This window comes from Dipodomys spectabilis, unplaced genomic scaffold (genome assembly GCF_019054845.1).
Source record: "Dipodomys spectabilis isolate Male_0828 unplaced genomic scaffold, ASM1905484v1 ptg000036l, whole genome shotgun sequence".
Lineage (NCBI taxonomy): Eukaryota > Metazoa > Chordata > Mammalia > Rodentia > Heteromyidae > Dipodomys > Dipodomys spectabilis.
Genome location: NW_024870713.1, coordinates 1,418,600 through 1,554,384, shown reverse-complemented (window position 1 = coordinate 1,554,384; position 135,785 = coordinate 1,418,600). Strand labels below are relative to the sequence as shown.

General features: G+C 41.0%; 3 protein-coding genes and 1 non-coding gene across 5 annotated transcripts; 2 read left to right on the top strand and 2 right to left on the bottom strand.

Moving 5' to 3' along the window:
* Nucleotides 1-17,340: 17,340 nt before the first annotated feature.
* Nucleotides 17,341-44,982, top strand: Mael (maelstrom spermatogenic transposon silencer). Of its 2 annotated transcripts, XM_042677358.1 has the most exons (12): nucleotides 17,341-17,554; nucleotides 17,893-17,985; nucleotides 19,615-19,714; nucleotides 21,362-21,517; nucleotides 22,999-23,040; nucleotides 30,937-31,061; nucleotides 31,730-31,784; nucleotides 31,897-32,038; nucleotides 40,953-41,015; nucleotides 41,921-42,053; nucleotides 43,926-44,001; nucleotides 44,631-44,982. In XM_042677358.1, the coding sequence occupies exons 1-12, from the start codon at nucleotides 17,423-17,425 to the stop codon at nucleotides 44,816-44,818; spliced, it is 1,305 nt and encodes a 434-aa protein (XP_042533292.1). In that variant the 5' UTR covers nucleotides 17,341-17,422; the 3' UTR covers nucleotides 44,819-44,982. The 2 variants fall into 2 exon arrangements, with proteins under 2 accessions (XP_042533292.1, XP_042533293.1); XM_042677359.1 differs by lacking the exon at nucleotides 17,893-17,985 and having other exon boundaries at nucleotides 17,423-17,554.
* A 6,326-nt stretch (nucleotides 44,983-51,308) lies between these two features.
* Gpa33 (glycoprotein A33) lies at nucleotides 51,309-82,489 on the bottom strand. Its single transcript, XM_042677365.1, has 7 exons — nucleotides 82,346-82,489; nucleotides 67,355-67,509; nucleotides 64,703-64,919; nucleotides 60,524-60,679; nucleotides 52,706-52,825; nucleotides 51,958-52,090; nucleotides 51,309-51,514 (listed from the first exon to the last, which is right to left on the bottom strand). Exons 1-7 carry the CDS (start codon nucleotides 82,386-82,388, stop codon nucleotides 51,373-51,375), a joined length of 966 nt encoding a protein of 321 aa, XP_042533299.1. The 5' UTR covers nucleotides 82,389-82,489; the 3' UTR covers nucleotides 51,309-51,372.
* LOC122106101 lies at nucleotides 57,253-57,447 on the bottom strand. Its single transcript, XR_006147116.1, has one exon. It is a non-coding gene; the product is annotated as a U2 spliceosomal RNA (small nuclear RNA).
* Nucleotides 82,490-86,066: 3,577 nt separating the features above from the next.
* On the top strand, nucleotides 86,067-113,294 carry Styxl2 (serine/threonine/tyrosine interacting like 2). Its single transcript, XM_042677366.1, has 5 exons — nucleotides 86,067-86,176; nucleotides 100,303-100,397; nucleotides 103,246-103,477; nucleotides 106,115-106,332; nucleotides 110,073-113,294. Exons 1-5 carry the CDS (start codon nucleotides 86,067-86,069, stop codon nucleotides 112,847-112,849), a joined length of 3,432 nt encoding a protein of 1,143 aa, XP_042533300.1. The 3' UTR covers nucleotides 112,850-113,294.
* The last annotated feature ends 22,491 nt before the right edge of the window (nucleotides 113,295-135,785 follow it).

The window sequence follows — 135,785 nt, the reverse complement described above, 5'->3', positions numbered from 1 at the left end:
TCCAGCTACAGAGGCCAGAAAGTCTGGAGACACCTCTTGACCACCCCAGCTAGAGTGCAGGCCAAGTTCCTGAGTATGGCCAAGCTGATCTTTTGTGCACAGTTTTGGTGTGGATTTTTTTGTCCTTGTTATTGTTTTGTTTTTAAAAATCTGGAGCAAGAAGTTCAAGAAACAGGGTCAGTGGAGAATCAGTTTGGCCACCAGCCTGGTAGCAGCACCTGTGTCCAGGGCCATCACTGGCAAGAGATCAAGCCACCACATATGTTCTGAGGTGTTTGTTTTTACTGGAGTTTTGAACTCAGGGCCTTTTGCTTGCTAAGCAAGTATTCTACCACTGAGCCATGTACCCTTCAAGCATTTATGCTTTATTTTTTCAAGTAAAGTTTTAATTTTTTTGCCCAAGACTTTCCTTGGATTGCTCTCTTTATACCATATAGCTGGGATTACTTGTGAGATAGGATCTCACATTTTTTTGCATTAACTGGCCTTGTACTATGATCCTCCCATCTCTGCCTCCCACTCAGCTGAGATTGCAGACCTGTACTACCATGCCCAATCTTGGGTTGAGATCTTTATGTAGCCTCTCTGGGTTCTAGCCAATCTTCTGTATCTGTAGCTAAAGCATTCCTGGCAATTTTTTGAGCCACACAGAATCTTTTCATACATGTTGTATTTGTTTACTTAGATTGATTTCTAATGCATGCCATTAAGAACCCTATGTGAGCAAAATTTGAAAAGTATTTCTTTTTGCATACAAAAACTAAAATATAAATATAAAGGAGGTATTGTGGGTTTCTTAAGTTCTAGACATAGTTCTAGATGTTTTAAAATTCTCCTCACTGAATTGTAATGAGGAAACTTAGGCCTGGAAAATGTGATTAACATTTCTAAGATTAGGTTGTTAGTAGTGGCAGGGCTAGGCTTTGAACTCAGGTCTTTTCACTTGACATTGTATGCTTTTGCACCCAAAACATTACAACTATACCACAAGGTTCAGATGACAATGTATTATACTCTACAATGTACTACATGTATATGTGATCGGTTATTATTTCAGCCAAGGTTGGGGAATGTGCAGCCTGTGAGCTGATTGGGGCCTATAAAATCATTTGGCAAGACAGGATACATATGTTCCTCCCCAATTGCCTGCCTGTCTGCAGTGATAATTTTATATAGCCTACAAATGTTATAATATTCAAATGCCTTTGACTAGAAAATAAAAGTGTTTCCTACTCCTAGTATGTAATGAAATATGAGATGAAAATGAGAGATGGATTGAGTATAAAATTCAAGAGGTGCCCTTGAAGTGAAAAGTGAATGCTTACAGAAGTGAACTTTAGGTGTGTGTTCAGATTATGTCCCATATGTGCATTTTGCTAGCAATCAGAAGGCTTAGAAAGAAGCTGCACCAGTGAATCATAGCATGAAGGTGCCTTATCTACCATCCAGAAACTCTTTTCTGTTTTTCTGTGTACCTAGAGAAGTACTGTTGATCTATCATGAATCCTCCTGATGTGTGGGGTCCCAGGGCATTCCCTAAATCACAATGTGTGCCTCTCTCAAATGCACCTTAGTACCTCCGTGATATCAGGTTAATACAAACTTCAAAGATATCCTTAATGATTCCAAACCTGCAGCCTGAAGGATAGAAATGAAGGGAAGATGGAACGATGATATTATTTTGCCAAATTGGTGGTGGGAATGACCCTGAAATTCTCAGCGTTCTTCCAAGTATGGTTTTTTGAACTTCCAGCAAGGGAATCACATTATGGTACCTACTTAAAAGACAGATTCTGAAGCTCTACTAAAAATGATGAGATCAGAAACACCAGGTGGGGCCAAGAAATCAGCATTTTAACTGCCTTCCCCAAGTGCTTTCTATGAACATTAATGTTTAAGATGCAATACCTCATCATCCTTTTGTTCCCTTGGGAAGCTGCTGAGTTGGTGTTTGCAAATGAACCTACACTTTGGTTAAGCTCCAGTTGTCAGTTTATTCTAGCCAAATAAGACAGGCCCCAGGTAGAGAATGATTCATTGCAGTCAAAAGAGGATCCTGATCCCCAACATCTTTTGCTCTCTCCTGCAATCAGACAAAGATTTGAGAAAGTAGTCCTAAGCAGGACCAGAACAAGATTCCTTGGAAGCCACAGCTTGGATTGTAATTGGTGAAGAGGGGCATAGACTAACAGGCTGCTTGCTCAAAGCTACACACTTTAGAACAGAATCAGGACACACAGAGAGAAGTGAACCCCCTGCAAGGAGACCTGCTTGTAGCTGGTAGCAACCACATAGTTATAAATATAATGTGGCTGAATCCTCTTTAAAACATGATTTCATTGCAGCCATACAGGCATGCACACACACGAATCCTGCTTAACGTGGGTCTTTTTAAAGCAAATGGATAAAATCATATTCATGCTTTTCTCTGATCTGGCATTCCAAAAGGGATATGTGAAGTGTGGCTTTAAAGGATACCCTACCCCTTAAAAGATAAGATAACCCTGTTTCTTACCTAACTTTGGTTCATCTTCCCTTCCCTTATGCTGCCTATTAGATTTTTAAAAAATCTTTCCCATCCCCTATATTTTCAAAACCAGCCCCAATGAGTTATAATTTGTTTTTTAATGTATTTTTATTTTAAAAATACTGTGCAGAGGGGTTACAGTTACATGAGCAAGGTAATGAGTCCATTTACTATAGAGCATTGTTACCCCTCCTTTGTTTTACCCCTACCATCCCTTTCCTCCCCACCTCCCCAACTCCTCACCCCCCACCCTACCACCCGCAAAGTTGTAAAGTTCATTTTCAACGTAGTGTCTTGTACATCTCGTTGTTACAATGGGTAATCCTGTATCCTTATTTCCACATTTTGTTATTTCCTTTCCCCTCCCCAAATTAGAAAAATATATATACAAGATGAAGGACACCAGAATCCAATGAATTATAATTTGTTAATTATTAAAATATCTAAATCAAGGAACTGAAACACAAGACTTTATACTAAAAAGTATTTTCAAATACACTAAAAATATACTAAGCCAGGTGTTAGTGGCCCATGCCTGTAATCCTCAGGTGGCTGAGATCTGAGGATCAGGGTTCAAAGCCAGCCCTAGCAGGAAAGGTCATGAGACTCTTATCCCCAATTAACCACCTAAAAACCAGAAGTGGAGCTATGGCTCAAAGTGGTACAGCATTAACCTTGAGCACAAAAGCTAAGGGACAGCCCCCAGGCCCTAACTTTTTTTTTTTAACCAGTCCTGGGGCTTGAACTCAGGGCTTGGGTACTGTCCCTAAGCTTCTTTTGCTCAAGGCTAACACTCTGCCATTTGAGCCACAGTACCACTTCCTGCTTTTTCTGTGTATGTAGTACTGAGGAATCAAACCCAGGGCTTTATGCTTGGTAGGCAAGCACTCTACCACTAAGCTACATTACCAGCCCTGACAATAATTTTCTAAAAAAAATACTAAAAATATTTTTCATCTGAAAGTCCTTTAACATTGAGAAATAGATTGCTTAAAAGTAAATATTGCTTGGGTTGGGAAGATGGCTCAGTGGTGGAGTGTTTGCCTTGCATGCATGAGGCCCTGGGTTCGATTCCTCAGCACCACATAAGAAGAAAAAGCTGGAAGTGGCCCCGTGGCTCAAGTGGTAGAGCACTAGCCTTGAGATGAATTGCTCAGAGACAGTGCCCAGACCCAGAATTCAGGCTAGATTTGATGTTGAAGTCTTGAATTCAAAATCCAATTTTGGTGGTGCTGCATGCTGAATTAGGTGATGCCCTCTGTGGCCCATCCCTAGCTAGGCCAGACATCCTTAGGCTCTACAATATTTTTAGCTTTCTCACAATACTTTTCCTGTAAGGATCAATCCAAAAATATTGTGCAGAGAAAAAGTTGTGGACAAAACGTAACAGTATGTTTATCCCACGTTCTTAAGTATGGAAAATGCAATCAAAAGAGGCAAAGAAAACCAAAAGAAAAAAAAAACAGCAGTTATCCCTGAATAAGATGAATGTGTATTTAAATTTTCTTTGTAATTCTCTATAGACTAATGTGTCTGTAGAGTGAGAAAAGGTGCTGGACCAAAGATAGGCCTCCTACTAAAATGTGTTCAGTCTCTGGGATATCCCTAGAGGAAGAAGGGAGGAAGAGAGCAGAGGTGACAGGAGTTTTGTCAGGCCAGTGTTTTTAGACAGATACAAAGCCACCTAATATACACTTGTTCTCATTTTGGCTCAATTGGGATCAGTTCATTAAGTTAATTGTGACTAGTTGAGGCCCTGGGAACTCTTACTAATAGTTTAACCTATAATTTACACAGCCAAAGATGAAATACAGCTACTTGTTGGTTGTGTGTGTGTGTGTGTGTGAGAGAGAGAGAGAGAGACAGAGAGAGAAGAGAGAGAGAGAGAGAGAGAGAGAGAGAGAGAGAGAGAGAGAGATTCCTGGGGCTTGAACTCAGGGCCTGGACATTGTCCCTGAGCTATTTTGTTCAAGACTAGTGCTTTACCACTTGAGATAAAGCTCCACTTATTTTTTGTTGGTTAATTGGAGATAAGAGTCTCAAGGACTTTCCTTCCAAGTCTAGCTTCAAACCGTAATCCTCAGATCTCAGCCTCCTGAGTAGCTAGGATTTCATGTATGAGCCACCTGTGCCCAGTAAGCTGTTTCTTTTTTATGAACCCTGGCTCTGGTTTTTTTTATTTCATTTCTGCTTTTGTTTCAATGTTAGCATCCTTGTAGACCTGAGTAGTAGTCAAAACTCCAAAATAAGCAGCAAAACAATTCTAGTTCTAGTGATCCAGCAGTGTCCTACAGCCCAAAGGAGAAAGAAGAAAGGGAGCCTGGCTGGCTAAATTTCACAAGACCAAGATATCTTGAACATAGCTCTTGGCAATTAAGCCAGAGGTTGTTTCTCAGAACCTTAAGCATTCTCCAAGAGAACTTCCCTGGCACAAGTCAAAGCCAGAACATAAGCGATGGAAGGAAGCCAGAAAGAATATGTCATCTGATGACCTCACCTCTAGAAAAATGGGCCAGAAAGGGAGACAAGCAAGAAGGTCAAACAAGCAACTCAAACAACAAAGGGTCAAGTGAGCTTTCAAAAGCAGCTTTGTTAGAGACAAGCAGCCTTGACTTTCATGTTGGAGTTAAAGGGTAAGAATGTCTCACACAAGTCTTAACGTGTATCCCTTCTACCACTCTAGGTACCAGATACAAAGAATCAGTATGTATTTGAGTAATTAATTACAAATTGCTTCAGGATATTCATTTTTCCTCTTCTTTTTTCTTTCATAAATTGATCATTTCATCCTCATGTACCTACTGAGTACAAATTAAAGAATGAATAAGTTACAGGACTTCTACCAAAGAACTTACAGTTGAGTAGTAGCTATGTCTGTGGAGAGGGAGGCAAATGTGGTTTATAAATATGATACTGTAACAGAATCTATGTTAGGACATGAACCAGATATAATGTGGGAACCAAGAGGAAGGAAGGACTCAATCATGCTTCAATAGTGCCAATCAGAGATGTCTTCATGAAAGACTCATGAAATAAACCTTAAACCTCATCTGGGCAGAATCTCAAATAGAAGAAAGCAGGAGATAGTACAGAAGCACATGAAGTAAGCAGCGGTAAGAGCAGAACTTGCTGCTTGACACATGTGTTCACAAAGGGAAAAGAAGGTAGACTGCAACCAAGTTACCAGGTCTAGACTTAATCTCTTAGACAAAGGACCACTCATGAGAACTTCTCTTTTTTTGTTATTTCTATGTATTCTTTTTTTTTATTGTAAAGATACTTTACAGTGTGGTTACAGTTAATTGAGTAAGGTAATGAGTACATTTCCTTCTAAACATTGTTACCCCGCCTTTGTTTTTCCCCTAACATCCTTTCCCTCCACAACTCCTCTCCCACCCCCCACCCCCACACCACAGCAAAGTTGTAAAGTTTGTTTTCAACATAGTGTCTTGTACATATCATTGCTACAATGGGTCAACCTGTATCCTTGTTTCAGCATTTTGTTATTTCTCTTCCCCTCCCCAAATTAGAAAAATGTGTATACAAGATGCAGGGCACCAGAATCAACATACAAAAGAAATTTAAAAAAATCAAAGGAGGGAGTAACAATGCTCAATAGGAAATGTACTCATTACCTTACCCATTTAACTATAACCCCTCTGTACAGGATCTTTACAATAAAAAAGAAACAAAAAATCATATAGTACATTAAAAACAACAACAACAAAGAAAAAAAATCTATGTGTCCCTATCTTAGGGTTCATTTTCCTTAGCATCATGAGAATTTCTAAGCAGAAGAAAAACCTCAAACCTGTGTATCAGTAAAGTCATTTTGTACCACAGAGGGTAGGAAAATTGGAGACAAAAACAGTCACAGGTGCTTTTTCCAAGAGAGAGCTTATTGTAATAATTCAAGAAAGGACAAAAACCCAAACTAAATTATGTGGCAACACAAATAGGAATCAAAGAAATACTTTAGGAAAACACAGAGACAGGTTAAGCAAGCCACAGAAATCAGCTGGAATTGAGGTTAGTTGCTCAAGAATAAGTTACATTCATGTAATGTCTAGTTAGTAGGTAGTTGGAAAGTCCTCTTTTTTTTGCTCTAGGAAACTATTAAGTAATAAAAATTTTAGAACATTATGATGAACAGATTAGAAGGAGTGTTGAAGGAGCAAGGATATCATAGGCCTAACTTAATAGACAACGTAGCCTGCATAGGAAGTCACTTTTCTACTTCAGTTCTCATTTCTCTATTCTGCAAATTGAAATTATTGTACAATGTTTCATAGTGTTGTGAGGGAGAGATGAAATATCTCTCTGTCATTGCTGGGCACTAGTAGCTCAAAGCTGTAATTCTAGCTAATTAGGAGGTTGAGATCTGAGGATCGAGGTTCAAAGTCAGCCCACGCAAGAAAGTCTGTGAGACTCTTATCTCCAGTGAACTTCCATAAAGTTAGAAGTAAAGCTCTGGCACAAGTAGTGGAATGCCTTGAGCAAAAAAAGCTCAGGGACAGTGCCCAAGACCTGAGTTCAAGTCCTAGGACCAGCACAAAAAAGAGAGAAAAGAAAAGAATATTGTCATTATCATCACACACTAAACAGTATCAAGGCCTTAACTTAAATTAGAAACGTAGGAACAAACCTGGACACATTTTTCCAACAACACAATGAGATGGCCTTGGGTGTTTTTTATTAAAAACTTAGATGAAAATTACATTAAAAATATAAGTCATCCAACCAAGGCAACAGCAATACTCACAAGACAATATGTTGGAAATGAACTGTACAACTTGGTGCAGGGGGCAGGATTGGGGGAAAGATAAAGTGAGAAAAAATGAGGGAGGGGGTAACAAGTTCAACAAGAAATGTACTCACTACCTTATGTATGTAACTGTAATCTCTCTGCACATCATCTGGACAATAAAATTTATGTGTGTGTGTGTGTGTGTGTGTGTGTGTGTGTGTGTGTATCATCCAAATCGCTAATGGTATCTCTCAATCTAAAACCTAAAGCCTGATTAGTCTTATATGACTTAGGCCTTTCTCCCTTCCTAATAACCTCTCTACTCCTCCCCACCGCCCCCCCCCGCCCCCCGCATCCCACACATGTGCATGTGCTTACTTGGCCCTAGCCACAGAATTTACTTTGCTGTTCCTCAAATATACTTGACATGTTTTCACCTTGGAGCCTTAACATTTACTATTATGTACCCCTGCCTGGAATGCTCTTTATCCTGTAACTTTTGCTTCTTTACTTCCAGCATTTGCTCAAATTTCATTTCCTTATACAGAGTCTTTTCTGGCTACCTTAAACTTCAACTTCCATCAGTCGCTATCGCCTTACCCTCTATTATTTTTCCTCATTGGACTTTGCCAATAGGATGGTATTAAATACATCTTACTAGATACATAACTTTATTTCTTTATTGTCTGTTTTCTTCATGAGAAGCCTTGTTATTATTGTGCTTAAAATACAGTTAGGTACTCTTATTAAATATTTACTGACTAAATAAATATATATTCCCTTGGTTTTCCTGCTTTTCTTCCTTCTTTTTCTTACATTCTTTCTTAGATACCTTTACTGGGTCTTCCTTCTCTGACTTCTAAATGCTAATGTTTTTCAGGAATCCATCGCAGATCCTTTTTCTCTCCCTCCATTCTTTCCTTAGGTGATATCATCCATTTCCATGAATTTAAATACCATCTTCATTTGGCTTACTTCCAATTCTGTCTCAAGCCCAGAATCCCAGACTTATACAAACAATTGCCTGTTTGACATCTCCACTTGAATATATAGTAGGCATTTAGAAATTAACATGTCCATAATGGAACACTTAATCTCCAGACTTCTACATACATAATGCAACCAAAACATGATACCCTTTAGAATTTGTGGATAGAAAATTTTACCTGGTTGAAAAGTGGGAAAAGTTGTTCTATTTATATAGGATTTTACTTATGGTTAAAAGAAATCACTTGCAACAAGGAGAGGAACAGATAACCATTGTGTTAGCTCTAAGCACTGTCTCTCTCTGGTCCTGAGTGCTTCCTATTTTATTGAAAACACCATTCCCCACTGAGTTACTCAAGCACAAACATTAGGATTTCTCTTTTTCTCTCTCTTCTACATCAAATCTATCAGCCAGTTCTATTTTTCCATGATATACAATTTAAGCCCTTCCTTGTTTCTTCATATCTACTGCTGCTTCTGTTTTAAGTCACCTTCTAGGTCCACCGTCACTGAACCTCTATACACACACACACACACACACACACACACACACACACACACACACACACACACACACACACACACACACACACACACACACACACAGAGGAGATTGAATCCCAGGACCTCATGCATGCTAGGCAAATGCTTTACCACATTCTAAGCCTTTTGTCTTTTGTTTTGTTTGGGTTGTTTTCTTTTGTTTTAGACATAGCTTCAATAAAGAACCCACTCTCTGGACTTCAACCTATGATCTTAGCCTTGTGCGTAGCTGAGATTACAAGACTGCCACCATACTTGCTTGTCACTGAGACTCTTGAAGGCCCTCCTACCAGATCTCATCCTGCCCATTTTTACTGATTTGAGCTATTCTCCAAATAACAACAGCACGGATCTTCTTAAAATATAAGCCATGTCATAATATCTGTTTTAAAACTCTTTAATAAGAGTAAATTTTAAGTGTTATCCCTCCCGAAAAGAATGAGATAAGAATATGAGGTCAAGCACATGTCAATTAGCTCAATTTAGATACTCATAATATACACATATTATAAAACAAGATGTTGCATACAATAAATACATGCAACTTTTATTTTAAATGAACAAGTATAACATAAAAACACTTAAGTGACCATCCATTTTATTTAGAAGAGCACTTGAATCCCTTATAATGACCATGCCTGAATGCTAATTGGTTAATCTAACTTCAGCATGCACCATTTTCCACCTGACTGGGATCATGCCAATACCAACTAGTCTTCCATCTGTTTTGACGACACACCCAGCTTTTCATTATCGTATCCTTTAAATGTACTATTTCCTCTGATATGTTCTTTTTCTTTCTGTATTTTCTCATTAAAAAAAAATGTCACCTCCCCACAGATATCTGCCATGATCATCTATCTAAAAATTTAGTAGTTAAAATTAAATATTGCTTAAAATATTAAAGTAAGAAAAGCCACTTGATCAAGAAGATTAACAGGGAAGGATTTATCTAGTAGCCTAAAACAACTTACAAATCCATCAACCAAATATGAAACAATATAAATGTATATATTTTCATATCCTGGCCTTCAGGGAGTAGAAGTAAGTAATCCCTGAAAGAACAGAAACAAGAGGAGCTTTTTTATGTTTCTTTTGTTTAATTTTTATTTTATTTTTAAGATGTTACAGAGGAGTTACAGTTATATGAGTAAAGCAATGAGTGCATTACTTGTCAATCATTGTTACCCCTTCCCTTCCTTGTTGTTATCCCACTATCCCTTCCCTCCCCCAGCTCCCACACTCCTATCCCCCCTCCCCGCTCACTACCCAAACTTGTAAAGTTCATTTCCACTATACTGTCCAGTAGGTATCTTCGTTGCAATGGATCATCCTGTGTCCTTGTTTCAGCGTTTTGTTATTCCCCTTCCTCTCCCCAGATTAGATATATGTATATACAAGATGCAAGATCTCAAAATTAAGTACAGTGACAACAGGGTATATGCCATAGGGGAAAGAACATACAAAGGAAACCACAACAACAAATAATAATAATAAAATGATGTGGTACATTTAAAAGAGTAACAATAAAGACAGACCTCTTGTGTCCATATCTCGGGGTTCATTTCACTTAGCATCAACTAATACGGTCATTTGTACATGGTTTTTGAGCTTTTCCGCTCATCTGATAAGATTATCCTATATGGATGCTAATTATTGCAAATAAGGGAAACCATGGTGCCTAAATTTCTTTGGGACCGGGTAACGTCACTTAATATGATTTTTTCCAAGTCTTTCCAGTTCCTAACAAATTGGGCAATGTTGTTCTTTCTGATGGAAGCATAGAATTCCATTGTATATATGTACCACATTTTTTTGATCCACTCATCTACTGAGGGGCATCTGGGTTGGTTCCATATCTTAGTTATTGTGAATAATAATGCAATAAACATAGTTGTTCTGGTAGCTTTAGTATGACCTTGTTTGTGGTCATTTGGGTAAATGCCCAGAAGTGGGATTCCTGGGAGCTTTATGTGGAGTCTTTTGAGGAACCTCCATATTGCTTTTCCAGAGTAGCTGAACAAGTTTACACTCCCACCAAGCAGTAGGGTTCCCTTCTGGCCACATCCCCTCCAGCATCTGTTGTTATTAGAGTTCTTGATTATAGCCATTCTAACTGGGGTGAGATGGAATCTCAATGTTGTTTTGATTTGCATTTCTTTTATGGCCAGAGAAGTTGAGCATTTCTTCATGTGTCTGTGGACATTCTTATTTCCTCTTCAGAGAAGTCTCTCTTTAAGTTTTTAGCCCACTTATTAATGGGGCAGGTGTTTCTTTGAGAATTTGTTTTTGGGTGACTTAATTTTTTGAGTTCTAAGTATATTTTAGATATGAGGGCTTTGTCTGTTGTATAACTAGCAATGAGTAGCACTTCATTGTCATATAACCACACATACAGAGAAGCAGGACAACACAATCTATTACAAGACAAAAAACCAATGAGAAAGACTCAGACTCGCAAATAACTCAGATGGTAGAATGAGTAGTTATATTTCTTGCTACCTGTGTCTTTTGCCACGCCATTTGTCCAACCTTTCTTTGATTTGTTGAGTTTCTGGGTCTCTATTAAGAAAATTTCAGCCTATGCCAAGGAGCCCTAGAGTTTAGAATGGAAGAACAATAGTCTTTTCAGTAAATGGTGCTGGAAAAACTGCTTAAACACCTGTAGAAAAATAAAATTAGATACTTATATATCACCCTGCACCAGAATCAACCCCAAATGGAACAAAGATCTCAAAGGCTTTGTGATTGTCCCAGCTTGCTGCTAGACAAGTAGTCTAGAATCCAGTATCAAGACAGTTGAATGAGCTTCCTTGATTTGAGAAGATAGAGTCAAGGATCTAGTTTGACCAGAGTAAAAAAAAGTTTGCAAGGTAGAGCACCAGAAAATAGGAACAACACAAAGAAAAAGAAAACCAAAAAGAGCTCTGATGAGGATCTCCCTTGAAGCTTTAGTGAATACTGATCAGAGTTTGTGTGGGAAGAAACTACCCAGTGCCAGGGAAAGAACAACTTGAAAGGATGAGAAGGAACAATCCTTGGAATTCACACAGGGCTGGAAATAGTTTGTGTTTCCATAAGCCAAAATGGAAAAACCTCTAAACTCATGGACCATCAGGTAGAGTGCTTGGAAGGCTGTTCTATCAGTGGAGGAGAAAATTAGTCATAACAATTGCTCTAATCCCAAATAAGAAAGCATAAACCTCCAAATGGAACCAAAAAAATTCTTAAAGTGTTTCTAAGTACCAAACTGTATTCCAGAACAAAGCAGAATATTGACAAGCATAAAGAAATATGCAGCATTCAATAGGATAAAATTTGCAATGAGTAGCACTTCATTGTCATATAACCACACATACAGAGAAGCAGGACAACACAATCTATTACAAGACAAAAAATCAATGAGAAAGACTCAAACTCCCAAATAACTCAGATGGTAGAATGAGTACACAAGGAACATTGATATTATATTCCATGTTAAAAAGGTAGAGGAGGGCTGGGAAGGTGGCTCAGTGGTAGAGCGCTTGCCTTGCATGCCTGAGGCCCTGGGTTCAATTCCTCAGCACCACATAAGCAAAAAGAAAAAAGCCAGAAGTGGCGCTGTGGCTCAAGTGGTAGAGCGCTAGCCTTGAGCTGAAGAGCTGAGGGACAGCGCCCAGCCCCAGAGTTCAGGCCCCACGACCGGACCCAAAAAAAAAAAAAAAAAAGGTAGAGGAAAGATCAACTGTGTTAAATAGAGAAGTGGAAGTGTGTGTGTGTGTGTGTGTGTGTGTGTGTGTGTGTGTGTGTGTGTGTGTGTGTGTGTGTGCGTGCCTGTTCTGGGGCTTGAACTCAGGCCCTAGCACTATCCCTGAGCTTTTGTACTCAAGGCTAGTCCTCTATCACTTGCACTACAGCTCCATTTCTGACTTTTTGTTGGTTAATTGGAGATAAGAGTCTGGGATGGCTTTGAACCATGTTCCTCAGATCTCATTCTCCTGAATAGCTAGGGTTATAGGCACCTGCATATGGTTAAGCATTGGTTTAAAAAAAAAAACTGCAACTCTCACCAATGGCTTGTTCTATCCAATAGAAATCCTGGATATGAAAACAACAGCTCTCTTAGTATTGATGGCTCTGCTTTCTAGAGGCTTACAAGGTGGGCTTCCAAAGTTAGAACTGAGGTGCTCTAAGAGTGAGGCCAATGGCTCCAAACTTTCCAAGCTAAAAGCTTATTGCTCCAGGCTTAGAGTGTAAACACCTACAGGGTAAGTTGCAGTTTTGGAGCCTCTGCTCTTCAACTCTCAATGGATTTCTCAAACTCTTCTAATGACAGGGGCTCACACTCCCTTAACTCTTTGCAACCTTGCAACCTCTCTCCTGAAGCCTCAGGTTCTCTACCATCTCTCACAGTCCAATACTTCTACAGCACTTCAGAATCTTCACTTTTAGTTTCTGACTTCTGGTGTTACAGCTCGGAGCTTTGGGTGTCAAAGCTCATAGCTTTCAGTGGCTCTCTGGAACTCTTAACCATCTCCTCACCACTGCTGCCAGGGCTGGAAGAGCTAGATTTTTGTCTGTTCTTCATGCAACCAGCTCAGCACACTATCTGTGATAGATCACAAGTAAAAGACTATTCAAGAGAAGCCTTTATTGTCCCAGTGATGTAACACTGCAACATTGGGGAGACTGTACAAGAGAGAGCAGCCTTGTTTTTTTTTTTTTTTTGTTTTTTTTTTAATTAACATGGTTAGCATTTAATTGATTTTTTTTTTTTTTTTTTTTTGTCAGTCGTGGGGCTTGAACTCTGGGCCTGGGCGCTGTCCCTCAGCTCTTCAGCTCAAGGAGAGCACTCTACAAGAGAGAGCAGCCTTGTAAATTAAGCCCAAAGTGTGGAAAACATCCCCCTAATGCTGTTAGAAGCATGTTTGTGTACAAATTGTACTCCCACCAATCACAGTGTCCCTTGTGCACAGCTTCTAGTTCTAACAATCACAGGATTTCTGTGAATCACTGAGGAGATGCTTCATCTCCCATCTTGAGTGAGGAGATAGATAGGATCATCTAGGGGTCACTTGTCCTGATAAAGTGAAGATTTCCAGCATTGATGCAGGCTGAAACACTTATAATTGGAACAAGTTCTCCTAAAGCAAACATTGTTGTCTTCACAGCAGCTGAGATTTTAGCAATCATTGATTTCTTGTACTGGATTGTAATATGCTCAAGCATCCATGAAGTGTTCATAGCAGCAACAGTAGCCAGATGGCAGTCCAGCCACTCACAAAAGAGGAATTTCTTAGTTAACAGCTTCCTGCTCAAGGAAACTAGGCATAAGAGAAAGGTCATCACTAAAAGGAAAGCAATAAAACTGATCAATAACAACAAAAGTTAGATTATTTAAATGATCAATAATGGCAAGTATTAAGAAGCTTGGAGGACACAAGTAATATTAGGAACAAAAAGAAGACTATATTAGTATATGTTTTTAATTCCAAAGAAATATTACATTTATTTTATGCCAATAATCCCTTTTGAAACAGCTGTATTAAGCTAACATTTACATGCAATAAAATATATTCATTTCAGGGTATATTTTGATGAACTTTTTTGACAAATATTGCTTGTAACCACCAACAATACAAAATATAGAAAGATCTTTTAGAAGAAAGATTATTTTAGAAGAAAGATTTCTTTATTTATTCATTTAGCTATAGTGGAGATAAACTCAAGGCCTTAGTGTATGCTAGGTAGGCACTTCTGAATTATGTCCCCAGTCAAAGTATAAGTAAGGTTTCTTGGGTTAGTTCTCAGTCCGTTTCCCTAATTGCGGCCCCAGGTTACTGCTGATTGGATTTCTATAACTATAGTTTCAGCTTTTCTTGAGGTTCATATTCATTGAGTTATATAATATGTATGCTTCATGTGTGCCTCCTTCCACTCTAAATTTCAAAATTCATCATGTCAAGTGTCAATACTAGTTCATTTCTTTACATTCCTAAATACTCTATTACATAACTAAACCACAATTTATCAATTCACCTTTCTACACTTAGGTTGTCCAGTTTCAGGGTCTTATGCATAGAGCCACTGTAAAAATTTACCTCAAAGCTTTGTGTATAGTTAGACTCTTCCAAAAAGAATGAGACTGTGGCCATGTGCTGGTAGCTCACACCTGTAATGCTACTCAGGAGACTGAGATCTGAGGATTATGGCTCAAAGCCAGCCCAGGTAGAAAAGTCTGTTAAATTCATATCTCCAATTAACCACCAGAACACTAGAAATGGTGCTGTGGCTCAAAGTGGTAGAATGCTAGTTTTGTGCAAAAGAGCTCAGGGATAATGCCCAGGCCCCAAACTGAAGCCCCACAACTGACAAAAAAAAAAAAAGAATAGGATTGTGGGTCCTATGATAAAGATAATAAATTGTTGCCAGGTGCCAGTGGTTCACACCTGTATCCTAGCTACTCTCGAGACTGAGATCTAAGAATCATGGTTTGAAGCCAGCCCAGAGAGAGTTCCTGTGAGATTCTTATCTCCAATTAACCACTCAAAAACTGGAAGTGGCTCTGTGGCTCAAGTGGTAGAGCACTAGTCTTGAGCAAAAAGAGGCTCAGGAACAGTGCCCAGGCCCTGAGTTCAAGCCTCATAACCAACAAAAAAGAAAAAGAAAGTGTTAAGCAATTGTCTCAATAATAACAAACGAAAGTTTCAATTGCTTCACTTCTTCACCAAATCTTGCATCAATATAGTTGCAACTTCAAATGTAAAAGACAAATTTCTAAGTAAATTACAAAAACTAATGAAAACTGCAAGGACAAATCATCCATACAAGATACTGTAAACAATAGTGCAAGATACTGTAAACAATAGTGAAAGGTAACCCCACCCTGCCTTCCAAAGATACACCAGGACAAGAACTTTACAAAGAAATTCTACAAAACTGTAGATGAGGAAGTAGCACTGTGGCTCAAAGTGGTAGAACACTAGCCTTGAGCAAAAGAGCTCATGATCAAAGAGTTTATGCTAGGCATAGTAGAAATGTTCAATATTAGAAAAAAAATCTAGTATATTAACAAAAGATAAAGCCATATATCTACCTAAAAAGATGTATAAAAGGTATTTAATGATTTTTAAACTTCCATTCTTTATTTTAAAACATATAAATTTCCTACTTGTACAATACTTAGTACATGAAATAGAGAATTTCCTCTAGAAAACAAAGCCAGGAAACCCAAAAGAATTGACTGACTTTATTTGAATCAATAGTGTAATGGTAGAGTATTACTAAATATACAGGATCAACACCTAAATCAATATCTTCCTTACATCAGCAGTAACTCATTAGACAAAAGAAATATTTTATAACACTGCCACAAATCCTGCCATCTAGTAATAAAATTGACATAAAATCATACTTTTATGAGGATTTCTGTCAAACTTTATTCAAGGACCTTTTAAATCTCAGCCTCTTGCTATGGTTCCTTCTTGACTTTTTCTAAATTTATCTTTTAAAAATTCAAAGGTGCAGATCTCAGTAGGAGGATTCCTGTGTGCTCAAGAGTTTGAGTTCAAACCCTGGACCCGAAATAGTATTAGTAATAATAAACAATTATCAGTGCACTTGTTTTTGCCTTCCTCTTGCCCCTTCCAAGTAAATTTCTTGAGAGGAAGGACCTTAGCTGTGGAGTTCCTCACTGTCTCTATCAATGCTTAGCATAAAAACGTTTTAAACAAGGTAGTACTGGACGTTTTGTGACAAAGTTTTTACCTAGCACAAATGTACATAAACACAAACTAGTAAGGATGGCCTAGGGAAATGATCAGACCTTGTATTGTTTTTTTGGCTTTGAAAGCAGCAAGTGACCAGAATCTGCCTTGGCAATGGGCTTTTAAAAGGATCCTTACAACATTAGTCAACTGTGACGTTTGTAGGTGCCCGCTCTCTATACATTTGCTAGCTTGTAGTTTTCTAAGACTGAGTAAACTTATTTTTAGAGAGCGAAGGTCTGGTTTGTAACTTTCCTTGTACTTAATTGGGTAAAAGTCTTTCCCACAAACAGCCACCTGTTTTCTGAACTTAGTTAGATATCTTTTGTTTGGTAAATTATGAACTGTTGTAAATTTCTACAGTTTATGTATATTGATTGTGGCAAAGTTGTACAAGTTTATTTTGGATGGGAATTTTTTCTTCTATAATAAATTGCTTCTTGGCATTTACAACATTAAACCCAGATGTTTCTGGCTGAAAACACCGGCAAACTAAAATACCAACTAATCCTTTCTTGCTCTACCTACTGCAACCCACTACGCAACAATGAGCAGCAAATGCACCAAGCCTTCCACGTGATAAGGCCCCGCCTGTGATTCATCCCAGCCAGTCAGGACACTTGCGGCGCCCCGCCCCTTTCCCCTCTCCCCCAACCCCCAATAGCGCTGCATGAGGTGGAATCTTCCGGTTTGGGGCTGGATTTTCTTCTCCTAACTGTGTGAGTACGGCTGTGCGCTGCACCCTGATTGGCTGAAAGCTGGTGTCCTGCGCGTGCGCAGGCACCTACCTCGGTTACTAAGGGCGGGAGCCCAGCGAGGGCGCCAGCAGCTTGTTCCCTCTCAGGCCCGAGTCGAAGCCTGACCGTGCTCGCCATGCCGAACCGCAGGGCCAGCCGCAATGCTTACTATTTCTTCGTGCAAGAGAAGATACCGGAACTACGCCGTAGAGGCCTGCCCGTGGTTCGCGTGGCTGATGCCATCCCTTACTGCTCCGCTGACTGGGCGGTAAGGCGTGAGGAGAGCGTGCCAGGCCTGGCAGGGCAGTTGGGCAAGCAAGGAGGGCGAGGTGGGGAGCAGAAGGGCAAGGTGAGGAGCCAGAGTGCGGGGTGAGGAGCAAGAGGCCTCCGCGAGGCCCGAGGCCCGAGCCCGAGCCCGAGCCCCTCAGGCCTCGAGCTTGACCCCTGATGGAGTGCGAGTGGGGGGAGGGGATCCCTGGCCTAGGGCGAGGGACAAACTGACACCAGAACCTGTGGCCCTGTAATGCCCAGGCGTCTACAGTGGGACCCACCACGCCCACACGGGATCTTCACTGCTGCTTCCCTTTTCTTTTCTATTTCCTGAAGGTCCTGAGGGAGGAAGAAAAGGAGAAATACACAGAAATGGCTCGAGAATGGAGAGCCGCCCAGGGAAAGGATTCTGGGCCTTCAGAGAAGCAGGTAAAATAAGGGGAAACAGAGGCCTGGCACACAAGCTCTTTTGGAAAATGCTGTTTGAGTGAATGGTCAAAGATCAGGGGTAGACAACTGCCTGATGTGGGTTAGGGTGAGGAAAGGAGGTCGTTCTTTTGTTTCCTGGTTATTAGAATGACTCAATCCAGTACGAGGGTGGGCACTGGTGGCTCATGCCTGTGATCCTAGCAACTCAGGAGGCTAAGATCTGAGAATTGAGGTTCAAAGCCAGGCCTTTATCTCCAGTTACCAGCAAAAAGCTGGAAATGGAGGTTTGTCTCAAGTGGTGGGGTACCAGCTTCGAGTAAAAAAGCCAAAGGTCAGTATCCAGGCCCTGAGTTCAAGCCCTGGTACTAGCAGACACAAACACACAACCAGCAGCCTTCACAAACTCAGAACAGAAAAGTTGGTATACTTTGGTAGTGAAAGGCCTGAGAAATCCCTGTTTGGTAACTTGGGAGATACTTGAATTTACAAGTTGAGTAAATGGTCTCCAAGTGTCCCTGTCAACTTGTTAATGATTAAGGAGCCTTTTTTGTCTTTTGGTATTTAAAAATAGTTTAGGCCTTTGGATTCTTTTTTGTTGTTTTTAATTTTAAAAATTGACATTTTTTTCTTCATTTTTCATTAGCATCAATTTATTGTATAAGGGGTAAAATTATTTATATAATGGACTTTGATCAAATTCACCCCTCTGTATTACTTATTCTTAATTCCCCTCTGCCCCCCCTTTTGTTAATCTATTTTTGTATTTATATTTCTGTAATAGTCACACCCAATCCCTTCTTGCCCTTTCTTTTCCCTCTAACTGGTTTACCCCCGTCTGCTTTCTCCCAAAGTCCCTCTTTTACAATCTACACTATAGTTTGTAAATGACACCGAGAACCAAGGTTGTCAGTTGATGTGTTTTAAATATTAAAATATATTGGTGAACGTTTGTATACATTATAGGTAAAAGAATTGAGAAAGATTTGAGTAGATTTCTGAGTGGAGGAATGTTGAAGTACAAAATAAAATTTGGTTTCTTGGTAATTTATAATAGGAAAGAAAAAGGTCATTGTGGGGTTCGACACATACATTCAAATCATGGTGTTTTGGGTTTTTTGTAATACCGAAATTCATTCTTAAACTGTTAACATTGGATTGAAATTCAAGTTTTCTTGTTTTAGATTTGAGAGATTTTTATTTTGGGGATTTATGTTTGATGATCACTAATCAGTTGAATTTTTACATAGGCACACTTGTGAAACCTTGATTTTTTTCTTACTGTCATTTCTTATATATTACCTGAAAAAAAAGTCTTATATGAGACTTCAAGTCAACATGATCTGGTTTTTACTTTAAGAGAAAACTAAACAGGATATAGTGGCCTTTGGTGTTCTTTTGGTCCATGTATTGTATATGGTGGGAGGTGACACAGTCAATACTGGTCAAGTGACTTTCATTAATTGAATTATTTACTCACCTTCTGACTTAGAATATAGATTTTTACTTTTATTTCTGTCTTTGGATATTGGTGCTATAGACAAGTATATTCATTGAATTAGTGTTGAGAAGTTACTGAGGTAATCTATTTGGAACTTTAATTATGTGATCAATGATTTTCTTTCTCTTTAGAAACTCATTGCCACACCTCTGAGGAGGCCTGGTATGCTTGTACCAAAGCAAACTGTTTCACCCCCAGATATGTCAAGTTTGTCTCTAAAAAATGATCAAGGTAGAGTATTCTGAAAATATTTTGCTCAACTTTGAATGTTCAAAACACTGCTAAAAACAGACAAAAATCACTATGCTGTATTGCTCAAAGCACTGTCATATTAGTAAATATGTTTTTATTCATTTTGATCCTCCATTTCAAAGTATTTGGTACATGTGTTTAAATATTATAACACTAAAGATAATTTTCACTTATTGACGTAGTCCAAGAGTTCTTTATAATAAAAATCTGTTTTGTCACCTCAAACTTTATTTAAACATAGATATTTCTTTGACTTGTTTATAAGGATGTACTTAAATGCACTTAAATTATAAAGGCAGATAAGAGGTTTAAGATCTATTGTACAGAATTGTTACTGTAGTTTAATGATGTATATTTCAGCATTGAAGACTAAATTTTAGTTGATTGAATTATGAAAAAATGTGATTTGTTAGATTGATTTGATCATGCTACAATATATAATATACATTCAAACCATAATATATAATATACAATCAAACCCCATTTTGCCATTTAAGACACACAATTTTACCTATTTAAGATGCACAGTTATTATTGACCAGTTCTTAAAATTTTAAAAATACCCTGGAGGAGACACATAAAGATAACCACAAAAGTCGTGTGAAAGTGCCTTTGCGCCAGGTGTGGGTGGCTCATGCTTACCAACGTAGCTCCAATAAACTACTCAGAAAAAGCCAGAAGTGGTTCTGTGGCTCAAGTGGTAGAGCGTTAGCCTTGAGCACAAAGAGGCCCAGGGACAGTGCCCAGGCCCTGAGGTCAAGCCCCAGGACTGGCCAAAAAAAGGGTTTTTGCTATTTGCTATTTTTTGTAGCTGTTTTAATTAATTGGGTCCTGCCTTTAGCTAACACTAATCAACTTTTAACATTAGCCTATCCAGGTAAGTAAAAACACTTCACACATTTTTACATTTCTTGTTTGTTTTGTGCCAGTCCTGAGGCTTGAACTCAAGGCCTGGGTGCTCTTCCTGAACATTTTTGCCAAAGGCTGGCACTCTACTACTTGAACCACACTTCTACTTCTGGCTTTTTGCTAGTTAAGTGTAGATAAGAGTTTCATGAACTTTTCCTGACAGAGTGGCTTCAAACTGAGATCCTCAGATCTGAGCATCCTAAGGAGTTAGGATTATAGGCATGAGCCACCAGTGCCTGGCTTTTTTTTTTTTTTGGAAGTACACATATAGTAGAAAAAAATACAAAAGGAATAAACTAAGTTTTCCATACTTTACAGAGTCTATATATGATACAGTTGGAATTTATTTCTCAAACCTTGGTGGTGGGGGAGTGTGGAGCAAGAGAATAGAGAGTGAAGGATTTGTTAATTAGCCAATCTTTTTCATAGCTTAATCAAGCAAATATTTGCTGGAATATGTGTTACAGCTCTTCTTATGCCATTCTTGAGAGTAAAGGCTTATCTGTAGCTGAATTCTATAGAATCTGCTTCAAGTTCAAATAATTTTGGTGTTTTACACAAAGAGTAGTAAAGTATAAAAGATTTGACCATTTGTTTTCCAGCTATATTAGAAATATAAGAACACAAAAGAATGGTTCTAAAGCTTTTTTCATCTATGAGCAGGCTTTTTGAAAGAAGTAGATTTGAGACATTCACCTGGAATTTTTTGTTTTGTAGCATTCCTTGGAGGTATTTTTTACTTTTTGAACATTTTTAGCCATGGTGAGCTACCGCCTCATTGTGAACAGCGATTCCTCCCTTGTGAAATTGGCTGTGTTAAATATTCTCTGCAAGAAGGTATTATGGCAGAATTTCACAGTTTTATAAATCCTGGTAAGTACCCACATAGAGTAGATGCTGGATCTTAAAAGTATATTGTTTCTTTCATTTATTAATAGTATGCTGAAGTACAACTAAGTTCTCAAAATGTGATAAGATTGACAATAATTGAAAAATCATTAGGTATTAGATGTTGACATAGGTATTGGTTTAGGTTCTTTACCTGAAATGTTACAATTGGGTGGACAGAGCTGGTGCCAGTAACTCACACCTGTAATCCTAGTTATCTGGGATTATTAGAATCATGGTTTGAGGATAGATGGAAGTTCTTAGGACATCTACTCAGTGAAGAGCTGGATTCTGAGGCTCATACCTGTTGACCTGGCTCCTGGGAACCCTACCTAATACAGTCAGATGCCTGAGTTGGAATGGAGATTCTATCTTAAAATTAATGAGCAAAAGTTAGGGCTAGATAGTAAAAATGCCAGCTTAGGAGACTTAGAGCTCTGAGTTAAAAACACCAGTATTGCCAGTAATAATAATAGCAATAACAATAATTGGGTGACCCGAACATCTGAAAAATGTATACTGTGTCCTTTACTTAATTTAACATTTTGAGGCTTTCCTGAAAGTTTATTTTATGCTTGCCATTTTCCTTCTCTACCATTTCCCTTCTCCTTCACATCAGTGGTGGTCACTAGTTTTTCAGCTGTTATTGCATTGTAAATTTGAGGAAACTACTTAATCTCTCTAAACAAATTAGATTGTTTGTAATGTAGGAATAATACCTACTAGAGGGCTGTTATAAGGAGTAGATGAGCTGTGGGCTTGGTGACACATGGTGGATACTGTGTATTGATATAAAGTGTATCCTTTGTAATCTAACTATTCAGGAAGTTGAGGCAGGAGGATCTTGAGCTTGAGGCCAGCCTGAGCTACATAGTTAAAACCCTGTCTCAAATGCTCCCCCTCCTCAAAAAAAGTGAGTCCTGTGAAAACACAGGATTTGGTGCCTATCGAGAATACATTTTAGTTAAGTTTGAATATTTAGCATTTTAGTTTAGTTAGGATAGATTTTAGTTACCATATACTTGAAGGTAAAAAATCAGTGGAGGGAGGAAGAAATACATAAAAAGAAGAGATGGGTAAATTTTTTTAAATTAATTAGGACAGCTTCATTTTTAGATAATAAAAAACAAATCCTACTCACAAGAATGTTGCTACTTAGGACAAGCAAATAGCTATTTTTTTCCATATGACTTTAAAACACTAAAAAGATACAACTTGGATATTTTCTATTCTCTGGAAATGTATGTATACTTGATGTAATAGGGGGCCCCATAGTCCCCTGGAGCCCATTTGTAGAATCCTAAATAAGACGCTTGTTTAAAAAAAAAAGATAAAGTTTAATTTTTACTTTTACATAATTAAAATTACCTGCCCATGTATGACTTGGTCATCCTATGGAGTATTACTGTAGAACAACTAGAGAACTTCCATATTTCTGTCTCTCAACAAAATATTTTACATTATAGGTGAAATTCCGCGAGGATTTCGATTTCACTGTCAGGCTGCAAGTAAGTATGAAAGAATAGACTGTAGGAATTGAATATATACATGCCTAACTATGACTTATTCCTTTAACATACATAACTTAAGCTGGGAAAATATTAACCTTAGATTATTGTTGGAGAATATTAAAAATGATAGAGGGAAAAGCCACCAAAGAAAATCCTATAACACATGGTTCAACACATTGTGGGTCATAAAAGAGATTAGAAAGGAAATTCAAATGTTCATGATATTTAACAAAAATGAACATATAAATTGCCAACTCCTCTGGGACACAGCAAAGACAGTACTCAGAAGAGAGATCTCAAACTCTATTACAAAGCCATAGTAATCAAAACAGCTTGTTACTGGCACAGTAACAGACCTGAGGACCAATAGAATAGAACTAAAGACCCAGAAACAAACCTGCAGACCTCTAGCTACCTAATATTCTATAAGGGAGCTAAAAAAATAGAATGGATGAAAGACAGCCTCTTCAGTAAACGGTGCTGGCAAAATTGGTTAAAAACACCTGTAGAAAAGCTAGATTCTTATCTATCACCCTGCACTAGAATCAACTCCAAATGGATCAAAGACCTCAAAGGCAAAACAGACACCTTGAAAACATTACACAAGGAATAGGAGAAACTCTAGGGCTTCTTGGCACAGGCCAAAATTTTCTTACTAAAGACACAGAAACACAACAAATCAAAGAAAAGTTGGACAAATGGGATTGCACTAAACTGCAGAACTTCTGCATGGCAGAGGACATAGCTAGCAAGATCAATAGAGAAAGCCCACAGATTGGGATATTTTCACCAGCCATACAACAAGACAAGGGCCTCATATCTAATGTATACTTCGAACTCAAAAAATTAAATACCACAGTACCCAGGCCCAGAGTTCAAGCCCCAGGACCGACAAAAAAATTACCCCAAAAACAAATCCTCAAAAAAAAATAACTGCCCCATTAATAAGTGGACTAAAGCCTTTTAAAAAGAGAATTCTCTGAATAGGAAATAAGAATGGCAAGTAGAGACATCAAGAAATGCTCTCTGGCCATAAAAGAAATGCGAATCAAAACAACATTGAGATTCCACCTCACCCCAGTTAGGATGGCTATAATCAAGAACTCTAATAACAACAGATGCTGGAGGGGATGGAGCCAAAAGGGAACCCTACTGCATTGTTGGTGGGAGTGTAAACTTGTTCAGCCACTGTGGAAAGCAGTATGGAGGTTCCTCAGAAGACTAAACATAGAGCTCCCCTATAACCCAGCATCCCACTTCTGCGCATTTACCCAAATGACCACAAGTCCATAGTAAAGCTACCAGCATAACTATATTTATTGCAGCATTATTTACCATAGCTAAGATATGGAACCAACCCAGATGCCCCTCGGTAGATGAATGGATCAAGAAAATGTGATCTATATAATTATATATATATATATATATATATATATATATATATATATGGAATTCTATACTTCCATCAGAAAGAATGACACTGTCGGATTTGTAAGGAAATGGAAAAACTTGGAAAAAAATCATATTAAGTGAAGCAAGCCAGACCCAAAGAAATACAGGTCCCATGGTTTCCCTTATTTGCAATAATTACTATACACCTAGGATAATCTTAGTAGATGAGTAGATAGCTCAATAGGTATGTACATATGACCTTATAATTTGATACTCAGTGAAATGAACTCCAAAACTTGGACATACGAGGTTTTTCTTTGTACTTGTTGTTTTTAATGTTTTGTGTTATTTGTTTCTTCTGAATGTTCTTCCTCCTATGGCTCCCCCTTTTGTCACTGTATTTGATTTTGGTACCCTAGGATTGTATTTACATTTAGTTGAATTAGGGAAGGGGAACAACAGAATGGACAAAGGACAAGGGGAGAACCAATGCAACAGTGATACTCACAAGACAGTATGTTGGAAATGATCTGTACAGCTTGGGGAGGTATTAGGAGGGAGGGAAAGTAGGAGAAAAATGAGGGAGGAGGTAACAAGCTCAAAAGCTCAACAAGAAATGTACTTACTACCTTAGTTATCTAACTGTAACCCCTTTGTACATCACCTTGACAATTTAAAAAAACACAGCTTTTAAAAAATAAAAAACTTAAAAATGATAGAGGTTATCTATGATCTTGAAAAACTTCAAATTTTCATAGTCCTATCTCTCCTTTCTAAGGGAATGTGGTGTATTATCTAAATACTGTGTATCCTTGGATTTCAAAATCAGCTACTTTATTGACTAGGTATTGACTAGCTACTTAGAAAAGTCTTCTGAGGGAGGTTTCAGATTTATTTTGATTTAAGGCCATTTAGAAATCTTTTTAATTTTAAAAATTATGTTTTTATTCCAACATTAAAGAAATAAAGTGAAAACACTAAAAGATAGAAAAACCTTTCACGTTCATAGATTAACAGAATCAATATTGGGAAAATGGCTGTGCTACTGAAAACCATCTACAATTTCCATACAATTTCTGTCAAAATTCCAATGTCATTCTTCCCAAAAGAGAAATAACAGTCTTAAAATTCATTTGGCACCATGAAAGACCTTGATAGCTAAAGCAGTCCTGAACAAAAAGAATAATGCCAGATTTGGGTGTCACGTTTACTACAGAGCCATAGTAGCAAAAATGGCATGGAACTAACACAAAAACACAGGTAAATCAGTGGAAGAGAAGATTCAGAAATGGGCCCACACAGCTTATAACCATCTGACTTGTGACAAAGGTGCCAGAAACCTACCCTGGAGAAAAAAGTCTCTTGAACAAATGATGCTTGGAGAACTGGGTCTGAATGTAGAAAATGAAGCTAGATTTCTGTCACTCACCCCGCACAAAAATTCAATTCCAGAAGGATCAAATATCTTAATGATATTTTTGAAACTTTGAAACTGCTAAAGGAGACATAAAGGAAACTCTTAGGATATAGAAAGAGGTAATGTTTTTCTATGTAAAACTCTTAATTGCTTAAAAAGAAACAAGAATTGAAAAATAGCATCAAATTTTAAAACCTCAGCACAGCAAAGAAACAATCTTTAGAGCCAAAAGAAAACCTACAGAATTGGAGAGGAATCTTTGCCAGTTACCCATAAAATAAAGGATTATGGTCAGAATGTATGAAGAGCTCCAAAAATTAAACACTGAAAGAATATACCAATTAGTAAATGAGCAAATGAATTGAAGGGTTTCCAAAGAAGTGCCAATAGCTAATAAATAGATGAAGAAACATTCAACATTATTAACCACAAAGGAAAAGCAAACCAAAACATATTCCATATCACCTAAGTCAGAATGGCTGTTATCTGGAAGATAGAACAAGTGCAGGTAAGGATTGAGGGAAGGGGACAGTAGGGATGGACCCTTAATACACACTAGAATAGAGCCACCATAAAAATCAGGGTGGAACTTTCCTAAGAAAACAAGGTAAAATGACCATATGATCCTGTTATTCCATTCCTGCATATAATATCTGGAAGAATGTAAACCAACATATAGTTGGGATATCTGTACACCCATGGTTTTATCAGCTCTACTCACAATAACCCAATATGGAAACAGCATGTGTCCATCAATGAACAGAGAAAGAAAAGGAGGTATATAAACACATGGAGTATTATTCAGCCATAAAAAATAATGAGATTATGTCATTTTCAGAGAAATGGATGGAATTAGAAGTCATTGTACTAAACAAAATAAAGCAGACTCAGAAAGTTAAAACATTGCATGGCCTCTTTTACATGTAGACTTCAGTCCTTATCAATGTGAGCTGGCTGGTAGTTTATTTTTTTAAGTCAGATTAATGCAAATATGTCATTGTTTGATGAGAGAGCATTAAACAATTTCTATATTTAAAGGTTTTATTTAACCTTAAAACGAGACTAGTTTATAGAAGTATTTGAAATGAGAGTTGTTCATCTGTAAGAAGCAACTATTATAATTCAAGAAGTACATACAAATGAAATCATGACTGCTTCATAGGCATTATAATTTATTTAGTGTGTTAGAACTGAAGAGTTTCAGACTTGAAGAATTTCAGACATAGAGACCAATGATTTTTTTTGCGCAAAGCTAGGTCTCTACCACTTGAACTACAGCTCTACTTCTGGCTTTTTTGGTGCATGATTGGAGATAAGAGTCTTACAGATTTTCCAGCCTGGGCTGGCTTCAAATCATGTTCCTCAGGTCTCAGCCTCCTGAGTTGCTATGATTATAGGCGTGAGCCCCCAGCACCTGACAAGACAGGGTTGGATTTGTTTTAAAAAATAGTTTAGGAAGCCGGGCGCCCGGTGGCTCACACCTATAATCCTTGCTACTCAGGAGGCTGAGATCTGAGGATTGAGGTTCAAAGCCAGCCCGGGCAGGAAAGACTGTAAGACTCTTATCTCCAATAAAAGTCACTAGAAAACCGGAAGTGGTGCTGTGGCTCAAGCAGTAGAGTACTCGCCTTCAGCTGAAGAGTGCAGGGACAGCCCCCAAGCCCAGAGTTCAAGTCCCATGACTGACCAAAAAAAAAAAAAATAGTTTAGGAATTCTGTATTTGAAAGTTATATAGCCTCCTGTTTTCTTTTTTATGTAATTTATTTTTTAGTTTATTTAAATAGTTGTACAAAGCAATTTTATTCAACATGTTAATTTACATGTACAACGCATCTTGATCAGTTTGTTCAAGAAATGTATGAAGTTTTGGGTTTTGAATGCAAGTCCTTATTCAACCTGGATTTGACTTTAATAGTATGAGATAACAATTAGATTTAATTGTTTCCCCAGGTAAATAATTAGTTGTCTCAGCATCATTTATTGAATAATCAATTTGATCCTCAACATGTAGTGCCACTTGTTGCATATCATGTATCTGTTTCATGTGCATCTATTCTGTTCTGTCAGTCTTTTGGCTTTTGGTGTCAAGATCATGTTGTTAAATACAATAGTTTGATAATGTTTAGTTAGATAAGTCCCTTGGCCTTGTGCTTGTGGAACAATATTGCTACTGCTTTTGAGACTTTATTACTCTGTCCATACTTTTGAATTTTTGTCTTTTTTGTCAGTTGTAGGGTTTGAACTCAGGGCTTGGCTTGGGCATTGTCCCTGAGCTTCTTTGTGCTCAAGGCTAGCACTCTACCACTTGAGTTACAGCGTCACAGGACTTTTCTGCCTGGGCTGGCTTCAAAGTACAATCCTCATATCTCAGCCTCCTGAGTAGCTAGGATTATAGGCATGAGCCACCAGCACTTAGCTTGAAATTTTTTATTGTTTCATAAGAGCCTTGTTGGCATTTAGGTTGGAATCAACTTTAAATCTTTAGATCATTTTGGAGAAAACTGGCATCTTCATAATACTGAGTCTTCTTATGAACTTGGGACCATTCTTTCATTTTTGAAGTCTGTCGTGTGTATCATTTTCTTCATGTCAGCTTAAGATTTTCAGTTACATGTACATTTTGTGATACCCTTTGGCATTGCTTTTTCGTAATTGTTGACTTTTATATTTTGGTTTTATCTTGCCTCTTGCTAAGCTCTTAAGTTTTCAGTAAATTTCTTACAAATTGATAACTGTGAAAGCATTCTTTTTTATCTTTTTTTTTTTACATTTAAAATTTGTTTCAATATGCCAAATAGTACCTCTAGTTTCTAGTGAGTTACCAAAAAGTGGGCTGTGTGATGTAGTTTTCTTTTCCTTTTTGCAACCCTCTCCTTTATTTTTGTTATGCCTATTTTTACCAACATTTTTTTTAAATCCTTTTGACTAGAATATAGCAGTAGAACATTTTACTGAATGCTCTCTTCGAGCATGAAAGATTTGTGATCTTGGTTCATATAGTTATTTACCAATGATAAGCTATCCCTGTTTTCCAGGAGCAAATGCAGTATAGTAAGTATATGTCTTAAATTATTGAGTTAGGTTTTGTTTTGGGATTTGTGCATTTATAAGAAAGACCAACTTTAACTTTGTATAACTGATTATCAAGGTCATTTTGCCATCATAAGCTGGAAAATGTTTTCATCTTTTTAAATTTCTGTCTTAATGATTCCATAGAAATTAATTCTCTTTTACTTCACTAAATATTAGGAGCCTAGTTATTTTAAAGTCATATGTCAGTAATCCTATGAGATAACTCTTTTTTTAAATCTCTTTTCATAGTCTATTGATTATCTTGATGTTCAAATTAACAAATCTCTTGATATATGTATTTTAACTGAGTGTTAAACAGTACGTATTAAATGTTTTTATTCTTCTCCAAGGAAGATTAATGATTGAATCTGACAGCTGGGGTCACCACCCATCTCAGATTAACTTAATCCAATTTTGGGGATTGAGGTGCTTTTAAATTGGGCTTCAGACCTTACAAGAGCTAAATCCATTTTAGATTATCTTTTAATTTTCAAAAAGAGGGAGGACAGATAGATTATAACTAAAGAAGCATCTGAAAATTCACATTTTACTTTACAGCATAAATAATGAAAGCCATCAGACAATAGAAATCTTATATATATAATGTTTTATTAAGTAAGATTAGAATAATATTTTAAATCCTTATTAGTGTTGGGTCTACTAACACTTTATCCAGGTTCTTAGTCTCTAAATATTTTTTTTCTAGCACTGGTAAATGCCACTGAGAAGAAGCAGATCCAGAATTCTGGATTCAACATTCCAGTATTTCTGACTTTCCAAGATTTCATAATTCCTTATTGTATTACCTCTATAGTTATATACCTCTTTATATCTCTATAGTTCTTACAAGCAAGTGTTCCCTTCCTTTTGTTTTTCCCTCATCTATCAATCAGGAGTTGAGCTCTCCTGCATCTTTTGTTACAGGTTACCATATTGTACTGAGATTTATAATTTGATCTCAAACTAAGCATAATTAATTAAAATTTGTGCCTAATAACTTAAGTACTTGTGTCTATCAGTGTTTCACTTCTCATTCTTTATAGTGCCTGTGCTCTCATTTAGTGTTTTTGCTCAAGGATGGTGCTCTGCTACTTGAGCATAGCTCTGCTTCTGGCTCTTTTGATGGCTAATTGGCTATTAAGAGTCTTGGTTTTGTTTGCCTAGGCTGGCTTTGAAACTCCACCCTCCAATCTCAACCTCCTGAGTAGCTAGGATTATAGGTTTTGAGCCACTGACAACCCACATCAGTCTCATTCTTTTATCTTTGTGTACCTGATTGTCTAGGATGTTGAAAAAAATGATCTAGAGTAATTTGGGAAGTATAACAATAGCTTCTTTCAGAGGACATTTATGTAGGACCTAGGGGGTCCTACAAAACTATCCCTCCCCCACCCCACCCCCCCAAAAAAAACAGAAACCTGTTACTTCTCTGGGTTTTTGCACATTGACCAAGTAATTCTTATCTGTGTATGTATGCTCTTAATATATTCAGGGTCATTGTATTTTTTATGAGAGGATTGGTCTGAATTACTTGATCTAGTCTTTTACTTTCTGAGTTGATGATTTCATCATACAGCCTTTTTGTTTTACTTTTTTATTATTACCTTACATAGGTTATATAGGTAACATACAACTGTTCAAAATGCAGTTATTACAATTAATTTCACCAGCCTTATTAACAAAACATTAAAGACATCCAATGGAATAGTGAAAATACTAAAAGCTTTGTTGCTTAACCTAGGTTTGAGTCATGACTGTAGCACTTATCAACTTACTGCTAGTTTCTTGTGTTCTTGGAGTTCTTTATTTATGATTGTGTCAGCCACTTTTCAGAGTGGCTATAAAATTATGGATTAAAATATGCAAAGTACCTACTTGGAACCAAGGTTGGTACAAATGAATATATATGAGTTACCCACTACTCTCTTCTTATACCTCTACTTCCATACTTCCCATAATATTTGTCTTTCCTCAATGTTTGCACTTCATCCTCTTTTTTAATTTCCTCCAGGTGATTCTAGTCACAAGATTCCTATTTCAAACTTTGAATTTGGGCATGACCAAGCAACTGTGTTAAAAAACTTCTATAGATTTATTCATCCAAACTCAGGGAAGTGGCCACCTATCTACTGCAAGGTAATTTCCAGTTAAGAAGCTCTTTGAAAGTATAAATTTAGATACTACATCTACAGGATGTACCAAAAGGAGAATTTTCTCCTGTGCATTAGCTGTGTATGTTAAAACATGGTCATTCTGAGTTACTTTCAGTTTAATATAATACATTTTCTTTTAAATTACTGTGTTTTGGAGGGACTTTGAAGACTACAAAAGTTGAAAACATTCTAAATGTCCTTTTTTTAGTTCTCTTCTGAAATACTTGCAATATCTTTTTGCCCTGAAGATTGATATATTCTGTATTCAAAATGGTCTCTCTATCGGTCTCTTGCTTCTCTTTTTGTAATTTTTAGGAAAGACTTATGTCTTTATTTCATTTAAATTCCTCCAGGTTAGAACTCAAAGTTTTGATTAGTGGGTGACAAAGTGGTGAAGATTTATTCCTTCATTGCCCATGTGTCTCACTTGCTTTTCATGGGGTTATTAGCGTTGATATTTAAATTATTTGGTTAATACTAGCAGTTGTCTTTTGTAATGAATGCCACTCTTTTTTAATAGTTCCCATTTAGATGTTATAAACTATTTATTCTTTCCTTCATGCATCTCCCAGCATTTGAAAGGACAGTGTTAATTAATTGTAATTAAATCACAAGGGAAGAAAAATACAAATAATTTTTTTCTCTCTTCAGTCTGTTGATAGAGCCAGAATCATCTGGTGTTTGAAGCATATGGCGAGGACATCAGGTAAATAAAATCCTGGTTCACTGCAGAAGTGTATTATATCTATTTCCATTTTGACATGTTTTAAGTACCCAAAGTCACTAACTGTATATCTGTTTCTATTTATTACTGGAAGAAATCAGGCAAGACCTAGAACTTCTCTCTGTAGAGGACCTTGTAGTGGAGATCTACCAACAAAAATTCCTCAAGGAGCCCTCTAAGACCTGGGTTCGAAGCCTCCTGGATGTTGCCATGTGGGATTATTCTAGTGATACAAGGTATTGGTGGTGATTTTTGTAATGTAATTTTGACTTCTGAGCTATATTTTAGTTGTTTGTGCCTTTTATGCAGTATTTCCCTCTGAAGCCTTGGAAGTACTATTTTTATGAACATAAAATTCTATTGATTGTAAGATAATATTACTTGGGTGCAGCACAGAAAACAAGAACAACAAAAAACTGACAAACTGAATAGTTCCTTTGTTTTGTTTTGTTTTTTGTTTTGGTGCTCGTATTGGAGCTTGAACTCAGGGCCTGGGCACTGCCCCTTTGCTTTTTTGCTCAAGGCTGGTGCTCTACTACTTGAGCCAAAGCTCCACTTTGGGCTTTATGGTGATTAATTGGAGATAAGAATCCAACAGACTTTCCTGCCAGGGCTCGTCTTGAACTGCGATTCTTAGATTTCAGCCTCTTGAGTAAGTAGGATTATAAGCATGAGCCATTGGCATTTTGCTAAATTACTATTTCTTATTAGAATTTCTAGTGATTAAAAAAATGTTTTTAGATTTATTTAGACAGTTTTTATTTTATATCACTTATAATTTATTATATAAATGAAATAAATTGACAGGCATATTTATTTTGAAATAAGCTTAGATTTACTCAAAAATTGCCCATTGTAAAAATATGTAAGATCCAATAATTTTAATATTTTTAATAGATTGCCTTTCTAATTTTGTCTTTAAATATGTGTACACTTTTTTCTAAGTCAAATAAATTTCTGTTACCATTTCCTTTGCACCACATTACCTCATTATTCTCAGAGTAAAACTCAGAATCAGGCTATATCCATTGATGTTCTTCAGTTTTAGAAGACTAGATGTACATTTTGCTAATTGTCAGCTATGTCTTTAGTAGTGAAAAAATATCCAGAGTCCAACCCAGGATCATATGTTGCACTTGCTGTAACTCATTAGGCTCCTTAAACCTGGAAAGTTCCTCAGTCTTGCTTTTTCATGATTTTTACCTTTTTTATTTTGAAGAGTACAGCCCAGTTATTTTATAGAATGAATGTCAATTTGAGTTGGTCTGTATGTCCTTATTAAGGTTTTGCATTTTGAGGAAAAAGTACAGCAACAATCGTGCTGTATCTTTGCAGTGTGTCACCATAGGAATGGTAGGACTTCATTTGGTTCCTTTTCTGATCATGATAAGTCAGTTGCTTAAAATAGTGTGTTGTCAGATTGAAAAGTAACAATTTTGTACCTTAATGTTACTAGAATACCTTATGGATATATACTATAAGATTAGCTAGATACTGTATTTTTCAAAATTTTATATACTAGTTTTACCATTTATCCATGATTTGGTCTGGGTCAGTTACTATGATATTTGTAAAACACTTTTTTTTAATTCAATTATTCTTGCGTTTATTGGAATTCTGTAAGAAAGAGCTTTTCCTTTTCACTTATTGTTTTTGTTTACATGACTATTGTGTAGTTTCCTATTAAGTGAATTATAGTCTCTTATTAGCATAACTTATTTTATGTTCAGATTGTTCAGTGTGGCCAGTGGAAGACTTTCAAGCAGTAGTTTCTTCTTTTATGTTGTATTGACATTGACTCGTCTTTGAGTTCTATTTTGCTTTTTTTAGCACATTGCATTCCAGGCTTATCTTGAACTTCTCTGATCCCAGCTTTGGTTCTTTTTAGTAGCGAATAGTATTTAGAATAGAGGATCTGGGTGCTAGCTATTCTCACTCCTTACTAGCTTGTCACTGATTCTAGGTCTCCTTAGTGGGCAGATCTAGGAAATGTGTGTTACACATCCTCTTTTTATGGAAATAAGTCTCCCGCTTTGTCTTTTTTTCTTAAAATACATATATGTATACACACACACATATAATTGCAAATGTGATATACAGGGGGCTTACAGTTTATATATTTACATACATATAATAATAAGAGGTAATGAGTATGTTTCTTTTTGAACAATGCCACCCCTTCCCTCGATTTTTCCCAGTTTTTCCCTCTCATCCCCACCCATAAGTTGTGCGTTTTTAATAGTGTCGAGAATCACTGCTGCATTTGTTTATCTGTTGTCCTACCCTTTTTGAGCCTTTCCCTTACCCTCCCAAAGACAGAAAACTAACAAGACAAGTGGTAAAGAAAACAAAACTCCATTTCTTAGAGTTCATTTTGATATATTATTTTCTATGATCATCTGCATATAGCTATTGAGTCTTTGTGTCCTCTCCTAAGAATATCTTCCTTTGGTTTCACTGTGTGACTATATATATTTATATAATTTATATAATACAACGTATATAATTTATCATGTCCTAGTGTACTTTTTTGTCTTTTACCATCTAGTGTGTTTACTTGTAGATTTATAGGCACATTCTAGTTACCACAAATGAGGGAAAGCATGCAACCTATGTTTCTTTGGGTCTGGATTACTTCACTTAATTTTTTTTACAAGTATTTATCTTTTTCCCTCTCTCTGTGTGTCAGCATGAGTTTCCTCCCACGGAGCCTGTAATTCCAATCCAGTACCATAAAGTTCTTTAGTTTTCTACTTTACCTTTGTATTTTTTTGTTCTGAGACTGAGAATTTTTTTTTGAACTGGATATGATGGTGATACACATGAGTTTTATTTACTGAATAAGTGAAAACAAGAAGATTGCCAATGTAATGCCAACCTAGGTAACAGTCATTCCTTATCCCCAACTCTGTTTTTTTTTTTTTATTGTGAAGATACTGTACAGAGGGGTTACAATTACATGGGCAAGATAGTGAGTACATTTCTTATCAAGCATTGTAGCCTCCTCCTTTGTTTACCCTTCCCATCCCTTCCCATCTTCCTGCCTCCCCCACCCAATCCTCCCCCCCCCAAAGTTGTAAAGTTTGTTTTCGACATGACAACTTGTACTTCTCATTGTTGCAACAGGTCCACCTGTATCCTTATTTAAACGACTTGTTTTTCCCCTTCCCCTCCACAAATTATACTGACATTAAATACAGTGAAAGCAGGGGTGATACTGTGGGGGAGGGACATACAAAGCAACAAAGAAATAATCTTATAATTACGCTAGAAACAAATGCATGAAAGAAAAAAAACATTTGAAATATATATCTTAGGGTTCATTTTCCTAACATCACCTTATCTGACGTTTTCTGCTTGACTCATACATATACTAGATATTGCAAATAAGGGAAATCATGGGACCTATGTTTCTTTGGGCTTGACTTACTTCACTTAATATAATTTTTTCCAAGTCTTTCCATTTCCTAACAAATGGGGCAATGTCATTCTTTCTGATGGAGGCATAGAATTCCATTGTGTATCCATACCACATTTTCTTGATCCATTCATCTACTGAGGGGCATCTGGGTTGGTTCCAGATCTTAGCTATGGTAAATAATGCTTCAATAAACATAGTTGAGCTGGTAGCTTTAGTGTGGTCTTGTTTGTAAACATTTGGGTAAATGCCCAAAAGTGGGATTGCTGGGTTATAGGGGAGCTCTTTTGAGGAACCTCCATACTACTTTCCAAAGTGGTTGAAAAAGTTGACACTCCCACCAACAATGCAGTAAGGTTCCCTTCTGTCCACATCCCCTCCAGCATCTGTTGTTAGAGTTCTTGATTTTTGCCATTCTAACTGGGGTGAGGTGGTATCTCAATGTTGTTTTGATTTGCATTTCTTTTATGGCTAGGGAGGTTGAGCATTTCTTCATGTGTCTATTGGCCATCCTTCTTTCTTCTTCAGAGAAGTTTGAGAATTTTTTTAACTTACCATATTTTTTTAATTTGTTGAGTATTAGATTACATTGAAACTGGTTTCAGAACTAAGTGGTATCATTAAGTGATACCACTGTTGTTTTCCTGGGGTTTTTGTTTTTAATGAATGGGCTCAAGGCTTGGTTCAGCAATAAAGCCTCTTGGCTTCCAAGGGTGAGGCCCTGAATTCAAACACTAGTCCTACCAAAATAAAGATAAATGTCCCCTCATGATTTATTTAGTTTGAAGGTAAGAGTCAAAATACTCTCTTTAGAAGTTATTTGGGCTCTTTTCCCCCCTTCAGAGCAATTGAATTACTTGTTTGAAATATAGTTAAGTTTACTTGCTTATTTGTATTCATAATTTGTTTCCAATTTGTTGACTTAATTGTTTGAATTAGCAAAAGCAGCTTTTGCTAATAGTTTACTCAGAAACATCACTCATTTCCTTTTAAAGCTCCCTAAAAATATTTGTAGGGAATGTTAGTACATTTGTGAGAATATAGTAAAGTTATAGATTTATTTGGGGAGAACTAAAGTCTTTTCAATATTGAGTTGTAGCCAAGAATAAGGAATGTGTTTGTGTTATTCAAATCTACTTTTGTGTATTTCAGATATTTTTAATCTTTTCCACACAAAATTGTGTATATTTGGATTTGGTGCATTTTTTTCAAGGGAGGGGGACAATTCTCAGATAACTTCTACAGATGTTGGTTTAATTAGACTTTTTCTAATTCTAATGGAGTTAATTTTGGTAATTTGTATTTTCCTAGGAAGTCATATATATAACATATATATAAGTCATATAATAAATAGATTTTCAAATTTGTTTGAAAGTCTCCAAGGAAGATAGTCTCCTAAAATGTCTTGTTTTAGTAGTTATATTTATATCGTAATTTCTTGTATATTTACTTTTTCCTTTAAACTAGTACGTTCTTTAAATCTGATTTTCTGTTCTCATCTTCATATATGTCTTTTACCTTATTCTCTGTACTGTATTATTCTTTTTTCTAGATTTGAGGGGCTAGAAATGTAATCCTTTTAACTTTTAACTTTATTGATGAGTAGTAACAGGATTTGGGTTATTTGTCTTGTTTTTTTTTTTTTAGTTTTGGGGGAGGAGAAGTGGTACTGGGAATTGGACTAAAGGCCTTGTGCTTTCTAGAACAGGTACTTTTATTTTTGTCTGGAGACTTAAAATGTTTTCATCTTTAAAGCCTGTTTTATTAGAATATTTTTTCTGAATTTATGTTCCAGATCCATTTCTTGAGGTGTGTGGTGAGCCATTTCAATACTCAGAGTCAGGTTCTATTTCTGTAGTTTCTTAGAAGTAGTTTCAGAATTTGTATTAGTGCTGTTTCAGTGTTTACTTTTATGTTAAGGGAATCCTGTGTATGTATTTTTGGGCTTATTTCATTTTATTTTTCCTTATTACTCTCTTTATAAATTAGTCTCATAAATAATTTTCTTTCTTCAGTTTCTTTCATCGTTCCAAATCTATTTGTTTTGGGACAGTTTGTAAGTTATTTCTTTCCCTCATATGATTTTTTAAAATACTTTTTGTCAATTTATTCAACTCGTTATCTTATTTTTTATTCATTTCTACTTTTAGTTTTGAAATTTCTATTTTTGTAAAAGTGCTAGAGTTTGAACTCAGGGCCTAGGCTCTATCTCTTAGCTTTTTCCATTCAAGGCTGGTGCTCTACCACTTGAGCCATGTTTGCATCTCTACTTACAGTTTTTTACTAATGAATTTTGAAGCTGAGTCTTATTGATTTTTCTGTCCAGGCTGGCTTCAAACCTCAATCCTCAGGTCTCAGCCTTCTGAGTAGGTAGAATTACAGTTGTAAGTCATCAGTACCTTGCTTGAAGTTTCTTATTAAGGGTATATTTCTGTTCCTTATTGAATATGTTGCAAATCTTTACATAGTTGTTTGAGTATGTTTAATTCAGTATGAAATGTGTCAGAGTTCTTAACTTTAGGGGGGACAGGTATCATCAAAGTATTTTGATTTTCATTTTTCTGTTTTCTTTGTATAGTAACTGTAGATGAAGAGTTCTTTTACTGCATTTGTTGGCAGGTGATTTGGGGAGGCTTGACTCTTGGTTCAAAAGTGCCCTCTTCTGTTAGTGTCACAATGTGCAGGTTCTTTAAACTTACAGAATCCTAAATTTACTCCTCTACCCAGTGTCTAAAGGGGTTTTCTCCCATTCTCTTTTTGACCACAGGTACTTTCCTGCAGTCAGGACTATTTTTCAGTGTTTTATTTCAACAATGGACTTTTATGGGGATGAATTTAGTTTATTTAAGCTCTTCATTTCCTTTCTCTCTTTTCTGAAGTCTTTTTTTGTTCCTCTGGATAACACTATCCACATAAAGACTTGAGGTGAGAGACTAAGGAGTTGCTGAAGTGTAATTTGTCCAGTTAATTGATTTTTATAGTATCTGTCTCCTATTTATACTGGCAGTGTAGATTTTGTCTGTCCTTTTTTTGGTTTTTGCTGTTTTAGTCTGTTAAGTTTATGGGTGATATGTTGAAATATTTGAATTCATTACCATTATTGTAGCTACTGGGTAATATAGCTCTAAAATTCCACACAACCATGTGGGCTCTGTGTTTATAGTCATTGTTGACCCCTGTACCATTATATTGGGGAAGCAGTGCTCCTTAAAAGAGAATTCCACTATTGCGTCTGAGATTTCCTTCTAAGCAACTGCACACTTTGCAATTTCAGTACTGGCTTTTTTCTTAATCTTATCAAAAATTAGAAAGTTTTCTGAAACAAAATATTTCCTTAAATAACTTTGACTAAAGTGTTGGACTGTAATTTAATTGTCTTGTTACCATCAATAATAATAATCATCCAGGCCTAGTGACCCATGCCTGTAATTCTATAGTTAATCAAGAGGCAGAGATTGAAGGATTGATAGCCCAATCTCCACCAGTAAAAATCAGTATAAAGCCGGGTGCAGGTGGTTCACGCCTGTAATCCTAGCTACTCAGGAGGCTGAGATCTGAGGATTGCAGTTCAAAGCCAGCCCAGACAGGAAAGTCCGTGAAACTCTTATCTCCAGTAAACCACTAGAAAACTGGAAGTGGCTCTGTGGCTCAAGCGGTAGGCTCGCCTTGAGCTGAAGAGCACAGGGACAGCACCCAGGCCCAGAGTTCAAGCCCCATGACTGACCAAAAAAAAAATCAGTATAGTCCAGCAGGCCTGAAAAATCATGGTACAGGTTTGCCCCATCAAAAATGTAAGACTTATTCAAAAAATAGCAAAAACAAAAAGGGACATAGATCTAGTGGTAGTACCTGCCTGGCAATTGCAAAAATAATTGTAGTACAGCCACACACAAAAAAGAATAATAACCAAATTTTTGTGTTTAGGCCATGGCAACTGTATTTTTTCATTGTAAAATGAACTCCAATTTCAGTTAAGATACTTTTAAAAACTGTCAGTACAGTAAATGTAAAATGTTAGTTACCTTCACTGAATGGAAGCTAGTTAACTGAATGGAAGATTGAAAAGTAACATTAAAAGTCTCCCACTGGATTTCCAAAGAAGAGTAATCAAAAGTGATTCATAAAACTCTAAAAAAGCCAAATGTAAGTTCTTAGACAACAACACAGAATATCAAGTAATTTTTATTTTCTAGCTTTTCTCCTTGTCTGGAAGCTAGCCATTCAGTTAAGATAACTAAGGTTTCGGGGCTGGGAAGGTGGCTCAGTGGTAGAGTGCTTGCCTCGTGGCTCAGTGGTAGAGTGCTTGCCTCGCATGCATGAGGCTCTGGGTTTGATTCCTCAGTACCACATAAGCAGAAAAAGCCGGAAGTGGTGCTGTGGCTCAAATAGTAGGGCGCTAACCTTGAGCTGAAGAGCTGAGGGACAGCGGCTAGGCCCAGAGTTTCAGGCCCCATGACCAGCAAAAAAAAAATAAATAAATAATAACTTAGGTTTCATACTTACAAGTAAGTGCAGATTTTTACAGTTTTGTTTTTTTTTTTTTTTTGGTTGGTCATGGGGCTTGAACTCTGGGCCTGGGTGCTGTCCCTCCGTTCTTCAGCTCAAGGCGAGCACTCTACCACTTGAGCCACAGCACCACTTCTGGTTTTCTAGTGGTTTATTGGAGATAAGAGTCTCACAGACTTTCCTGCCCGGGCTGGCTTTGAACCGAGATCCTCAGATCTCAGCCTCCTGAGTAGCTAGGATTATAGGCGTGAGCCACCAGCGCCCAGCAGATTTTTACAGTTTAAGCATAGGTTCTTGGTCAGTTTAGGTAAAGCATTGTATTCTATAGTAATGAATGCTGTTCTGCATCTTAATAGACTCTGGAAAGACACAAGTTTAAAGTGCCTCTTCAGATTAAAATATGTTGTCAGTGTATGTGCAACACTGTTGGATCATATAACTTGTTATGATTATTTCCTCTATCACATCACTTCTGTATTGATAACTTTTCTGGCCCTTTATCTAAGATGTTGACCCTTCTTTTTTGGGGGAGAGGGGGTCCAGTCGTGGGGCCTGAACTCTGAGCCTGAGCACTGTCCCTCAGCTCTTCAGCTCAAGGCTAGTGCTCTACCACTTGAGCCATAGCGCCACTTCTGGCTTTTTTCTTTTTGCTTATGTGGTGCTGAGGAATCAAACCCAGGGCTTCATGCATGCAAGGCAAGCGCTCTACCACTGAGCCACCTTCCCAGTCCTGTTGACTCTTCTTTACAATTCATATCATCTTTTCCTTCTGTCTTGTTTCCCTTAGAACTTGAATTGTCTAATTATGCTTGCATATCCTTTTTAGTCTTGTCCACTAGCAAGTAAATTTTATGGCACTGTTTCATTCAATTCTGTATCCCTAGCGCCTAAACAATACTTGACAAATAGTGTACTCTCAGTGAATGTTTGTTGAATGAATACATAAAAGCTTTACTCAGTACTGTGCCTCTAGAACACTCATTTTATATTAAGGTAAAATTTAATTTTTATGGTTGTGTGTAGCTTGTGTATTGTCATGAATTTGTACCAGAGTATCATAAAATCTGCCTATAGAAATGTTTTTGTGGGTTAAATTAGAAACCTTAATCTTGGAAATATAGTGTCCAGTTTTTAAATGATTTCAGGTAAATTAGAAATCTGGCACATGAAAACCCTTTGGTAGTGCTACTGCAAATTAGGATACTAAAATTCTTTTTGTTCCACAGGTGCAAGTGGCATGAAGAAAATGATATTCTCTTTTGTGCTTTAGCTGTTTGCAAGAAGATTGCGTAAGTTGGGAAAAGGAGTTTCTTCATGATGCTGTTTTCTGAACTGAAAATATTTTTGCCCATTTTGCTCAGTCTCATTATGAGAGCTGTGATAAATCTGGTTATTTCCCTTACTATAATATAATTATAAAACAAAGCACTTTTTTTTTAAGCGGTGGTGGGGCCTGAACTCTGGGCCTGGGCACTGTTCCTCAGCTCTTCAGCTCAAGGCTAGTGCTCTACCACTTAAGCCATAGCACCATTTCCAGCTTTTTCTGCTATGTGGTGCTGAGGAATCAAACCCAGGGCCTCATGTGTGCAAGACCACTGAGCTACCTTCCAAGCCCCCAAAGCTCTTTTTTTTTTTAAATTTAGCTTACTTTTTATTATTCTACTTAAACAATCTGGGTGAATCTTCAGAAGCACTTCTTGAAACTTTTTCTTCTTGATATCTTATAGGAGAGAGAAATTTGCTTCTTTCATTAGGATAACATTTTTTGCAAAGATGCTCCAGAAACAAGTATTTTCTCATTTTGTAGTGAAAGTATATAGTCCCTGATCTCTGACTAACCTGCTAGCCCTTTCATATAGCAGATGATGGTTGGTTCTGGTGATTAACAACTTATAATTGTAGTTATATCTTTGCTTCTTCCCTTCCCTTTTCTTGAACACTTGTGAATCCTGGCAGTCTTGATAATCATAACTATTTCTTTGAAATTTTGTCTGGTAATCAGAAGATTGCTTACAAGTAACAACCTTTTTATGACATGAATACTAGCTTATTTTGATCTCTTCTGGATCTCTAATTTTATTTTCCAATTCAGAATAGTATCTTTATACTTCATTGGACATTTAAAGATACATACTTTTTTCTAAAATGGAATTGGATGAGGTTCTTACAGTGAGGTTTGTCTTCTTTTTTAAAGGTATTGCATCAGTAATTCTCTGGCCACTCTCTTTGGGGTCCAGATTACAGGAGCTCATGTACCACTGCAAGATTATGAAGCCAGCAATAGTGTGACACCCAAAATGGTTGTATTGGATGCAGGGCGTTACCAGGTAAGGACCCTCAGTCATCAGTAAAATTTTAGGTATCTTCAGACTTTTGAGGAGCAATTAATGCCTCCTTGCTAACTAAACTTTGGTTATGTGAGGCCACTGCTTCTCCATTAGTGCTTTCAGATGGTGATACATTGTATTTTCTCATTTGTCATAAGACTGCCTATATGTTCTTGATTTTAGCTTCCACACCATGGATACCTTCTTTCTAAATTTCTTGGGCTTTGAATCTCATGCCATCCAGGGCATAATACTTGATAACCCCGTTTGGGAAGTAGTAGGCACTTAGGTTAATCCTCATTGTTAAGAGAAACACTGATGCAGGAGAGTAGTTTTTCCATCAAAATCATGTATTTCTTTTGCCTCATAGGTAGTCATTTCACTGAATTCCCATCCTCATTGTCTCCCATGATCTAAGTTCCTACTCCTAGAGTCACCTCCTACACCCTACTGGTCGTGTCTTCATCTTCTCAATTTCAAACATCTTCCATTGTGACTATCACCATGTCCCTCTGGTACCCCAGTTCAAAAGATTCTTTGACCCACAATTCCTATTTTATGATCCTATACAGGATTGTTGCATAGCCCAGTCCCAGAGGTACTACTGACGTGTAAAGTTGAGAACTTATATCCCCTTTTTACCACCTTCATTTTCCACACTTCACCTTTCCTCTCAACTTAGATTGCTTGTGCTAATCAACTCCATTAGCTCTCTTTTCCTCATCCTACCTGAGTGACAAAAACCCTGATTAATCAAACTCTTCACCTATTCTGGTCCTATACCTGTGAAGTAAGATGGGAAATAAATCACCTTGCTGACTTGTATAAACCAAATTTTTATTACTACCAGCTTTAAGTGGAGCCATTGATGTTACCTTCATATATCTGTTTTTTTCAGTCTGATAAATCTCTTATTTCTCACTCTTTCTTTCCCTTCCAATTTCTGTCACCTCTCCCATCACCATTAATGCACTAGCCAATATTGATGTCTTTCACTTCTCCAGAGAAAAGGAAGCAATCAGAAAGTTTCATATATTTCCTGCCACCTCACACACCTGCATCTACCATATCCTCTGATTTCATTAAAATAGTGAAGGATTTGTGTTCATATCTTTAAAAAATATATACCTGCACTAATACCCTCTTTCTTGTATCATTAGGTTTTCAGGCCACTATTCTGAATCATTCTGTTCAGTAAACATGCTATCTCTTGACCCTGTAATTCCTAATTTCCCTCTAGCGACTATCCTAATTCCTCCTCTTAGCAACAGAAATTGATCAAACATTGGGAAAGCACTTGGGTATTAGTTTGCATTTTTTGTTGTTCCAGTACTGGGTGCTGTCACTTAGCTGTTTCACTCAAAGCTGGCACTCTACCACTGGAGCTGTACTCTACCACTTCCAGCTTCTCAGTGGTTAATTGGAGACAAGAGTCTCATAGACTTTCTTGCCTTGATTGGCTTCAAACCTTGATCCTTTGATCTCAGCCTATTGAGTAACTAGGATTACAGGTGTGAGCCAGCAACCAATATCCAGAGTTGGCTTTTTTTTTTTTTTTTGTCAGTGGTGGGGTCTCAGGATCTGAGCACTGTCACTGAGCTTTTTTGCTCAAGGCTAGCACTCTACCACATTTGAGCCACAGCACCACTTCCAGTTTTCTGGTCGTTAATTGGAGAGGAGAATCACACAGATTTTCCTGTCCAAGCTGGCTTTGAAGCTTGATCCTCAGATCTCAGCCTCTTGAGTAGTTAGGATTACTGGTATGAGCCACTGTGCTCAGCTTTAGTTTGCATTTTTAAAGAATAATTTGAAATAGAAATTAGACCACCCAATAATTAATAAGAAATAAACATTTTTCCCATTACTTTACAGAAGCTAAGAGTTGAGAGTCCAGGATTCTGTCATTTCAACTCTTCTAATCAGGAACAAAGATCAAACGCATTCACTGGTGAGCATATTAAATTTTATAAGATCATATCTTAAATATGTTTGAGTCTTACAGCATACAAGGGTCCTAGGATTTGGTATTTAAACATGTTTCTAGGTTAACTTGTATTAGGCATTTTATTTGACATTTACATATTAAGCAATTTGAGTATGTACATTTTTCTGTCACTTTAGTAGTATATAACTTCTCCAAATTTTTTTAAATTTTACACCTCAATTTTTTCAGAATATTTAAAAGAAAATATTTCTTTTTTTTTTTTAATTTAATTTTATTTTATTTGAGAACATACTGTACAGAGGGGTTACAATTACATGGGCAGGATAATGCATACATTTCTTACCAAGCATTGCAGCCTCCTCCTTTGTTTACCCTTTAAAAGAAAATATTTCTTATAGGTGCTATAGTTTTCATGTGGTAATGTCACTTGGGAAATGAAACTCTTCAAAACCAAGTGGCATCGAATTTCACATAGTATCTGAAGAATTTCAGTTAGGGTTTCCAACTAAAACAAGCCTTTTGCCTTAAAGACCTGTCTCCTGAATAGTACAAGAATCAGTTAGTTGAAGTGTCTCTTGATCATAAAATTGTAAAATTGCTGTGTTTCTTTTGTTGAATTTTCAATATCCTAGGTGATTACCCATCTGGGGTGAAATTTTCAGGCCAAAACAGTAGTGTTCGAGGGAGAGGAATTACCCGCTTACTCGAGAGCATCTCCAGTTCCTCCAGCAATATCCACAAATTCTCCAACTGTGAAACCTCACTCTCATCTTACATGTCCCAAAAAGATGGGTATAAATCTTTCTCTTCCATATCTTAATGATGGTACTTTTTCAATTTCTGGAAAAATAATAGGCCTAAATTCCCTTCTGACTACAGTCATATTGAACAGATTACATCAATGGTAAATACCACTCCTCTAAAAATGACTTAATCTGTAAGGAAACTCTGTTTCATAGATTAAAAATAATTGTGGTTGGAGAATATCTTGGTGTTCTTACATTCTTTTTCCTTGAAGTCTTATTACATCTCCTAGAATATGATGGGTATGTCATTGAAACTCTTGAGTTCTATAGTTAAAAAAAAAAAGCTGAAGGGATGAGCATGTAAGTAGCTGAGTAATAGAGCACCTGCCTAGTGCATGCAAAAGCCTTGGGTTCAAACCTCAACACTTAAAAAAAGTCTCAACATTTTCAAAGTTCTTCTTTGGGGAATGTTATAAATTAATAATGTTTCACAATAAAAAATAAATAAAAATAATAAATAATAAATTAATAATGTGTGGAATGTAAGGTTTTCAAATGTTTTATTGTTGTGATGAAGGTGATATACAGAGGGGTTACAGTTATATAAGTCAGGCATCTCTTGTGAAAAATTCTAAAATAGTACTAATCTAGCTAGTTCTTCCTATAATGAAATGGGAATCTTATCGTAGAGACATACAGGCTATTTGTCTTTCATGTAACCAAGAAAATTAACCTTTAACAAAAAATTTTACTTCTTTAAAAATATCTTTTTTTTTTTGGGTCCGGTCATGGGGCCTGAACTCTGGGCCTGGGCGCTGTCCCTCAGCTCTTCAGCTCAAGGCTAGCACTCTACCACTTGAGCCACAGCGCCACTTCTGGCTTTTTTCTTATGTGGTGCTGAGGAATCGAACCCAGGGCCTCGAGCATGCAAGGCAAGTGCTCTACCACTGAGCCACCTTCCCAGCCCCTTTAAAAATATCTTTAAGTAGGCTGAGCACCAGGTGGCTCATGCCTGTAATCTTAGCTATTCAGGAGCTTGAGATCTGAGGATCATGGTTAGAATCCAGCCCAGGAAGGAAAGTCTGTGAGATTCTTAGCTCCAGTTAACCAGCAAGAAGCTGGAAGTGGACCTGTTGCTCAAGAGAGAGAGTGCTAGCTTTGAGCAAAAAAGCTCAGGGACAGCACCCAGGCCCTGAATTCAAGCCCCAGGACTAGTGCATGTACATACTTTCTTTCTCTCTCCCTCTCTCCCTCTCTCTTTCTCTCCCTCTCTTTCTCTCTCTCTCTCTCTCTTTCACACACACACACACACTCTTTGAAATAAGCTTATTTTGACAAAAGGAGCAATTAAAGAGTGAGAACACAAAATGAGAAAGCTTACATAACTTCCCCCAAATCACATGGCTAGATAGACTGTTTCCGGGTTCACAGAACCTTTAAGTATATCAAGCAGATGTCATACTGAGTCAGGCAACTACCCTGTTTGTGATTGACCTAAACTAGCTCATATTTTCACTCTAGGGCGGGGCATTATGTAACCCAGGAAGAAAACATATTTATTTAGAACCACAGTCTAAGACCACACATGGCAAAGCAGAGACAACATTGTAATTTAGGGAGTTTGACCCAAAGCATTGGCCCCTTTGATCTCACAGAATCACTTGATGTCTCATGGGATGCTGAAAGGAAGGCTTTTCTTAATAACACATATTCTTTTACTACTTTTGTTTTGATGCTGGGGTTTAAACTCACTGAGTGTTCAGTGAATGTTTGAAGAGAAGCCATAGCCAGTGGAAAAGGGTTGCCAGAATTTCAGAAACCCTTGTAAGGTCTATTCTGGACATAAAGGGCCACTTTTCTTGTGGACTATCTTCTTACTGTTGCCAAAATTAGTGTTTAAATTTTGATCAGTGTACCAAATACTGGGTTATAAGTGTGGCTTGAGGAACTCATAGTTTAGTGGTGGCAATAAACAATTAAATGAATTATTAAAAGCGATCTTAATCATAAGGAGATAAGTAGAGATCAATGGAATAAAACTGAGAATCCATAAATAATATAATAATTTTCTACAAAGATGTCAAAACCACTCACTGACTTAGGCACATTAAAAAGAATGACTTGGGATTGCTGTGGTTGTAAACTTCTGTTCCCTCTGAATTCCTGTTGAAATTTAGTCTCAAATGCTATACTTGTATTAAGAGGTGTGTCTCTAGGGAAGTAAGTCTTAAGTGTTTTTCCCTCATGAATGAGATTAGCACCTATCTACAAGGGCTCAAAAATGAAGAGCATATTCCCTTGATCTCTTTTGCCATGTAAGAACATAGTATTACTCCCCTTCGGAGATGTTAGCAGTGAGGTGGCATTTTGGAACAGAATAGACAGCATGGAATGATATTCCATATCATTAGTCATTGGCAAATGCCAATAAAACCCACCTGTTAGTATAGGCTCATCAACCAAAACTTTCAAAGCTTCCAGGTGACCACTCTTTCCTGAGAGGTACAGCCTGTCCTGACTACCCTCATCAACCATTCCCACAGCCCAAATGTGAGGTCCTTTATTGTCTAGGTCTGTAGTTTTAAATTTTGGTTTTGAACGTGGGAATACTGGGAAGGTGGCTCAATGGTAGAGTGCTTCCTTTGCATGCATGAGGCCCTGGGTTTGATTCCTCAGCACCACATAAGCAAAAAAAGTGGCTCACGAGGTAAAGTGCTAGCCTTGAGCTGAAGAGCTGAGGGATAGCGCCCAGGCCCAGAGTTCAGTCCCCGTGACCGACAAAAAGAAAAAACAGAAAAGAAATTTGAGTGGGAATACTGGAATACAGAGGCTGGAGGCAGGCAGTTCCTACCACAGAAGCACCTGTGACTAAGTGGAGAGATCTCAGGGCCCAGCACTCATCTTTGAAGCCTCTGGCACCTTTCCCCTTGGTTCCATTCCAATGCAGTCTCTAGTCTCACTCATTAGTCATTCAACCAGCGTTCCTCTTACTCCACATCTATACTAAGGATTAAACCCAGGGCCTCATACCATACTTTCAGCTCTTGTGGTTGGTTGGTTGGTTGGTTTGATGAGATAGAATCTCCCTAATTTTTGCCTAGGCTAACTCAAATCTGCTTTCTCCTTCATATACCTCCTGAGTAGTTAGGATTAGAGGCTCGCTCAGTACTTGCAGAGCAGCTATCATGTACAAGGCATCATAATAACAACCTTTGACCTCTAAGGTCAATTTATTTTCTTGGCTCCAGTCAATGGAATTAATTTGTTCATTGTTACACTCATCATTTATTAAACAGCATGGCTGTAGTGGCTAAAAATAGGGACTAAAAACACAAATGTTCAAGCCAGACTGCCTCATATCCCAGTTCCAACACTTTACTAATTTAATGAACCTGAGTAAAATGCTTGACCAATTTGTGACTCTGTTTCTCCTCCTATAAAACAGAGGTTGTAGTAATATAACACTGGTTTCACAGGACCGTAATCATGATTAAAACAATCTATACAAAGCAGAACTCAACTGACAGTGTATCTAAAAGCTAGCCATGATTATTACTGAGCATCTAGTAGGTGCCTGGTGTTCAGAGATGAATAATTCATGAGTTCTACCCTCAGAGTATTGGGAAAATGACAGGCCATCAAATATTATAACATCTTCTCATGAGCTATGGGATTCCAGAAGAATAAAGGTATCAGTTCTAAGCTGGGAAGTCAGAGAAGGCCTCCTTGAAGAGGTGGTAGTTGCACTGAACCTTGAAAAACAACTAAGAACTAGGGGTGGAGGATGTGTGTATTAGAATAGAATAGATGTGCTGGATGCTGGACATTTCAGGCAAAGGGAGAACTACAGGAAGGGCCTACAGTAGGAGCATATCGGCCTCAAGTGGTTCAGTAGGGAAAATGGATGTGAGTGATGGATTGATGAGAGGTGAGCCTGGGTGGATGGCACTATAACATCAGTATTATATCTGTTCACACACAACACCCCACATAGAGGTCTTATGATTATATCCATTTTTTGCATGAAAAAATAAGCAGGGCAGCAAGAAGTAAAGGATTCTCTCCAATTCATTCACAGCTAAATGGCAGAGCTGAGGGTAGGCATTGAAATCAGTTTAGCAGTTCAGGTGGGGAAAGGTGAGTTATCTGATGAAATGAGGAAGGGAGGGCCCGTGAGATTTGGACATGGGTCTAAAGTGCAGAGTTGGGAGTGGCAGCCTCACAGTGAGGGGTTTGGCTTGGATGCTTGGGTGCTGTTTGAAGGTAAATGATGTCCCACCAATATGTCACCCATATGAAGGCATTCAATAGGGGGGATCAGCAAGCACAGAAAAATGCTTGAGAAAAATGACATCCCAGCTCTACATGTTTGAAGCACTAACTTTTGGGCTGATTGTTATATTACCATCGGTGATGGGCACAGACAGCCATGTCGATGGATACTTGTGGTAAGGACTTGCAAGGCAGAGGCACGGCACTGCAGGGCCAGAAAGCAAAGTAGGAGTGACTTCAGTCCATGCACAGGAACAGCAAGTGTACTGGGGGACATGAGAGGGGAGTATTAAGGCAGAGAAGTTGGGGTATCAGATGGACATAATTGTAGTCCTTATTTAAGGATTTATACTTTGCTATGAGAAGCTTTGGGGAGGATCTAAGTAATGCTAACCTATTTGACATGTATTTTAACAGCTCATTCTGGTCAGGAGGGGGCTGGAACAAGAGTAGAGATAAGATAGCCATGCAAAAAGTAATTTCAGTTGTCAGGTGGTAGAGGTGTTGAGACATGCCACAGTGGGATGTATTTAGAAAGTACAGCCAAGGGGATTTGAGGGATTGAGGGACAAATACAAGGATTTGTCCAGAGCAAATGGAAGAATCAAATTGCCATTTGCTGACATAATAGGGAGCAGAGGAACAAATTACTATTTGCTGATATAATGAAGGCAAGGGGAAGAGTTCTCCTAGTCTTCTGCTCCTCTGCCATCCATCCACTGTAACAGATATGGCTTAAAGGCATGGGTGAGTATGAAGATTTAGTGATAGGAATGTGAGCAATGTGAATGAGGTTAGGAAATGGACTCCTGAAGCAAGCCCTCGATCACCTAGCTCTGAAGACCCCACTAGCCAATCAATGTTCAGCTGGATTACTACAATTTAAAATTCAAACAGCTCCAGGAGAACAGGATTGATGGGGCTTTGATATGCAGAACTCCATTCAAAGATTTGTACTTCATCAAGTGAAAACGAACCTGGTTTTCAGAGTTAGCTCTGTGTAATGAGAACAATGAGCTCCTGGGGCCAGTGTATGAAGTCTGATGTACAGGCATATCAGGGGGAACAGAGGGCAGGCTCACCCTCTCAAAGTAGTCCCATGTAAGACCACCTGACTCCAGGGAGGAGAGAAGAGCTGTGAGGCCCAGGCCCTGCCTGGCCAGGATCCCCTCCGCTATTAGAGCAGGAAGCATGCATTCAGATGACTGCCCGGGACCAGTTCAAAACAAAGCAATAAAACCATCTCACATTCCTGGGTGATCAGGAAAAAATGAAACAATGGTGGCCTGCAATGGTCCTGCTGGGTCAAACAGAGATGCTTTGTTTTGGCAGTACTGGGGTTTGAACTCGGCCTCATAACTTCCTGAGCCACTTATTTGGAGCTCTACCACATGGGCCACAGCTCTAGTCCGGGTTTTTTTTTTATTTAGTTGTAAAAGGAGTTGTCATTTAACAAAGGAGTTGATGAATAACATATATATATGTTTTTACTGATTATTTTGGAGATGGAATCTCACTATGTTGACTTCCAACCACAGTCCTCTGGGCCTCAGCATCTTGAGTAAGAAGCTAGGGTGTTGCAAGCATGAGCCACTGGCACTCAGCTAAAGATATATAATGTGATTTGTTGTGGGGTTTTGTGTGTGTGTGTGTGTGTGTGTGTGTGTACTGGAGTTTGAATTCAGGACCTCCTACTTGTTAAGACAGGCACTCCACTGCTGAGCCGAGCTTCCAATCCCCTCCCCAGTTTTGGCAGGCAGAGATGGAAGGTACATGGACATAATCCCCACAGGGCATGTATGGTCCCTGGTGGGGAGAGGAGGCTGGGAAAGGACTAGAAGCTGAAGGCCAAGTCAGTGTGAGCCTCTACACAAAGAGCAGACTTATGCAGGATTAACAATGAAGAGTCCACATACACATTTATTCTTTCATTCATTTAGCAAAAATACTTGGTGTACAAGCCTCCTGCAGGCGCTTCCCTTGGGGGTAGGCATGCCGGAGAGCAGGCAGGATCCCACCCTCCTGAGGCTGGCATCACCTCTGTGGGAAGCTCTGAGTAGGAGCATCTGTGCTCACTACTGAGTTTTCAGGAGCTTCTGCCAGTTACAGGGCAGCTGGGGCTGCAGCCTGACGCATATAGAGATCCAGGCCCTGAGCTAGGCATCACATCATAGGATGTTGTGGTTAGTAGGACCCACCACAGGGGGACTCCTGTTAGTCAAGCCAGGCCAGTCCAGCAGCAGACACAGCACAAGCATCTTTCCAGTGGGTGGGGTTGGGGAGACAGGAAAATGGGGGTTAGGGAGGGAGGAAGGATGGGGAAACAAGAAATAGTTCCCTGCCTGCCCCCAGCCCTTCAGCAAGCTTCTGTCATGCTCGGGTCAGGGGATTCGTGCCCAGAGTTCCTCTGCTCTTCGTGTCTGTAGTCGTCTTCCTCTTCTCTTTTTCTGGAAATCTCTCTCAGTTGCTCTGATGGCTGCTGGTAAGCGATCTGATTCCTGCAGACAGTTAGGACAAGGGAAAGGTTTGCCTTCAGTTGGTTGGGACCCCAAAAAGCTGGATCTAAAACAGCCACCAGACCTGCAGGCCTGCCCACCAGATATAACAGTTCCCTGGAAAATAGACACTGTGCTACCACAAACTTGCTCTACTGTGAGCCGCGGGTGCTGTGAGTTCCCACCCATATCTAGAACTAGCTTTGCCACAGGCCACTTCACACTGAGGCCAGAGGCTGGAAAACTATGGATGGCAGAGGCAAGTCCTGAGACTGCAGCTCATCCTTTTTGATTTGGGCACATTGCTTTGTTTTCAGCTACACAAGGGAAGTGGCAACAACAATAACTGTCCGCCAGGTGTTGTAAGTGGGTTTTTCCTTGAGAAGCTGGGGTGTTTATTTCCAGTCTGTTCAGCCCATCCAGCAGCCACATGCCTAGACACTAACCTCTTTGCATCCTTCGCCTCGGTCTTCCCATCCTTCTCCCGGAAGCAGCAGCAGTAAATGATGATGCCAATGATGATGAGGGCTGCAACCACCCCTCCTGCAATGCCCGCATACAGGGCCACATTCATGGAGGCTGCAAGAGAACAGAGCAGTTGTACCAGCCTAGCCTTCTACTCAGCCCTATGCACCAAAGGAGATGGATGAGGAGCCAGAACAGCTGTTGTAGGACACCAACTGGCTCCTCTAGTCTCTGCTGCCCTGTTCTTCTCCAGACCATGGAGCTGCCAGTGCTAGTTTCTGGTAACACTGAAGGAATTTAAGCAGACAGGACTGCAACAGTAAAGGACAGAGCGCAGATATGGATACACAGACCCAAGGGCTTTGCATCTTAATCTAGTCTCTGAAAAAGACCCCAGGCGGCCCTGCCAGCTCTTGCTGAGCTACAGCTGCTCCCTGCCGCTACACCTAGGGCTGGAGTCTACATTGCAGCAGCTGGCTCTGGACCCTCCCCTGCTCACAGAGTGCCCTCGGGCAGGGGGTGCTACAGAGGTCCCTGGATGTCTGTCCCCGGCTCTACTTCTAGAGCACTAGAGAAGCCTCACAGCAGGGGGGCCTGGGACCCGTGTCATGTTGCTTAGGTCACCACAGCTCTCGTGGGGGTGGCCTACAAAGGCTCTGTGTATACCTTTTGTTGACTGCAGAGCACAGCCCTGGCCCTCCCACCCCTCCCTCTTCACCCGGGTCTTACGCGGTCTGACGGCCACAGGGATCTCACAGGATTCCATCCCCACCTCATTGCTGGAGGTGCAGGTGTAGTAGCCCGACATGGCTGTGGTAAGGTTCTTCAGAAGGAGAGTCTGGCCTGAGACTGCAGGAAGAACAGCAGTGAGGTGTGGAGCAGTTAGCATAGGCCCTGGGGAGTGGAGACAGGCACCTCAGGGAATCGCCTCTCAGCCAGCCACTGGAGGCAGGAGAAGGCCCAGCATCAGAGAGCTTAAAATCCAACCAGGCACTGTCACATACACAGAGATTCCTACCTACCCTACTCACACAGAGCCCATCACACACACACACACAACCACACAGACACCACACACATAGCCATCACCACACATCACACACATATTCACAGATACCCTCACACACACACATCACATGCACACACAGACACTGCCACACACCACACGCAGATGCCATGACATACCACACACATTCACAGATGCTATCATACGCATAATACCACACACCGTACACACACACCATCACATGCACACACAGACACTACCACACACCACACGCAGATGCCATGACATACCACACACATTCACAGATGCTATCATACGCATAATACCACACACCATACACACACACCATCACATGCACACACAGACACTACCACACACCACACGCAGATGCCATGACATACCACACACATTCACAGATGCTATCATACGCATACTATCACACATCATACACCATCACATGCCACACACAGACACTATCACACACCACACACATTCGCAGGTATCATCACACACACTGCACACATTCATAGATTCCATCAAATACATACCACCATTCCACACATACAGACACAATGCACTCAGACACCATCACATACTATATACACATATACACAGATATATCATGCACACCATCATGTGACGTACACACAGATACTATCACACCTCTACACATACCACCCATATTACTATCACACAATCACACACCGCACACTTTCACAAGTGCCATCATACATATACTATCACCCACCACACATTCACAGATTTCACCACAAACACTTTTATAGACATCATCATACTCTACCATACCCCACTCCACACATGCAACACACATGCCTACCTACACACAGAGACACCATTACATACCATAGATATTGTCTCACACCACACTGTACACACAGTACACTCAATACTAACAGATACCATCATACAATGCCATACACATGCCACACATATACTTACCTCACACATACAAAGACACTATCATGAACCGCACATCAAACATTCCACATGCACATCTGATCCTGAACCCAGGGGCACGGGCTGGATATCCACAGTCCTATGAATTTTTTCACCTTGAAGGGAGAGCTTCTGCTTAGACATATATGCATGGCCTATCCTCAAAGATGCTTTGTCATAACTGCTGTTTTGAGAGAATTATGAACCAACTGCAGAGCAGCCTGGTGAGAAGCCTGCTGCTCCCAGCTGGTTCCTCACCATCATAGGAGAGGTTTAAAATTACAAACAGGATCTGTCACTGCCCTGCACACATCTCAGAAGCTGCCCCTAAACTTCAGTAAGAAGTCCAACCTTGCAATATGGCTACAGATCTGGCTCAGAAATCATGCCAGCTTCCTCTTGAGCCCCATGAGCAAAACCAGAGTCGGGGGTCTACCCCACCAGTCCCCGCCTCCATGCTCTGGGAAGACTGGATCTGTTCCTTGGGGGGACATGCACCTCAGAAAATGTCTTCAGGAGGCTCTCTTGTCTCCAATAGCCTTGTATGGAGGGTGAGACAAGAATTTCCTGCTCATAGAAGCGACTGGGGGTTTTCAAAAGCTAAGTGACTTGCTCAAGGCAACAAAAGTTTAGAAAGCTGGAACAAAACTCTTCTATAGGTCTAGAACTCTCTGGAAGAGTTGACAATACATTCTTTTAACATGACATACACTATTTCATTTCCAATACAGAAAACCTATAAACATCACAGTCATAAATAAGATGAAGAGGATCCCCCCCCTCCTCTTGGGGTTTCCTTTCTACAAAGGAAGACAGACACACAACAATGGTAGTTTTATGGGTGGTTCCAATTCCAAGTGGAGGTACTAGTTGAGCTTCTAGTGAAAAGATTTAATTTCATTGGACCAATCAGAGGAAGCCTTTCTAAAGGAAAGAGAATAAGTTGGGGGTGGTGGTGCATCCCTGTAATCTCAGCCATGTGTGTGGCATAAGTAGGAGGGTTGTAGTTCAAGGCTAGCCCCAGAAAGAACAAGACCCTGTCTGAAGAAAAACTAAAAAGTAAAAAGGGTTGGAGGCATGGTTCAAGTGATAGAGCTTCCTAGCAAACATGGTCCCTGAGTTCAAACTCCAGTACTCAGAAGAAGAAAAAGATGGGTGGGGGGCGGGGGTGAGAGAAACACTTCAACTGGGGTTATTTTCTTACTGTCTTTTTTACAAACACAATAGTGCCTTCAATCCCTTCCCTTAAAACCTTGGGCCCAACTAGCTTTGGAATTCCAGACCTCAAAGCGTTTCTGGAACATTGCTTACATATAGCATTAATATATGGTAGGGGAAAGGGTTTGTGATTAAAACCAAGTTCAGCAATTACTGAGGTAGGGTTAAGTACAGTTTTGCTTTATCTTTAAGGGCAAGGCTTTCTGTCATTTTAAAATACCCCAACAAGTACCAAAGAGTGGTTCATGGCATTAATGTTTCCATTTCCTAAACTAACTGATTTTGTTACATATAACAGTATCTGTTTAGGTCCACATGCTGAAAGCATGCTAAGGAATTGTAGAGATGGTGTGGGGTTTCCACTGTTTTAGAGGGTAAAGCTCACAGGATCTTCTAGCACACCGAGTTCCCTTCAACAGATAGTGGATGCTAGAAGCTTCTCTGGGATGCATTAGAGCCCATCCCAAGATACAGGACTGCCCTTGACTCTGGAAAAGGACTATGTTTTCTGAAAGCTAGTGAAAACTCTTTCCACTCCACTAGTGACACCTTGTGGTCAAGAAGAGAAATGCACAGCACAACCTCTGCCTCCCACACTTCTTGCTTTATGTGGAGTCCTCTCCAATAAGTCCCCAAATCACAAATCAAGCTTTTCTTCCCCTCTAATCCCACTGGTGTGTGTGTGTGTGTGTGTGTGTGTGTGTGTGTGTACACCATTGCTGGGGTTTGAGCTCAGGGCCTTGCATTCACTTGGCTTTTGCTGACCTCTGGGACTCTATCACTTGCTCCACTTCTATTTTTATTTTTTTAATTGGGAGGGGTGCACCATTCCTGGAGGTACCAAGCCAGTGTGAGAATCAGATGGAACAAGCTCCTATTACAACTCCTAGCTCAAAAAATCCATTTAATATATTGTCCTTGTACAGTTAGCAAGATCAATAACCCGTGGATTGGGAGAAGATCGTCACTAGCCATACAACCGACAAGGATCTCATATCTAAAAAGTACTTAGAACTCATAAAATTAAATCCCCCAACAACAAATCCTCAAAGAAACAACTGCCCAATAAATAAGTGGCCTAAAGATTTAAAGAGGAACTTCTCTGAAGAGGAAATAAGAATGGCCAATGACACATGAAGAAATGCTTAACTTCTCTACCCATAAAATAAATGCAAATAAAAACAACATTCCACCTCACCCCAGTTAGAATGGCTATAATCAAGAAATCTAATAACAGATGCTGGAGGGGATGTGGCCAAAAGGGATCCCTACTGCATTGTTAGTGGGAGTGTAAACTTGTTCAACCACTTTGGAAAACAATATGGAGGTTCTTCAAAAGACTCCACATAGAGCTCCCCTATGACCCAGCAATCCCACTTTGGGTCATTTACCCAAATGATCACAAACAAGACCATACTAAAGCTACCAGCACAACTATGTTTATCGCAGCATTATTTACCATAGCTAAGATATGGAACCAACCCAGATGCCCCCCCCCCCGTAGATGAATGGATCAAGAAAATGTGAGATATATATATATAGATATATAGATATAGATATAGATATATAATTCTATGCCTCCTTCAGAAAGAATAACGTTGCCCTATTTGTTAAGAAATGGAAAGACTTGGAAAGAATTATATTAAGTGAATTAAGCCAGGCCCAAAGAAACATAGATTCCATGGTTTCCTTTATTTGTAATAGCTAGTATACGTTTAGGACAAGCAGAAAAGGTCCAAAAGCTATGTACATACGACCATGTAAGATGATGCTAAGTGTGCTAAGTGAAATGAACCCCAAGAAAGGGAAACAAATGGTTTTTTTCTTGCTATTGTTTTTAATGTCTGTACAATGTACTAGGTGGCTTTTTTGTTGCTTTGGTATGTTCCTCCCCCATGGTGTAACCCCTGTTTTCACTGTATTTGATTTCGGTGCCCTGCATCTTGTATATATATATTTTTCTAATTTGGAGAGGGGAAGGGAAAAGAACAAAAGGTTTAAATAGGGATACAGGTTGACCCATTGTAATAATGAGATATACAAGACACTATGTTGAAAACGAACTTTACGACTTTGGCGCATGTGGGGGGGGGGCAGGGGACATTAATGCTCAATAGGAAATGTCCTCATCACCTTACTCATGTAACTGTAACTCCTTTGTACAGTATTTTTACAATAAAATATATTAAATATATATACATATATTGTCCTTGGATAGAGGACATATCAGACATTAAACTAATAAGAATAGATACTACACGTGATCTTAGCCAAAGGGCCAAGCACCACTTCTACCTTCTTGCTGGCTAATTGGGGACAAGAATCTAGCAGATTTGTCTCCTTAGCTGGCTTTAAATCTCAGTCCTCAGATTTCAGCTTCCTAAGTAGCTAGGATTGCAGGCAAGTGCTACAGGCACCTGGCCTCTCCTGGCTTTTTAATAAGTTTGTATTGCCATCTCACACCCAGGCACCAAGATCCTGCCTGAACCCTCCTCACCCTTCACAACCTCTGCTAAAGTGTCCTTGCCCCCACAATTACTCCTCCTACCTTCATTGATATCCTGATTCCTCTTCCTTGAGTGTTTGACCTCAGTTGGCTGGAACACAATTTGCAAAGTATGCTCAGAGCGTACATGCAATCTCCCCCATCTCCTCATGGGTTTGGAGGAGGTAGTGGCATTGGGATTATCTGGGGTTTTTTCCAGATGATGATATGAGTGACAAAGGGAAGAAGTCAGGACTCAAATCCTTGTTTCCTGATTCCAGAGTCCCTGTTCTTTTCACTGCTACTTTGTTTCCACTCATTGATAAGTCAAAGAAACCAATCTCAGCCAAGTGCCTAGTGGCTCACACCTGTAATAATACCTTCTCAGAAGGCTGAGAGCCAAAGGGCTGGGGGAATCTAAACTATCACAGGCAGAAAAATCTGCAAGAATCTATCTCCAATTAACCAGGAAAAAGTAGTGCTGGAGATGTGGCTCAAGTGGTAGAGCACCAGCCAAGCAAGCCAAGCAGGTCTGAGGCCCTGAGTTCAAGTCCTGGTACCAAAAAGAAAAGAAAAGAAAGAAATCAGTCTCTGATTTTGGAAGTTCTGTGTTCATATAGAGGAAGATGAATGAGGATGGAGGAAGATGGAGGAAGCCTACTCTCCAAAGTGGACTGAAATACTTAAAGTACCCACTACATGACCCAGACACGAAGTATGGGTGGGTACCACTCATCACCTTCTCTTCTGTCACCAGGTCTCAGTTCCGACTGAGAAAATCTGTATGTGAGTCTCGATAAAGATTTTGTTCATATTCCTTTTAATCTCTCATATTCTGATAGTAAATCTTGCCGGCCCACTTAGCTGGAGGAAGTGCCTAGATTAGTAAAGCACACCACCGGGTGTGCATGGGAGGGCGTTTCCAGGGAGGTTTAAGTTAATGAGGGAGCCCTGCCCTGAACGAGAGTGACACCATTCCACTTCCTTCTCCCGCTCCTCCCTCTCCCTTTCTAGCCTCCGGGATGTGTGCCATGACAGACAGGGTCCACTGCAACCATGAGTCCAGAGGAATCTTTTCTCCAAGTCTCCACAACAAGAAGCTGACCAGCACACACATCCTCCAGATCCTCCCCTTTTGGAAGTACTCAGTTTGTGCTCCTAACAGCTAGAGTGGTCTTTCCTGGGAGAGGCAGGAAAGCTATGTCCTGGATGCTCCATTTTGCCACTCCCAGAGACAGCCTGAGGTTTATAGAGCATAGGCCAACATCCCCAGCTGATGCACAGGCCCTTCGAGATCTTGTCTTACATCCTTTCCTAACAAGAGTCTATCCGTCATTCCTGCATATGTGCACCCTATCCTGTAGCCACCAACAGTTGTGAGTCTCATGCCATTCTCCAACCTAACCTCCACATCTTTAGAGATCCAACTCCAATAATAGCCGATAATCCCTAGGGTTGAGTATTTGCCACCAACCAGCCACAGTACTGAACACATACTTTGATTTAATCTTACAGAAACTAAGGCACAGAGAGGCTAAGTAACTTGTCAATGTCAACCAGCTAAAAAGTGGCAGAGCCAGTATTTAAGACCATGGTGTCAATGCTATACTACCCTCTCCTTGGAGAAAGCTTTTGTGATGCTCTTACCCATCCTCTTCCTTACCCCACCATGGTCTCTGTCACCTTAAAATCATCCACTCTGGGTCTGACTCTAGAAGAAAGACAAGACATGACCGGTATTTTGGGATCATCACTGGAATTATTACGCCCAGGTCATTCCCAGGCCAGCAGTTGAAGGTCAGGGTCCCCTAAACTGCCAGGTGGTTTCCACAAAACTCCAGCCACTCAGTAAAACTTAGCCAACCCGAAATATGTAAACAAAACCAGAAGCTTATTGAAGTTCCTATTACAGCTCTCATTTTATGCAAGGTAAAGTGAGTTCTACCTACTCTGTTTTTAAAGAAGGCCTTGTTTTGTCTCCAAATGAGGAGCAGATGCAGTGATTGAAACCACCATTTTTCACAGATGAACTTTGCTGCTCATCTGCTAACTTTCCCCCCACCCATGAGATCCTTTCCCCACCCCACACAGCTCCACTTAACTCCAGAGAAAGCCTATCCCAGGATTTCATTTTCACCTCCTTCCTACTTTTCCATTGAACTGAGAGACCTCCTGGTTAAATCCAACCATTCCTTCAGGCCTTGGTCTTTCCTGAACCTCAGGAGCCCCTGGTACAAGCAGCAGGGCATCTGGGGCAGAATCACAGGTAGCCAGGGATTCTACCCGGGAATCTGCACACCACCCAGCTCTGGCTAATAACAGTAGAATGTTTGTATGGCTCATTTGTTTCTTCCAGTTTGTTTCCTGATGGAAAGGTCAAATCCCTAGCTGCCCAGTCAGTACAAAAATGGGTCTCCTGGCAACTACAGCTGAATCTGCCACCTCCTTCCTGTGAATGGCGGTGTGATGGGGGAGGAATGTAAAAGGTGCTGGATTTACTGCACAGGGCCCCATGGACTCTGAGGTGGTCTGACGTGGTGCAGATGAACATTAAACTCAGAGCCTCAAATGTACACTTTAGGACATAATCATCAGCAAAGTTTAAATCCCCCTTAGTGATTTTACATAGTAATGGAGAATAGCACAAATAAAGCAGCACTCATCACATGTTTCTGCTAAGTGCTTTACATGAGCCAACTTGAGTTCTCACAAGTACCTGTTATGAGGTATTATAAGAAACTAGTGCTTAGAGGGATGGCCCAAGATAATATAAGTGTGGGTCAGGGGAAAAGAGGAAGTCTAATGGGTCAGCTCCTATCTCCTCTCGCAGCCCTAGCCAGTCAGTTGCATCTTCCTCATTGCCACACCCCACCCCCATCACCTGGTGGGACCAATGGTCGCTCCTGGTTCTGGGTGTCATAGCTCTTCCAGCTGTACTGAGGGGCTGGGGAGCCTTCTGCTGACTGACAAGTCAGCTCGATATTGTTCCCAATCACAGTTTCTCCCTTGATGTTGCAGTCTGGCGTGGAGGGTGGCACTGTGGAGAGGAGACACCAAAAACAAGGCACAAATTAAAAGGGGCTTGGAGAGAGTTACCCACCACCCCAAGGCATGTATGTGCATGTGCATGTATGCCTGTACACACCGTGTGTGCCCCCCACACAGAGTCTTGTTTATTCACAGGCAGAGAGACTCACAGCTTAGTGGTGAGATATAACACTATAAAACTGATTCACTCCAGAATATCTTAGTGGCTTGTGTCCCTCTCCAAGAGGCAGACATTCATCTGAGCAGCATCTGTGGCTTCATAGGTACAGTTTTGAGAGCTCTCTAGAGCAATGGGAATTTAAAGATATGCGACCATAGCCATGATAAAGAGGAGATAGTGGAGCCCAGAGCAGACACTTGTTCCTAAGTCCTAGCAGAAAGAAATAAGACTAGAACCCAGCTGTTCAGATTCCAGACCCAGCAACTCCAATCCATGTAAGCATTCCCTGCCTGCAACTCATCTGCACCATTTTAGGGAATCTCTGAGAAAGTAGGAGACAACATATGCATTCCATGAAGGGCCAGATGGCATTATTTTAGCCCCTGCTGCAGGCAGATGACTATCAGGATTTGATCACAGGTTACCTAATGATCGACAATCCTTCAACTGTAACTTCTTCTTTTTTCTATTTTGAAAGTCATTACCTGACTCATGTAACTGTAACTCCTCATATATCACCTCTACAATAACAACAAAATACTTTTTAAAAAATGCTCAGCTAGGCCTTTCAACTGTAACTTCTTAGGCATGTTCTCTATAGGTTTGGCACAATCCTCTCCCCATGTTTTGCTGACCAAATGCCGCTACCACCCCACCTAATCAGATGGATGATAGGAAGAACCCTTAAAAGCAGCAGAGAATAGCACTAGCTAGATAGGAATGCAGGGACTAGCTAGATAGGCAGAAGACACAGGGCTGAGGAAAGTGAGGCCACAGAAAGGAGGTGGCAAAACCCAGAAGTCCACTGTCAAAGTCCCAGTCCCCACTTGATTCCCCAGCCTTTCTGACACTCCTAGGCCAGGCTTCTCTCCTAGCTTCATTAACACATCATAGGTGGAAGAGGCCATTCTGCAGACCTTAACTTGGCACCCACTCTATGCCTGTCAGCCTGGACATTGAGGTGACATAGTAAGAGAGTCAAGAAACCCAGTGGAGGCAAAAGACAAGGGATCACACAAGGGAAAAGGCAGGCGGCAAGGCAGAGAGGCAGGTTTGAACACTGACCCAGTCACATCATGGGCTGTGACCTGCAAGAGGAGTAAAGAAGGCTGGTGGTAGAGGTGCTGGCAGGAAGTAGAGAAGAGATACCATTGCATTTCCAAAGGATAAGAGGCAAAAGCAGCATGAAGACTGATATTTGTATCTGAGCAAAGGAGAACCCATGTGGAGAGGGCTATTACGAAAGCCTTGGGTGGCAGGCCATCCCCTCAGCTTCTTCCTTCATGTTCTTCACGAGCTTGCTTGCTTGCGATAAACAATGCTGCCTCCTCTGTCGTCCAGGTGCACAGTCCCTGGGCATTAACAGTCAATCTAGTCTCAGCCCCCCTGAGGGTTGCTGGGGGATGCTGTCCAAGAACACACCTCTCCCTTTCACCCAGCAACCGCAGTCACTCTTCATGGCAACAGGCTGCTGTGATTGGGTGTGCCTGACATCTGCTTTCATTCTAAGAGCCAGCCAGGTGTGGGGTGAGCCAGACGGAACTAATTAGAAGCACTCCCTTATTGACACTCCCAGCCGTCAAAGCCAGGCTTCCTACGTTCTGGCTCAGGCTCGGGCTGAAGCAGTATCCCACGGCTTAAGACCTGGAGGGGCTTGTTCTCTGATTCTCAGGTGGCAGATCTTACCTCCCAAACAAAAACAGATGTCAGCTGACATCCAGGGAGGAGGGGAAAAAAAGAACCTGTTGGACTTCAGGGCCTCTTGGACGCCTGCAACTCCCACTATAAACGGCAGGGGGCGCCAGAGTCTGGCGAGCACACAGTCTTTCCTTTGAGAGTCCCAGGGTTTGGTGGCCTTAGCCATGACAGATGTTTAGACAGGTGGTGGTCCCCTGCGGCCAGAGCTGAGGGGCTTCCCGCCCATGACACCAGAGTGGGCTGCCAGATATAATTAAATCCCTTCTGCCTAAAAGAGTGTGGCTGAAAAGCCATTTGGAATGAACAGTTTTAGGAAAGAATGTAGTGGTTTTATTAACGTTTAGGGGAAAAGTGATCTCTTTAAAAACAAAACACCGGTTTAACAACTTCCATAATATCAAATTAGACTTGTGTTCTTCATTTCAGTTAGCTTCTTCCTCTTAAAATATAGCAGGCACTTGGGATATGTAGAGAGGCAGAATCAGACATCAGCATTTACACAGGTTCCTGCCAACCCATATAGCAGCAGTTTAAAGTATCCCAAGTATATATGTATATATACACATATCTATAGAGGGAAAGATATGTGGTAGTACTGCACACACACCACACACACGCACACACACACACACACACACACACACACACACACACACACACACACACACACAGAGCCCTCAATATGATGCCAGGAGTGATGCTGCACTTCTATAACCCCATCACTCAGGAGGCTGAGGCAGGAGGATCATGAATTCAAGGATAGCTTGGGCTGTTTAGTGGAATTTTGACTCAACAAACAATCTACCAGCAGGAAAACCTGGACAGGTCCTAGTACATCTATAAGATAGACTATGTATCTCTTCCCAGGTCATCTGAATGTAGATTAGTAGAAATGTGCCTGTGACATTTTTAAGCAAAAGTGAATTGTGAGTGATCTTATTTAATCCATTTTTGTTTGATGAATGAGAAAAATACATATAAGAGTTGGTTGCAAAATTAAAAAAAAATAAAAATAAAAAAAAGAGTTGGTTGCAACATGAAAGGGCATGGGGAAGATTCTGGAAGAACACCTACCTATCTTACTATTGGCTATATCATAGTGGCAGGGTAGAAGACCATCTTAATGATTTATACAGTACTAGTTTGCATTGCATTGACTCACTACAATGCTTCCAAAAAGTCCAGCCACTGTCTTTAAAAATAAAATTCTATCAAATAATATAAAGAGGAAAAAAGGAAAAAGAATCCATTGTTTTGGTTTAAAGAGCCACTGTCCACTGGCACTGGACATAGACAACCTTTCCAATGACTAGTTTTCAGGCAGTTGCTCCCTTTCTCTGGGCCTCATTTACCTAATGGTGTGTGTGTGTGTGTGTGTGTGTGTGTGTGTGTGTGCATGTGTGCGTGCATGCGTGTGCCTGTACTGGAGCTTGAACTCAAGGCCGGGGCACTATCCCTTAGCTTTCTCACTTAAGGCTAGTACTTTACCATTTGAGCCACAGTTCCAGATTTTGAGTGGGTAATTGGAGATAAGTCTCATAGACTTTCTTGCCCGGGCATGCTTGGAACTGTGATCCTCAGATCTCAGCCTCCTGAGTAGCTAGGGTTACAGGCGTGAACCTTCAGCTTAATGAGAATATTTTCCCTATTCTTCTAAAGCTAAAAATTCCAACAAGTCTTTTGTATGGGAAAAAAGTTATATTTCAAAGGTAATAGAATCTGATCAAGGTTGAAAGGGTGGGGAGATGGTGCCCTTGAATAGCTGAATTTACATTAAGATGACAACACGGAAAGAGGACAGTACCCCTAAGACAGCCATGATCTGAACCTCTGAGTACCAACAAAGCCACAGGAGAGTCTGCGATAGGATTTAGGAATTTTCTTTTTCTGCTCTGTGATGAGTTTGACCTGAAATGAGAAGAAATGATGAGGGAGAAGAAGAGCAGACGGAGCAAGGGACCACTGCCAATCTGCCTCGTCTGCCTTGGGGAACAAGCTACCATTGTAGGCCATCAGCTCCACAGGAAGCAGCAGTGGTCATCCTGAGATAGACTGGGCCACTGCTGCCATGGCTTCATGGCTGTATCTCACATCACACAGCTTCTGCTGCCTTTACCATCTTCCCACCCCGAGGAAAGAGATGGAGACACTCACCAAGGACCAGCAGGGAGACTCGTGCCCTGGAGATGCCATCCAGGTCTGACATCAGCGAGACAGAGCACTCATAAGTGCCATTGTCATCCATGGTCAGCTGGGCAATGGTGATAGATGCGTCCGACTGCTCTGCGTTGGCAGATATATTGACACGGTTCTCATAACGACTCCCGTAGACGTAGGATTTGGTAGAAAACTTCCAGATGACCACTCTTTCCTAATAGGAAGAAGAAAGGCCAGTTGTCTTCACCCTAAGGTGAGTCTAGTCTTGACTCTAGTCCCTGGAATTTATTTATTCATTGATCCACTCATCATCATTTATCAAACAGCATGACTTTCATGGCTAAAAATACAGGTGTGTAAGCCAGATTACCTCAATTGAAATCCCTGTTTCATTACTTGCTAGACTAATAAACTTAAGCAAAATGCTAGGCACCTCTGTGGCTCTATTTTCTCTTCTACAAAAGAGATAGTAATAATAACACCTATCTTTCAGGACTGTAGTGAGGATTAAAACACAGTCTGTGCAAAGCAGTTAAGGCTTGCCTGACAGGGTAAGTGTCTCCAAGAACTAGCCATAATTATTATTGAGCATCTAGTAGGTGCCTGGTGTTCAGGGATGAATAATTCATGAGTTCTGTCCTCAAAGGATTTTAAGAGTAGCAGGCCACCAAATATTACAACATTTTCCCATGGACTATGAGACTCCAGGAAAATAAAGGTTTCACTTCTAAGCTGAGAAATCAGAGAAGGCCTCCTTGAAGAGGTGGTAATTACACTGAAACTAAAAAAAGCAACTAAGAACTGGCCAGGCTAAGACTGGGGGTGGAGGGTGTGTGTACTGGAGTAGAATTAATGTGACAGACATTGGACATTTCAGGCAATGAGAGAACCACAGGAAGGACCTACAAGTAAAAGGAACATATCAGCCCCACGTGGTCCAGTAGGGGAAAAAGCGGGTGTGTGAGTGATGGATTGAAGAGAGGTGAGCCTGGGTGGCTGGCACTACAACATTAATACTATCTGTGTTCACACACAACACCCCACATAGAGGTCTTATGATTATATCCATTTTGCATGAAAAAATAAGCAGGGCAGCAAGAAATAAAGGATCCCTTCCAATTCATACACAACTAAATGGCAGAGCTGAGAGCCGCCTGGGCATTCTAGGTCCAGAACCTGAACTCTAGAGATGCTATAGTGCCCATCTCAGACGCCGTGTATGTAGAATTTAATAGTTTATGGTTTATCTTAGAGGAACTAGGGAGTAGTATCTGTAAAATATCTCTTCACATTGGGTACGAGTGGAGTGGAGAAAGGGGACTAGTCAAGAAATTAGTTTAGCAGTTCAGGTGTGGAAAGATGGGTTATCAGGTGGTGGCAATGGAGACAGAAAGGGTGAACAGAGTTCATGGAATGCAAGGAGGAAGAGCCCATGAGATTTAGAAATGGGTCCAATGTGCAGAGCTAGGAGTGGCAGTCCTCAGGGAGAGGTTTGGCTTGGATGTTTGGCTGCTGTCCCTTCCAAGAGAGGAAACACATAGGAGGAGAATCTTTGAAGGTAACCAATATCCCACCTCTATGTGAGTACCTCTAGCTCTGGAGAGTCATCCAAATGAAAAAGCACAGTAGGGGTTTTGCAAGTGCATCTGAGGCAAAGATTTGAGAGTCAATGACATGGAGACGTTCACTGAGACATGGGTAGATGGAGACCCTCAAGGTAAGTGTATAGAGACATGCAAACCCCCATGTAACTTTATCCAAAGGGCTAAGGGTTTCTCATAGAGCTCCAAGGGAAAGACAAGAGAGGAAGACTCCAAGAGCAGATAGTGGTTGCAGTGTGAGGTGCAGCATGGCAAGGGAGAAAGCAGAGAATGTGGCAGTGCAGGGTCAGGTCTGACGTGTGAGCATCTATGCCTAGGGGCAGCCACAGAAGAATCAGAGTGGAGGAACAGGGCTCCTGGGATGGAGGTAGGATGGGAATAAGACTTCTCACGCTAAACTTTGGACGGTGTTTTGATTTTTCAAGCCATGGGATTATGTTATCTATTGAAAAACAGAAAAGTAAAATTCTTCAAAACTCTCCAAATGGGGAGTGGGGGAACCACTCCCTAATATGAAATTTGGCATCAGAGTATATGCTAAACAAAACAAAACAAAAGAATGCAATGCAATCAAAGTCATTTGAAGCTAGTCAATGGAGGTACATCCATAGGAAGGGGAACTTTTTATTTTTATGCTATTCTTGGGGCTTGAACTCAGAGCCTGGGCATTGTTTTTCCCTAAGCTTTTGTGCACAAGACTAGTGCTCTACCGCTGGAACCACAGCTCCACTTCTAGCTTTTTGGAAAGACTTACAGACTTTCTTGCCTTAGCTGGGTTTGAACCTTGATCCTCAGCTCTCCGTCTCTGCAGTAGCTAGGATTACAAGTGTGAACCACTGGTGCCCAGTGGAAGGGGGATTTATTTTTCAAAGGAAAGATGATGAGATCTGGTTCCTCTAGTTACAACATTCACCACTCCCCCATCCACCCCAGCTGGGTGCTAGCTCACATTTACTCAAGGGCTCTGGTACTTGCTTTCTAAGGGAGCCCTGTCCTAATCAGGTGATAATTATTCTCAGAATACCTCCAACTTTTTAAGAAGCCTTACCGAATGACTCCTTAGAAGTTTATCCCATTGGATAAGTCCCTCCCGGTTGAGCACAGATGTGCTGTAGGTGCATGGAAGGGTGACACTCTTTCCCTGGGCAGCCCGAAGAGCGCCCTGTGGAGTTTCCACAGTGATGGCATAGACAGTCACCCAGACTAGAAGAGAAGTTTGAGGGGGAGAGAAAAATAAATGATGTGGACATAGCCACTGATTGTCCAGGGGACCTCTGTAAGGATGCCCTGGGTGCCTGCCCACCCCTCCCAGCTTTAGCTAGCGCTCCAGCAGTGACCAGGATCACGGCACGCTAGCTGTTCTCCACACCTGGGTGGAAGAGACAGACATGTGTGCCTTGACTCTGCGTGTATCCCAAAGAAGCATTTGGTGGCTAAAGCCTAGCTTTAAACCTCAGCTCTACCTCTTGGCAGCTGTGTAAATTTTCTAAGCCTAAACTTGCTGTGCAATAGGAGCCATAGTTCACAGAGTTGAAGGGGAAATGAAGAAAGACACTATGTGTCCATGTTTTTCTCAGTGCTCGGCATACAGAAGACTCTATAAACATTACCCAACATCTTTTTGCTACGATGATGCTTTATCCATTTACTTACACCTTTATAACAATAGTTTTTTTTTCTTTTGAGGCAGGGTCTCACTACATAACTCAGACCAGTCTTGAACTCCCTGGATAGCCTGAGGCTGGCCTTGAATTCAATATCCACCTGCCTCAGCCACCCAAGTCTGGGATTACTGGTTTGTGTCACCATACTTACCTGACAAATACGAATGGAGTGTTCACATGTGGTCAAGAGTTTTGTGACTAATATTAAAATCAAATCTGATAGAGCATTTCCAGGAGAATTCATTATTAAAACAACAAAATGAAAAAACTGTCCACATGACTAGTTCCCACCACACCTGCTTTCTTACCTAGTGACAATGACTCTCCTCCATTAGGAGGTGGCAATGTGTCCCTCCCTTTGAGTCTGGGTGGGCTGTCACTACAGTATCCCTCTGAAGCTCACTCTGCCGGTGTGTTTGACATGATCCTCTTGAGAGGCCCCCCTTGGAACCCAACTGTCATTCTGAGGAAGACCAGGTGTCTTCTCATGCCAGCTTCAACTACAAAGGCATGGCAGTGAGCAAACCCAGCTGACACCATGGAGTATGGGGCATGGGGCATGGGGCGCGGGGCATGGATCACAGCTATACTACTGCACAGCCCTACCCAACTTGAAAATTTATGAATAAGAGGAAGATTCTTATTGTTTTAAGCACTAGCTGTTGGGCTGATTTGTTATACTGCCACTAGGTGATGGGTACAGACAGACTTATGGTAAGGACTTGCGAGGCAGAGACACAGCAGTGCAGGGCCAGAGAGCAAGGCAGGAGTGACTTCAGTCCATGCACAGGAGCAGCAAGGAAACCAGTGAACTGGGGGACATGAGTGGGGAGTAACAAGGCAGAGAAGTAGGGGTATCAGATGGACATTATTGTAGTCCTTATTTAAGAATGTATACTTTGCTGTGGGAAACTGTTGGGCACATCTATGTAGAACTGACCCATTTGACATAGATTTTAGCAGTTCATTCTGGTTTATGTGAGGTGGCTAGTTGCCTGGTCGGGAGGGGGCTGGGAACAAGAGTAGAGACGGGATAGCCATGCAAAAAGTAATTTCAGTTGTCAGGTGGTAGAGGTGTTGAGACAGTCCACAGCAGAATGTAGTTAGAAAATAGAGCCAACAGGATTTGGTTGCGGGTTGGATCTGACATGGTATGAGAAAGGCAGAGCCAGGTGCAAACACAAAGGATCTGTTTCAGAACAAATGGAAGAACTGAATTGCCATTGGCTGACATGGTGAAGGCTGAGGGAGGAGCAGGTTTCAGGGTGAAGATGATCTGTGAAGTGTGAGATGCTTTGCAGAAATGCAAGTGAAGATCTTGAAGGGGAGGCTATGTACGTTTGGAGCTCCCTGAGATGTGAAGAAAGGACTTGCATCCTCAAGAGTCATCAGCTCTCCATCATTTAAGGCCAGAGCACACTGAGGGTCATCAAGGGGTGCAAGGAGATGGGGAAGCTGTCTGTAACTGAACCATGGGGGCTCCAGTGCTAGAGGTGGAGAACAAGAGGCAGAATCAGCAAAACAGGAGAACTGGCACCTCTGCTCTTTTATTTATGTTTATATTCATATACTTACTTTATGTGTCTATTTTTGTTTATTTATAGTTAGGTTATTCAGACCCCCACTTCTAATACCCAAGAACATGATGGGATAGAAGAACCCTAGTAACTGATAACATAGATGCAAATTCAGTTTTAAAAATCTTAAATCAGCTGGGCACAGATGGCCCATTCCCATAGTCCTAGATAAGAGTAAGATCGAGAGGATCAAGCTGAGCGGGAGCAGGGGCAGGAAAGTTAGCTAGATTCCATCTCTTTAAAAAACTAGCAAGAGGTGTGTGTCAAAAAAAAAAACTAGCAAGAAAGAAGGCTAAAGACATAGTGTAACTCGTAAAGCACCAGCTTAACAAGCACGAGGCCCTGGTTCAAACCCCAGTAACTTCAACAGCAAAGGAGCCCTGCAAACCACCACCCCCTAACTAAAATACAATATGGAGAGCACAAATGGTGTAATTCTTTAAAAAAAAAAAAACTAAGTCAGCCCCACAAACTAAGTACCAGGAAATGGGTATTTGCAGGGGGTAGGGTGGGGCCAAGGGGAGAGGAGTAGAAGAATGAAGGAGGGAAGGAAGGAAAATGCAGGCAATTGCTTATACCACAGAACTGAGAAATAAGGGAAGGGTGGGTGGAAGGGTGGTGATCAAGACGCATTTGTCATATAAACTACTTTGTTAAGTGGCAAAAAAAAAAATCAGAACATGACCTAAAATTAAAATAAGTAAGGGAAAGGGCGGGTTGGGAAGGTGGATGAGAATGTTGAACTAGATGATATTGATCAAGTTTCACTACCTTCATAAACTGCTTTGGTGAATGGCAACTCCTTTGTACAACTACCTAAAGAGAATAAAATTATTTTTAAGTAAATAAAGTTACTCTACAAGGTAAAAATGTATGCACATAGAAAGCTTTCCTATTTATAATAATGAAAAGGCCTCAGGATGGATGGATAATAGATAGATAGATAGATAGATAGATAGATAGATAGATAGATAGATAGATAGATAGATAGATAGATAGATAGATGGATGGATGGATGGATAATAGATTTGTCTACCTATCTATGTATCTATGTATCTCTCTCTATATACATATACATATATATGTGTTTATCTATAGCCAAGGTGTCCAGATCATACTCCTAATACCCAAGAACACTAAGGAAGAAAAGAACTCTAATAACAGCTAATACAAAGGGAAATTCATTAAAAGACATTTACAACCGATGGTCACTCATGGCTCATGACTACAATCAGTTCTAGAGGATCAAACTAAGAGGCCAGTTGTGGCAGAAGAGTTACTTAGATTCCATGTCTACAAGATCTAGCAGCAAAAGGCTAGCGTCATGAAAAAGTGGTAGAGTAACAGCCTACCAAGTGTGATACTGAGGGTTTAAACCCTGAAGAGGAGTGGAGGAATTAATCACTGCTTAGTAAATGATTGTTGCTGTTACACTTTTTTTCATATCAACCCATTTCTTCTTGCTCAACTGTAATCTGCTATTCAGGTGTACCCAGGGCTAAAAGTTAATCACAAGAGACAGCCACCTTTGCCATCACCATGGTTATGTGATCAAAGAGGAACAGTAATCGCTAATGATTGTAACTGAAGAATTCATCCGTTTTAGGGATCATTGTAACCATGAGTTAAAATCATTTCATATTAATAGATTCATGAGGGAAGAGATAGAAATGGACAAGACAAAGCTCAGAAAGAAAATAAAAGCCTGGTGTGGTGGCACACATCTGCAATCCCAGCCCTGAGGAGACAGACAGAAGGATGTGTGAGGTTGAAACCAGCCTGAGCTACATAGACTGTCTCTAAATGAAACTAACAAACAAAAACCCTTTGCACAAATTAGATCATAGAAGATTTCTCAGATGTGTAAACCTGAGAAGGATCTTAACGGATTCCCATGTCCTGATGCCTACTTACATTTTCCATAATCATAGATAAAAATGCATCCTACGTTTAAGAACTTTATGCCAAATGTCCATCTTGAGAAGCTGCTGTTATTAACCTAAATCCTTCCTGCTGATTCAGTCTCTTGTTCTGACATTGCAGGCAATGAAACATCTGGCTGGACTTGGTCATTTCAATAGTTTCTTTCTCTTCTTTCAATAGGTCTTGTTCTGATTAACTCTTCAGTCCCTCATTTCCATCCCCACTCAGTGGAACAGGCATATATGGGACATCTAAGCTGTGACCAGGAGGAGAAGTTCATTTCTAAATGCTTCCTACTCCCTCCTTCCTGACTCCTCATATATGTTAACATTGGATGCCATCTCTCTTCAATTTTCCAGACAGCCCACATAAATAGCTGTGGCTCTCCTCACCTACTGCAAGCCTCCTTTCTTCCTTCCTTCCTCTCCCTTCATGCTCCTTTCTTCTCAAGGTAAAGCTCTTCTGATACTCAAGAAGAACATCCATCTCATCAAGTAAGTTGCAGTCAGGGTTTGGATTTGAAATTCTGTTATGTTAAAGGCTTGGTCAGAAGTGAGACTTTGGAGACATAAGTGAGCCCTTAATACATTGATTTTTTAAAAATTTCTGATGGGTATTAAGAGGCTATGGAAACTCAGGAGGTGGGGCCTAGTTGAAGGGAGAAGACTCTTGAGGACATCTTCTAGTGGGGTTTTTATTTGTTTGTTTGTTTGTTTTTTGTCGGACGTGGGGTTTGAACTCTGGGCCTGAGTGCTGTTCCTCAGCTCTTCAGCTCAAGGCTAGCGCTCTACCACTTGAGCTACAGCACCACTTCCGGTTTTCTGGTGGTTTATTGGAGATAAGAGTTTTACGGACTTTCCTGCTCGGGCTGGCTTTGAACCATGATCCTCAGATCTCAGCCTCCTGAGTAGCTAGGATTACAGGCGTGAGCCACTGGTGCCCAGCTCTGGTGGGTTATACTTAGTCATTTTCCTTCCCTCCACAAAGAGATGGGTCACTTTGTTCCACCATCTGCCCTCCACTATGATATTCTACTCCACCTTGAGCATAAAAGCAGCTGATTGGAGCCAGCTGATTGTGGTTGGGAGCCATGAGCCAACATAAGCCTTTCCTTTCCTCTTTTTAAGTTCATTTGCTCAGAAATTTTTCCACAGCAATAGAAAACTGACTAACACAGTTGCTTTAAGTTGTTAATAAGGAGGAGGCAACAATGCTTGATAGGAAATGTACTCGTTACCTTGTTTATGTAACTGTAACCCCTCTGTACAGTATTTTTACAATAAAAAACGTATTTTAAAAATAATAATGAAGAATGTATTGATGCCTCAACCTCTAGAGGCATCTAGGTTGGGAGACTAAGTACTTTTACCTCAGAGGAGACATAAAAATCTTCCCATATTATAATAATGTGTGGGATAAATTTTGAGCACAGGCATTGATCTAAAGAAAATATCCTAAATAACTCTGTCCCTCATGTCATCTACCACCACGAGTACCTGCCTCCTACTACTTCTCTCCCAGGAAACTTTATTGCACAAGATGGTAGGATGGACAAAAACACAAAGATTGAGGCCAAACTGTCCAGCTGGCATTCTTCTGCTTCCTCAAGCTGGGTGTCCTTGGGTGACTTAAGTAACTTCTATGTGCCTCAGTTTCCTCAATTGTAAAATGAGAATAACCAGTCTCTAACTCAAGGTTGCTGTGGGGGTTGGATGACAACATGAAGTACATACTTTTTATCTTGGCACAAAAGCAAGAACTCTTGGAATATTCAACATCACCCATTGGGTTTTCCCAGACTCCGCAAAAGGCCCAGCCTTCAAGAGGAGTCCAATAAGTGCTTTTTGTCAGCAAGGAAATGATTACAGTAAATGTATGCTCAGTGCGAGTGGGATTTATCACCAGAGAAACTGGTGGGGGGAAGAAGCCTATTGTACAGAGCCCAAGACATCGCCCCCAAATAAAAAGAAGGATCCCACTGATCCCCCCACACACCCAGGGAAAGTGGGGTCTATAAGAAGACCTATGTGGAAATGAAATCATTATCCTCCCAAGAAGCTAGGAGTAGTGACCCAGCTTGAGGCCTCGATGATTGCTTGTAAATAATTAAGGTTTGTTAAGAAGATAATAAACTATCTCTTGAGAGCTAAACAGAAAGTAATCCGTCTGAGAAGATAATGAAATGCTTGATGGAACTGCCTGTTCCAGACCCATTATGGGAGCCATGGGGAAACTGGCAGCAACGCCTCTGCTTAGGAAAATCCATTTGCTTAGAGAAACCATGTTCCTGGGTAGTAAGGAGATTCTGAACCAGAGAAGACACAGCTACCTGAGCTGATGTCATATCACAGTGTGGAAGGCCAGCCTGGGTTAGGGAGAAGGAGACAGTCCACTGCTGCAGGCTCCCTTCTCCTGCCTGGCTATGCTCCTAAAGAGACCAGGGGAAGAAGAGGGGTACAAAGGCAAGAAGGGAATACTTTAGAACTCCATGCATGTAAGGTAGGCACTGGGGGCTCATGCCTGGAATCTTAGCTACTCGGGGAGCTTAGATTTGAGAATCACAGTTCAAAATCAGCCTGGGCAGGCAAGTCCATGAGACTCTTCTCCCCAATTAACCTCACACCAAATAAATAAACAAACAAACAAACAAAAGAAAAATGGAAGAGCACCAGTCTTGAGTAAAACTTGCCAAGCAAGAGGGTGAGGTCCTGTGTTCATTCTCAGCATGGTATGCATACATGAACTCTCACACACATACACACGCATACACATACAGAATTCCATTCAATAGCTTTCTTCTCAAGTCCTAGCTTCTTGCAAGACACTGGGGAGATGAACAGGGTTTGCTCCTGGCTGCATCTCTGCAAGCCCCTGGAACCCCTCCAGAACTCATGAGCACCTAAGGCAGCCGGGAATCTTATGCCCAGGCTTCTCCCTCACTAGATAGATGCCTTGCTCTTCTGAGTGGGCTCTGCATCTCTGACTCCTCTTGTATACACCATGCACCCACACAACCCAGACGTGGTCTACACAGAGCTGGATGCTAACTAAATCTTGATGATTGAATGGTCTGTGACACAGTCCCTGCCTAGAAAGCAGTTTGAAGTCACTGTCAACGAACATTCTCACAGAACTTGATCAAGTGTTAAAGTACAAGTGTGGTAAGAGAGGACAGAGGCTGTGTTAAACCAGACAGGTAATGGCAAGGCTTACTGAGAGGGTGAGAGTTGGCATGGTCCTGAGGGATTCAATTCACCATGTTGAACTCATGTAAACCAGGGAATAAAGCAGAATGCAAAGCTCTGTGGACAACCCTGTCACCATCCTACATAGTCACAGAGAAAGAGAGAGCAAATTCTAGTAAGAAAGTATACACATACCACCACACACACACACACACACACACACACACACACACACACACACACCATAGTAAAATTTGGGGGTTACCTTTGTGAACTTTTATGCAAATGTTCTGCAAATAACACACAGTATCATTGTAACTACAAAGCCAAGTGGAAGGTAAGGAAAGTAGATATTGTGGGAAAGCTGAGAGAATGCTGAAACTGAGGGGTGCAAAGGGTCTCCAGGCTTCCTTGGTCCCCTCTGGTTGAAGACAGAGAGACTTCAGGTGGCTTATAGGTTTCAGAGAAGCAGCTTCTGGAATGGGAGATAGTGAAAATAGAGAACGGAGAGGGAGCAAGATCACGCTCTGGGAGGGGACAAGACGGATTAGGGCATAAGTGGAGGCCCAGCCTCGCTCTTGGTGGGTGGGACACATTCCCCTGAGTACAAATGGACACAAATCAGGAAGCAATGAAAAGGCAGCAAGTTCCAAGAAACCACATTTTATGTTCCTCTCCTAGTAACCTTTGTAACAGTCCTAACCAGAAATGGCTGCCTGAAATCATGTCTGATCTAGTCAGGTGTTTATGGCATCCCTGACTCACCAGGGTAGAAGAGGAGGGAATGTTCCAAAGGTCACTGTGGGGGAGGGCAGGGAGCACCCAAAGAGGCCACTTTAGGGAGAAGAAAGAGGAAGAGAGGGAAGGAAAAAGGGAGGGAGGGAAATAAGGCAAAAGAGAAAGAGGGAGGAAGGAAGTGGAGACACTAAGTGACAGACTCTTTTATAAAATTAATTAATTTATTGTATTGTAAAGGTACTGTACAGAAGAGATACAGTTAATGAGTAAGATAATGCGTACATATCCTATGGAGCATTGTTACCCGCTCCTTTGTTTTTCCCCTACTAGACTGACCTCTTTTTTTTTTTTTTGTCGGACATGGGCCTGAACTCTGGGCCTGGGCGCTGTCCCTCAGCTCTTCAGCTCAAGGCTAGCGCTCTACCACTTGAGCCACAGCGCCACTTCCAGCTTTTTCTGCTTATGTGGTGCTGAGGAATCGAATCCAGGGCCTCATGCATGCAAGGCAAGCACTCTACCACTGAGCCACTTTCCGGCCCCTGACTCTTTACCCTAGAGAATTAATCTCTACCTAGCCCCTCTGATTATCCATCAGACTTTGGGAAGGGACTTGACATAGGCAGATTTGGAGAGAAGCAGGTGAGCTTAGGAGAGCAAGGCTTGGGGAGAGGCAAAGGCAACCTGGAGAGAGACGGAAATAAGGAAAGGCAGCAGAGGAGACAGTGAAAGCTAGTGGGCTCCGAACCAAGTGAGAGTAGAAAGGGTAGATGCTCCTTCATTAACACCCATCTTCATGGTGCTGGGTGCCCATACTCCAGGATCTCTGCCAGACTCAAGGAAGACACTGGCAGCAAAGCAGACATAGTTCTGTTCTTATGGAGCTCAGTCTTCTGGATGAGTCAGATGGTAACAAATAAGTAATCACAGAATAAATGTGAAACTGCCATGGTAATAAGTGTTCACACACTTGTTGAGAGGAGGGTAAGGGGAGTTTGGATGGAAGGGACCACTCTCCTGACCAAGAGCTGGGCAGGGTATAGCAAAAGCATCAAGAGACTTCTTGAGAGCTATGATCCTTCCTGTATGAGAGTCTTTGGTCTCCCACTGTCAAGCAAATAAACATAGAGGTCAAGTGAAAACAGCCTGCTTAGTCTATCAGGGCAACTTAAACAAATCCTTTATCAGCCCTCTGTCAGCCAGATTGCCTACAACCACCCTACCAAGACTGTCCCACAAAAAAACTATAGAGGCACACTATGGCCAGTGGAGTCACAAGCCTGGGCTGGGTCCAAGCCTGATAGGCCACAATGAAAGTAGGCAAAGGAAATGGAAATAAATGAACAGAACTAAAATCACTGGGGTGTGGTGTTGACTTGAATTTTTGAGGGTGAAAGAGATCACAAGTGATATGGCATATTTAAAAGATAGTCCTCAAATTCTTGACAACAAGTGCTGGGGCTCATATCCCCTCCCTTGAGACAGGTTCTGCAAATGACTGACAAGTTGAATATGGTAGAGATGATGCCGGGCCCATTTCTGGGGTTAGGCTCTTCCATTTCCTATTTCTGTAGATGTGTGCTCTCGGCCTGCCCCCAGCTGCACTTATGAGGAAGCTTCCCTGTAGAGAGCTCACAGAGAAGGGTACCAGAGCCCACTCCAGCTTGCCAGCCACCAAGTGTACCAATTTGGAAGTGGGGGATCTTCCTTCCCCAATGAAGTCACCCCAGCTGGAGCTGGCAGAGAGCAAAGCCAAGCTATTCCTTCCAAGCCTCCATCCCAATGGCAAATTTGCAAGCAAAGTAAATGAGTAGAATTTTTAGCCAGTAAATTTGGGTGGTTCCTTAAATAACAATAGAATATGCAACAGATGACTTCTAGGAATTTGCTTACATTCCTAGATAAAGAAGATGTCATTTCTTTAGAGAGAAGGAGAGAGAGAGAGAGAGAGAGAGAGAGAGAGAGAGAGAGAGAGAGAGAGAGAGGAGGGAGGGAAAGAGAGCGTACTAGGAAAGACCTACTTTTACAGGCCCAGATCATGAGTTCAGCTTTAGCTTGTGAGTTGGAAGCATTTTGAGGTAACTAAGTTGGGAAGCTGTGTGGGCTGTTGGACTTGTGGGACTCTGGCTGAGGAGAGACATGAGACTACAAGGTTGACGTTGGTGAGTCACGCCGGAGTGGTAGCTAGCAACCAGAGCTTGGAGCATGGAGGTGGATACACAGTGATTCAGGAAGAAAGTTTAGAACTGAGCATGAGATCTGAGGTGTCACAGCAGCAGGGCAGAGGAGAATGGGACGGCAGAGAAATATGAGGGAGCCAAGGCTCCAGTGGCAGAGGACAGCGAGCAAAGACGGTCACAGAACAGAGCATCTCAGGAAGAAGGGGGAAATTAGCAAGGCCAAACACTACCAGGAGTACAATTTTGATGGGTAACCAGAGTTGATAGCCACTCTCTTGAGAGTTACTTCCTTACCCCCTGTCCCCAAAACATACTTTCTTAGACTGACATCTTTAGGGTTAGGGCTGGGACATTGCCATCCTGACTGCATCTCTGACAGGCACAGCATTCCTTTGTCAACTGGCTTCAGACTGTGTTCAAGGGCCAACAACTGGTACTCAGAAGGGAGGCAGGCCTTGGGGATTAGAGCAGCAAGAGCAGAGACTGTAAAGTAGATGAAGGGCAGATAGCCTACATTGCAGCTGTACCTATAGGCTGAACTCACCCTGCTCTGGACCAAACATCACCTTCTCTGGGCAAAAAAAACAACAACATTCTTTTATCTGATTTTCATCTGATGCACATGTCTGAGTCTGAGCCTTATAAATCATCCATTGTGGGCCAGGCCATTGCACCAAACTTGGACATGTAAGTAAGCCAGGGCCCAGACATGCAATTCCAACAGAGCAAACCCTAGGGAGTTCCCCAGGCCTTTGAAAACAATGTGGTTATGTGGCTCTTCAGAGTGGACAGGTGGAAGGTATCACATTTAGGGAAGGACACGCTGATGGGAACAGTGCCTATAACAAAGATGACTGGGAAGGAATCCTACAATGGTGTGTCAGCCTCAAATGTTTCAAAATGGAAATTTAGTTCTCACCAAGATCTCACCATGGATTAAGCATTTACAGATCTTTTGAAACCATTTCATATGCGAGAAGAGAAAGCATTTTTCTCATCTGGCATGATATTGTGTGATGATGAGTATATTTATCTACCTATCTACTCATTGTGCCAATACTGGGGCTTGAACTCAGGGCCTTATGCTCTCATCAGCTTTTTCCATTTATGGCTGGCACTCTACCACATAAGCTACGCCTCCAATTCTGACTTTTTGCTCATTAATTGGAGATCAGGTCTTTGTAATTTGTATGTCTGAGCTGGCTCCAAATTGCAATTCTCAGGTCTCAGCCTCCCGAGTAGTGGCTAGGATTATACACATGTGCCACTGGCAATTGGTAACAATGCCTTTATTGCTCTTTGTTAAGCAGTACTTTCCTAAGATTTTCTAACTTAACTCTGGAAAATAAGGAAGTAATTCTAGGAAGGCATGGAGTGTGTGTGTGTGTGTGTGTGTGTGTACTGTCAGGTCTTTTTGCCAGTCGTGGGGCCTGAACTCTGGGCCTGGGCACTGTCCCTCAGCTCTTCAGCTCAAGGCAAGCACTCTACCACTTGAGCCACAGCGTCACTTCCGGCTTTTTCTGCTTATGTGGTGCTGAGGAATCGAACCCAGGGCCTCATGCAGGCAAAGCAAGCGCTCTACCACTGAGCCACTTTCCCAGCCCACTGTCAGGTCTTGGAGATTTTTATGGCTCTGGCAGAGCTGATCTGTGACTTTCCCCCTGGAGCTTTCTTTCCTGGTGAATCCTTTTCATGCATCTTTTTTTCATGCGCCTGTACCTTCCATCACATTGAATCTTTCATAGAGTCTGGTGGCTACAAAGACTTCCTGGAATTGAAGAGCCCAACTTTTGTGCATGCTTTAGAGAAATGAAGAATTTTCTGCATCAGTCTTCAAGAGCTGCCTGTCATGTGGTATCTTTTTCAGTGATAACTTCAAACTCATCCACAGTGACTTCTGACCCTTATTTCTAGCCAGATGGAATCCCTTAGATGATCATCCATTAATGTCTCTCTGACTTCTTGTTACTACACTTACCCACACTAATAACAGCAATAATAATAGCAAGTGTTTGGAAAGTGTTCTATGCTCTTTACATATACTGAGTTAAAATATGTAATAACCCCATGGGAAGTACTATGGGTACTTTACACATTGCAAATTATCCCCTATACTCTTAGACAAAGAAACTGGAGTTTAGCAAGGTGCACTGGTTCACCCATACTTCAGTCAGCTAAGAAGAACCTGTGATGGCAGTGTGGGCAAAGATGAGAAGGACAACTCTTTAAATAGGGTGGTGTATTTTGTTAATAATTGTTCAGAATCATCAGCACATGATAATAAAAAAGCCAGGTCCACTTGAGTTCATTTTGCTTTTCTAGTGTCATTTCCACATGCTCTGATGTTTTCTGTTTCCTCGAGTCCAACGAGCCCAAGACCTATTTCATTCATCTTGGCATCTCCCCCTACTCACACCACCCTCTCCCCCCACTATGAGTGGGGACAATCAAGATGGAGAAAGAGGGGAATGGCTACATTCCAATGTCTACATCCCAAATGAAGCGCCTCTTCCTCCAAGAAGCCCTTCCCAAGCTCCTTCCTCCTATCCTCCCCTGTGTTCAGTAGGCCGCACACTCTCATGAGGCAGGGTGGGGAGAGTTGCTTGGCTGCCTTCAGGGTCTGGCAATGGCCCCTTCACTATTAAAGCCTCTAGTTGGCCTCCAGCCAGGCCTTATCTGCCCCACTGCTCTGGCCCCCTTTCTCTTCAGAGTAGATGAAGAAGAAAGAAAAGGCAGTGGGCACACCATTCTGGGCTGAGCTGGCTGGGAAGGGCAGGAAAGGGGGTAAGGGAAGCTGGTAAGGGCAGAAGACACACTTTATCAGAACATACCCCAGAACTAGTTCAGCCAGATGAGTTCACCCAGGGGTCACAGAAAGAGGCAAAGCAGTGGCTCCAGGAAATTCAGAGTTAAGACTACTTCTCATTTTAAGCCCTACAAGCAGCGTGTTCTGGTTTCCCCCCAAGCAAACAGTATTTTTTATTCTGTAAGGGTTTCCACCAGACTATGGGTTTCAAGGCCAGGTGTTGGGGAGAGGAAAAGGTTTGCAGGGCATGGAGGAGAATTCTGGTTTGGGAGAGGCTGTCTGCAAAGGCCTTTTCCTTTCTGCCTTTTTGCCATAGGGCTGAAGCATCTACCATCTGGATCTGAAGGCTGAGGTTCTGATCATTCCAGACTCTCCTCTTTTAGGGCACCTACACAAGCCATGTGCTCAGTAAGGAACTATTTAGATGAAGGATGAATCAAGTAGGCTACCTAAGCTGATGAGTAGGGCCCTCTGCCTCTGGGCAGACAGTCCTGCTACCAGAACCTGAGTCAGCTTGAGCCAATTGATCTCTTCCAGGTCTACCACCAACCAGTTCGATGGAGTCTTTCCTTCCCATCAGGTTTTCCCCCTTCCGGGGCCCTAGGCTGATGCTAGAGATGGAATAAGAGAGTGGACCTTGGAGCTTGGGAGAACTGTGCTGGGTGGTAACCCAGGTTGATCTGGGCTCCCCACCAATATGTCCACAGGGTATGAATCTCTAAACCAAAGCTTCCCCAGCTCAGCTTCCCCAGCCTTGAGCTCCTGAGTTCTTACATTGTCTCATGTCCTCCCTACTGCCAGATCCTGGAAGCCTGCAATAGTTTCTAAATACACTAAACGAAAGGTACTTCTAACATTTCCCAGTTCCTATCTCTCAACTTCCCTCTCTGTTTTCTATCTCTCCTGGTCCAGACTTTCATGTTGATATTCACTCCCCTTCATGAGTGTCCCTATACTACTACTTTAATATTTAACACTTAATTTTGATTCAATCACAGGCCTAGAAAGGTCTGGTTTCTGTTTAGGCTGGGGCTCGGGACTCTCTTACTTTAGCTTTCAATACCCAGAATAGAGAAAGGCTGAGGTGTTTTGATCTTTTGAAAGAACTTTCTAAGCCAGGCACTGTTTAGGATAGTCGGTGAGATTCTTATTTCCATTTAACCACCAGAAAACTGGAAGTAGTACTGTGGATCAAGTGGTTGAGCGCTTGCCTTGAGCTGAAGAGCTCAGGGACAGAACCTAGGCCCAGAGTTCAAGCCCCACGACCAACAGAACAAGAAGGAGGAGGAGGAGGAAGAGGAGGAGGAGGAGGAGGAGGAGGAGGAGGAGGAGGAAGAGGAGGAGGAGGAGGAGGGGGAGGAGGAGGAGGAGGAGGAGGGGGAGGAGGAGGAGGAGGAGGAGGGGGAGGAGGAGGTTGGAGGAGGAGGAAAGAAAGAAAGAAAGAAAGAAAGAAAGAAAGAAAGAAAGAAAGCCTTCTAGTTTGTTTCTAGTTGTTGCTCTGTGCATGAAGTTGCGTGAAAGGCATGCTTCTGTTTCCCTCTATATAATACAGATGTTAACACTCTTAACAATTGTGTTTCCCCCTCTGGTTTTAAGGTAGCAGTTAACTCCTAGCTAGCAAACATACCTAGGTCCATATCCTGAATTTTCTGAAACAATTCTGATTTCAAATACTTCATTTCCCTTGTCGGAACTTGGCATAGGAAAAATACAATCCTGAAGATACTCCAAGTTCTTCATCCTGGCAATGGGCTAGTGTTCTATTTACTAATATGCAAACAAGGACCGTTGTGATCTGGGTATTGGTCTGAAAATTGCTTCCCAAACAATAGGAAGTGTAGCTATACCCAGAAGGTGTAGCAATGCTGCTGGGGAATCATTTAAAAGTTCTGGGGGGGAGTGCTTCCTTCAGTTTTTGACCTCTCTGTCTCACCCACCCCTGGGCACTGAGCAGGGGAGGGCTACTCACCTGCACAGAGTGTCCACAGCACAGGTTGCCTCATCTCAAACATGGCTTCACTCCTTCTCAGCCCCAATTCCAGCCTGGTCCTGGTAGGCACCAACAGGTCTAGGCTGACTGTATAAAGCTACAATAATCTGAGATCCCTGCAGTTCTCTTTCTCTGCTTCTTCCTGCTGACTCCCCATATGCTCCACCCCTTCTGCAGACTGGCAGGTGAGCTCACAGGCAGTTGTGTCCCTGCTGGACCTGCTCCACCATAGGTCCCAAGGGGAGTCCTTCCTACTTTCCACTTGAGACAGTCACCTCCCCTACTTTCTTCATATTTGATAGAGTACAAAGTTCTGGACTCTCCCGAAGGTGTGGACCTCCCTTGTAACTGTCAGTGAGTTATTGCCTCCTCATAAAAAGGAAAATGATCTCGGAAGCAAGATTCCAAACCAATAAAAGAAGGGTGTTGACCACATTTCTACAACACTTCAAGACCCACTATGATCTATTCTTCTACAACTCCCTCCTCTTCCACAGTCCTCACCACACAAAGACTCTTGTCATGAAGAAGAAGTCCTGCCCTCAGAGTTGTAATCTAGCCAATGAAGTAACAAATATATAAGCAAACAAAGAAGATCATAATTTGTCTCCATTTCCTGAGACTGTCTCAGTTTTCAGCCCCAAAGTCCCATGTCCAGGGTATCAACATATTGCTCATTCTGATAATAAAGTGATAAACTCTGTAGGAAACTCTCCAGGAGAGCCACTGGTACCAGTCTTTTCCACAGATACTCCATATGTGAAATAAAATATGTATACCTACTGTTATGCTATTGAACTTTTAAAACAATTTTTTCACCTAACAAAATAGTTTAAGGAGTTTTTTGTATCCACACATTATACTGTGACCTACCAACTTCTGTTTATGGGGTCATGACATTCTACTGTATGATAGTTCTTTTTCTAAGTCTAAATAGTTCATTTGCTCATATTTTTTGGAGGTTGTTGGGTTTTAGCTTGATTATTTCTTTGGGTTATTGTCTTTTATGGCACTAAAGTTGGAACTCAGAATCTCAGACTTCCTAGGCAGACACACTGCCATTTGAACCTCATCCCCAGCCCTTTTAGCTTTAGTTATTTTCAAAAAACTAAAAAGATTGGTCTAGACAATGGATCTACCTGAGTAGATGGAGGACAGGAATGTGCCACCAACCTGGTTTGCTGGTTGAAATGGGGTTTTGATAACTTCTTGCTTGGTCTGGCCTTGAATCATGAGCCTCCAGATATCTTCCCAAGTAGCTAGGATTACAGGCATGAATGAGCCACTGTGCCTAGCTGGCTTGTTGACTTCTAGCAACTCTTTGTATATTACAATAAAAAATAAAGCCCAACCTTTGGATTCAGTAAGTACCTCACATATTGTCCCCAGTATTTCTTTGCATTGTAAGCTCAAAATTTCCCACACAAATTATTTGATCAAGGCTTGGTGGCTACTAACTTGGTTTGACATACAAAAGCAATTGTGTTTTATTCTATTTTCTTAGTTGTCTTATTGACTTTCCTCATTGTATGTAATAAATTTTCAGTCTCAGCATTTTATAAGACCATTGGCCAGGTAGCCCTACACACAGTGTCAGTGACGTTATTTTTCTATTCTCCTTCTATGACTGCCTATAGAAAGAAAATGAAACCCTGTTCCTTCAATTGGACTGTAAGATATTCTAGTATTTGTTCTCCAACATAATCTACCTTCCAAAAATTATCTTCCAAAATGTGTAACTTATGCTCTGCCCAGTTTTAGACAACTCTTTTCACCCAGAACTCATTCTTTTTTCCCTCACAACTTTGTCCATGCTGTGTGTCCCCCACAATTCCTTTCCCTGTTATATCAGCTGTTATAATGTAGCTTGCTCTTAAAAAGCCAGCTCATCTATCTCCATTTCTTCCATAAAGCCTTTGCCAATTCTTCTGACAGAGAATCTCTCTCCCTTCTTTGAATTCACTGAGCACTTGGATCTCTTTTAGGACCCTAACTATATTCTGTCTTACACTTGAGTTATTTTTGGCCTGTGTCTCATTCCTCCTAATAAACTGTGAGCTCATTCATTCAGCCAGTTATAACATAATGATATGATGTGCTGGGTATTGTTCCACACAGCTAGGAAAAAAGACAACATTAAAACTATGTGTCTTACTAAATGTGGTCAAGTACAGTGTCTAGTGCCCAATAAAGTAATCAGCAAATACCTGCTGATAGGTGGACTAATGGATGGATGGATTGGTGAGAGGATAATTATGGAGTGTTCAGGAGAAAAGGAGAGAACTATTGGGTTACTAGGCTTTGTCATGATCAGAAGGATGGTAACAAGGAGTAGGGTAGAGAGATGGGACAAATCATGAGCTCATATGAAGTTTAAGAAGCTCACTGAATTTTTGCAACACCTCAGATTGACTGATGACCCTTACCGGGGCCTGTAAGTGTAGAGAGAGAGGATGTAGAGAGAAAGCACAGTTTCCCAATGTTTGCTCCACAAACAAGTTTGTCAAAAGAAATGTCATCCTGGTCCCAGCAAGGCTCTCCCTGTTACTACCTACCAAAAGGGCCCTCTTCAGTCTATACTCTTGTTATTTTTGGTGGGGTTTTTTTTTGGGGGGGGGGAATATTTCCCTCCCCCTTGGCATCTCTAAGCCTCCATGAGGCTAAGGTAAGTTTCTTTACTATTCTAGGTTTATTGATTTAGACTATTTCCTCAAAGTGATTTTAGAAGGTAATGCCAAGCACAATTTTATATAGAGAGAGCCCAGAGGAAACCATCTATAAAATGAGAACCTCTTCCCATCCCAGTGCTGATAGTCGGTGTTCAATGAACCAGACAGGAGGGAAACAGTTAAGTGAGCCTGCATTCAGGCTGGGTTCTGCATTCCTTTCTCCCACAGATCTGCCAGCCTATGGGGCCAAAGGCTAAATTTAGAGAGTGGATAAGGTTTCCTGACAGCTGTCCTGCCCCTCTGAGAAGAAGCCCTGAAGAGAGAAGAGCTTTCTGTCCCCTCTGACTGGTTGGAGTTTCTGGCCATTTTATCCAGATCCTCGGGCTTTGGTGTGAACACAGGCAGTGGTAAGTGTGTTTTGTCTTAATCTGTCCTGGTGAGCCTTGACTTACAAACAAAGGGGCAGCATCTCTGCCCTGAATGTCAGGGACCAGCCACGATGCCTGGGACCAGCTGCTGGGGACCTCAAGTTTCCAGTTGACGCCTGAGCCACAGGCCTTGATGGTCATGGCCTTCATTAGAATCACCAAAGAGGGCTAGCTACCTCCTCAAGTAGAAACGAAAGGTGTACACATTAGTGTGGTGTGTGTGTGTGTATTTGTGTGTATGCGCACCTACAGGACTCAGAAGCGCTCCCTGTGATTTCAGCAGAAAACTTTCCAAGTCTAGAGGATTGAGCTTTTTAACCTGTTCAGCTATATTTACTCAAACTTTTAGTTCCCCTCACTACTTTCTTGCTAACACCCTAGTTGTCCTTTAATACAGCGCCATTTTTTTGGTGTCCTGTTTACAAGTTAGACCAGGTTGGATTGGGTTTTCCCTGTGGATCCTTTACTTACTGGGAGGTTACAAGTGATCACCTCCTCATTCCTGGTGCCACTGCTGACATCCCGTCTTGCCCAAGAAGCCTATGGAACCCACCTCTCTAACCATCTTTCTACTGCCAAACTAACAGGGGCTGACAAGCTGTCATGGCGACCGGGAGAGACCTAGAGGAGGAGCAGGTGGTTCCAAGTGAGGAGGATGAGGCCGACGTGCGGGCAGTGCAGGCCCGCTATCTCCGGAGCCCTTCCCCCAGCCAGTAAGTGTGCAGTGCTGAGTTCCATCCAGGCCTCTGGGCATGGCCAGGGAGGGGGCTTGGAGCATGGTGAGGAGTGGGTCACAGCCACCATCTATCCATACTATCAACACCATTGTTCTTGAGGAGGCAAACGCACAGACTGGTTGCTGAATGTTGATATCTTCTGGGTATACAGTTCAATGGGTTGGGGAAGGAAACAAGTAGACTTGGAGGGGCCAAAGGAGATTTCCTAAAGATGCTGCTGCTCTCTTAAAACTAGAAGGATGGTAGGAAGTTGTCAGAGGCACCTGCAGTGTCCTTGTTTCATTGGGATGGGGTTGGATGTGGGGATGGTAGGTTAGCGAATCTAAGAGAAGAGACCAGGAAGAAAAGCAGCCCACAGGGGCCATTGTGCAGGCTCTTGTACTAAAATAATTTTCCAGCCACAATCAAACTGGGTCTGTTTCAAACTGCTGTGGCAAGGGGGGGCAAACGACAGAGTCCCCAGGGTAGGATCAACATCTTTTTGGAGCGTCTCTTTCATGTTATGACAAGCAATTTAAAACTTCTGTTAAAAGCATTTGAGGATGTATGGTGATATAGTGTGACCAATTTGCCTGGATTCTCAAGAAAAACTAAGAGCTTAGAGAAATTTAATCCTTATTGTCTGCTAAAATAACTGTGAAAAAGCAACAATGTATATGCCTGTCCCTGTTCTTCTGCCATAACTGATAACAGAGACCTGACTTCTAATCATAGTTCTGTCTCCAGAACTATGACTCCAGAAGAGTCATTGATATTCTTGAGCCTACATCTCCTCATCAATAAAAAGGGAAGGAAAGCCAACAAAAATATCTCGGGAACCCTCACTTCTGAGTACTGATGACTCTGCTTGACTCATTTCCTTCAGACAGCTGAGGTCTCCCTGGCTCCCGCTCTCAGAGTTTAAAGCTTCCTCACTGGAGCAAGTTAGAAACAAAGCCAGAGGCTAATCATTCATGGGTCAGGTACTTCACTCCATGAAGTTTGGAGAGTTTGCCTTGTAACTCATCATTACGTTTCCACTTAGAAAATCTGACAGGATTGAAAGATTTAAAGCATGTCCCTCTCCTCCTGTCCTCTCCTGGATAGGACAGCACTAGATTTGGGCATGGTGTGACAGCTCTTTGTATTACTTGGAGTCATGCTAGTTGTTATACCCAATAAACATTTGTTTCTCACCTAAGTTCTGGGAGACATATCTGATCAGAGACTCCAGACTGAGGTTCTTCTGTCCTGTGGGTTCACCAATTAAAAGCGTGGTTCTAAAGTTGTTGTGCAACTGCTGCATTGTAGTTCAGAGCCAGGTTTTCCAGCAGGTGTGCATTCTCTCTCAGGCCCAAATGCCAACACCTCACAGACTGATCAGGGTAACTGTAACAAAAGCTCTCACTCTACCAAAGGAGGAGTGGGAGATAATACCTGTCATGTCACTGTGGAGCGTGTCAGTTCCCAATGCTGGGAAGTCTGTGGCTCTCTAGAAGGATCTCTCTTGGTTGTCATGCTTCTTGGCATCTAGCTCTCCCCTTGACCTCTTCCTTGCCCATGCCACAGCCACAGTGAAGAGGGACAGAGAGCATGACTTCCTTGAAGACTGAGTGGCTTTAACAGACTACTGGAAATCTAGAGGCTCAGGGATGTTTTAGGGAATTCAGCACCTCTTAAATCTTTTTTTTTCCTTTGGAGGTACTGTGATGTGGACTCAGGGCCTCATGCTAGCTAGGCAGGTGCTCATAGCCCTCAGTGGTATCACTGGCCATTTTGTGCATGGGTTAATTCTTCCTTCTGTCACCGTAGTCTGTTATGTAAACAATTACAACCACAGAGGCTTTTGAGTTGTCTCCCAGTCAGTCTACTGCATTGCAGAGGACCACAATCAAACCAGCCCAGGCCTTGCTTCTTCACCAGACAGGTACCTGGACCACGATCCTCCTATTTTAGGCTTGCTATTGTAGCTGGGATAACAAGCATGAGTCATTACACCCTGATCCTTCTATTGAGATGGAGTTTCATGGACTTTTCTGACTGAGCTGGCCTAGAACCATCATCTTCCCAGTCTCTGCTTCCCACAAAGGTAGAATGATAGGTTATGTACCACTGTGCCCAGCTACCAGATGGGCATTCTTGAGAGCTTTTCTGCTAGGATTATCCTCACACAGCACTCCTCTCATTTTAGCCTTCTAAGCAGGTAGGAGTACAAGTATGAACTTCCAAAGACTCTTTAAAGACCAGGTGCTAGTGGCTTATGCCTGTATTCCTAGCTACTCAAGTGGCTGAGATCTAAGAATCATGGTTCAAAGCCAGCCTGGGCAGAAAAATCTGTGGGACACTTATCCCCAATTAACCCCCAAATGTAGATGTAGAGCTGTGGCTCAAGTGGTAGATAACAAGTTTTGAGCAAAAAAAGCTCAAGGACAACACCCAGGCCCTGAGTTCAAATTCTAAGACCAGAAAAAAATTACTCTAGTTCTTACCTAGATGGTTTTCAATCCTGAATAATTAAGCTGGAACATCTTTTGTCAGCTCAATGAAAGATTGTCTCAGACTGTATTTGAGTAAGAAAATACATGCATGTTGTAACTTATAGTGTAATTACTATTTTCTCAGAACATGTAACTAGCACATAGCTAATCATAGCTATATAATGCAATTATAAAATGTTGATGATCTAAAAGAAAGAAAGAAAAAGAGAATATAGAAAAAAATCCATAACAAATAATAAAGAAAAAGTGGAATGGTAGATTTAAACTCTAGCAGATGAGTAAGTACATTAAATTTCAGATGCTATTTACAAGAGATACACCTTTAAAATAAGAATACACAAAGGTTAACAAACATTAGAAAACACACATTACACTCTTCCAGTCATTACTGCTTTAACTTCAAAATGTAGTAATACTTTATATCAACCATTTATTATGCTCATAACTTGGTACCTGGACAAGGCACAGTGGGACTAGCTTATCTTTGTTCTACTCTGTCTAGAACCTTAACTGAAAGGGGTTCAAGATAAGGGCCAACTCCAAGTAGGAGAGTGACTCAACAACTGAGGGCTGGTATCGCAGAGGCATCTTCACATGAGTGACAGTTCATGTTGTGACTCACCTGGCTGTTGTCCAGAACTCCCAAGATTGTCTTTCCATGTAATTTCTCCCTCTGGGCCATTCTGGGCTTTCTCAAAGCATGGTTGTTAAATTTGAAGAGTTTCACCCAAAAGAACAAGTCAGGAGTACACTGATGTTACATATCCAGATTCTAAAATTTGAATAGGACAAAAAATAAAATTAACTCACCTGGCATTTATACAATTTATACCCAACAATGGCAAGATATAAATCTTCATTGTGGGCACATGGAATACTTACCAAAATAATAGACCATGTACTGGGCCATACATATATAAAAAAAGTTTCTCTGCTCATAGGAAAATTAATATAGAAATCAATTAAAAGCAGAAAAATAAGTAACAAAATTGACTTTAAACTACTATTCAATGCTATTTCATAATCACCCAAATATCTAAAATTAAAGATGGACAACAGCAAATGAGGATGTGAAGCCATCAGAACTCTCATTTGTTGACAATGAGAGTGGAAATTGGAACAACCATTAGAAACTAGTGTACCGTATCTCTCAAAACTGAACACATATCTATCCTATGACCCAGAAGAGCTCACTCCTTGTACTGAACAGAAGTAAGAACTGTACATGTGTGTACCACCGAATGAGTATTAGAATGTCTTAGCAGCTAATACAGAAATTTAAACAATATGGTGATCTGTCCAATTAATAATAGACTAGATGAGTGAAGTCTGGTATATACTTTTAAACTCCTGACTTAGGGAATATGGTGTGACTGAGATTCTCAGATGATTTGTTGAGGAAGGAATATAGTGACAACACACAAAGAAAAGCTAAGGAAGGGCTGCTGAAAGGGGAGGCAGTCACAGGTTTATGTTAGCCAGCCACGCTTGAAAAAAAGCATTCATGAACAGAGAAGCCACAGTGGTATTAAATCCTAAGCTCTTTTAGCAGCTAGGCTTTCTTAGGCAAAACAAGACTTAACTTGAATGACTCACTCACAAGCCTAGCACCAATGGCTCATGTCCACAATCCTAGTTACTCAAGAGGCTGAGATCTAAAGATCACAGTTCAAAACCTGCCCCAGGCAGGAAAGTCTGTGAGACTCTTATCTTCAATTAACCACCTAAAGCTGAAAGTGGAGCTATGGCTCAAGCGGCAGAGTATCAACTTTGAGTGAAAAAGCTAAGGGACAATGTCCAGACCCTGAGTTCAAACCCCAATACCAGCGCATGCGCCCACACACACACATGAGACTCACAAGTGCCATGGGCTAGCCATCCCTGTGTTATGTTCTCACTTCCAGAACACATTTTCTTTACATTCCCATGAGTACCAGTGCACTCCTCTGGTTTCACTGACCCTTTTGGCTTGTATTCACTCCTTAACATCTGGTTTCCAGAAGCAGATCCCACATCAGCTAGTCCTTGTCAGAAACCTTTAAGGAAAGCAAATGTGATGCCATTTCACAGGCTATTTCTTCCTACTGTCATCGTAAAGTCTGAGGTGTAAGCCAATACCACCAATAGGCTTCCGAGGTGTCTCCCAAGCAGTCCACTGCATTGCAGAGAACCATGTTCAAGTTAGCTCAAATGAATGAAGCTATAATCTTTCTTTCAATGAAAAGACAACCATCAAACTAGGAGACAAGATCTGCAAATTAATATCTGCTAATCTGCATCTATAATATCCTTTTTAACTATTAAAATGCAAAGATAGCAAAACAACCTTATTTTAAAATGGACAGAATTTGAACATATACTTCATCAGAGATATGCATCCATCTATCATTAACAAGCATTGTGATGTCCAAAATCCTTAGTCATTAGAGAACTGCAAATTAAAGCCATAATTAGCTACCAATGCATATTTATTAAAATATCTAAAATTAAAAAGACTGTTTATTCCAAATGTTTGTGAGAATATGTAGTCCCTGGAACAATCCTACATTACTACTGAAAATATAAAATAATACACCATTTTACAAACCATTCATTTCTTCTAAAATTAAACATATACCTGCTTAAAAATATACCTATACTTATATGATACAGACATTCTACATATTTACCCAGAAGAAATAAAAGCCTATACCAGCCCAGAAACTGTCTGTCAAAAATGAATAATAATCACATTGTGATGTAGTTATACACAGAAATACTATACAACAATAAAAAGAAATGAACAATTAATTTATACAACAACATGGATGAATCTCAAAATAAGCATGCTGTGTGAAAGCAGTCAGATAAAAATAAGACTACATATGAGTCCATATCTATAAAATTCTAGAAAATGTAAACCAATCTATATAATGTCAGAGAGTGGACACATGGTTGCTTGGGAAACACAGGGCAGGGAGAGGTTACAAAGGGGCATGAGGTAGCCTTTTGAGGTAATGCATAAGTCAAATTTTCATTGTGGTTTAACAGAGAGAAACAAATCAGTACATTAGAAGTATGTGGAGTTTGTATATTAATTGGCTTCGTCAAAGGAGACAGCATGATGTGGGGGGGAGTGGAGGGAGGACACATAAGTGGTGTGTTGGGACCAACACTGAGGTCAGTCTGGTCTCTCACTAGCCATGAAAGCTTGTATGTATTCCATAACCACAAAATCAGAGTAATAGTTTACCCAGTGGTCAAGATTAAATAATATACTACAACATATACAAAAGCATAACAAGTATTTGGTTAAATGGTGATTCTCTTCCCATTTCCTTCCAAAGAAAGAGATATGACAACCAATTCCTTTCAATAACTTATGGTGTCAAGAAATATCTATTTAACCAGAGTCCACACATGGAAGTTTAGACATCAAGGTCTCTCTGATTCTGTCATAAGTGCATTCCCTATCCTCGACAAAAGAGCATCATGTGTGTCTATTGGTTTCTGTCCTGAACAGTCTCATTTGTTCTTGATGAGTGGCTGAAGATCCATCCTTCCTATTTTATCTCTTTAGCTGAAGGTTTGAATATTTCTAAAATTAGGTTATACACCAAGTCAGCAAGGACTTCATCTACAGCCTCAAAGTTTTTATATCAATTCTTTAGGACTTCTGTAACAAATTTATACAAACAAGTAGTTGACGTCATCATAGATGTATTCCCTCACAGTACAGGAGGCCAGGAGTCAACATAGTACAAAGCCACTACCTCTGGTGGCCTTAGGGAAAAAACCCTTCCTATCTTTTCCTACCTCTGGCATTTCTTCCCTTGTAGCTATATTATTCCAACCTCTGTCTCCTCCAACCTCCAGATTCTTAGTCTTCTGCCCAGTGACAATTTATCATTTGTTTTAGAGCCCATACCAATCCAATGTTTTCTCATGTCAGGTCATTTAACTTAATTACATCAGCCATGATCTTTTTTCAAAAAATAATCACAGGTTCTGGGAGATATATCATTGCAGGGCCACCATTCAACCCACTATATCCCTAGATCCGGCTGGGAGCAACTATCACTGTATCCTTTCCTGCAGAATGGAGACTGGGCCTTGCAAACATCACCAATGTTCCGAGTAACCACTGCCAACCAAATGAAATTAGTTCAGGGCTGATGTGTGCAAGTCCTGGCAGGGAGTCATAACACATCAAACATCACCTGTAAATCTCATGCTGGATTAATTAAGAACCCCAAAATGGATATAGACCATGGATAGGCTCGTCTTTATTGTGCTTGACTTAGATACTGACCTTGAACATCTTAAATTCAAAGCTAGCCATTGCTGCGTCACTCCCTCTAAGGGAGATCTGCAGTTAGAGCCGTTCATTTCCCAACCAGTCAGTTTTGCCTAAGTCACTGATGAGTTACTAGAGTGTAAAACTCCCTGATCAGTAGGGGCTTCTCCCTTGTCCATATTCTCCATCATATTCCCAGCCACCCACATAAACAGCCTAAGAAGTCTGAGTGCTTATGATGTTTATCAACGCCTGCCTGTCTCTTTCAACTTAGCTGGGACCAGGATTTCCTTCCTGTCCAAGGTAGAAGTGAAAGTTTCTTTCTCTTCTTATTGCTGATGAGAAAGAGTTTTTTTTTAATTTCCTTTTGACTCAGAATCCATTTCTCCTTTTGATTTTTCAGATTTGAATTCTTCAGTTCCTTGAAATATTTAAGAAGTCCTTGGTAATCTGGTCAGTCTTCCTCCTACCTTCTGCCTACAGCCCAGCCCTCACTGGTGTGGCTCTCCTGCCCTCTCCTACAGTGAGCTAGTCTGGCTGCCTGGGGTGGAGGGTGGTTAGGAGGTGGGCAGGAAGTTTCATTTCTGTGAGCCCTTATTGCATTTCCTGAGATACAATTTCAGTCTTTCTCTACTTTCTTTTTCCTTAAATGAAGGTAGGGGAAGAGAGTGTTGAACACAGAACCTTGCCCTAGCCAGGCAAGTATTCTTCCACTTACAGCCTTTTTTTCTTTTGTTATCTTTCAGTTAAGTTCGTACATTTTGTGCAAAGGATGGCCTCAGATTTCTATCCTCTTACCTATATTTTCTTTGTAGTAGAAATTACAAGTGTGCACCACCACACTGGGCTTGTGGATGGACCCAGCTTTGTTCCTGGGCTGGTCTTGAACTTGATCCTTCCATCATATTCTCCCACTAGCTGGGTTACAGCAGTGAGCCACCACACCCAATACCACCTTGCTCTTTTACTAAGCCTACAAAGCAGCTTGCTAAAAATCATTTCCCTTTAGTTTCTTGATTCCTTCTTGATTTCCTTTAGTTTACTGATTCCTTAGTGCTTGAACTTTGCTTGTGTGTGGTTCACTTTCTTTGAAGTGACTGAACACTTAGAAACCTGGTTCGCTGCCACAAACTCCAAATTAAAAATAAAAATAAAAGCCCTTTCCTGGGTCTCTGATCCCATTTAATCACTAAGGGACTCCTTGACAGTGGCCATCAGCTGAGAGCACCCCAATTCCTCTCCATTCTATGTCTGAACAGCCTAGCAAGTGGCTTAAAGCAGTGTCTTTCACATTTTGCAGATGGTGATCTGCAGTAGGGTACGCCATTTGTATTTAGTTTGGAGTGCATGTACCTGTATATAGCATTTTTTAAGTGTTTCCCTAACTATACTTAACCTTAAAACTGATGGTGCTTTCTTCCCTCTTTGCTTTCCTTTCTTCTCCCCTCTTCCCTCCCTCCCTGTATCCTTACCTCCTTTTCTTCCCTTTCCAGACACAGGACAAAACCCATTGAATTGGTTTTATTATGTACTAATAGGTCACTGTCTGCAATTTTGAAAAACACCGGTTTAAAGAAAGTTGCATGGTCTCCTGGTCTTGGTTAGGAAGTACATCAAACTGCCCTTTATTGTTTCTCTTTCAATTCACCCTCCAGGCATTTTAGCGGCTGCTTCCTGGTCCTGTGATGAGGTATATATCGATCCTACATCCTCTTTTTCCCTGACTGTCTTTCTTGAACAGCCAGCCTTGCTGCTTTCTAATGAATGTGTGTGTATGTGTGTGTGTGTGTCATCTCACTCCATCTCAGGAATACTGGTTGGGGCACAGATGTGGCCATAAATCAAAACCTGTAGATCTGCCATTTCTCTGACCTTGTAAATATCAATAGGTCCGCTGTTCAGGTCTCTCCCTCCTTCCTCCTTTTCCTACAGTCCTGCTTCTCTGCAGAAAATAAGTGTCCTCATAGTTCCTACCCACACACTTCTCCTTATTAGACTTAATAATCCATGTCTGGGGCAAAATAGCTCTATGATTATTAGATTTATATCTCCCCTCAAGGCAGTGGACTCAAAAATATTTGTAATCTATGTCCCACGTGTCATTTTTTATAACATCGTGCAGTCAAAGACATAGACATTGTAGGACTGGGGAGGAAATCTGTTTTTCACTTTCCTTGCTTCCCAATTATAAAGCTACAGCTTTTACTGGATGGGATGTTCACATCCACCTTCTCAGATTCCCTGACTCCTTAGCTAAACTTCAAGCTTGACACCCTAGAGAGGCAAAGATGCTTCTCATTTGTTTCTGTTTTCAGATTTTCATTCTGAATCCCACATGCTCAGAGTTTAGGTACATGTGGGAGAAATCCTCAGTCTCTGTATTAGTCACTTAAAACTAAATCTTCACAATCTGAAGTTAACATGTTTGGGGAATGTGTCATGATAAAAGGCAGCCAGCGAGATGATCCTTGAACGGAACCACCACCTGCTGAGTTCCTGTGGGCCTTTCTGCACACCTGACACAGGAGGGCGCTTCTTTGGTCCAAGTTCAGACCATGTCGGTTGCTGATTACAGATGTAAGAATAGCTTTACACAGAGGAACAAAGAAAGCTGACCCTTCAAGAGAAATGAAGGGCTATTCAAAGATGAAGCCCTTAGAATTCTTGCAGCAATGCAAAACATCCTTAGCATGAATTGTTTTGTCCCAAATCTCATTTTATGCCATGCTGACCTTCAGCAAACAAAATAACGTTTTATTAAGAACAGAACAAATGCAATTAATAAAAATAAGAAAAACTCCTCAACAAATATTGCTTACATTTAAATATGACTCACATTAACGTAAAATTAAAATGCTGGCTTTAGTTGTATGAAGCATGCATATTTGAAAACCAAGATTGCCATGAACCCTGAGCTCAGAATATCCACAAGGTCTAGAAGAGAGAGAGGCAGGATTTGTTTTATCTCTGTTTTATGTGGCATCAATGGTCAGAAAGGATGGGGGGGATTCATCTCTGAAAGGCTCTTACACATGGCTAGCTGGCTGATTGGCTAGCAGCTGGGAGCTTCACAGTGACTCTAGACCAATGAGTTTTCCAGATTGATGGTCTGAGTAAGTCAGACTTTTGTATGACAGCTCAGGACAAGAGCCAAGGAGGGGAGGTGCCACTTCATTAAGAACTGGACTCAGAGAGTTTGGTAAGATGGCTAAGTACAGACATGGAACACTTCCCCATCTTACCCTAGAAGAATCAAAACCAAAAATAAACAGCTGTTATTTGGCTAAAATATTAAAAAGAGAGAGCTGGCATGCAGTGTGGATGGAACAAAGAAATTGTGGAGAATGAATACTCCAGGTAGCCTGGTAAAGAAGGGAACAAAGTGTCTAGCAGCCATTTACCCATCACTGGAGCAACTGAACTGCCAATCTGGACCAACTGAACTGAGGAAATTCTATTCACAATGAGAAAATGTAAACAAGAAGGCCCAGTGGCCCATATTGGAACTACCAACATACACACATGTAGAGGGCAAGGAATTCTGCAGCCTTATAGTCCCAAGTCCAGTTAGGTAGGTTTGAGGGAGTATTACAAAAATAAATAAAATCAAAGATGAAAAAGGAGACATTAAGATTGATACCACAGAAATATAAAGGATCATTGGGAATTATTATGATTATACATCAACAAAATTTAAAATCCTGGAGGAAATGGATAGATTTCTGCCAAAATGGACTCATAAAGATAGAAAACTTAAATAGACCAATAATAAGGAGATTGAGAAGTAATAAAGTAATAAAGTTCTAATGAAAAAATCCAGGAATGAATAATTTCGTTGCTTAATTCTACCCTAATTTTAAAAAAGAACAGCATCAATCCTTCTTGAACTATTTTTATAAAAACTTAAAAGGAAGAAACCCTTCTAAACACATTTTACTTGTCCAGTATTACCCTGATACTCAAACCAGATAAACATCACAAAGAGAAAACTAAGGACCCATATCCCTGCTGAACATAGCTGCAATACTTCTTTTAAAAAATTAGCAAATTGAATCCAACAGTACATCAAAAAAATATCATATATCATGATCAAGAGTGATTTATCCCAGAGATTCAGGAATGGTTTGACATACTAAAACCAATAAATATAATACATTGCATCAGTAAAATGAAAGAAAACAGTCATGAAATATTCTCAATAGATGCAGAAAAGGAGTCAATAAAATTCATCAGCTTTTTATGATGAGAATTCTGAAGAAATTAGGTATAAAAAGAAGATACTTCAACATAGCAGAGTTTATATATGATACATCATATACAAAGCAGTCATCATGTCAAACATGATTATTATCCTCTATGTTTGTCCTCAGGTCCTCTATGATCTGGAACAAGAATGTACACTCTCATCCATTCTTTCTCAGCATAGTACTAGAAGTTGGACAGAACAATTAGGCAACAAAATGAAATAAATAATATAAGAAGAGAAGAAGTCAAATTATCCCTTTGTACATATGACATGATTTTTTATATGTATGTAAATGTGTATAATTTTTGTTTTTGGTTGGTTATGGGGCTTGAACTCCGGGCCTGGGCACTGTCCCTCAGCTCTTCAGCTCAAGGCTAGCACTCTACTACTTGAGCCACAGTGCCACTTCCAGCTTTTTCTGGTTATGTGGTGCTGAGGAATCAAACCGAGAGCCTCATCCATGCAAGGCAAGCACTCTACCACTGAGCCACCTTCCCAGCCCCTGATTTTATATTTTTTAAAAATCTAAAGATTTGTGGAGGAGAAGGGGAAAAACAAGTCGTTTAAGGATACAGGTGGACCCGTTGCAACAATGAGAAGTACAAGTTGTCATGTCGAAAATGAACTTTACAACTTTAGTGGGGGGAGGGGGGAGAATTGGGTGGGGGGGGCAGGGGAGGCTGGGAAGGGATGTGAAGGGTAAACAAAGGAGGAGGCTGCAATGCTTGATAGGAAATGTACTCATTATCTTGCCCATGTAATTGTAACCCCTCTGTACAGTACGTTCACAATAAAAAAAAACTAAAGATTCCATTAAAAGACTTTAAAACTAATAGATGAATTTGATCAGGTTGCAGGAAACAGAACCCAAACTTGAATGAGACATTCTCTCACCCAAGCCAGATGACTATTATCAAAAAAAAAAAAGTTTTTAAGACAAAAGCTAGTGAAAATGCAGAGCTGGAGATGTAAATTGGTACAATCATTAGAAGAATACTGTGGATGTTACTTAAAAATACACAAATAGTTTGTTATGTTATCCAGCAATCCCACTTCTGGGAATACAGAAAAAAAGAAATGAAATCAATACATCAAAGAGATGCTTGCACCAGGTATGTAATTTCAGCCCTCAGGAAGTGGAAGCAGGAGAACCTCCAGTTCCAGGTCAGCCTGGGCTATTAAAAATGTCATGTCTCCAGTGAGGGAAGGACAGAGAGAGGGGATCTAGGGTGGGGACCCTTGCTCCCATGTTTATTGTAGCACTATTCACTACAATAAAGAAATGGAATCTACTGAAGTGTCTATCAATGGATAAATAGGTAATGAAAATGTGATATATATACTAAATGGAATGTTATTCCACAATGAAAAGAATGGAATTTTTGTCACAACAAATTGATGGAACTAGAGGACATTAAGTGAAATGTTCTGTCTTGTATGTAGAAGCTTAAAAAAGTTGGTCACAAAATAGAAGAGAATAGAATGGTAATAACTGGAGGACAGAAAGGGTAGGAGGGAGAGGGCCTCGAGGGAAGTTGAATAATGGGTACTAAAATACAAGTTTAGTGAGGAGAAATATTTAAATGTTCTGATAACCTATTCAAGTCATAATAACTTATTCATAGCTTATGAAGAACTAATAGAGAAGAGCTTGAAGTCTCCAAACATAACAAAAGATAAGGTAATATGAAATGCTAATCACTCTAACTTGATGTATACATGTATAGTTGTACTGAAATATCACACTGTGCTCCCTAAATATGTACTATTATTATGTTAGTCAAAAAGAATTTTTTGAGAGACCTAAGTTCAGAAACTGGACTGTTCTCCATTTTGCCATAGTCCATCAATCAGAGCAGTCACAGAGACCACAGAATGTTTATGTAGGTTTTCCTCAGAGAGGTTTTTAACCTCGCTGTCTATGGGAGGAGTATCACAGATCCAGGACCTTTATTCAATCAACCATAAGAAAAAGTTGCTTGATTTTTAGTAATCAGACCTTAGAGATTGTGTACATTTTGTCTCAGAAAGGCCAGGGGTATGCATATCCAGAACTTAGCCAGGCCTTGATTTCTGCTTTGGGCTTGTTACATGCTGAGAATGTAGAAAATACCTGATAAGTCTTGTTACTGGTTGTAGTAACTGCCACATTCCCTTAAATATAGTGCTACTGAGAACAAATTCAATCAGTCTGTGAGTCAGAAAATATCTATTTGGTATTTGTTCTATGCCAGACATTGTGTTAGGTACTGGGAACACAATGGCCTATATAAGACCCAGTCATACTGCCTACCGTCAGAGAGCGTGTGGTCTATTATAGGAGATAGCTAGTTGCCAAATATTTCGTAAATAAGTGTAAGTGCATCTGATAAGAGTGTCACTATGGAAAGGTTTATGGTACAAAACCAGAGACTTCCCTAAAGAAGATAATCTAACTGAAACTAGAAAGATGAAGAAAGTGACTTAACTATCTAGGTTGCAAAAATAGTCCCTTTTAGTACCTCCACTGAGTTCTTTTGAGGGACTAGCCTTGACATTTATCCTTGACACGTTATTGCATCCCCACATCAACCTAAACCTGCATCTCAGTGCTCAGCATCAGAATCTATCTGAGAGCAGGTCCTTTGTTATTAGTCCATTCTATTATAAGCATAGAAAAGATGTGAGGAATAGAGGAAATGGTCGCAGCATACCAGTCCAGCAGAACTCTGGGAAAAGCAACCTTAGGGGCATTCTCCAGTACTGACAGCAGAGAAATAAGAGAAAAGAAGAACAAATGAATAGCAGGACTTGCAAAAAAAAAAAATCAAGCCATATCAGGGTGGGTCCTCAAACAGCAGACATGCCCTCTTCTCTCCACAACCTAGACATCTTGTGACACCAACACAGACACCTGCAGTGCCAACATGGGCGGCAAAAGAGATGAGCAGAATCTACCCCTTTTGTTCCCAGGTTTCATAAACCTTTGAAGGCTTTCCTCTTATCTCTGTGTTCCAGTTGTGGCTAAAATCCAATGCATGCTTTTCCTCTAAGAGTGCCTTCCTCTCGGTGCTTCCAGGCTCCCCCCTCCCCCCCCACACACACACATGTCTTCTTCCCACAGGTTCTCCATGGTCTCAGATGCAGAGACAGAAAGCATTTTCATGGAGCCCATTCACCTCTCCTCAGCAGTTGCAGCCAAACAGATCATCAATGAAGGTAATGGATTCCCCATCTGGGAGGGGGCAGGGAGGGTCTGGTGGTCATGTGAATTTGCCAGTATGGGGCCCACTGGAAGGTATACATGTGCTTCTGCATTTCTGCTTTCACTTCCAGAAGCTTATCTTGACAAAGGCAGTTCTGCCAAACCTACCTCCTCAACTTGGAGGGGGTAGAGGTGAAAATGTCCTGCATCAGTGTAGACAGTTCTCTAGTTCATGGTCAGGGTTGGGGTCAGTCCAATCTTCCTCTGGGGCTTCCCATTCCGGTTTTGTTTACAAAACTCCTCTTCTGTGCTCACTTTGGCAGCACATATACTAAAATTAAACTCTGTTTCCTGAGTAGGGAATTATAGGTGGGAGCCACCATGCCTGGCCGTTTCTTTTATTAATGTATATCAGTTATACTATGTGGGGGATTTCATTGCAGGCTTTGATTCTTGACAAGTGAAAGTCCAGATTTATGAGCTATAACACCATTTTATGTGTTTGAAAATTTCACTTTCAAGTCTACAGAAAGCTGTGAGCACTCAAAAGTCCAGTTTGAAATCAAAAGATGAGTAATGCCCTTTTATTCTAGGTTTTCTACTACACCCTTCTCTGGATGTAGTGTTTGTGGCTGAAGGAATGTGTGTGGGGGTGGGGGGAATAGTAGGTTCTGGAGAAAGCAAACCATATCAGGTGATATTTGAAAATATTACTAGTTTACTGGTTGTTATAAATATGTTCTCTCCAAGAACTATGGGGGTCACAATGATAGACATGAAAATAAAGAATTGCCTCACCAAGGCAAAAGTTACTTCTGCAGAAAGGTCCATCATCAGTGAAAAGTCTGGCAAGCAAGTATGCAGAGCAGGCAGGCTGCTCCCCTATTTATCCCTAACACAGCAGGCCCCACCCCACTGCTCAGATTGGTTGAGTTCAGGTTTATAATATGCCTATGATTAACTAGTTTGAATAGGGTAAAATGTATTTACATGAGGTGACCACTAAAAGCCTGAAATGATTAACAGAACACAAGTAATTTCAAAACATACCTGTACCCTCTGTTATTTCTAGAACAATCTGAAGTGTGTCTTAATTCCCTCTCTGAAAAAAAAAAAACAGTTTAAGACATAACCTTACATTTCAAAGATCATTCCTTATCCCAAAGTATTTCCTCTTTTCCTTAACAAGAGCCAAGCCACAAAGCCAAAGCAGGAACTCTTGAGCAATGCAGTTTGATAGAAAAGACAGGTTATTTTTTTTTTTTCACCTGGTTATCAGAAGGGTAAAACTATATGAAAAACCCTCATTCCCCTGAAATTCTGCATGTGTCCCACCGGGGAGAGGGCAGGGGAGAAACGCCAGCTCTACTTTCTCCTGTACAAAGCTCAGCTAATAGAACTAAATCAAAGAATTGTTGCAGGCAGGGAGCCAGACCCTAATACAGCTGAGATGTAAACCAGAGACCCAGAGAAACCAGCAGCCCCCAGTGGGGATAAGGGACATTTATTTTTAAGCTCAAAAGAGAAGAAATCAAAACAACAAACTACTTTATCAGTGGAGGAGGACAGTGCTGTATCTTTTCATGAGGGGTAGGGAGTTCTATTTTGTACATGTAAAGGAAAGATGTCTATGCAATGGAAGGGTTTTTTACACTTGGGTCATAGGGCCCCAGGGGAGCCAGGTGAGAAAACTGGGTGGTAGAGAAAATAGGAGCACTTCATCTATTTTTAAACAAAATATAGTGCTGGGATTGCAAGGTCTTCTTTCTGCTTTTGAAACAGAGATCAGAGAAGATTTAGAGTTGAGATCTGATGCTTTTAGGCATGGAATCCTCAGCCGGGGCAGAATCAGGAGGCCCAGGATGCCCAGGCCTTGGACAGCATTCTTCAGACATCTGCCAAATTATTCCCTGAAGGCCTGAGCCAAGCTCAGCCAAATTTAACTGTGCACATTCTACCTCTCCCTGCCCAGAGACAGCCCATCCAGGGAGGAGATGGTGCTGGTGATTGGCTGTAGCCAACACAGAGAACATGCTTCTCTTCTTTTTGCTTCCTCTCTATTCAGTATTCTTGGCTACTGAGTTAGAGCGAAGGTTTGTTTGCTTGCCCCTATTCTTACCTATGTAGAGAAAGGAAACTTCTTACCTCTCCTCACATTCCTTCTAATTTGATAAATCATGAGCAAGTGTATGAATAGGAGAAGATGTAGATCCATTGAACTGTGGGTTCATTTAGAATCTTAGCTATTCTGAAAAGCCTGAATCCTGGGTTGAGGCTGTCTGGGGAAATCATGGCTGACACGTTTAACTGTCTGCAAGCTGGAAGGCTTAGAATCATAAGTACTAAGGCCCCAGAGCAGAGAATCAGACAATAAATAACATAAATAAGTAAATTAAATATATATTAGAAGGTAATATTGCATAGATGACTGCTGAAAAAGTTTTCTCAGGGTTATTTGCATTCCATGTGAAATGGAGTGAATTACATTATGCAAGAACAGCATTTATTCATGTGGCAAATATTTGTGGGCACCCACTTTGTACTGGGCACCGCTGAGAGTTCTGAGTCACACGTATTCAGAGACTTGGGTCTAAAATATGTCATCCAGCTTTAGACAAACAAAGGACTGAGTAAGGGAAACTAGTTTGAATTCCCTTCCCCCACACCCAACTGCTACTGTTCCTGACTACAAGTCAAGGCAGTGGGCACCCAGGTCCCCCTTAAGTTCTTCATGGCAGAGCCTTTGGACATGCAGTCAATGCCAAGAGTCCTGGCAAGCGGTGGACCCAAAAGCAAACTCTCTCAAGGGACAGGAAAGGCTGTGTTGTTCCTAACTGTGTTGCAAACGCTGCCTGTCTCTAGAACTCAAACCTCGTGGGCTCAGAACAGACACTGATTGTCAAGGCATGCTGGAGTCAGCTGAGCAGCTGCTGGTGGAGGATCTGTACAACCGTGTCAGGGAGAAGATGGATGACACCAGTCTCTACAATACTCCCTGCGTGCTGGACCTGCAACGGGCCCTGGTTCAGGATCGCCAAGAGGCTCCCAGGAATGAAGTTGATGAGGTGTGGCCCAACATCTTCATAGCTGAGAAGTGAGTGTGACCATGGTAGGCCATGCCCCTTTGTCTCACCTCTCTGTTTAGTGCCTCAAGGAGATGAAATTCCCTTAAACTTCACAAAGGCCTCCCTGGTTCTGTCTATCCAGTGGAGGCTGCCAGGAGAAAGGCTTCCTACCCACCTGCACACAGGGATCCATGGGGAAAATGAACACACTTCCTCTGCTTTCCCAGCAGAGCTGTCCAGCACAGCCTTTGTTCTCCTGGTGGTCTAGACCTCTCTTCCTGACACAGACTCTTGGCAACTCTACCATCTGTAACTCCATGTAACAGAACACTAAGAGCCGCTGAAGATACTGATGTACGTATATAGTTGCCAAGATATGAAAACGTGCACGATCCAGTAAGAAAATCAGGTGACAAAAGCATATTGTATACATGTACAGTGTGGTGTTAATGAACTCAGGGCTCTCCACTCACTAGGCAAGTTACTATACCACTCAAGCCACATATCACCACCTAGTTCTTCTTTTGCTTTTTGAATTATTTTTTAGATTATGGTCTCATATTTTTGCCCCAGGTCAGTCTCAAACTATGGTCCTGCTACTGATGTCTCCTGCATAGCTAGGATCTCAGACATACACGACCAGGCCCAGCTTATTAAGATTGAGTCTCATTTTTTTGTCCAGGCTGTCCTTGAATTGCATTTCTCCTAATCTCTGCTTCTGGAGTAGCTGGAATTACAGGCATGTGCCACTGTGCCCAGATCTGATATTTACCGTGACTTACAATTTCAGAGTTTTAGTCTATTTTGTCAGGGAGGAGTTAATGGAACACAGTTGTTCAAATCATGGTAGCCAAGAAGCAGAACAGAGCAGTCAGAAGGGACAAGAGCAAGACAGCCACAAGAACATACCCTCAATGACCAACTTCCTCCAAACAGGTCCGACCTTCCACAGTACCACCACCTCCCAAGAGTCTATTCAAATTTTGACTCCATCAATGAATGAAACCATTGGGTAGCTTAGAGCCCTGCCATATCCAGAAGTGTGTTTTACTGATTCTCATAGTCTATTCCTTCTGAGTTTTGCCAGTGCAAGGCCAGCAGCTTAATTTATGACAATAATTTTTGCTGGTCCATTGACTACTTACTGAGATATCCTCCCAGTATAATTACCTTTATGCCCAGAGGTGCTAGAGGAAATGAGGAGCTCACACAGACAGTAGGGCAAAAGGTTTGGACATTGGCACTTTGCTCCATGAAGAGTAACCAATTCCCTAGAACCTGGTTCCGTTCAGAGGTGGCATCAAGTCCTAAGTGATCTTTAAGTTGATCTACAGATATAAAAGTGGCAGCAAAATGAACCCTGAACTAGAAATCAAAACACTAGTTCTGGTATAAGGATGTCACTCATTCAGCAATAGAGCACTTGCCAAATATGTATGGCTTTATACATTTGCATTCCATCCTAAATGGGTTGGTTTTGTGTTTTTGTTTGTTTGTTTCCTGGCAGTATGGGGATTTGAGCCCAGGGCTTGCTAAGCAACCTCTCTACCACTTGCACATGCCCCACAGGTCTCTAAGTAGTTTTTTAAATATGTTTTTATTGTAAAAATACTGTACAGAGAGGTTACAGTTACATGAGCAAGGTAATGAGTACATTTCTTATCAAGCATTGTTGCCTCCTTTGTTTTACCCCTACGCTCCCTTCCCTCCCACCTCCACAACTACACTCCTCCCTTTCCCCCTCCCCTTACTTCCCCTTCCCCCCTCCCCCACCTAAATTGTAAAGTTCGTTTTTCAATATAGTGTCTTGTACATCCAAGTAGTTTTTATTCAGCCTTTTTAAAAATTCTTTCACAGTTTTAGATAGTTATAAAAGCTCTTTGATTCATCTTTATATTCTTCAAATGGGAATGAAAATAGTTTGTAAGTTTATTCATAGGATAAAATAATGCACATGAAAGAACTTTTGAAAAACAGCATGTGATAACAATGTAAAAAACAACTAATTCTATTATTTTTACTTGTCACTTCTGTGCTCTGATAAAAGTACATTTTCTGTTCTTTTCTTGAGTGATGTAATCTTGTGCATTTATTTATATTAGTAAGTTAGATTTCCTAGAAATAGGGTTAGTATTTTTAATTGTTATTATAAAGGTAATGTACAAAGGCATTAACTATTTCTTTTTAGACAATGTCATCCTTTCCTTCTCTCTTTTCTCTCCTATTCCTGCCTACAAGTTGTATAGTTCATTTTCAACATAGTGTCTACTGAGTATCACTGCTGCATTTGTTCACCTTCTGTCCCTCCATTTCTGTGTCCCTCCTTATCCCCTGCCCAAGACAGATAAATGAACAAACAAGAGAAACAGAAAAAAAAATCTTTTGTACAATTTCAAGGGCTTTAAACTAGAGGTTACTCAGTCATCCCAAAGTTTCCTTATACTCAGTCTTGTTCTCCTTTTTAACCTGCCTTCCCTGGACAGTTCCAGGTCTCTTTTCTCTGTCTTAGTGTAGCTTCAAGTCACTTGCAGTGAGCTGCAGATCTCCAAAAGGATAGGAGAAGGCCCTAGCCCAGCTGTGTTCTCCCAACTCAGAAGCAGGATTCCTACCACATGCCAATGAACCTTCCTAATTCTCACTCTGGCAATCATGTTCCTTTGCCCCAGGAGTGTGGCTGTGAACAAGGGCAGACTGAAGAGGCTGGGTATTACTCATATCCTCAATGCTGCACACGGCACCGGTGTTTATACTGGCCCTGAATTCTACACTGGTCTGGAGATCCAGTACTTGGGTGTGGAGGTGGATGATTTCCCAGAGGTGGACATCTCCCAGCATTTCCGGAAGGCTGCTGAGTTCCTTGATGAGGCTCTGCTGACCTACAGAGGTAAGGGGACCCTGATGGCTCCAGGCTTCTGGAATTACACTGCAAGGAGAAGCAAGGTGGGGAATGTTAGGAAAACCTCTCGACTGTCTAAAGGGACTCTTTTAAGCCAGTTATCTGTAAGAAAAGGAGAAAGGAAAGGGTGATCAACAGTGATCCAATAAGTGATTCATAAAGGCCTCAAATGCCAGGCACTATTCTAGACACTATGCTGAAAGGTTCAGGCAGTCTTACACATTGCCAGAGCAGTAAATAAAATGAGGAGATGCAGACACCAAGCCTCCGGTCACTCCGTTGCTATCCAGGGGAGACAGATCTCTCAAGCAGGACCAAGGGAAAGCTAGGGCCAGCAAGCTGGCTAGAGGGTAGAAGGAGGGAGTTTTGTCCAAAGATGAAGGTACAGTCAGTTGGCCCATGCCAAAGATGCCAAAACAGAAAGTTTCCTGCCTCTAGCTTAATGAAAGTTCAAACTTAACCTCACGAATGCCCACATTGGTGCAAAGGTAGGCACCAGGGTCTACTGGGGAAGAGTTTAGCTCCTCCCTGTCCTAAGATGTTGGTGGAAGCATAGGGGTCCCCACCCTGTACCATCTCAGCAGTACTCCCTGAATATACTCCTGTTTCCATTGTGGCCCTTAACTCCACCATGCCTCCCTCTCCCTATAGGCAGTGCATTGTTGTTGTGTTATTGTAGAGGAGGCCATACTTCACTACAGAGAAGTTGTGAACATCCTTGGAAATCACCTGAGTCTTCCCTGCGGTGTTTTCCTCTGCTGGTTGGGAGTGTGATTCTAGCCAGTAAGCAGGAGGAAGGAACATCAGGCACTGTCATTTTACCCCATGGGGGAGTATTATTATTATTTATATTTTCTCCACTGGGAAGTTGAGACCCACAGAAGGTCTCTTGGCTTTGCCATGGTATATTATTCCAGATTTTCTCTGAGGCTAGCAAGCACAAAGCCATCTCAAAGACCTTTACACAAACAGCAAAAGCATTAAAGCATTGAAGAAATTCCAAGACAAAAATGTGGTCCCCAGCCTGACCTTGCACAAGGACTGGAAAATCTACATTGGAGACTCAGTCTCCATCCTTCTAGCTCTACTTCAGGCCGCAAAAGAAGGCCCGAATTAGCTAGTTACCTTCCTTAGTCCCATTTCCCAACTTACCGGAGAGTTCTTTGAGCAGACTCTGTTCCTTGGTCTGACTTAAATTTCTGTCAACAGTGACAAATGGGATGGTTTCTGGACAAATACTTGTTTCCCCAGGAGACCAATAGGAAACTTGAATTAGGAGCATCCAACACAAATGCCTGATACAAGAAGCATATGGGAATCAAAGGGAAGATGTGAACCAGTCAGTCTCATTCCTCCAGCACTCTTCTGTACCCAGCGTCTCCTGCATCCCCATCAGCCCTGATAGTGACTCTAAAGAGAAGAAAACTTCCTTAAAGTCATTTTACTGATGGAAAGTTTTCATCATAAACAAACTAATATATTTTTACTTCCACATCAAAAGTATTCTCTGGAAGTTGTTCAGTTTTGTATACCATCAGCATGGACCCTGTGCTTAGCAGAGAAAAGAGAAAATTCTGCTACTGGTCTGGTTAAAATGAATGGGCAGCCCCCCCCCCCCCCCACCGAGTCCTTTACTAACCCCCAGGCTTCTCAGAGGAATACCAGGGCACAAAGAATACAACAATTAAGACATAACACTCCCAACTTGGTTTCTCTCTGCCAGACTACATAGAATTTAACACCTTTAACAAGTAAGTGTGCTGGTATCCCAAAGCCTCAAAAGTAAGTTGGTCTATCAGAGGAAGCAGTAGATTGTGGGCTGGTCAGATGGTTTAGACAAGGTCCTTGGTAAGGGCAGAGGAGCCCTGATCTGGATGTGGGAGAGCATAAGACAGGGAAAACTTGATGCAACTGTCTTTATTGCTTTAATTCTGTTCCCTTACCTCCTCTAGTGGCTGCTGGCTCTTGGCAATAATAGCATTCCTGGGCCCCAGGTCAATCTCTAACCTTCTCCTATGTGTCAAAGATATGTCCTTAACTGGTGCAAAGATATAATAATAGGAGTCACCTCCCATCTCATAGTATTAAGTCAGATGCTTGCCAGTTTAGCAAGCATCTCCAAAGACTGTTGGCAAATAGATTGATGACAGCCAAGGAGAAGGTCTCCAGGGGTCTCTGTCTGAATTTTAAACAGCCATTACAATGAAGATACAGAAGGCACGTCTGTCACATTTATGAGGGATGCAAAGTAGGAGAGGCCTATGAATAACTGATCTGCTGAATAAAAGAGTCAAGGTTTACAAAAGCTTCTGTAACCTATAAGAACAGACCCTATCTACCAAAAAATATAAATAGTAATTTGTAGTTATCTTTATGTTTAAAGGATTCTGTAAGAGAGACATGACATAAAAACAAGTTTATTTTTTAAAAGTTTTATAGATTTTAGTTGATACAAAAAATGGTTTGAATTCATTATGTAACATTCAGTCACTTTACAAACTGATATGATGCCATAATTTGGGTATGGTTTGAAATCTAATCCACAAAACTTCTGGTGTTGAAACCTGATCTCCATCGTGAGCAATTAAGGGTGGAAACTTAATCCACCTTTGGTATTTAGAGGTGGGGCCTCTGAGAGGTAAGAAAAACAACCACAACAAGGAGAATATGACAGGGATCTTCTTAAGGACATTTGCATAAGAAGTTCATATGGGTCATACCAAAGTATTCATTATCGATTCCAGAATGTCTGTTGCTTATTAAAGTGGAGCCCTCAAGATAAGATTCTGATAGATTTTAAGAATAGAAAAAGAGATAAGGGAACACACACACACACACACACACAAACACACACACACACACACAAAACCTCCCTGTCTTACCCGATGATGCTCTGCACTATCTGTGGTCTCTGCCAAGGCTATCATAAGAATCTCCAGAATTCCCGGGCTTGGAAGGTGACTCAGTGGTAGAGGGCTTGCCTTGCATGCCTGAGGCCCTGGGTTCGATTCCTCAATACTACATAAGCAGAAAAAGCTGGAAGTGGCGCTGTGGCTCAAGTGGTAAGTGCTAACCTTGAGCTGAAGAGTTGAGGGACAGCACCCAGGCCCAGAGTTCAGGCCCCATGACCAACAAAAATAAATAAATAAATAAAAAATTTTACAAAGATGCCTAAATAATGATTGAGAGACACAGAACAGCCAGAAAGAGAAAAAGAGAAGCATGGAAGAGTATGACCATGATCTTCTTAAGGACATTTGTATCGTTAGTTGGTTTAAATCAAAGTATACATTATTGATTCTAGAATGTTTGTTGCAGTGTTATACTTCATCCTAATATACGGATGTTTTCCCAAAAATGAGCAGCCTAGTATGAAATCTGGCATGTGTGGCTGTGCATTTGTGAGCCAGTCAGGCTCACTGGATGCGTCCAGCAGAGACTGAACTTGAAGGGCAACTTCAAGTTCTCTCTCTCTCTCTCTCTCTCTCTCTCTCTCTCTCTCTCTCTCTTTCCCCCCTACCTCTACACTTTTATTCCTCTCCCTCTCATGGAAAAGGTTATGGGGAGGAAGTGTTTCAGAAGTGCAGACAGTAGGACTGCTACATGGGACTGTGATGTTCACCCCTTACATGACTTAAGCATAAATGAACACTCCAAGAGCAAAATAAGCACATCAAGTACGGCACGCCTTTGTAATTGCATCATTGTGTCTCGTGTTTGATTTTCAGGGAAAGTCCTGGTCAGCAGCGAAATGGGCATCAGCCGGTCAGCAGTGCTGGTGGTGGCCTATCTGATGATCTTCCACAGCATGGCTATCCTGGAGGCTTTGATGACCGTGCGCAGGAAAAGGGCCATTTACCCTAACGACGGCTTCCTGAAGCAGCTGCGGGAGCTCAACGACAAGCTGATGGAGGAGAGGGAAGAGGAGGATGGCAGCGAGGAGGGCCAGGATACCGGGAGCACCCTGGGTGCCAAGGTGCACTCGCTGATGGTGGAGGAGGAGGATGACTCCACCAGCAACCTGAGCTGCTCCTCCTTGGGCAAGTCCAGCCAAGCCTCCAAGCCTCTCACCCTCATTGATGAAGAGCAGGAGGAGACGTTGTATGAGGAGTGGAGAAAGAGGCAGGGCCTCCCCACCCACAAGGCCAGAGAGGGCAGGCGCTCTGCTACCACTGCCCAGGATGGGGAGGATTCTGGGGAGGAGGAAGCGGAGAGGATCATCCAGGAGTGGCAGAGCCGAAATGAGAGATACCAAGCAGAAAGGCACCAGAGGTGGAAGGAGGAGGAAGAGGAGGAGAGCAGGGCAGGTTCCTCCTTCGAGGGCAGAGGGCGCAGACACACCCTGAGCGAGTGCAGCTTCTCCGGGAGCAGCATGCGTAGCCAGGACATCCAGATCCTGACGCAGCAGGGGGGGAAGAGCAACCAGAGCCCAGGTGGCAGGCACCGCTCGGACTCTGTGTCCTCGGAGAGCACGTGGGACATGTGGAACGAGAGGCTGCTGGAGATTGAAAAGGAAGCTTCCCGAAGGTATCACTCCAAGAGCACCAGGGAGGAGGTGGACCGCAGCTCTGAGGCCGGGGACAGGGCACGAGAGGATGACGAGGACAGCGTGTCCTCTGCCAGCTCCTTTTACAACTTCTGCAGCAGGAACAAGGACAAGCTCACTGCCCTGGAAAGGTGGAAGATCAAGAGAATACAGTTCGGATTTCACAAGAAAGACGCAGAGGCAGGAGATGGCAGCAGTGAGCTTGGTGCGGAGGAAGCCGGAGGGGAGACCTCGCTCTCAGACGTCAATCTCACTGCCTACCAGGCCTGGAAGCTAAAGCACCAGAGAAAGGTGGGCAGTGAGAACAAGGAGGAGGTGGTGGAGATGAGCAAAGGAGAGGACACTGCCTTGGCCAAGAAGAGGCAAAGGAGGCTGGAGCTGCTGGAGAGAAGCAGACAGACGCTGGAAGAGAGCCAGTCCTTGGGGAGCTGGGAGGCAGACAGCTCAGCGGCCAGCAGGAGCATTCCCCTGTCTGCGTTCTGGTCTGCAACACCCTCAGTCAGTGCTGATGGGGACACGACCTCGGTACTCAGTGCCCAGAGCCACCACTCCCGGGCTACAAGCAACGTAGGGGGATGCTCAGCCTCCGATCCTACCACACCACTTCCTAACCTGCCAGTGGGGCCTGGGGACACCATTTCTATTGCCAGTATCCAGAACTGGATTGCCAATGTCGTCACTGAGACCCTTGCTCAGAAGCAAAATGAAATGCTGCTGCTCTCCCGTTCCCCATCCGTGGCAAGCATGAAGGCAGCACCAGCAGCCAGCTGCCTGGGGGATGACCAGGTCTCCATGCTGAGTGGACAGAGTGGCTCCTCCCTGCGTGGCTGCCTGCTGCCTCAGAGCCAGGCTAGACCCACCTCTGACATGCAATCTGTGCTGTCCTCCAACGGGACACTGAGTTCCAGAGCTGAAGGAAGTGGGAGCAAAGTGAGGGGGACCAGCAAGCCCATCTATAGTCTCTTCGCTGACAATGTGGACCTTAAAGAGCTGGGCCGGAAAGAGAAGGAGATGCAAATGGAGTTGAGGGAGAAGATGTCTGAGTACAAAGTGGAGAAGCTGGCCTCAGACAACAAACGGAGCTCCCTTTTCAAGAAGAAGAAAGTGAAGGAAGAAGAAGGGGATGTTGTGGATAATCAGGATGAGGACACAGACAGTGCCATAGGGAGCTTCCAATACTCCTCCCGAAGTAATTCCCAAAGGCCTGAAACAGACGCCTCCTCCCTGGCTGTCTCTGATCACCATAGCAATGGCAGCAGAGCTGGCAAAGCCATGGACAGCAGTATTAACAAGTGGCTCAGTGGCCTCAGGATGGAGGAGAAGTCTCCTCCCCAAAGTGATCGGTCTGGAAGCTCCAGGGGAAAGTACACCAGGTCATCCCTGCTCCGGGAAACTGAGTCTAAATCCTCCAGTTACAAATTCTCCAAATCCCAGTCGGAAGAACAGGACACCTCCTCCTACCAGGAGGCAAACGGCAACTCTGTCAGGAGTACTTCACGATTCTCTTCTTGCTCCACCAGGGAAGGCAGAGAGATGCATAAGTTCTCCAAGTCCACATTCAGTGAGACCTCAAGCTCCCGAGAAGACAGCCCAGAGCCCTACTTCTTCCGCAGGACGCCGGATCCCTCCGAAGGGGACGAATCCCCAGAGCCACGGCGCCCAAATTGGGCCAGACCCAAGGACTGGGAAGATGTAGAAGAATCATCTAAGTCAGACTTCTCAGAATTTGGAGCCAAGAGGAAGTTCACCCAAAGCTTCATGAGGTCTGAAGAAGAAGGGGAGAAAGAGAGAACAGAAAAAAGAGAAGAAGGGAGGTTTGCCTCGGGACGCCGGTTCCAGTATCGGAGAAGCACTGACAGGGAGGAAGAGGAAGAAATGGACGATGAAGCCATTATTGCTGCTTGGAGACGCCGGCAAGAAGAGACCAGGACTAAGATGCAGAGGAGGAGAGAGGATTGAGTTGGGCCAGACACCAAAAGAGACTGAGAACACTGGATGAAGTCATTCATTCAGCTTAGCACAGGGCTGGGGGACACACATTACTTCTACCTGTCAAGGAATATGGATGTAGAAAGGATCTTCCAGAAAAGCAGAAAATGTCCAAGTGGAAGATTGCCAGAGGTGTAGCAAGGAGGAGGGAGAAGAAGAGCTATATGTAAGGTCCAAATTCTGGACCAATTGACACCATTTTTGTTGTTGATGTCCAAGGCCCTTATTATAAGCTTTGGTGCTTAACTTCTGTATTTTATTCTTCATTTCTGTATTTCAGATGTTCCTCCCACACCGGAGTGGTGAGGTTGAAAAGGCACTGTAATTCATTGGAAACTCCAGTTTATGTCGAGGAAGACCATGCAAACAGGACATCATGGCTGTGTTTGTAGAGGTTTTATAATGAGGCCCAGGAAATCTATTCTGAAGCAAGTCGGACCTCTCTGGGCAATGCTTAGCTGTGATTGTTTCTTTTTAATGTTTTGGATCTCCATTAAATTGGTATGCTGTCAAATATTTTTTCTCATTCTGGTAATTTTCAGCTCTTTGGATACTAGGAAAAATTCACTTTAAATAGACAGAAGAGAATTTTCATAAGCTAGCCTTACCTTGTACCACAAGAGCTCTGCCTTTAGACAATGTCACTGTCATTTAATTATGAAGGATTTAGTCTATGTTATAGTGCAGGAAGCCATCCAAGGAAAACTCTTGAGAGGAGTAGAGGAAACTAGAGGCACAGTTGGCATGTGGCGAGAGTGTGAAATAGAGAAGATTGCTGCAGATGGCAGAAAAACAAAAACAAAGCAGAGGGGAAAGAAGAAAAGAAGCCTGGGTGATTTTTTAAAAATTAAACCCAGCAGCCACCTTTGCTTTTTATTTCTTGAGAGATAATGAATAGTCTACTTGATTTTTTCTTGTATTGTAAATGGGCTTAGGTTGGTTAGAATTTATTACCCTTTGTTTCTAAGGCATTTCTATCTAATATACAGGTTGGGTTGCTGGTGTTCAGCAGACATATTTTGAGCCCTTGACAACTCTTAGTGGACTAGTTCATACAATTCCTTTTAAGCTGCAGCACCTTGCAGAATCACGCCATGAAGGGGTTCCAGGTGTTGTGATCCATCAAAAAATTCAATGAGGGAACACAGCTGGAAAGGAAATTATTATTGAGAGGAAAAATTAGTAAAGAGAAATTCACCAATGAAGCAAATAATGGTGATCATGTGATCACTTTTTCTAGAAACTGTGTTCCATGGGAAATCAGATCATCTTCCTTCATAGCTTACTTCATCATCACACGTGTCAAGGTGCACAATACCAAGCTGACCTCATCAATGAAGATCCAGAATTGCACTTAGCATCTATGAAAGCAGCTAGATTAATTTGTTGGCTTCCTTTTATCACCTTAAGCCACAATTTATGTATAGGTGGTATTCTTCTTCCCCCTACTGACTGTGGGAGAAAAAGGCTTGAAAAAAATGTTCAACCTTTATTCCACCAACACCCCTTTTCTTCTTCCTCTGCTTATCTTTATTTTTTAGTCAGCCTGTATCCTTAGTTTCTGATGTGCAGTGGGTCATTCACATCATACAAAAAGGTGCAGTCCTAATATAGCGCAAAGAAAAACATCTGGTTACATTTTCCCTTTTATGGAATCTTATCTCATTGCTATGCAGCAGTGTCTGATATAGGCACAATTGGGCAACCACTCTGGAAGGTGAGTCTTCTGAAGTGAAGAAGTAATATCATTGGATGGGCCCCTGTGACTATCAATAAAGAGCCAATGAACTCAGATCTCCCTTCTCTCTACACACAGACAGACAGACAGACATAGCTACAGATATGTATATCTCTTTTTCTAATATAACTAACAAAATATATAAACTAATCTCAGTAATATTAAAGCACATTATTTACAAATAATTTCTAATCAATTTCAACTATATCTCACTGAATGAAGGTTGAACAAAGGAAATTTCTTGGTAGTATTGGAGTTTGAACTCAGAGCCTGGCACTTACAAGGCCAGTATTCTAGCGCTTGAATCACACCTTCAAACCCTTGCTTTAGGTATTTTTTAGAATAAGTGCACACATTCATGCCTGGGTTGACTTGAACCTCAATCCTCCTATTTCCACTTCTCACTGAAGCTGGAATGGCAGCCATAAAACATTGTGTCTAACTCTTCATTGCTTGAGAAGAAAATCTTACAAACTATTTTGCCTAGGTGGCCTGGAACTACAATTCTCCTGATCTCTACCTCCCAAGTAGTTAGGCTCATAGGCATGAACTACTGCACCAGCATGAGCAAATATGTATAGCATTTTGAAGTGTCTCTTCTATCTTTCTTCATCTCTAGATGTAAGCCTGGAGAAAACAGACCAAGGAGATGACTTGTCCAGTTTTGATTGAGCTCTTTAGGCTAGAGGGACAATAGTGGCTCCCATAGCCAACATGTAGACCAGCTCAGATTATTGGACTAGGAAACCTGATAGGAATCAGGATCAAGCCCCCAGGGAAATAACTTTTCTGGATATGTCTCCAAAGATAGCTGCTCATGGGCTTTACTGTCTGGGCTGGCTTTGAACCACAATCCTCAGATCTCAGCCTCCTGAGTAGCTAAGATTACAGGCATGAGCCACCGGCACCCAGTTCAGAGTACTTTTTTTGTAAACCACAACCCCTGTAAAGATCCCTACTGCTCTGTCTAGGGGTTTTCACACACTGCATTGCCCCTGTTATAATTAGGTATTTGGGAAAGTAACTAACTTTTTATTGGTCTGTTTCCATGGCATTTTGGTTAGTTATTAATTCCTAGTTAGTTACATTCTGAAAATCTCCTCCTTGGGATCATAAGAAAGTTATCAAAACTAGAAGAGGCAAGATGTTCTGTTGTTTTGTTGCCCATTGGAATCTTTTCTCCCCCTCCTCCTCCTCCTCCTCCTCCTCCTCCTCCTCTTCCTCCTCCTCCTCCTTCCTCCTCCCCTTCCTCCTTCTCCTTCTCCCTCTCCTTCTCCTTCTCCTTCTTCTCCTTCTTCTCCTTCTTCCTCTTTGTACACATATTGGGACTCAAGGCTTGGGTGCTGTCCCTTAGCTTTTCCCTCAAGGCTACTGCTCTATCACTTGAGCTCCAGCTCCATTTCCAGCTTTTTGGTGGATAGTTGAAGATCAGAATTTCACGGATTTTCCTGCCCTGGCTGGTTTCAAACCATGATCCTCAGATCTCAGCCTCCCAAGTAGCTAGGATTTCAGGCTTGAGTCAGCTATAATCTCAAAACAATGTTGTCTCTTTTGCAGCTATTTTCTACTTTCTAGGCCAGGATTCTGTCTAGGAGCATTGGATTCTAACTAATCTATTTTTTAATACTATATCTATTGAGCTTCAAATGGATCTACTCTTAAGAATTATTACTTGAAATAGAGTTTCAGCTACAAACCAATGAGAGACAATGATTTTGTTTTACAAGAATGTAAATGAGGATACTCTTTGAATCTATAATCTTAGTCCCCTTCTGAGTTAGCTAGAATCCACTAGGAGAGAACTCCCTCAATAAGGAAGAAGAATGAACAGGGAGAGTCCACACAAGAGTAAAAATCTTACACAGGATTTTGAGGTGAGAGCAGGCAGAAGAAGAAATAGATTATTTTCTTTGCCCAAAACTTAGTCTGGGAAGGAACAATGAAAACCCAGCAGCTCTACAAAAATAAGGTATGTATCAACAGCAGCACCTTAGCCAGAAACAGCAATGCCAAAATTAGAGAAATTCAAAGGGGAGGTTTTATAAAGGAACTATTTACAAAGGTGTGGGCATAATGTAGGGAAATGACAAAGCACCTATGCACCGGGAGAGTTACATTTCCAGGTAAGAAGAGGGAGCTACTTTTGGAGTCCTAGAGACAGAGAAGGTTGTATGGAAAGGCAGCCAGCTTGGTAAAACCTCCTGGAAAAGCAACCATGGAACTTAACCTCTCTTGCTACTATCTAGTGCCTCCCTCCACCCAGGTCAAATCCAAGTGAAAAGCAGAAGGAAAGGAAGGGAGTTGGTACACTAGTTCATTGGGGCATCATGGGGCATTGTGGGGCATGGGAGAAGATGAGGGAAAGGGTGGGGTGGATCTGGAAGGACAAACAATTTCCAGCACCAAGAGGAAAGTGTTAGGCTGGTACATAGCTGGCCTAGGATAATGCTGATAATGAATTATGAAATCCCAACTTTTAGTGTTTAGAATTGGATAGAATAGAGGATATGAATTTCTGTGGACTCTATGAAACTTTTATCCTTGGGAGATTATTAACTAATGACAACTGGATAACAAATTCTTGCTATAATATGCCTTCAAGCCTGCTACACAGAAGAAAAAACAGACTCTTGAATACAAAATGTCTCTGCTGAATGTTGGCTCAAAATTCATGTTTTAAAGCATCTATTTGTTTTGTTGTTGTTGTTGGTTTGTTTGGGGTTTTTTTTTGTCAGTCATGGGGCTTGAACTCTGGGCCTGGGCCCTGTTCTTCAGCTCTTCAGCTCAAGGCTAGCGCTCTACCACTTGAGCCACAGCGCCATTTCTGGTTTTCTGAGTGGTTTATTGGAGATAAGAGTCTCATGGTCTTTCCTGCCAAGGCTGGCTTTGAACCATGATCCTCAGATCTCAGCCTCCTGAGTAGCTAGAATTACAGGTATGAGCCACCAGTGCCCAGCTCATCTATTTGGTTTTTAACTCCAGTGACTCTGCAGGTTGCCCGCCATCTGCTTCAGCCATCAACCAGAAGCGACTCTACCCCTCCACACATAAAGTTACAGGCAAATTTCATGCAAAGCCCTATATTTTATATCATATCATCTCCCAAAATATCTGCCAAGTTTAGTGTGGATCAACCCAGCCATTTTTCCTTGTGAAAATAACAATATAACTGTATACTCAAAGATTCTAAACAGGCCAACAGTCATTTTTATACACTGTAGTCATTGTAGATCTGTGAACAAGTGTAATACAAAGCAGCTGGTGCAGAAACCAGGTATCCCACTTTCCAGCCATTTAGTCACCTGGATCCTGAGGGATATGGTCTCTCAGACAGGAAATACATCCCCGTGGCTTAACTTCATCTCCGTCTTCAGGTTCCTGAAGACACAAGCTGGACTCAACTTTGGTTGAGTGGCCTTAACCAATAATTCCATTCAATTTAGTTTGGCTTGACAAACATTTCTTGAGTACTAACACTGAATTAGGGCATTGTGCTATCAAAAGAATTCCCAATGGTGCAGTGCCTATGTGCATCTGTTCATACAAAATAATATGTATCAAAATAAACTCCAGGAAATTGAAACAAGAAGTATTTTTATTTTTGCTGGAAGGAAGGAAGGAAGGAAGGAAGGAAGGAAGGAAGGAAGGAAGGAAGGAAGGAGGGAAGGAGGGAAGGAGGGAGAGGAGGAGGGAAGAAGGGAGGGAAGGAGGGAAGGAGAGAGAGAGGGAAGAAAAAAGGAAGGAAGAAAGAAGGAAATTAAGTCAGGCCATGGGAAGTAATAGAAGGGAGAAACAATCTCAAGTAAAAGAAAATCTCAAACCCCTAATGAAAAGCAATGTTGTTTAACTTGAACTAGCAAGCTATCTGGGTGTGAGCTTAACATTGTGCCAAGTATATCAGAAGATCCTCAACTACCAAAACTTGAAACCTCATAGCAGGTTGACACCTCCCTTTGCCTCTTTCCTGAATCTAGGCCAGGTAATTCTGTTCATTGTGTTTGCTCTCTTCCTTCTGTTATTATCAACACATCCAAAACCAACCCTTTTTCCCACTGCTTGGCGGTTGTAACAGCTTTGTTAACGTCATCTCTTTTTTTGTCTATGCCAGTGAAACTGGCTTTTTAGACTGCTTGCCCATAGTCCAGGAGTCCCAAGTTAGGTCCAGCCACTTGCCACCATATGTCAAATAAAGAGACATAGTGAAGGGCAGAGATAGTAGCTTCATTATATCGCAGCCATGGGAAGATGGCACTTCAGTACATCTTCAGCTATCTTCAGAGGTACAAACTTTGGCTCCAGATTAAATAGGGAGGATTAGGGGCTAGGAGTGAGAAATGTATTCATATTTAAAACAGTCCCTGGCCACAGATGTGTGGCCTAGTTGACCATTAGATTGATCTTTGTCCTTGGAGGAGTTCTAGAAAAGTGATTGATTACTCACTGGAACAGAACAGGAACAGGGGGTCCCTTGAGTTTGGGAGCTCTTTTCTTTATGATAAGAAGGCGACATTGCTTGTTTAAGAGACAGTTTGCCTTCCACACAAGTTGGTTGCCAATGAATTTGGTGATTGCAAAGTTGACTGTCACAGAGAATAGCTCAGATCAAAGAACACAGATACAAAGTTGGGGGACATTTAGTTAATTTACAAGACCTAGCACAACCATCTTTTAAGTAGCCTCTTATACTGCAACCAAATTAATCTTTCCAAAGTTCACAATTATAATTCTTTGCTATCCCCCTACTTATAAACTTCAGTGACTCCCTGTTACCTATAAATCTTAAATTCCTTCACTTGGCATTTAAGAGCAAGTTGGACCTCCATTTCCAGCCCTACAGTAATAATGTTCCTTCATGCAACTTATCTTCCAGCCATGTGTACATGTTGCACATTTGGAAGATTCTCCCATGCCCTTTCTTAAGCTTCCCCACTGCTCCCTACCCTATCCCTTGGTCACTCTGTTAATATCCTGCCCCCTTCAAGATTGTTCTGGCAACTCCTCTTTGGTTACATCTCTTCCAGCTGCTCAATTACACACATCTCCTCCTCTGAAATCATACCACACTTTGTATCCAACTTTGATGCTTACTACAGTCTGCTTTTTATTATAGGAATTTGGTACTTAAAGTTGTCTGACTTTCAGGAATATTGTGACACTATAATTAAATAAGATTATTTCAATGTGCCTAGACAGTTCGTGGCATGCAGTAGAATTTAGTAATTGTACATTGTTATGTGCAATTCCACAATAATAATAATCAGTTATTATTATAGTTGTTATTATTATAGACATAGTGTGGTAAAGGAGTTAAGAACACAGCTTTGTAATCTAATTGAAAAACAGCCAACACTTGTATTGTTTACTGCATTATAGGCACTATGCTACAGGCTTTAACATGGATTACCTTCTTTATTGTTACCCCTTTAATTTTTTAAGATTCTATCTTTTTTTCTTACCTTATTTTTTTTAATATGCCATGCTAAACATTATGGTAAGCACTGAGAAGTCATAAGAAATTGAGACAGGGGCTGGCAAGTTGGCTCAGTGATAGAGCGCTTGCCTTGCATGCCTAAGGTCCTGGGTTCGATTCCTCAGCACCACATAAGCAAAAAGAAAAAAAGCCAGAAGTGGTGCTGTGGCTCAAGTGGTAGAGCGCTAGCCTTGAGCTGAAGAGCTGAGGGACAGCGCCCAGGCCCAGAGTTCAAGCCCCACGACCGGACCCCCCCCCCAAAAAAAAAAAAAAAGAAATTGAGACAGACCAAAACTTGCTTTTAAGGAGCTAACTATTTTATTGAGAGAGAAGGGAGAGGGAAGAAGAAAAAGAGGTGATAGACAAATACTTTAGAAGATTTACAGTATTATTATTTATTATCAGCTTGTCTGCCTAATTTTTCATGTTTCTCCCTGCTGGAATCTAAGCATCAGGAGGATAGCTGTTATTTGGGACTATCTCCAAGCCCGATCTAAAACTCTCTCAACAAATGTTGGTGAGGGATAGAGACAGTGAGTCCTCTGTAGAAAATGGACAGAGTGACATGATAGGGTGGTAGATGGGGTAGCGAGAGGGTTTTGCTTTATTTAGCAAGGATAACCAGGGAGACAACACTCAGAGGGGGTCATGTTTAAACTGAAATCTGGAGGATAAGAAGAAACCAGCCAGAAGTAGTTTCATGTGTGGGCTTAGAAAGAGAAATAAGGAATTACCCACCCACCCTCCTCCTCACCAAGTGAGCAAGATGGTTAGAGTGCATTGGGAAAGAGAGATCACAGGATATTGAAACTGGAAGGAATGCCAGGTTGGAACTCAAGGCTGAAGATGCAGCAGTTAAGAATAGAGAATACCACTGAAACATCTCTCCGTCCCTTCCTCTTGAACAAACATACCCTGCTGGTCTTGGAGGAAGAGAGCTTGAGACCAAGGCCACATCCCTGGCAGACACAGATGCTGGTGAGGCCTTGAAACTCTCCACTCAAGATAACATTGCTTTCCAACCCGCCTCCACTCATCCCACTTCCGTCTTCCCTGTCTGACTTCATTTTTTTTTTTTTTTTTTTTGCCTAATATTTAAAGGGACTCTAGTTGTAATGGGGAGTATGCAATTTCCCCTTCAGCCAGGCTAGAGACTTGACTGCTCTTCCCAGGCTTTCCTCCCAAGTAAGACCTATTGGACTGTTTAAAACAAAACAATAGAGAATAGACCCCCTCTTCTACTCTGATCTTTGGACCAACGGCACTGAAAAAGCATTTCCTTCACATTAACAGATACTTGCAAGTGCTCCAGGATAGCCCAGTCTTGACAGATGTTTCTGCCTTTCCAGTCAGAGCACAAGCTGGGACAGAGGGAAGGGAAAGGAAAGCAGCTCCAGAAGCCATCAGCGTAATTATTAGTCCTGTCCCTGCTCTGTGCTAAGCCACCTATGAGCAGCCTGCTGAGATTTATTGACATGGATCTGTTCTGAGGAAAGCAGATACTTCTTGAAGGAATAGAGTAACTAAAACCCCTGCTGCAGGCAAAAAGGATGGACAGCAGGCATAATTCATTGCCCTTTGCAAGAACTATGGCTTAGGGCTGGGAAGGTGTCTCAGTGGTAGAGTGCTTGCCTTGCATGCGTGAGGCCCTGGGTTCCGATTCCTCAGTACCACATAAGCTGAAAAGGCCGGAAGTGGCGCTGCGGCTTAAACAGATCCTTGCTTTAATAACATTTCTCAAACAAGAACACATTGTAAACAAGAAAAGTAAGACAAGGCAAGTAGATCCCTGTTCCCAGCCTAAATGTCCTCAGAGAAGAGCATAGCCAGAGAGGTCCCTAGAGTTTCTTCCTTTCAAACTTCCTATCAGCCCTGCTGGCTAATATGACCACTCCACAAGTAGGTATTAATATCCCTGTTTTACAAATGGAAGACTTAACTTTCATACATTGAATCTCAATTCCTAATGCAATAGGCAATCGTACTAAGATGTAGCCTTTAGGAGATAGCTAGATAGTGAGAGTTCTGCCTTCATGAATGGGATTAGTGCCCTTACAAGAGCTCTAAGGGATCTTAATTGCCTCTTCTACCACGTGAGACATAGCAAGAAGGCATGAAAGCAGAGAGCCCTCAGCTGGCAATAAATTTGATGATGTCTTAATATTAGACTTCTTAGTCTCTAGCCCTGTAAGCAGTACACTTTTGTTTTTCATAAATTACCAATCTGTAATATTTTGTGATGGTAGTCCAAATGGACTGACAATGGGCTAAATGATGGGCCCAGAATCACCCCATAAAGAAGGAGTTAAGGATTTGAATATAGGTATATCTAATTTTCAAACCACGTTTTTCTACCATTTTGCCTTTAAAAAGATATAAGCCCAGGGAAAGATTGAAACAGCAATTGCAAAGAAATCTGGAATCCGATGTCAGAGCTGCTGACAGATCAGCCAATTCAGAAGACACAGTCATTGAACAAAGCCAGAGCTCAAGTTGGCCTTCCTCCATTCTCCATGTTAGTTGTCTCACTAATAAACAGTGCAGTGAGAAAGAGTGTGGGGAAGATGACAAGAACAGAGTCCCCAGGGATTGCTCTTAAGTAGCAGCTTCACTTAAAGGACAACATGTTCAAAGAGGTTAAGATTTGCACATACTCTCTCTTCTTGACTCCCAGGAGAGAAGCTTTCATTTTAGAGTCACAATATTTGTGCATCTTTCCAACAGCTTTTTCTTTTTACAGCAGCACAGTGCTGTATGTAGCTTCAATTTATTACAAAGGCTGCCGAGCGGCCAACAGAGAGTTGGAGGAGGGGAGTTTCAGCAGGGCTTTCTTGGGCTTGAGGTAAGGAAACAGGTTTCAGGGTGCATGTGTGTGTGTGTGTGTGTGTGTGTGTGTGTGTGTGTGTGTGTGTGTGTGTGTGTGTGTGTGTGTGTGTGCTCGCGCGGGGCGCGCACAGAGATTAGAGAGATTAGGCAAATCACTCACCCTAAAGTGTCTCTCAAACAGAAGGAAACTAGCCTTTTATTTGGTAGCAGTAGAGTCAAGATGAATGAGAAGTTCAAAACTTAGACAAATAGGTCCAAAAATAGACGACCTATTCAATAATGTATTAATGTATATTTATTAATAAGTACTAATTTTAGACCTGTCATGAAAGACCTCCTTTGCCAGCTTCATTTTCTCCTTTCCTTGGATTCATGGAGCACTTTCTATAGGAAAAGGACCTCTAGTGCTGTAAGTGCAAAGAGGACCGGACACAATGCCCTCTTCTGAAGAGTTTGTACCCAAATCTAGTGTATTTCAGAGGTAAGCACTTCAGAGCCAGAGGCTGATTTGGTTTGAAATCCTAATAATTCTCCTTGCCTCTGTAGTGGTTCAAGTGACTAGGAACTTGGGGTAATCTGATGGTTCAAAATAGCAAGTGTCCCTTTGGAAAGACAAGGACACAGAGGACTAGGACAACCAAATGATTCAAGAACTCCAAACTGTGTATGGGAGGAATAACAAAGGCCAACAGGGGGCCACTTGCAAATCAAAATAGGACCTTTTTACCACCCCTTTTTCCTCTTTGTTTTAGGCCTCTTCAACCATATATCCTGACACACGCCACAATGATACGTCTCTTTCGATGTATTGACCTTCTAATACAAGAAAAAAAATCTTTCAGGTTCAACTATGTCAGTAGTTCAACATACACGATCAAAGTTTTTTATTTGATCAAGAAAATTGTGATATTGTAGATAATATTTGCTTAGACACAAAGAAGTTATTTTTATATTATTATAAACTGTTCAATTTTTTAAAAGTTCAAATACTATAATAAAGTATTTTTACCATTTCATAATAATTTAGCCAATATGACCAAAGCATTCTAAATTCCAGCCTTGAAGAACCAACCCTCAATGCAATCTCAGTTGTAAAAACCTACTTTTCTCCAGATTAATGTTCTGTGGATGTGAATGGGTTGATTGCCAAACACTCTGCAGTATCTTTATTGTCTCAGAGATGTCCTTCTAGCCCAGAAAATGCCATTTTACTAATGTATATATCTATGTACAAATGTGCAGAACCAGACAATAGATATAATAATCAGTCATCAAATGACTGCTATGATATATTTAAACCATGGTTACTATAACACTATTGCCTTTTTGCAATATTTATTCCTGCATATAGCTTCAAGTTGGCACCTAGTGTCCCTTCATTTCAACTTGCATTTATCACAGAACAACTCTAATGGTCCCAAACTCACTTGCTTTTGCTTCTCTGAGAATGACTTAATTTCACTTTTGGAATCTTGGTTGGCAGGGTTTTTTTTCTTTTAGCACTTTGAATATATTGGCCCAATGATTCTGTCCATCAAAGTTGCTGATAAGAAATTTGCTGATAATCTTAGTGCCAATCCCTGGTATATCACAGGTTGTCTTCCTCAGAGCATTCAAGATCATTTATTTGTCTTTCAACAGTTTGATTACAATATGAGTTTCTTTGAGTTTATCTTATTTGGAGTTTAATTAATTGGATATTTATGTTCATGCCTTCCATTGAATTTGGGAAGCTTTCAGCCATTCTCTGTTTAAATAGTCCCCCCTACACACACTTCTTTCTCTTTCTCTCTCTCTCTCTCTCTCTCTCTCTCTCTCTCTCTTTGTCAGTTGTGGGCTTGAACTCTGGGCCTGGGTGCTGTCCCTGAGCACTTCAGCTCAGGGCTAGCACTCTATCACTTGAGCCACAGTGCCACTTCTAGTTTTCTGCTTGTTTATTGGAGATGAGTCTCATGGACTTTCCTGCACAGGCTGGCTTTGAACTGTAATCCTCAGATTTCAGCCTCCTGAGTAGTTAGGATTACAGGCAAGAGCCACCGACACCTGGCTTCTTTCTCTTTTTCCAGGACTCCTGCAATTCATATGTTGGTCTGCTTAATGGCTTCCCCAAATTACCTTACATTGTACTCACTTTTCAGATATTTTTCTTTCTGTTCCTCAAACTAGAAAATGTTTGTTGCCCTATCTTCAAGTTGATCAGTTTTTTTCAAGTTGATCAGTTTTTTCTGTCTGTTCACATCTGTCTCAGATTTCCAGCTCCAGAATTTTTTTGTTCATTTAAGGTTCCAATCTATTTCCATTTTGTTCAACATTGTTTTCTTGAGTAGCTCCAAGACAGTTGTTCTAAAGTATTGATCTAATAGACGTATTATTAGAGCTTTTTCAGAGACCATTTCTGCTTATTTTTTTCATTTGAATGGGCCAACTTTCCTTTTTATTTGTATGTCTTATGATTTGTTGTTTTTGAAAACTGGACATTTGACTCTAATAATCTAGTAACTGTTGAAATCAGATTCTCCCTCCAGTCCTGATTTTTCTATTTTGTGTTATTGTTTGGGGAGAAGAGTCATAAAAACTATTTTATATTGTCTCTATGACAAGGCCAGCCTGGGGTGTAAACAAATTCTTTTTTTTTTGGTCAGTCATGGGTTTTGAACTCTGGGCCTAGGTGCTGTCCCTCAGCTCTTCAGCTCAAGGCTAGCACTCTACCACTTAAGCCATAGCACTACTTCCAGTTTTTTGGTGGTTAACTGGAGATAAGAATCTCACAGACTTTCCTGACTGGGCTGGCTTTGAACCATGATCCTCAGATCTCAGCCTCCTAAGTAGCTAGGATTACAGGTGTGAGCCACCAGTGCCTGGCTTAAACTTAAATTCTTATTGGATCTCTCTCAAAACCTGTGTTTTCTCCTGGCCTTACATTGTCAACTTCTAATTTTCCTCTACAGTTATTCTTGAATATCTTAGTCTTTCATGTCTAAATCCAGAGGTAAGAAGAAAAAAAAAATGAAGGAGTTGTGGCCCTTTAACTGTCTTGAAAATCTCTTCAGAGTAGTACTGCACACAGCTAAGGGAGGAAGTTCAACAGCAGTGGCCAGAAGAGCTGTCTTCACCTCTGTGATCAGAATCAGCAATCTGTGATTAGAGCACAGACCCCTGACTTGAGGACACAATCCTTTTAACTTACCCTGGCTCCAACAAGTAACAAGCAATTTGCTCCAGGGACAGATTCACAGCTGTCTGCGACAGAGCTAGGAAGTGGGGGATGGGAGCTGCTAGTATGTTAAGAGCTCAAATTGACCAAAATTAACTGCAATTTACCATCCAAGCCTTTCCTTGGAAGTTGCAAGCCTTCAATAGACTCCAGACTTCTAAATGGATACAAAAGACAAATTTTGCAACTGTAATTGTTGTGAATGTGAGGAGACAGATTCCTACTCTGCCATCTTCCCAGAATTATCTCCCCACTGCCTGTTATATATCAAATTTTATTGAAATCTGTTCACACGCAGCTCATTTATTCATTGTGTATGGCCCTGTTCCCACTCCAAAAACCCAGCTGAATGATTTTGACACAGACTGAATAAACTGCAAAGCCAAAAAAAAAGCTTACAATATTGCCAGTCATTACAGAAAAATGGGTGTGTAAGGTGTTAAAACTAACAAGATAGTTAATTATTTATTAATACAAATAAATACACATTAAAGCTATAACATTCATTTCAATAACTACATAAATAAAATACATAATGACTGTGTAGCTACAAACAGTCATGGCAAATTACTAAATCCAATCAAACTATTACTCAATACTAGAAAGTAACTAAAGGGAGTTCACATTGGATCATGCATATACATACTGGGTGTACACAAACAGTATGAAAAGTCCAGTCTATCCAACTTTCTGAAATATCAGTTTTAATTAAGAATATCAATGAAATAGACCAATACTGAGAAGTAAAATATAAAATTTGTATGCATTATAAAAATAATTACTAGAAACCTTTCTCTTTTTGTTCTGTTCTGCAATTGTTAATGTTGTAAGGTAAATCATCCCAGAAGCCACATTTTAGATATGGAATATTGGAGTCTTTATTATACAGTTAACAGGCTGCAGGCTGCCAGTTGTTACAAAGGCCTGCAACACACAAATGCACATAACACAGCTAAGAAACATGCTAAAGAGGAAAGAAATAACAAGAACAATACCAACAAGCCAACTCAGCTCCAATGGAGAGTTGAATTGGGACTCCATGATGGCTGGAGATGAGACAGGACACAGGACACGATCATGGAGACACATGTGGCATGGAGTCCCACCGGCTAGGCTGGTCCAGGCCTAAATAGGTTGGTGCAGGGGACAGATCCTCAGGAAATTCCCAGTCCTAGGTACTGGACTGATAGATTGAGTAACCTATCAGCCAAGTGCCTGCCCTCCAGGGGCCCCCACACGCCCTTTATCTGGGAGGCAGGTGATGGGAGGAGGGGGTTCCTTCCCCCAGCATGAAAGCAAGATGCCAGGCCCTACCATCCACCATGTGGCCAATATGCTGCCAGCCAGACCTGACCTCCTTACTTCATTAATATCTTTAAGTAGTTGTACAAAGGAGTTGCCATTTGACAAAGCAGTTTATGAATACAACACATCTTGATTAAAGTCACTCTTTCTTCATTCTCCCCTATCCCAACCTCACTCCTTCCCCCAGTTTTTTTTTATTAGCATCTTTAAGTAGTGGTACAAAGGAGTCATTTAACAAAGCAGTTTATGAACACAGAACAGTTTAATCAATGTCATCTCTTTCAAAATTCTTTCCATCCCTTCCCTACCCATCCCTTTTTTTCTTCTTCTTTTGTAGGATATACATTGGATTCTTAACCTGCATTCTCCTCTCTTCTCTTAATTAGTCTACCCACTAACCTCCTCATCCCACCCCTTTGGAGTTTTCACTTCCTGGTGTTTTATTTTGCTGAACTTTGGTTTTGCCTTTTTAAGGAATTATACTATTTAATTTCTCCCGTGAATCTGCCATATTTCAGTTAATACAGGTATATACATTAGCATACCTCCCAACATATTTACATATGTTTGTAAGCCAAATCTAGCTCCTACAGATAAAGGAAAACATGAGTCCTCTTGTCTCTCTAGTCCTGAATTACCTATTTTAACATAATTTTTTAGTTCCCTCTCCTGATGGAGAGTTTCTGCTACTTTCAAGGCTTTCCTTTCTTTTTCAAATACACTTACTCTGTTTACTTTACTTTCTGTGCTTTAAAAAAAATAATAATTACTAGATGTTATTTTTATGATTAAGCTTAAATCAACTTTGCTCCAGATTCTTAGAAGGATGCCTTTATCTATTCTACTTTGGCAAGTTGTTGTAGGATTATACAATATAAGTAGAATTTTTAAAACTAATTATAGTGTGAGTTCTGTGGGTATGAAAGCTCCCAATTCATCTCTGTTCAGTACCTAAGAGTCTGGCATGGGGACGCATTTTTTAAAACATTCTGAAGTTAATGCAGAAATTGGCAGTCTAGATAGCACCAAAGAACATTTGTTCTAATACAAAATTAAAAACATGTGTAAACTCAAGTGGTAGAGTGCTAGCCTTGAGCTGAAGAGCTCAGGGACAGGGCCCAGTCCCAGAGTTCAAGCCCCATGACTGACCAAACAAAAAACAAACAACCATGTATCAAGGTAGAACTACTACTACTAAAGAGGCAGAGTGGCCCCTACAGTCAAGCAGGAAGGACAGGATCTCCATCTTGGGTGCAGAGTCAAACTGCTAAGATCTGTATCACATCTACCTCAATTGAATGAGCAAAAGTTCTGCATAGCTTCCCAAGTTTCCATTTCAAAGGACTACAAGGTGTTTTCCTTCTGTCATCTTATCCCAAGGAGACCACAACTCTCTGGTACTTTTTTCTTCCCACGGACCTTCCCAAGACCACTGTGTCCTCTCGATTTCCCTTCTCTTCCTTATTTTCTTGTCTCTTGATTGGTATGTCCCAAGAAGAAGAAATAGGCATTCTTAAAGAGTCACATAACTTTGGAAGGCAGCTATGCTCACCACTATACCACCAACGCCCAATAAGAATCACATAACTTTGGATGTCATTTTTTTTCCTCCCCTTTTCCTAGAGTGAAACTATCAGCTAGAGAGGAAACTTCAGGAGCTTTGATTAGTAATTCAACATTATATTCATAACCAATTAGAGTCTTCCAGTGGGAACCCTTCAGCAGCAGCACCAGACCTACTGTGTTCTGTGTGAAATGTAGAAGAGGGAAAGAATGTTACTAAGGCTCTACCAGTGTTCAATCCAATCCCACAGAAGGAAATAGACACTGCATTCCAGGAACAAACACTCCAGGGTGGCTCAGGGGTGTTCATCTATCTCTTCCATAGCCCAAATGAAGTGTCATTCCACAATACCTGAGCAGCTAATCTCTGATACTAAACTTTCTCAAAATGGTTCCATTGTTTCCATAATGACTAGTAGAAATTTCTAGTTATCTATCCAATAGTCATTCTGTCTCATTTTTTGTATCAGAATTTGGATATGGGAAGAAGTGAGATAGAACATACCCAAATGGCAAAACTGAATGTTCCAGCTGTTCTTACAGTGATTTAATAACTCTGACTAATTTCTGCCTTCTTATACATAGGACTTCTGGAGAAACTGCTTTAAAAAGGAGTGTCAAATTATCTGAGAGTCCTCTTTCCCTTCCCCCTTTTTCATTCAGCTAGAACAATGGATGCAGTAGCTAGAAATGGAATGTCTAACTTGTGACCTTAAAGTGGCCTTGCAAATGGAAGCTATACATATGGCTTACTGAAGGAAAGGAAGAACATGGATAACTTTACAGAGCCAGCATCATTCCTTGATCATCCATATCCAAATTGCACTTACATGACAGAAAAATAAACTTCTCTTTTCTTCAGGCCACCATAATTCCAGAGATCTACCTCTGACAGTAGATTGTAATTCCTAATGCACCATTTACTGAGCAAAACGCCCTAAAGATGGTGGTCAATTAGCTATATCTCTCTTCCAAAGGGAAAAAAAGTGATACTGATTCATACACCAATCTTATATGTGCCTGGTTAATAGGAAATAAGCCACTAAAGACTTCTGTGCCCAGTAAACTACAAAATCAAATTTCTGGGTCCTGTGATATATGAAGTATAAAATAAGCATCTACTTTCGTCAAAAAATGGCTGGCTGGGGGATCCTTTTGTTCTCTTCAGGTGGAAATCACAAGCAGACAAGGAGCAGCTCCCTTAGCAGTGGTAGTCCTGAGCTCTTGATTGCCACAGGCTTATGGACTAGACCTGAAAGCCCAGGGGTTTAAAGTTATAGGCCCTGAGAACTAGAGGCTTATGAGTCCAGGCTTCTAAAGCCAGAGATTTAGCACTCCAGGTGTTCAGGTCAGATGCTTATTGTTCTGGGCTTTGTTCTAGCAGCTAGTGTTATAGCTCTTGAGCTTTGTGTGTCAGGACTCTCAGCCACCTGTGGTGACTTTGGGGGCTAGCTTTGGGAATTGCTTTCGCAAATCACTGTTTGCTATTTATGCATCCAGCTCAGCTGAACAGGGAGTTGAGAAGACATGGATGACCAATTTCTCTGACCCACAAGTTTGCCCAAGGTCAGTTCTGTTCACCACAGTAGCATTTCTTTCCCAGATAGCCCCTCTCTAAGCAAGCTGCCCACTTGATCCTGCTTTGCATCTACTCTCCACTTCCTTGTGAGCTTCTTCTAGATTGGAACTAGTTCCTCTGATTTGCTCATTCAGGGGAGATTATCTATGATTCCCTAGGGCAGGAGGGTCATACCAAGCCTTTTCATCTTGTTTCAGTAATCATCTGACATCTGTAGTGTTTTCAGTAAAAGTGGCCTTCAAGTCCAGGAAAAGTAACCTAGGCAACTGTAATCATCATAGCCTCCTCCTCAGAGGTGTTATCTACAGCAAGGCTTGTGGGAGACTAATAATATATTGCCTAGCTACATGACCTCCAAAATTAATGATTTTTAAATCAACAAAGAGCAAGTAGAGCTAGAAGGTTTCTGTTTTTCCCTCAGTAAGACAATTACTGTGTTACTTAACCACCTAGGATCACCATGTTCTATATGTGTTTATTCGTTTGTACACCAACCTCTTCTTTGAAGCTGGTTCTATTATTATCCCCATTTTACAGTGAAGGATGAAATTTTAACAGGTTAAGTATGGTGTTTAAGATCACAATGGGTAAGTGGTAACTCTGTCTGTGGAGCTACTCTAGCCCCTGCACTATTTACACACAGTTTTCTGTGAAATACGGAAACGGAAAGGAAGAGAGCAAAAGAGAACAAATAAATCACCTCTGATTCCACCAACAGGGATAACTACTTGGTTTTCTTCCCACCTGCTATCCTTGTTGAAAATCCCACCTTTACACAGAAATAATGTCAGTTTTCCAAATATATGCCTTGGGACACTGTTCCCTCCTCCTTGCCCATGGCCTCTTTGATGATAGCCATTGGCTTTCTCTTGGTAATGTCTGTGTTCTCCTACCCCATCCTGCAACTATTCCATGTGGGAGCAGGAGGGAGGGTCACACCAGTCCCCAGGCTTGACCCTCTCTTCCTTCCCATATCAGAGCCCTTTCTGAAGGGGTCTGCCTTCTCTTGGATATAGCCTGTGGCTCCATGATTAGAAACGACTCTTGTTTTAAACAAAACAAAATATGATATTTGCTTCACAATCCAAGAAAATTCAGTGTATATTAAAACCATGCTAAAAATACTTTCTGTTAAATTAAATTCTAGGCTCATGTAGAGTGATTTTCCAAAGGCATATGAAATTCAGAACAGTCAGTTTGAAGAATAACCCCGTGCATTTCAGGAAGTGGAGTATCATTGGCCACCATTCCCTGAAGGGTGTCGGTTGCACCCTTCACTCATTATGACAAATAAAAGTGCTCCCATATGGTTCCAAAATATCCTGTAGTGGTATAATCATCCTAGGGACTCAGGGTTTGAGATAAGCCCAAGAAACTAATAGCAGGAAAATTATGTGCCTTAATGCTAAGTATTCATTCATATGGAATGAAATAGTTGAGCAACGTGAAGGAACAGACAACATACTGATAAACAATACAATGAAGTATTAGGAAGACATGCTTTTCATGAAGTTAAAAAAGTGCTTGCCTGGGCTGGGAATGTGGCTTAGTGGTAGAGTGCTTGCCTAGCTTGCATGAAGCCCTGGGTTCCATTCCTCAGTATCACATAAACAGAAAAGGCCAGAAGTGGTGCTGTGGCTCAAGTGGTAGAGTGCTTGCCTTGAACACAGAGAGACTCAAGGACAGTGCCCAGGCTCTGAGTTCAAGCCCCAGGACCAAAAAAAAAAGGGGGTAGGGTGGGGGCTTGCCCTTAGAGTAAACCATCAAATGTAGGTTTGAATGAGGGATTTGCTGGAGCATTTTACAGAGCTAAGACTGCTCAAGTCAAGAGAAGATGATGGTAACCAATAGCAGTAATAAGTCTAAAGAACATTAAGTAAACTTCATGAAAATCAACTTGTGCAAGATCAATTCATTAGAAACAAAGTAACCAGTTCACCATAAGCCGATGTGTCAAAAATTAATTTGCTTAGCTGGGTGCTGGTGGTTCATACCTGTAATCCTAGCTACTCAAGATGCTGGGATCTAAAAATTGTGGTTCCAACTCAGCTTGGACAGGAAAGTCTGTGATACTCTTGTCTCTAATTAACAACCAAAAAGGCAGAAGTGAAGCATGCAAGCCTTGAGCTGAAGAGCTAAGGAACAGCACCCAGGCCCAGAGTTCAAGACACACCACCAAAAAAAACAAAAAAAAAAATTCAGGGACAATGCCCAGGTTCTGAGTTCAAGCCCTAGTTCAAGCACACACACACACACACACTCATACACACACACACACACACACACACACACACACACACACACACATTAATTTAATTTGATTAATTAAAAAGATGAATCTACCCCCAAACTGCCAAACTGGTATCTAAAACTAAGCCTAGAACAATTAACAGCAGCAATTTTATTAAAAACCAGTTTACTACAGTTATGTTACTGGCTGACTACATCTACTGCATGGGTAATTAAGATCTATGTTATTGAATAATAAGAAGATTTCATTTCAGTTTTCATGTATTGTGTATATTCCCAAATCAAAGATAAAAGATAAACTTGTGAGACTGGAGACAGAGTTTAAGTGGTAGTATGTTTTCCTAGTAAATGTGAGGCCATGAGTTCAATTATGGTAGAGCATCAAAAAAAGTATTAAATTGCTCTTTGCTAAATTTTTAGTACACTGCTATTCCTTTACTCTTTTTTAAAATAATTTTTATTATTATCTTAATACAAATGAATTTCCATTTAACAACAGTTTCTAAATATTAAATATCTTGATCAATTGTGGCTTTGTAAGTAAGTTCAATCATGTACATGAAACATCTTGTGCATATTTCGAATTTCAGACTACTTTCACTTAATATGATATATGTTTGCTCTTTAAACATAGTTTTATACCAACTTGCCCTTCTCCATTTCTGCTGACTTTATTGGATTTTGAGCAAAAATTTTGACTGCATGTCAGAAAACAATAAATGTGGAAAAAAAATTAAAAATCATTACCATACAATGGTGTCCATGTACAAATTTAGGAATGTTCAAAAAGCTAAGATAGGAAGCCTCAAAACCAATAAAGGTGATCATCTAGCTTGAAACAGAGGCTCACTTGTTCATATGACTATGAAAATTGATATGAAGAGTCTTTAAAACTTGAAAACTGCTAGATGCCAGTGGCTCATGCCTATAATCCTAGCTACTCAAGAGGCTGAGATTGAAGGGTAATGATTTGAAGACAACTTGGACAGGAAAATATGTGAGATGCTTATTTCCAATTAAGCACTAAAAAAACCAGAAGTAGAGCTGTGGTTCAAGTGGTAGAGTGCTAGCTTTGAGAGGAAAAGCTCAAAGACAATGCCTTGGCCCTGAGTTCAAGCTCCAGGACTGGAGCACAAAACATACAGACAGACAGACAGACAGACAGAGACAGACAGACATAGCTTGAAAACAGAATTACCATATAATCTAGCTATATCACTTCTTGGCATATACCCAAAAGAATAAAAGTCAGGTTATTATAAAGATACCTGTATACCCAATAGTCAACTTACTTGCTCATCAATGGATGAATGACAATTTTTTTAAAAGGATGGAACTGGAGAGCTTCATGTTGAGCAAAATAAGCCAGTCTCACACAGACAAGTATGTCATATTTTCTTTCATATGTGTAATTTGGGTTGAGGGAGGATATGGAAGTGAAGAAGGAATAAAGAAATAGAAGGGGAAGAAGGCTGAGAAGGTGTAATAGGTAGGCAAATGGTGTCAAAGCACATACCTTACTATATATGGAGATGTTACCTTGAAACCTTTCACTTGTACAATTGATATATACTATAAAAAATGTAAGAAGTCCAGAACCCTAAAATTTATATAAAATCATAAAAGGAACATTCAAATGAGCTGTCCTGACAAATTCTTAGTGAGACAGCTGGAATGAGCATACCAAAAGTAAACAAAAGAATAATTTTAAAAGAAAACTGAAAAAAATCATCACAACTACTGAAACAATCTCAAATAAGCAATCTGAGTTTTATAAGGAATAGAAGCCATGTCTTCGTAGATTAATTAATTACTTATCTGGAAAATTACTGAGCTTAAGAACTGGTTAAACAGTATTAGCTTTTGAAAAGTTAGTTTGCTTCCCTAACAAAGTCATTATTCTGGAAATAAAAAAGCCAGATGTTAGTGTGGGGATTGCCCATCTCAGCACAGCCCATTAGAGGTGATGTTTGCTCCCAGTTCTGATCTGCCCTAAAGATAGAAGCCTCAGGCTCCCACAGTAAGAGGCCATTAACTGGTGAATCCCATAACCAATCATTCTGTGCTTCCACACTTACCTGGACATCTCAGATTATGAATGAGCTCCCCTGGTTATTTTCCTTCAGAGAGAGAATTTGTAGGCCAAAGATCATGAGTACCTGGTCACCTTGGTAGATATAAATCTCAATGAACATTAAGAAATTGGCATCCTTATTTTTACACCCATTTTTTATGAGCTTGGTAAGTGTGAGTCAGTGCCACTGGGCCTGAACACACTGAAGACCTGTTATGATTAATTTTTCACAGTAGCTATAAGTAATGGCTAGATCCAGGTCCAATCTGAATTCACCTGCTTGGCTTTGCATCTTTACTATGTTTCCATGAGGGGAGATTCTGCATTAAAAAGACCTAAAGAAACTGGACACAGAATAAAGTATTTTACATGAAAGCCCTGAAGGAGTACCTAAACCCACATCAGCCTAGAGTCCTAAGCAGGTCACATAAACCAATTTGTGATGGCTAATTTGATTGCCAACTTGATTAAATTGAGAGGAGCCAAGAAGAAGGAGGAAAGCACACAAGGTATGCCAGAGATGTCCCTGTGGGAAGATTTGTTGACGATATGCTGTGGTCCCTGAGGAAGTAAAAGGGGGAAAAAGCAAAAGTCCAGCTAGCACAGGCATTCTGTCTCTCTGCTTCCTGGACACTATCATGTCAGTGTTCTGCTCTGCCACACCATCTTTGCCACAATGGACTGAAACCTCTGAAACTGTGAGCCTAAGTAAATCCTTCCTCTTTAAATTATTTATGTCTGGAGTTTTTCAAAAGTGACTAACTTAAGATATAAACTGTATTTATCTAGTGCTTTGTTCCCATCAATTTTGGAGAGACACATTCATTCAAACCACACGAACTCATTTGTATTTTATCTGCTACTTCCTTGTGTTGCCTGTAGCCAGT

What these genes read in the sequence shown, in the direction of transcription:
- Mael (XM_042677358.1), top strand. Translation starts at nt 17,423, where the DNA reads ATGCCGAACCGCAGGGCCAGCCGCAATGCTTACTATTTCTTCGTGCAA. An exon ending in GTCTCTAAAAAATGATCAAG is followed by an intron (nt 19,715 to 21,361) that starts GTAGAGTATTCT and finishes TTTGTTTTGTAG; the next exon opens with CATTCCTTGGAGGTATTTTT. An exon ending in GATTATTCTAGTGATACAAG is followed by an intron (nt 32,039 to 40,952) that starts GTATTGGTGGTG and finishes TTTGTTCCACAG; the next exon opens with GTGCAAGTGGCATGAAGAAA.
- Gpa33 (XM_042677365.1), bottom strand. Translation starts at nt 82,388, where the DNA reads ATGTTTGAGATGAGGCAACCTGTGCTGTGGACACTCTGTGCAG. An exon ending in GCTGTGGACACTCTGTGCAG is followed by an intron (nt 67,510 to 82,345) that starts GTGAGTAGCCCT and finishes CTTCTCTTCTAG; the next exon opens with TCTGGGTGACTGTCTATGCC. An exon ending in AACTTCTAAGGAGTCATTCG is followed by an intron (nt 64,920 to 67,354) that starts GTAAGGCTTCTT and finishes TCTTCCTATTAG; the next exon opens with GAAAGAGTGGTCATCTGGAA.
- Styxl2 (XM_042677366.1), top strand. Translation starts at nt 86,067, where the DNA reads ATGGCGACCGGGAGAGACCTAGAGGAGGAGCAGGTGGTTCCAAGTGAG. An exon ending in CGGAGCCCTTCCCCCAGCCA is followed by an intron (nt 86,177 to 100,302) that starts GTAAGTGTGCAG and finishes TTCTTCCCACAG; the next exon opens with GTTCTCCATGGTCTCAGATG. An exon ending in GGCTCTGCTGACCTACAGAG is followed by an intron (nt 106,333 to 110,072) that starts GTAAGGGGACCC and finishes TTTGATTTTCAG; the next exon opens with GGAAAGTCCTGGTCAGCAGC.